We start from the raw sequence: 144,179 nt of genomic DNA, 5'->3' as shown, positions 1-144,179 counted from the left end.
AAGCTGATGAGATTTGTAACTGGAGTGTTCAGCTTGGAGAAGGAGGTAATGGAGGTAATGGTGGCACAGCTTGTTATGCCAAAGTAGTTGAAAAGGTTGAAGAACCCGTGTCTGCTGGTGAATCTTCAGAAGATGAAGATAGCTCGGGTTACAGTGGAAGTGTTGATGGTGAATCACTTGATACTGGTGATATATCAAGTGAAGCTTTAGATCTGGAGGTTGATGAATTATTGGCTGATGCTGAAGCATTATGCAAGAGAAAGTCTATTCTTTGCCAGAAAGCTGCTGGAACTTCTGAGAAGCTTTCTCAATTTTTCTCTGAAGACGGATCTTTCTCTTTTCTTACAGCCTTCATGGCTCATGTTGAAGGACAAACCTCACAGGTATGTGATTCTAAACCTGACTCTGTTTCTGCTGTTGTTGAATGTGCTAAATGTCTAGAATATGCAGAAAAGGAAAGTTTGTTTGAAATCACACAAAAACACAATCAAGAACTGATTGTTGATCTTGCCAAAGCATCTGAAGCTAACTTCTTTTTAACCAAAAATGAAAAAGAATTTAAAGAAACAATTAAGTCATTAAAACATGATGTTTCTGAATTACAAAAGGCTGTTTTGAGAAAACAACATGCTAATAATAACTTAATTGACACAATTGAGAAACAAATGGTGGAGTTAGCTACAGCTCGATGCGAGTGTGATGCAATCAAGCAGAAATTGGACAGTTATTCCAATTCCCGCTTTGTTTTGGATCACATTATCAGTGTTCAGAAGGAAAAGGGGGATAAAAAATGTATTGGATACAAAAAATGTCCCCCCCCCCCAATGAGCCACAATTATTCAAAACAGCCTGATGACGAGGATATGCCCCGTTTTGAACCTACTGTGCCACTTGCGCGAGATGACTTTGCTGCAGGCCTCGGGTTCAAAACTGGTACATCTTCCTCGGAACAATCAGCTTCTGAGAATGTGGAAAATTCATCATGTGAAAAGGGACAGAGTCCTCCCATCATTGAGGATGCTGACTCTTCAGACGATGAATCTGAAGAAATTGTGAAACCACAGCCTAACTCGGTTACACCAGACATTCCAATTGAGAATCACATCTTGTGTGATCCCCCAGTGAAACCGAGTAAGGCTGAAACACCAAAGGCAGTGAAGCCCAGTGTACCTAGCAGTGAAACGAATAACTTGTTGTATACGCTCAAGGGAGACAGCAAAATTTATTCCGACAGAGATTTTCCAATCAAAAATGTAAATCAAGATTTAATTGAGAAAGTTTTTGAAGGACGAACTGACAAGTTTTTGGGAAACAAAGGTAACAAAGTCACTGTCACTCAATGTGAACCAGTTCCACGTGAACAAATTAGAAAACAACATGGGAACCAAACACTGCCAGTTGAGCGAAAACAACAAGTGAATTCTGGAAAAGGCAAGAGCCAGGTGCAAGAAAAGAGGGCTCAGAACAAGAATGTTCAAGCACCAAAAGCTCAGTCGCCTAAGACTGAACAACCAAGGGTTCAACAACCTAAAGTTGAACAGTCTAAGGCTCCACAACCTAAGGTTGCACAACCTAAAGTTCCACAATCTAAGGTTGAGCAACCTAAGGTTCAAAAGGTGCAAAACAGGAAAGCCCCTGTTAAGAAACAAAAACCGATAGTGAAGTTTGTTGAATCAAAGGGTACGGACAAACTTGAAACATTTCAAAACAAATCTAACAATGAATTTGTAAAACAAGTTAGAATTTTGAAACGAAATGAGCAAAACAATTATACCCAACACACAAACGGATGTGATTTAGGTCCAAGCACATCCAGATCACAAACTTCAGTGTCTGGTTCTTCGTCGGGTAATCAACACGTTTCTCCGAGGTTCGTAGAGCGGAGAATGTGTTTTGAATGTGGAACAATTGGGCACATCGTAAGATACTGCCCATACTTGAAAAAGTTGAAAGGACAAACAAGTGTTCCACAAGAAACCAGTTACCAAAAACAATCGGTTTCCCCAAAACAAGACCCACGTGTCTTGAAAGAAAGGGAAAAGAAAGAAAAACAAAAGAACAAAAAGGTAATTGAGAAGGCCTTAAAATCGGAGGTCAAGAATGAGAAACCTGTTCAAGCTAAACCTACAAATGCAAAACCAGTAAATACAAAATCAATTAATTCAAATACTGGTAAACAAAAACAAGCTTGGAAACAAAAACAGGTAATTAAGTCAGGGGGGGCACCAGAAATTTTATTTCCTAATCATCAAGTGATTGAGATCACTTTCCTTGATGATAAAGGACGACCCAAGTCAACAAAGGCTTGGGTCCCCCTCTCAAACTGATGTGTTAATTGCATGTGCAGGCGGCTCCAGGAGGAACTATTAATAGTCTTTGGATTGTTGATAGTGGGGCTTCCAGGCACATGACTGGCGACTATCGTCTTCTTTTCGATGTGAGAAGTATAAGAGGAGGATATGTTGCGTTTGCGGGAGATAAGGGAGGTTATATCACTGGCGAGGGAATGATCTCTAATGGGATTGTGAGTTTCGACAAGATCAATTATGTGAAGCAATTGGATCACAATCTCTTGAGTGTTTCTCAAATCTGCGACAAGAAGTTCACCGTGCATTTTGATGATGCCGGTTGTTATGTGCTGAAGCCAGGTTTCAAGATCCCCCCAGAATGGATTCTCTTATCAGCTCCAAGGGTGAATGATTTGTATGTCCTTGATATGAGCCAAGCAGTAACGAATTCCAAACAAGTTACTTGCTTTGTTTCAAAGGCCACTGAAAAGGAGACAATCTCTTGGCACAGGCGAATGGGTCATATTCACCTCAGAAAAATGAATCACCTTGTCAAAAACAACTTGGTGAGAGGTGTCAATGTGAAACACTTTCAACTTCAAGATGTCTGTGTGCCGTGTCAAAAGGGAAAGCAGACCAAGAAATCTCATCCATTGAAGAAGGTTAACACTGTCAACATGCCACTCGAGCGTTTGCATATGGATCTTTTCGGCCCTGTCAAACACAAGAGTGTGCACGGAGAAGTTTTCTGCTTGGTAGTTACTGATGACTACTCAAGATTTTCATGGGTTGACTTCATGGTCCACAAGAGCGAGACTCCAGAAATTCTGAAGAATTTGATCACCCTGTTGGAAAATCTGTATATTCTAAAGGTGAGGCGAATTCGAAGCGACAACGGTACCGAGTTCAAAAACAGGGTTATGGATGAGTTTTGCACTGCAAAAGGAATCCTTCATGAATACAGCTCTCGGTACACGCCACAACAAAATGGAGTCGCTGAAAGAAAGAACAGAACCTTAATAGAGACTGCAAGAACCATGTTGGTTGAGTCTCAGCTTCCAGTTCGATTCTGGACTGAAGCTGTTGCCTCGGCTTGCTACACGTTAAACAGGGTTCTCACAGTGAAAAGACATGGAAAAACGTGCTTCGAACTCCTACACAAGAAGACTCCTGACTTGGAATATCTAGAACCTTTTGGTGCACCATGTACCATGTTTGAGCCTGACGGGAAGTTTGGTGCCAAAGCTATCGAAGGTTATTTCCTTGGGTATGCTACTCCTAATCTGCGAGTATGGAACCTGACTACCAAAAGGATTGAAGAATGGGGTGAAGTAAGAGTCCAAAGATATTCTAATCCTCCGAAGCCTTCTGGTGAACCATGGATGTTCGATTATGATGGTCTTTTCGACTCATTCAATCTGCCTACATTTGATGATGATAATGCAATTGCTCAAATGTTGTCTGAAAGCGAGAATGCGACTGGCTCTCAGTTAGCTCGTCCAATCATTGTTGACTCACAAGCGTCTTCTTCTGTCAACAATCTCGTTTCAAATGAGGTGTTTAATGATGCTGTCGATTACAATTTGTCATCGGAAGATGAGGAGTATGTTGATGCAAATGATGGTGAAGCACTGCGTCCCGTTCAAGGTACTTCAGAAGCAACGGATCCAGTGTCTGCGCCAATTATCCAAGAAGAAAATGCATCTTCTTCTACAACTCACCAGCTTCAGAATGATATCGGGAATTTAAATATCACTAACTTGAGGTCAAATGTTGAAGTTCCTCAAGTTACTGAAACCCGAATTCATAACATTCATCCTCAGCAGAATATAATAGGTGATGTTCTCAGTGGTGTAAGGACAAGAAATCAAATCAGAAACAACGAAAATGCTGGCTTGTATGCTGAGATACGAGAATCGGGACAACAGAATCAATGGTCCTTTGCCTGCTACGTTAGCCAAGAAGAACCTAAATCTTGGAAAGAGGCATTGAAGGATGATTCCTGGGTGGAAGCAATGCAAGAAGAACTTCAGCAGTTTGAGAAATTGGGCGTATGGAAATTGGTTGATAGGCCCGATAACTACAAAAAGATCGGAACTCGCTGGGTGTTCAAGTGCAAAAAGGACGACCGTGGGATTGTTGTCCGAAACAAAGCAAGGTTGGTTGTCCAAGGCTTTAGTCAGATTGAAGGCATTGACTACAATGAAGTGTATGCTCCTGTTGCTCGTCTGGAGGCTATTAGAATCTTTCTAGCCTATGCATCTTTCAAGAAATTTAAGGTGTACCAGATGGATGTCAAAAGTGCTTTTCTACACGGAGTAGTCGAGGAGGAAGTATATGTCGAGCAACCACCGGGGTTTGAAGATCCATTACATCCTGACAGGGTTTTACTTCTAAACAAGGCGTTATATGGTCTTCATCAAGCACCTCGGGCTTGGTATGAAACGTTGTCTACCTATCTGCTCAGCAATGGTTTTAGACGGGGTTTGATCGACTGTACCCTCTTCATCAAAGAAAATGGTGAAGATCTTCTGTTGGTACAAGTATATGTCGACGATATTATCTTTGGTTCTACCGATGATAAGTTGTGTAAAGAATTTGAAAAGGTGATGCAGGATCGATTTGAAATGAGTGCGATGGGGGAAATGACGTTCTTCTTGGGTTTGCAAGTTAATCAATCCGAATCTGGAATTTTTATTCATCAAACCAAGTACATCGGGGACATCTTGAGCCGGTTCCAGATGTCCGATGCGAAGCCTATTTCTACTCCTCTTCCTCAGAATCATGGAATTACTCCGGATGATGAAGGAGATGCTGTGGATTCTTCGCTCTATCGTGCTATGATTGGATCTTTAATGTATCTCACCGCATCAAGACCCGACATTATGTATCCAACTTGTCTTCTCGCTAGGTATCAAGCGAATCCGAAGGTCTCTCACTATGCTGCTGTCAAAAGGATCTTTCGTTATCTGAAGACTTACCCTGACACCGGGTTATGGTATCCTAAGGATGATAACTTCGATCTTAAAGCTTTCAGTGATTCTGATTTCGGCGGCTGCAAGAAAGATGGAAAATCAACTACAGCAGGATGTCAGTTCTTAGGCAATCGCCTAGTCACTTGGCAATGCAAGAAGCAGACATGTGTGGCTACGTCTACATGTGAAGCAGAATACATTGCTGCGTCTAGTTGCTGCTCCCAGGTTCTATGGATCCAACAACAGATGCGGGACTACGGTTTTGAATTCCTAACTACTCCTATTTATGTTGATAATGAGGCTGCCTTACAGATCACTAGAAATCCTGTACAGCACTCGAAAACGAAGCACATCGATATTAAATATCACTTTATACGTGATTGCTTTGAAAAGAGACTTATCGATGTGGTTCATATTCATACCGACCACCAACGTGCCGACCTTTTTACCAAAGCATTTGATAAATCAAGATTTGATTATTTACTTTTGGTAAACGGCATTAAGGTGAAGCAAGAGTAACCGACATCAGGAAATCGTTTTTGTAAATATTTTTCTAAAAACCAAAAATCCAAAAATATTTTTCATTTTCTTTATTTTTGAATTTTAGGGGGAGAAAGTTTCAAGAAAAATACAAAAACATTGAAAAACCACAAAAATACAAAAATATGTCTTTAATTTATTTACTTTCTGCATTTAAGGGGGAGAAAATTCAGAAAAACACAAAAACAATAAAAAAAACAAAAATGAGTTTCTTGGCAATATAAGAGAAAGTGATATTACATCAGAGGTCGGTTGAAACATGTTTCCAGAAATCAAAAGAAAAAGAAAATGATAAGTAGCTCTACTAATGATGTACCGGTAGACTCACGATCATTTTAAAGTATGCAGGAGATATAAACATAACAGACTGAAAACCGCGTGGGAACCGTTCATTGGCATATGGTCTTGGTACCGAAATTTCGTTTGATAGATTGCCGAGGTTCTGAGATATTCGGGGTTTATGCTGTTTATCATCTGGGTATCATGGTTGTTTCTATAAAAGACAAAGTCTAAGTTCTTCCATGATACCATACATACGTGTACATATCTCATACTGCATTCGACCTCAATAAGTGATAAACAATCACATGTCCAAATCAAATAAGTGATAAAATATCACATTTATCCGGGAGTCAAGTTCGTCTCTCTGCTGTACGGAAGTACTGACCTGTTCACGGACTTGCTCCTGTGCCCTCATGCATCGAAAATCAAGTTCCTCATCAATAAGTGATTCTATCACATAGGGCTTGTTTTCAAATTCAAAATAAGTGACTTGTTCACATTGTAAATATATATACGTTAAGAAAACGGATGATAAACGGTATACTCCCCAGTATGATGAATCGCGTGCATACCTTGATACGGGAATGTGTCGTGAAGTGGATGAACACCGGTCGGTAAGTGTAAATCATACCTTAAACGTATCTCATTGTATTATGATTACACTTGATTGTTGAGTTTAAGTGGATAACAATATCGGTAATTGTGGTAAAATATTTATCAATTTCTGTAAAATGTTAAAAGGAAATGTGTTTTGACAAAAGACCGCCAGCTGATATGATTCTCTTCACCAGAAACTCGCAAAAATATTGTTGTGTTTGTATATATTTATTTACTGCTTTAATTTTAAACAGTTTTTGTTCGTTTGGTGCATATCAGCACGACATTAGCGGTGATGTCGTTTGATAACATTCAAAGGATTCTAAAATTGTTGCCTTTTATCTTTATCAAACTTCAAAAACCAAAAAGATTTTTAATTTAACCTTATTTTTGATTGAATGATGTTGGTGCTCGATCCGATACCTGACAAGCCGAAATACTTCATAAAATTAACCTTGCAGAACTTCATAATGGACAACTTTTCAACATGGTCATTTTTGGAAAACCTCAAAATTTGAAGGGTTAAATTGGAAATTCCCCAAAAATCCAAGTGTTGGTGGAAATCTGATCCTTCGAGGAAGCAATGGCCCTCGAAAGATCAGATGGTCAAGAAAGTCAATGAAAGTCAAACAGTCTCTGTCGAAAGATGCTTGGTCAACGAAAGATTTGACCAAGTGATCCTTCGAGTTGACCAGAACTTTTGAAGGATGATTCTAGATCGAAGGATATCTTTCGAAGGATCCATAAATATCTGGCATCCTTCGATCCAGATCCTTCAAATATCTGGATCCTTCGAACAAAAAGGGATCCTTCGTGACAGCTGTCCATCTTTCGAGTAGAGTTGTGTCTTTCGAGACGTTTCGACTTTCGAGGTCTGTTATAAAAAGGTGTCTTCTTCATCATTGTCATTATCAGTTTTCAAAAACCTCAAAATCCTCTCGAACCTCTGCCCATTTTTCTTTAGAACTCAAGTATCCGTCTTTGTATTTGCATTTGGTAGGATTTTTATGTCTTAATCTGTTAACAAAAATCAAAACAAGAACATCTTAAACATGTCATTGATCGTGTTCTTGTTAGATTATATGTTCTTATTTTGTTTATGTAAAATCCGAATGCTCTATATGAATCAGTGATACTTGTTGATGTCATGTGATGATTTTGAAAGTGTTCATGCATGTTCTAACTGTTTGGTTTGAATAATCATAACAGGGGTTTTGAACTTGGGTAAAACAGGGGAGGTTAGGGTTTGGGTAAAGTTTATGTGTTTGGCTTGTGTTCATGTTCCGGGTTGATTTAAAGTGTTGTGTTTTGCTAATGGTAATAATTTGATGATGTTAGTGTGTTATTGTTTGGCATAAAACATAACTGAAATCATTTAAATTTTTGACCGGAAAAACCATTAAAATCACCGGAAAACCAACCGGAAAGATAATCCGATGAACAGTAACCGTTTGGGAAGATGATGAGTCATCACCTCGAGAGATGTGCTAAACAGCATCCTTCGAGGTGAATTTCGAAAGATAATGGATATCCCGAAAGATCATCCTTCGTTGGATCAGCCTTCGAAAGATCAAGGTATCTTTCAAAATATCTTGATCATTCGAAAGATGATCCTTCGAGAAGGTAAACATCTTTCAAGATAAACAGTATCTTTCGAGTTGGATCAACATCTTTCGAATGTGATCATCATCCTTCGAACTGATCATCATCCTTCAAACCATTTGTCATCCTTCGAACTGATTTTCATCTTTCGGGATAACATTTCATCCTTCGATGGACTTAGTGTATCCTTCGATAGTTTCAACACTTAGGAAATTTTCAAGAAATTGAAAATTTTTCTAAGTGTGAAACTCAATGTTGACTGTTTGACCCGTGCTTATTACGTGCAATTGTGATGTGCAGAAATGGCACCAAAAGTTAAGTTTGAACGGGCCAAACCCACCAAGAAAGTGAAATCTGAACTGGAAGCTATGTCTGAATCTAGACATAATATGGTGGCGTACTTACAACCAGAAGGAGGCATCAGTCCTGAGTTTGCTGGGATTATGGAATATCTTCATCGGGCGCGAATCAACTATGCTATCACCACACAGCATGTCGCCTATCAATCACATATCAAGGCATTCTGGAATACAGCTAGGGTGGAAACAGTGGATAATCAGGAAGTAATCAGGGCAATCGTCGCTGAAAAGCCAGTAGTTATTACTGAGAATTCTATCAGAGAACGTCTTCGTTTTGGTGATAAATCTGAAGACCCAACCTCTATAGACTTGCAGTGTCAACGTGGGTTATTGTTAAGGATCAAGTACAGCCAGAACGTCCTTACCAATCAAATCAACAAGAAATACCTACCGCTTAAATACAAGTTTCTTCTGCACATCCTCATTCATTGCCTAAGCAACAAGCGCTCTGGGTATGATTTGTCTCCTATTGATCTGACAGGATTGTTTACGGCGCTGATTCTGAACAAGCCGTTCAACATTTCTCGGTATGTTTTCAACAATCTGAAGGAAAACTCTCAGAGGCCACTTCCGTCCGATAAGCAGCGAACTAACACCAAGTTTTGGTTATACCCTCGGTTTCTACAAATGATGATAGATGATCAGATTCCTGATCTTGCTAAAGCTACGGCAGATGTGTTTCCTGTGAATCCGATGAACGAACGCACACTGCTAATCGTCAAGTCTATGGGGGTTTACACGGGAACGCATCCAGATAGGAAAATGATTGGTCATCTTGATGCTCCTGAATATGAGCCTCCACAGAACAACAGATGGCGACGTGAAGGAAGTGTGTCTGACGATGAAGAACCAAGATTGATTGCTATGGCTGATGAGCAACTCACATCTAAGCATGGAATCAAAGCCACTAGAAGATCTGCTGGCAGTTCTGGTGCAGCAGCTAGTGCTAAGGTTGATGTGAATGTGACTGCTGAAGTGGCTCAGGACATGCCTGTTGATCCTGATGTTCCAGTTGTTTCTGGTGGTGATGTTGGTGCTGGTCAGTCGAGTGTTGCTGCGACTGACAAGGGAAAGGGCAAAGTGGATCAGCCGAGAACACTTGTTGATGATAGCAGTTCATCTTCTGAAGATGAAGCAGGTGGTTCTGGTGATGATGATGGTGATTCTTCGCCTGATGATGATAATCCTACTCCTCCGGGGTTGAGGAAATACAAGGATAGTCGTGGGAATACCAGGTTTGAGAAAATCAAGAAGACGGGTGGTACTGGAGACTCAGATAAGGATGATGAAGATTATACGCTCACATCTCCAGGCTTTATTAGGAAAAGGAAGGCTCAACGACAGGGTGGTCGTGGATCAAAGAAATCTACTGCTGACACTTCTGTTCCAGTGTCAGTTCAGCCTTCATCTGATCCTGAGCAGCAGCTTCCTCCAATTGGCGATCAGTTAACTGCTTCTGAGACAATTGATCTTATGTCTTCTCCACAAAGGTCTTCGGGAGCTCATCAGGTGTCTGTTGATCAACAGCCACCTGAAACTCCCACCACAGGTACACAACCTCGACCTACCCTTGTTATAACTGGTCCTTCAGGTGGTTCGGGTCAGGCAGGTCAATCTGGTTCATCGAGACCTGAGCCCTCTAGGCCATCTCTGGCAGAAACCTTGTCGGGTTTCTCTGAAGCTGATAAGGTACAGTTCTTGATTGAACAAATCAGTGAACTGGGTGATATAGTTGGCCGTCATACACGAACGATTGAAGAACATCGTGTACAACGAGTGAAGGATGCAGAGGCTCACAATCAGCTGTGTTCTATTGTAAATGCTCAAAGTATGAAGATCAAAGAACAAGCTGAAGAAATTGATAGATTAAAGAAGGCTAACTTGGCAAGAGATAGAGAGGTGGAGATCATGAAAAGACACAGCACTAATCTGGAAAATTCAGCAAAAGCGTTAAGGGAAACAGTTAGCAGTCGTGATGAAAGACTGAAGAAAGCATTCCAACCTATGCATGAAAACTTTGGTAGGGTTCATAAACAGGTTGGGATATTATGGAGAGAGAGGTGCAACGCTCAAGGGATAGTACTCCCAAGACGTCAAGATGATCAGGATGATGATTCTGCTAATCCAGATCAAACAGCAGCCTCAGGCTCCGGTGCAGCTGCATCCGGTGCTGCAGGCGGATCTGGCACTTCTCAAGAGACTCCGTCTGCTCCTCCTACAGCCTCTACTGGTCCAACTGAACAGACTGAAACATTGGAAACGTCTGTAGATCCTTCACAGATCAGCCTAGAACCAGAAACCTTTACTGAAGATCCTCCTGAATCCTCAAGTGCTCAAAAGTTTCATCCTATCACGGGTGAACTACTGGAAGAGGGAGAGTTTGTATCTGAGATGACAGATGAACAGCTATCAAGGTTGTTTGAGTTGGATGACGTTGCTGAATGTTTGATTGATGCTACTCCTCTAGTACAGGATCAGACTGATTTCTCCTCAATTGATGAAATCTTCATCAGTTCTGATCCTGAACGTCCTGTCTATGTTCGAGAGGACGATGCTGAAATGAATACTCTGGATGATAACTTTGTTGCTGAGAAGACAGCAGAGTTTGAAAATCTGTCTTCTGATTCGCCAACTGCTCAAGAAAGCCGTGAGAGAACTATTAATGAATGGCGAGCGGATTTCCTGGCTAGGAATCCTCCTCCGCTTGCCCCATTGGAACAGGCTAACTACATGTTGTTGGAGAAAAATCAGGCAAGGGGTCGCATCATCAGCTGGATGTTTGTGAAAGACTTACACTGCATGGTTGTGAAGAGAGAATCTGGTCTTCAATACTTCAGAACTCTCCTTAGTATTCTCACACTTCCATATTATGATGTGGCAGTGTTGGCGCAGCTTGATGTAATCAATCGAGCTAAAGAATCGATGGTAGATCTCTTTGCGAAGAAACTCAGGTTAGAGAGAAGATTGGGTTGGAAGGATCCTCTGTACAAGCCTCAATTTCCAAGATACGAGCAGATCAAGTTCACTCTTGATCCAGAGACTAACACCGCTCGTTATCGTTTGGTATACGATCCTCCTAGGGTGATGAAGAAGATTCCGTTGCTGAAAATGAAGACCGACTTTCTTGGTAATTTCCGCTGCTGGGTTTATGATGCAGACACTGGTGAAGCTGTGATCTTGTTCAGAGACAATGCAGAGAACTTCAGGATAATCGATCCGATGTGGATTACAAACATGTCCAGATCGGATATCATTGTGTTGAAGGATCATGAAATCAATTACCTAGTTCAAGATCGTGATCAAGCCATGAAGTTTCAAAGGATGGCTCGATACTGCTTCAACTTGTTAATCAATGCAGGAAGTGCATGGTCGTCGCATCATTTAGCCGTGGAAAGGGCGTTAGAGACTTAAGACATGAAGACGAAGACAAAGCTACAGCCAAGGGGGAGTTTGTTGGTGCACTTTGTGTCTGTACTTTGTCTATATTTTGTAATGTATAAAACGATGTCTTTTGTCGGTTGTGTTTACGTCTTGTATGTGTTGTTTATGTGTTGTAATGTGTTGTAATATGTGTTTGACTTGGCCAAACTTCAACACTTAGTAGTTGAAAGATGATATGTCTCGAAGGATGTCATCGAAGGATGTTTAGTATCCTTCGATGACTTCGAAAGATGATGTTTCGGAGGATCCTTATGGACCTCGAAGGATATACAATCCTTCGAGGTATGTCTAGATCCTTCGAGATCTTTCGATAGGTTTTCTGGTCGACAGATGATCCTTCGACCAGGATATCTATCCTTCGTGCATGGGAATCTGGTATGGGTATATATATCCATGAGGGTTTCACTTCACAAATAGTTCTGTCCAAAGTTTGTATTCACAGTAGAGAGCTTTTGTGTGTGAAACCCAGGTCTGTAATAGAGAGCATTTCAGTTTGGTCAAGGTCTGTAACCGTGTCCACTGAAATACAAGAGAAAACTTTGATATCTTGCGTGTCTATCTTTCTCTTTGTAATCTTTGCTTTCATCTAAACTCCGGTTGCACTCTAGCTTGGATTCCGCACTTGCTAGAGTGTTGAACATAACAAGGAATAGGTTAAACCTCAACCTCCGAGGGACCTACAACTTACTCTTTCGAATCTGCGACTCAGTCAACGTCGCAGCTAACTCGATCGCCTGATGGACAGTGGTAGGATTATTACCAGTAACGATGTCTTGCACGGGGTCAGGTAGACCATCGATGTATCTCTCGATAGCCTTGTCGAGTGGGGTGACCATTGTTGGGCATAATAAGCTCAGCTCTTCATATCTATCAGTATACGCCCGGTGCTCACCACTAACCTGTTTCAGATCATCAAATTCCCTCTCCAATTTTCGTAGCTCATGACGAGGACAAAACTCCCTCATCATAAGAGTTCTCAGTTCAGCCCATGTTTGTGCTAAAGCAACTTCAGCACCACGATCTCTCATAACCCCGTTCCACCATGTAAGCGCCCTCTTCTGAAATACACTAGAGGCGAACTCGACCTTCCTATTCTCTGGACACAGAACGTGACGGAATGTACTCTCAATGCTCTCAAACCATTGAAGGAGCCCAGTTGCCCCCTCAGTACCACTGAACTTCAGTGGTTTAGCCGAATTGAAGCTCTTGAAGTTACAAGGAGCGTTCTGATTGTTGTTGGCTTGGTTTATCTGAGCGATAATGTTTGGGAGTGCGGCAGCCATGTGCTGTGCCAGAATGTCTGCCATTTCAGCATTAGACAACGGGTTTTCACGTCGAGGAGGCATGCTAAAAAGAGGAAAACACGAGAGGAAACGAGTGAGATGATTAGATGAAAAGAATGAGATGAAACAAAATCAACAAAGCAAGGATGGTGGTCATTTGTCCGTATCACAAAGCAAACAAACAACACACAGTGACTAATCAAAGTAAATGGGTTCATAAATAATGCTTAGCGAAGACATGCTCGCCTATAAGTGAACACTCACCCCAAGAGTTCCCAGGTAAGAGTGAATGGTCCGATTATGTGGATTTGTACGAACACTCTAGCCTTAGACAGAAAACCCAGGGTACAGGCATTCACCCTTCCAGTTTGCACGTGTTCACACTATTTAGAACCCAAAACTTTGACGATATTTTGAAAACTTGGAAGTCACAAGGCCAAAAGAATCATTCAAAAACAAACGATAAAGTTTCAAAATCAAATTCAAAAAATCAAAAAGGGTTCAAAACCATATAAGAAATCATTTAAAAACAGAGAATTGTTTTTTTCAAAAATCGTTTCAGAAAATTGGGTTCATGTTTTGGTGATCACCTAAGGATAGGTGAAGTGCACGTTTTAAGATCTAAACACAAGATAACTTGTGTTGGGGTCCTAGAAAGGTTATAGTCTAGGTCAAAGCATTACTAATAACCTAATTCCCTATAACCATTGGCTCTGATACCAACTCTTCTGTCACACCCCGACCACGTAAAACATCAAACCGTGGCGGAAACGTCGGGGAGTGTTGTAACAGAATTATTATTTCACAACCATGGCACACAAAGTTATATTTTATTGAATCAAACAAACGAGTTACATTGTCTTAAAATAACTGAAACAAAGAGTACATAACAAGTTTTAACTGGTCTAGTTCCATTTTATCGTCACTAAGGCCCAAGTCCACCCTAGCGTGTCACGAATGTCCTATGCATTAGCTCCTGAAACACATGTGAAAATAGGTACGTCAGCATAAAAATGCCTGTGAGATACATAGGTTTTGTGAAAGTAGGATTCATGACTTAAGTTTAAGAAAATGTTTAAGAAAAGTTAGTCATGAACCTTGTAAATTGTTTTGTTTTGTAAATCGTTTAAAAAGTGATAAAATCAGATGATATGTATAAGTAAAGAAATAATGTATGGCTAAACAAATAACCAAGTAAAATAAGTTGTAACAAATAAACTGTTTTGTAAAATAATGTATAAAACCAAAATGAATGATTTAAATAATGCTACGACATGTAATACAATACAAGCACTTATATATAGGAAGTACCAGCGGCGTATCCACCATGCTTGTATTACATTACATACGTCTCGTTACTTAAACCACTTACCCAAACAAACCACCAATGTAAATTTACCCAAGTCTAAACCAAATTGTCAAATGTCATTGTGAAAACCATGTCAAAATGTCTATGTCAAATGTCAATCATGTAGTGTGTAATCAAAATGTCATGTATGGTAAGTGAAATATGTATCAGCTAATCCATAGGTGAAAATGCACAAAACAAGGTATTGAAGTAAAACTCAGTTTAAATCAAAGTTATGTTTTGTGGAAAAAGTGTGCTACACTGAATACAAACATTTATGCGGTATTGTGAAAATGCATACATCCAAGCCTTGCGACTGTGGTGATAAACCTTTAAACAAATTAAAGGTCTATTGGTTTTTATGTTTAAATCGAATTCGGTCATTCCTTTCATCCAAACATACCCAGGATGTCAGGAACGGGAGTTGTCAATTCCTATGGTACCACTACCTACTAACGAGCGGCGTGATCAAAGTTAATGAATGTATATGGTCCCACTTAAACAAACCAAATGTCATACCCAATATGTAAGCAAGTGATGAAAAACAAATGCACTAAGTATGATGAACATACATAGCGTGAAAAGGTAATGTAAACAATGTACTAAGTATGCGCTAAACGAACATACGTAGCATAAAATGTCATGTAAAACGATGTACTAAATATGCACACAATGGACATACATAGAAAAAACACGATGAAAGCATGTACTATATGTGTACTATTGAACATAACAAGCATATGATATGAAAACATGGAAAGCATGAAAGTATAGGTAGGCACATGTGTTTCACCCCAAAATGTTTGGAAAACAGTAAAAGAGGGGACTATGTACTCACTTGAGATTGCTTAGAAGTCGTAGGATAACCACCAAGCAATGCTAGAAGATCACGGAAATCAAACGGCACCTATATAGGTATCTACGTTAATAAACGGACCTATCGGAGGATCGGGTAGTACGAGGGTTTGTAAACCAAATAAGTATGTGAACTTATGTAATATGGTTTAACAAAGCCTACATACTAAAACGAAACCTATCCTAAGTGCTTTACGACCCGCTTAAGTAGCTTATGCTACTTTAACGCGTCGTTCGCGTAAAACGCGTTTGGAATGCCTAACTAGCCCTATGACAAGCAAGATATGCCTTAACATGTTTAATATTGTTGTTAAATCAGTTTAGATACCAAAAATTATATTACATAGGCTTAAAATGAATTTTAGCGCAAAAAGGGTATTTTAGTAATTTACCTAAGGCACATACGTTACCTATCATACAACTAGTTAAATGATGTGACCATAAGGTATAACCTCGGAAGGTTATTCCCTATACAACTATGGTTACCTAATGTATTTGGTCGGATCCTAAGGACCAACCAAATGGGTCGGGTTCGAAAGTATAAGCGATTGTTTAGATCGCTTACCTTACGACCCTAGACAAGCACAAAACTAGAAGCGACGAGCTAAACATGCTAGAACATGTTTAGTAAAGTTATAAAACAGGTTTGGTATTAAAACAAACGGTTTTAATACCCTAGAGTAGTTTGGTTACAAAATACGCGAGAAAACGCCTTTTGGCCGAAACTACGACTCGTCACTGAGCCTAGATAACGTGGTAATCAGTAGGTATAGTCACTAGGGACTATAACCATCGTGATTACGCTCTCGTTATGAACTTCAAACGAACTTCGTGTTGACCATAAACCGGTCAATGCAGAAAGTCAAACACAGTTTGACTTTAGCGCTAAAATGAACGAAAAACGCGAAAGAAAACTTACAGAAGGTCCCCGCAAGGTTTGATTCCAAGTAATCTTAGGTAGGAAGTGTACAAACACAACCACTTAGAGAAAAACTCAGATCAAATGTGAGGGAAATGGGCAAGGAATGGGGGGTATTTATAGATTTGGTAGAGCCGTTAAGATCGTTCTTCGTTATCCGAGATTCAATCCTAGCCGTACACATCAAGCCCATGGTTTTAGAAAACCATGGGGGCCCTAAACCAGCCCATAGACTCAACAAAACCATGTGCAAGGGTGGGTAACAGCTGGAAATGGCTGGAATGTAATTTTGCTGATCTGGACATGGCTTACGGACCGTAAGCATACCCATACGGTCCGTAAGGACCCTGCAGACCAGCAGATTTTGCATTTTGGCAGTTTTGGTCCCTGTGAGCGTATAGTCGTGTTTTGGCACTTCTAACACCCGTCAAACCCATTTTTGAGCTCTACAAGGATGTTAATGTATAGGGAACAAAATGTATGCTAAAAAATATGCCGGATGTCGATTCGTTTGGCCGTACGATTGCATTGTTCGGCTAATTACGACGGAAGTCGTAACGGATGCAAAAACGATCCAAATTACGCAACGAATGGATTTTTGACAAGCCAATCACCAAAACACAATATTTTAATGATTACATAAATTTTTGGATGTCCGGTGGTATTCAGAACGTAAGTTATGCGCGAAAATGCAAACGAATGCACTTTCTGACGCTTTTAGTCCCTGAATGAGCATAAAGTTTATTTTAGCACACCGAACCCCTCAAAGCCTATTTCTAAGCTATGTAAAGGATACTTAGGGTGTGTTTAACTTATGATCATGTTCCGAAATGTTCGTTACAGTTCAAATCGGCATACTTTCACAGTTTGTCAACTTTAGTCCCTGTAAGCGAATAAACTAGATTTTGCCATACCAAAGCCTTCAAAACTTATTTCTAAGTTACGTAAAGATTATTTAAGGTATGTTAAGCATAAATTGATGTTCCGGAGTATTTGTCGTGTTAAACTGATTGTGTTTACGCACCAGTTTGCGTATAACTCTCCAGAAAGCGATATAGAGTTTGAAATCGAATAAAAGTCAAAACATAAAAAACATCAAACATCAACAAACAAACATTGGGATCAAATAACTTTATTTCATTGATAACTGAATTGTTTACAATGATTATAAGCACAGATGTCACACCAAGTGATGTAAGAGACTTAGGCAAACATGGCCTTGATTGTCACACCGAGACGACTCACACACTCTATGATGGATAATGGATGATGGTGGTGGATGATGGTGTTGTGATGGTGGTGGGTGGTGGATGAAGTGTGAGAGAGGTGGTGCCAAGGAATGAGTTGCAATGAACCAAAGCACTCCTATTTATAGGCTGAACAGAGGCCTGGGAACGGCCCCGTGTCCACTGGGCACGGCCCCGTGCCCGTCTGACACTATCTCTCCTCATTAATTGTAATTCGCAATTACAATTAATGCGCCTGCAGTACTTTGGGCACGCCCCCGTGTTCACTGGGCACGGCCCCGTGGTGAGCAATAGAAGCTTCTACAGGTTTGTCTTTTCTGCTGCATCTTGGGCACGGCCCCGTGCTCGCTGAGCACGGGGCGTGTTCAGTCTTCTGCCTTCTCGGTTTTGCTTGGGAGGATGCTGTCGAGGGGTTGGGCAATCCACTTTTGTTCCTTTTCTTGTATTTATGTTAGATTTAGCTGTCGTTTTGCTTCTTTTGTTAATTTGAGCTCATTTAATCCTGAAAATACAAAAGGAAGACAAAAACACACTTTTTCCAACATTAGTACTTAAAAAGGGTTAGTTTTATGCCTCATTTGATGTAATTTATATGTTGCATTTTACACACATCATCTTGATACCAAACCTATTTTCTAACTTAACTAAACATGTTCTAGCATGTTTAGCTCGTCACTTTTTAGATAGTGCTTGTCTAGGTCGTAAAGGTAAGCGATCTAAACAATCGCTACCCATTTGGTCGATCATTAGGATCCGACCAAACACTTTAGGTGACCATAGTTGTATAGGGAATAACCTTCCGAGGTTATACCTTATGGCCACGTCGTTTTAGTAGTTGTATGATAAGTAGTTCTTATGCCATAGGAAAATTACCAAAATGCCTTTTTTGCGCCAAAATTCATTTTAAGCCCATGTAACGTAATTTTTGACATCTAAACTGATTTGGAAACAATATTAAACATGTTAAGGCATATCTTGCTTATCATAGGGCTAGTTAGGCGTTCCGAACGCATTTTACGCGAACGACGCGTCAAAGTAGCATAAGCTACCTAAACGGGTCGTAACGGGTCAAAAGCACTTAGGATAGGTTTCATTTTAGTATGTAGGCTTTGTTAAACCATATTACACAAGTTCCCACACTTATTTGGTTTACAAACCCTTGTACTACCCGATCCTCCGAATAGGTCCGTTTATTAATATAGATACCTATATTAGGTGCCGTTTGAATCCGTGATCTTCTAGCTTTGCTTGGTGGATATCTAAAGTCTATTGAGCAATCTCAAGTGAGTACATAGTCCCCTCTTTTTCTGTTTTTCAAACTTTTGGGGTGAAACACATGTGCCTACTTGTTACTTTCGTGCTTTCCTGTTTTCACATCATATACTTGCTATGTTCATTAGTACGCATATAGTACATGATTTCATTATGTTTTGCTATGTATGTTAACTTAGCATGCTAGCACATTGATTTACATTACATTATTTTTGCTATATATGTTTACTTGGCATATTAGCACATTGTTTTACATTACATTTTCTGTTATGTATGTTGACTGAGCATGCTAGCACATTGATTTACATGACTTTTCTGATTTGTATGTCAACTTAGCATACTTAGTGCAATGTTTTCATATAACATGTTTACATTTGGTATAACATTTGGTTTGTATAAACGGGACTTATATACATTCATTAACATTAGCTACGCCGCTCGGTAGTAAGTAATGGTACCATAGGACTTGACAAATCCCGTTCCTGACATCCCAGGTTTGTTTGGGTGTAAGGAATGACTGAATCCGAAAATATTTCTTTTGATAACCTTGACTTAGGGCTATCCGTCTGTCTCAAGGCTTGAATGTATGCGTTAACTTACCACATAAATGTCTGTATCATTAAAACATGCATTTACTTTGCAAAACACAACTTTTTGATATATTCAAAATACCTTGTTTTGTACATTTTTACATTTGGTTTAAGTTATTACACTTTACTCACCATACATAATATTTGTTACAAATTACTTGATTACATTTGGACTTTTAACATTTGACGCTGGTTTATACAAGAACATTTGATGGTTGGTTTAAACATAAACTTTATACATTGGTGGTTTGTTTAAGTGATTGAAGTAATGATACATGTGTAATATTATACAAGCATGGTGGATACGCCGCTGGTACTTCCTATATATAAGTGCCTGTGTGAACTTATACAATTTACCCAAAAACATATTTTTCACAAGACTTTGTTTTACAAAACAATTTGTTTTATACAACTTATTTTACTTGGTTATTCATTTAACCATGCATTATTCTTTTAAATATATATAACATCTGATTTATTATCGCTTTTCAAATGATTTATATAAACAAACACTTAAACAAGATTCATGACAAATTTTCATTAAACATTTCTTTAAAGCTAAGTCATGAATCCCATTTTCATAAAACCTATGTTACTCACAGGCATTTTTATGCTGACGTACCTATTGTCACATGTGTTTCAGGAGCTAATGCATAGGATGTTCGTGACACGCTAGGGTGGACTTGGGCCTTAGTGACATAAAATGAAGCTAGACTAGTTAAAACATGTTATGTACTCTTTGTTTCAGTTGTTTTAAGACAATGTATCTCGTTTGTTTGATAAATAAAATATAACTTTGTATGCCATGGTTGTGAAACAATAATTCTGTTACAACACTCCCTGACGTTTCCGCCACGATTTGATGTTTTACGTGGTCGGGGTGTGACAAGGAACACGAGTATTAATACCCAAATTGTTAAAATTAAGATCAACAACTAAATCCACGCCTGGCATAGACGTAGATGTGGAAGCGTTTCCTTCAGCAGTGTCTACATTCTGCACATGAGTAGTTGCTTCAGAAGTACCTTGAACAGGAACAGCTGGAGCCGAAGAGCCTTCAATCGTATCATTTAATACAACATCGACAACACATTGTAATCAGCGGCACCTTTAACTTCCTCATTTTGAGCAATATTGTTAACCGAAGTAGAAGCTTGAGGGTTAACAACAATTGGTCGTACCAAAGACGAGTCAACTGCATTATCACTTTACAATAGCATTTGAGCAGCTGCAGATGCTTCATCAAAGGTTGGCAGATTAAAGGAGTCGAATAGCCCATCATAATCGAACATCCAAGGATCACCCGGTGCTCTTACAGAATTAGTATACCTTTGAACCTTTACTTCACCCCATAAATCAATCTTTTTGGTTGTCAAATTCCACACATGAAAATTCGGAGTAGCATATCCAAGGAAGAATCCTTCGATAGCCTTGGTGCCAAACTTTCCGTGTGGTTCAATCATAGTGCATGGACCGCCAAAAGGTTCTAAGTAAGAAACATCCGGTTTCCTTTTGTGTGACATTTCGAAACAAGTCTTGTCATGCCTTTTAACTGTGAGAACTCTGTTTAAAGTATAGCAAGCAGTAGCCACACCCTCCCCCCAGAACTGAACAGGAAGCTCCGACTCTACTAACATCGTTCTTGCAGTTTCTATTATCGTTCGATTTTTCCTCTCAGCGACACCGTTTTGTTGTGGAGTGCAGCGAGAACTGTACTCATGAAGAATGCCCTTTGTAGCACAGAACTCATCCATTATGCAGTTTTTGAACTCAGTGCCATTGTCGCTTTGGATCCTCTTTACTTTCAACGTGTACAAATTTTCTAGTAAAGTTAGAAGATTCTTGAGGATTTCAGGAGTTTCACTCTTGTGTGCCATAAACGATACCCAAGAAAATCTAGAGTAGTTATCAGTAACCACCAGACAATAAGCATCCCCAAAGGTTATCTTGTGTTTCATAGGTCCAAAGAGGTCCATATGAAGACGTTCACGAGGTATGCTGACAGTGTTGACTTTCTTAATCGGGTGAGACTTCTTCGCTTGCTTTCCCTTCTGGCACGAAACACAGACATCTTGTAGATGAAAATTCTTCATAGGCACACCATTCACAAGATTGTTTTTCACCAAATGGTTCATTTTTCTCAAGTGAATGTGCCCCATTCGTCTGTGCCAAGATATAGACTCCTTTTCTGTGGCTTTCGAGACAAAACAAGTTACTTGTGCAGATATTGTAATCGCTTGGCTCATGTCAAGAATATAAAGATCATTAATCCTTGGAGCCGATAAGAGAATCCATTCCTTTGGAATTTTAAACCCAGGCTTCAGCACGTAGAAACCGGCATCATCAAAATGCACGGTGAACTTCTTAACGTAGATTTGCGAAACACTTAGAAGATTGTGATCAATTTGTCGCACATAATTGATCTTATCGAAACTCACAACACCATTGGAGATCATTCCTTCTCCAGTGATGTACCCGCCTTTGTCTCCAACAAATGCGACATAACCTCCTCGAATGTTTTTTACATCATAAAGAAGCCTTAAGTCGCCAGTCATGTGCCTAGATGCTCCACTGTCAAGAATCCAATGACTATTTACAGTTCCTCCTGGAACACCCTGCACATTTCATTCAACAATTAGTTGGAGTTGGGGACCCAAGCCTTAGTGGTCTTGGGTCGTCCCTGATTATCAAGAAATGTGATTTCGATTTCTTGATGATTTGGAAATTTCATGTCCCCCCCTAAGAATTCACCGGATTTAGGTTTCCAAGATTCCTTTCGTTTACCAGACCGTGTATTTTTAACAGATTTTGAAATTTCTGATTTTAACGGTTGTAATGAACTTGGTTCCTTTTTAACAGATTTTACTTCTGGTTTTAAAGCCCTTTCAATCGCCTTGACGTTTTGACGTCGTTGTTTTGTTTCTAGTTCTTTAACAGTGTGTTTATCTTGTTGTGGTGAAACAGAACGGCGTTGTTGGTGACCTTTTTCAGGAGGGGCTCTCTCAACAAACTTTTCTTTGGGAGAGTTTGTACAGTTTTTGATGATGTGTCCAAACTCTCCACATTTAAAACACGATCTCCTTTCAACAAACTTAGGAGATTCTGATTGACAACCTGATGTTGAACTTGTAGACCAAAGGTACTTGTTCCTTCATCACACCCATTTGTGTGTTGAGTGTAATTGTTTTGACTATTACGTTTTAAAATTTTGACTTGTTGAATAAATTCGGTATTTGATTTATTTTCAAAAGTCTCCACTTTATCAATACCCTTTGATGCTACAAATTTAACATCATTGCTTTTCTTCTTGTAACGAGTTCCCTTTGTTTCAAACTTTGGTTTCGAAACCATAGGCTTTTGAGCTCGTTGATCTTGCTGTTTACCCTTAGAAGTGATAGATTGATGCTTTGTCGGTAATCTTTGATTCCCATACTGTATTCTGACTTCAGATTTTGGAATAGGATCACACTGAGTTACAATAACTCTCGGGATCTCCTTACCCAAAAACTTACTAGTAGTATCTTCAAATACTTTATCAATCAAAGATTGATTGACGTTTTTAATTGAAAAATCTTTGTTTGAATATATTTTACCATCACCGACTAAAGTATACAACACATTCTCACTTTTAACGGTAGACACGGATTCCTTGATAGGATCTATCTCTTGTTTAGCAACAGAGTGCACAGTAGGAGTAGGAGGATCACACAGAATATGATTCTCAATGGGAATTTCTACTCCTTTCATCTTATCAAGAGATTTATCCTGATCATTCACATCTGATTCATCATCTGACGAATCACAGACCTCAACAGTTGGAACACTTTGTTCCGTAGATGTTGAATTTTCTGTTCCTTCAGATGAGCTAGCTAAGGAACTGTCCGATTTGAACCCTAATCCTGTAGTGACCTCCTCATAATCAAGGGGTATGTCACACCCCGACCACATAAAACGACAAAACGTGGCGGAAACATCGGAGAGTGTTGTAACAGAATCATTGTTTCACAACCATGGATTATATAATTTCGTTTTATTGAATTATTGAACTCATTGTTTTATTACAAATTAAATGAATACAAATATTGTCTTTCAAATTTTAAAGTCGCTAAGGCACGAGTCCATCCTATGTATAGCATGTATCAACAATCATCACATAGCAGCACCTGAAACATGTGTAAAAATAGGTACGTCAGCATAAAAATGCCTGTGAGTTACATAGGTTTTATTGAAAATAGGATTCTTGACTTGTAGGTTTAAAAGAATGTTTTAACAAAAAATAGTCATGAACTTTAAAAAAAATGTTTTCTTTTATAAATCATATAATAACTGATAAGAAAACAGATGATATAAAAGAAAGATGCATAAATAAATAATTAAGTAAAATGAGTTTGTATAAAATATGTTGTTTGAAAAACAATATTTTGATAAAAAGGTTTGTAGTGTTATGAATATATTATTTATTAGTGACCATCCACATTACCAACTCCCATATTATTTATGTATGTATTAATGTCATAGTGCCTATATATATTGGCATTTGTAAATGATGGACCTCTCAATGAATAATAGTTCTTTATTCAATCTTTCTCTATGTGTTCCTTTGATTATGTACATATACTAGTCGTTAGTAGGCCGTTGTTTTACAACACGTTATCAGCACGAGTTCGCTCGTTGCTTTCTTATTCGTTTCACTTTGAATCCATCATCATGAGGTGTTTTTCCATGGGGTTTTGGAGTCTCGAGAAGTTGCCTATGTGGGAATCTTAATCGTTAAACAGACTTTACCAGGTAATTTGAAAATCCTTTTGATAGTTTTACTATATCTTTGACTATTGTGATTTGCATGATGATTGAATCTATGGGTTTGTTTTTGTGGCCGTTTATGGATTTTCTTATGCCACTATTTTATTATTTAGTGTTAAACAAATAGTTGTATTATTATGTCGGCTATTGTAGTTTTATTTGAAGAAGTTAAATTCAATGTTATAAACGTATAATATAATGTTTTAAATGCTGAAAGCTATTCCATACTATTCTTCTGGCAAATTGATTTGTTCCTATCCTGTTTATATTCGATTTCGTTTAATGGGTTGGTGTTAGCCTATTACGAAACTTGAGATGTTTCTAAAATATCTTTATAAAAAGGATTTGGCTCATCTTATAAATAACATTTAAATTGGGGGTTACACTATTTCGAAATATAGGTAATTAAACTTTTAGGTACCAAACCATTATACTTTAAATTTGCAAATAAACTGTTTTTATATTGTTATGGCATTAAAATGAGAACATCCTTGATTGGAAATTGTAGCAACATTTCATGTGGTTAACATATTTGCTGATGTTTCAGTTAAAGTGACACATATATATTTATATAAGATAAGATATACTTGTGATCGCTTATATCGTGATAAGCTAATATGCAAAGTATATATCCATGTTGGTATATAAAATAACTTGTGATTCGTTATCTTGTGATAAAGTGATACATAAATTATATGCATATTCTTGTAGGTGATGTGAAAATATTATTTCATTGCTTGGCCTATGGGTATAATGTCTGCATTCATAACAGTTTAAAATTTTTTTTTACTTACTAAAGGAGCTTAATAAAACATTGTAGTATTAGTAGTGCTCATCGTCATCAGATTAATAAAAGATATTCAATAATAAGATCATGTTTGAATAATATATATGATATTAGTAGGTTTATGAAGACAAAATTTCATGATCATCTCCATTTAGATTAAGAAAAGAGATAAGTTCAACGTGATTATTAACATATATTTTTAGTTGATCACATATTAAAATCAATTTCAATAACATATATTGAATTGTCCATTTGAAACGACTCTATTAATAAACATATTAATGTAATGATTAATTCTCATAAATGAATTAACAACTCATTTTATAAATGATTCTAATAGAAAAGACGTTTAGGTTTTTTTAATACAAACTTATGCATTAAATACAACACTCATATCCACATTCTTATTCTAATTTTAGTCGAATTCATTATTTGGTGACATTTTATAACATAATGAATTGTATAATCTAGTTTTATTTATACATTGTGCTTCATATGTTAGTGGTTTTGAAGATAACTACAAAATGATCATACTTGTGGTATATGATCATAAGTTATAAACATGGTGGTTGTTTCAAACTTTATATGTTCTTTAACAATCTTGCTACTTCAATAGCATATTTGAAATTTGGCAATACAAATTGTTTTATTCTACCCATATAAATAATCTTCTTATCATATAGCAATTTATGATTCATAATGCCTTTCATTTTATATCCATTATCTCCTTTATGGTAAAAATATTATATTGAAAAACATATATAACGCTGCCTAATGATGTCTAATGATTTTCATTTGGAGATTATCATTTATATAGATATTATTGAATAAGGCTTATAAATACCAAAGTTGTGTATTATTGTCATTCCCATGAAAGTTTATAAGCATGCTTAAAAGACCCGTTTATTTGAAATAAATTGAAGTAAACACATGACATATGAAGTGTGGGTCTCACGTAAGCTCATTATAAATTTATGGAAGCTCGTAAGATTTTCGATCGACAAATTTTATTGTCTCAGTCATATAACTACTTCTTGATTTACATATAAGAAGGTTGAAAAAAAAATTCCACTTGTCAAACCTCAAATGCAGTCTAGATATATAAGGTTTGAAACAGTCACCATAAATGTTTTGTGACTCTAATCCATTCCTTGAAGTGAATGTGATGATATACTGATTAGTATAATGGTCGTGATTATGTACATGGTGAAGAAATTGTAATGATGCGACCATGAAAGTTACAATCCATTCCCTGAAGAGAATGTGATGTAGAAAATATCAATTTAAGGGTCATGATCATGTACATAAAAAAAAAGTTTAATGATGCCCATGTTGATAATGAGATTAAGCATGCTAATAATGAAACTGATAGCAAGAAGTAGCGCACTATCAGATTGAATATACGAGAATAAATGAAATGGGAAAAGATATAAAACATAATAATGCATTATCCTCTCGTATTTAGTATCGTGTATTAAACAAACATGAGTGCAAGTAAAGTATATATTATCATTTAATGATTGGCATGACCGGTCAGACCATACCGAGTCATTAATGATGATGTGAAAAGTATTGAAGAACCAGAAGATTCGTCTTGATAATTATACATGCCATATTTGCTCTCAAGTGAAGTTAAGTATTGATCAACAAAAGTAGGGTGTGAATCCCCAAATATTCTGGAAATAATATGAAAATAATTATACAAACATGATACCATTTAGTGTTTTAAAATCGATGCATCGTCTAAATGGTTATTAAATCCACAACCTGAAGCTTGTGAGATTGTGGCTTAGCTAATGTGATAGCAAGCATATTAATCCAGATTACTATTGGTTACAAAGCCAATGATCATGAGAGGAGCAAAAGTTCATTTTGGTACATGTAATTTTATATATAGTACCATCAATTCACATCAAGCCAATATCTTATAGTTCTCCCCATACAGTTGGTTTTTTTGGTCAGAAACAAAAGATGTTTAATCAAATACTTTGGTTGTGCGACATATATTGAAACTCATCCACCACACCGCACAAAGATGGGACTTCTAAAAAGTTTGAGAATATGTTGGGTATAAATAATCGTCTATGATTAAATACTTAAAGCCATTAGTAAGAAATTTGTTTATGGCTCATTGGTTTTCACTTTAGTGAATGAATGTTCCCAACATTAGGGGAGATAACAAGCGGTTGGAAAGTGAAAGGTGAAATGAATTATTATGTCATCTTGATCCTCAGACTATAAACTATGAACTAGAAGTTTAAAGTATAATTCATTTACCAATATTAAAGAACAAATTACCAGACAAGTTCACTAACCTAAATAGAGTGAGTGACTAAGTAAGTCACGTAATCAACTGCTTATGCTCCAGTTATCTTTGTGTCCCAAGAGGACAACCTCATATTTTTGTAATGAGTCTATTGCACGCCTATAACGTGGTAGACTAGTTGATTCCAACAATAAAATTCCTCGAAAATTGGAGCAAGTAATTAAGATGGTCAAGTCGAGGTTATAGCAATAAGATCCCCTGAAGGGACAATAGACATGATGGTTCAAGAAGAACCTCAGGTACCTGAAAATAAAGAGATCTCGCCAAGTTGTATCATGTCTAAGATATGTATGGAATCGGAATAAAAATCGACGTCGTTATACTTTTGTATATATTGTAGCGCTTAAAATGATTAAATGATGAGGATCAAGATTTAAGATCTGCCTATGAATGAATATTAAGAAATGATTGGCCAAAATAGAAAGACGCAAATAAGGCAGAGTTTAGTTCTCTAATGAAGTCTGGACCAACAGTCCATACAACTGAAGTTGTAAAATATGTTGGATACAAAAGTGTCTTTTACGCGAATCATGTGAAAATCAAATTAAGTGATATAAGTCGAAATTGGTGGCACAAGAATTTTCACAAATACCTATGATTTATTATGAGAAAACGTATTCTCCAGTGGTGGATGCATTGACTTCCCAATATCTTATTAGTCTGGTAATATATAATAGAGAATTGACATGCGTCTTACGAAAGTTATGTATCACTTGATACTAAGTCATATAAAATAAGTTCTCGAGAATATTATGATTATTATATAAATTCAGATCTGAATACATATACATGTTGTATATGTTATTGAATTGAATATAATTGGAACTCCCCACAAGTATCCTAAAGCATTTAAGTGCCTATAAGGTTAGTTGAAACATCTTAATAATGTAATTCTTGTACACCAATAACTATACATAGGAAACTTGTGCCTGGTTATTATGGCATCTTAATGTAGAATGTATAAGCATGGTACAATCTGGATTAAATATTCAAAAGATCCCTACATATGATATAGAAATCAATGAGGAGGAATATGTAATAGAACTCCTAAAGAGTGAATGCACATACATTGTTTTTCCAAGTTGAAAGAAGTATGTATATGATTGCCAATGCCTGAAACATTGATTTCAAGTCCCCAAGAATGTATCTTTATAAAGTTAAAGATAGTATGAACTAAAATAGTCAAGTTGAGTGTTGTACCACTCCTGATATATTCTGATAAAGAGCAATATATTTGTAATCATCAAGAGAAACTGGCGAGCTTTATCAAATGTTTTTTCTTAAAAGTTCACTATAATCGCAATTTACAGTGATGATGCCTGAGCATCATCAAGAGAAACTGGCGAGCTTTTAGAATGGGAATTTTTTAATGACCCTGGCACAGTCTAATTATTACTCGACTTGCAGTTCGAATATATTTGTAATCATACTTTATTCATCTATCAAACTACATCTAGAAGATGTTGGTGGGACATTTTAGTATGTAGAGAGCTCAACCTTATAGTATGTTAAAGGTTGTTCAGACACTTTTTATAAGAAATGATTATTATCATCTCATACCAAAGTAGAGATTCTCATTTCAAAAGTACCATGGCTAAAAGTGCAATTGTACATTAACTTAACTTTCGTGCTATGCATGATAATATATATTTTTTATTTGAATTTATCAACATGATATAGCACATGTCCAATGAGAAGACATTTGAATGGTAAAGCAGATATGTCGATACCCTAAAGGTAAGAATGATATGTGTCTATATTTTACTAACCTATGAAAGCTAGTTTTGTTAGTCTTGTAGATATAAATAATGTAACAAAAATAGTCTTGGATCTTATGATATTTGTTCGCAAGAGGAAGAACTAGAAGTCTCACAAGAAGATTTTACAACATTACTCAACATAAAAGATTGCACTTCAAGGCATCAAACGACAAATCATTCTACAAAAGTTTTGAGCAACTTTCGAGGATGATGGACACACTTTACTTAAAGGATACATATTATAATGAGGAGGAGATTTATTCAAGTTGCACTCTTTTTCCCTTAACTAAGTTTTATCCCAATGGGTTTTCTTAGTAAGGTTTTTAATGAGGCAACATACCTGATCCAGAAGTATCAGGGGGAGACAATACGCGCTGCACTCTTTTTCCCTTAGCTGAGGTTTTGTCCCACTGGGTTTTCCTGGCAAGGTTTTTAACGAGGCAGCATATCCAAGCATATTAAAAGGATAATGTACCCCTTTCTTTTATCATATGCGGATAGTCAAGGGGGAGTGTTATGAATATATTATTTATTAGTGACCATCCACATTACCAACTCCCATATTATTTATGTATGTATTAATGTCATAGTGCCTATATATATTGGCATTTATAAATGATGGACCTCTCAATGAATAATAGTTCTTTATTCAATCTTTCTCTATGTGTTCCTTTGATTATGTACATATACTAGTCGCTAGTAGGCCGTTGTTTTACAACATGTAGTATATATAAAAATATACTTTGGTTTTAAGAAAGTCGAATAAGTAATATATTAAAATATATTTCAGTTCCAAAATAGTCAAACAGATAGTATATTAAATATACTTTAGTCGTCAAAATAACAGTTTTCTGTAGTATATCAAAAGTATGCTTTGGTTTTATAAATAACATATTAAACTACGCTTTGGTTTTGTAAATAAGATATTAAACTATATTTTAGTAATTAACAAAATATATGTTGTTTTGTATAATATCACACATGAGAGCATATCAAATTATACTTTTGGGAGTATAACAAAATATACAATAAAAATGTGATTTTAGAATTCAACCAAACCTTAGAGCATCAAACTACACCAATTGATACTATAGAAATACCACGAAGGCAATCCCTATTTGGATAAAATATCGGTTTCTGACATTCCATGACAACAGGAATGGGGTGTCAAATCCTATAACGCTATATCATACTACCAATCGGTCTGGTGAACATAAAATATGTGACACCTGTGCCTCCACGGCCATCAAATAAATACCAAACCAATGATATATTGTGTTTCATACTTGGGATTTGTATAAATGTGTGTATCGTTTGCACATATAAATTCTTGTTCGATTTCGGGCTTTAAATCGCTTTCTAGAAGGTTATACGCGATCTGATGCGTAAATATAACCAGTTTAATGCAACAAACACTCTGGAATAGTGACATAGGCTTAACATACCTTAAATAACCTTTACATAACTTAGAAATAAGTTTTGGATGGTTTGGTATGCCGAAATCAAGTTTATTCGCTTACAGGGACTAAATTCGACAAACTGCGAAAGTATGTCAATTTGTACTGTAACAGACCCTCCGGAACTTGATCATAAGTTAAACATACCCTAAATATCCTTTATATAGCTTAGAAATAGGCTTTGATGGGTTCGGTATGCTAAAATAAACTTATTTGATTCAATGGAGACTAAAAGCGTCAAAAGTGCATAAGTTTGCATTTTCACGCATATCTTACGTCGTGAATATATCCGGACATCCAAAAATTTATGTAATCATTAAAATCTTTTATTTTAGTGATTGGCATGATAAAATTCCATTCGTCGCGTAATTTGGATCGTTTTTGCGTTCAATACGATTTCCGTCGTAATTAACCGAACAACGCAATTGTACGACCAAACGAACCGACATCCGAGATGTTTTTGAGCATATTTTAAGTTCCCTATACTTTAAATTTATTTTAGAGCCTTGAAATGGGGTTAACAGGGCTTAAAAGTGCCAAAAATCAAGGTTTACAAGTGCAGGGACCATTTTTGAAATTTCTAACCAGATTCAATGAACCTAGTCCAATTTTGAAGTTTTGATGGTTTTAGCCCATGGTTTTGCAAACTATGGGCTAATATTTAATGGTTTTTATAATACCATGGACTCATATTAGGGGCTCCCATGGTATTAGAAAAGAAGGGGCACACTTGGACGGCCTAGATCGAAGCACGTTTTTCAAGAAACGATCCTAACGGTCTTGGTTTTCCTATAAATACCCCACCCCCCCCCCATTCTTCATTATCATTCAAATCTGATCTAAGATGCTCTAAGTTGAGGCCTTTGCTTCATACCTGAGCTACTTGGATCAAGATTTGCTTGCGGGGACCCTTTGTAAGTATTCATTCGTTCTTTTTATGCGTTTTTAGCTTAAAAGTCAAACTGCGTTTGACTTTCTACATTGACCAGTTTATGGTCAACGCGAAGTTCATTTGAACTTGATAACGTGAGCATAATCACGATGGTTATAGTCCTTAGTGACTATACCTACTGATTACCACGTTATCTAGGCTCAGTGACGAGTCGTAGTTTCTGCCAAAATGCGTTTTCTTGCGTATTTTGTAACCAAACTACTTTTGGGTATCAAGACCCTTTTTCTTGATACCAAACTTGTTTTCAAACCTCGTTAAACATGTTTTAACATGTTTAGCTCGTCACTTTTAGATTTCTGCTTATATAGGGTCATAAGGTAAGCGATCTAAACAATCGCTTATACTTGCGAACCCGACCCGTTTAGTCGATCATTAGGATCCGACCAAACATATTAGGTGACCATAGTTGTTTAGGGAATAACCTTCCGAGGTTATACCTTATGGTCACTTCGTTTAAGTAGTTGTATGATAGGTAGTTTATATGCCTTAGGTAAATTACCAAAATACCCATTTTACGCATAAATTCATTTTAAGCATATGTAACCAAAGTTTTGACATCAAAACTGATTAGGTAACTATATTAGACATGTTAAGGCATATAATACTTGTCATAGGGCTAGTTAGGCGGTCCGAACGCGTTTTACGCGAACGACGCGTTAAAGTAGCGTAAGCTACCTAAACGGGTCGTAATGCGTCATAAGCACTTAGGTTAGGTATCATTTTAGTATGTAGGCTTTGTTAAACCTTATCATATGAGTTCCAATACTCATTTGGTTTATGAAACCTCATACTATCCGATCTCCCAATTTGGGTCCGGTAATTTATGTAGTTACCTATATTAGGTACTGTTTGATTCTGTGATCCCTCTAGCTTTGCTTGGTTGTTGTTCAAGACTTCTAAGCACCCTCAAGTGAGTACATAGTCCCCTCTTTTACTATTTTTCAAACGTTTTGGGGTGAAACACATGTGCCTACTTGTTACTTTCGTGTTTTCCATGTTTTAATATCATATACTTGCTATGTTCATTAGTACACTATTAGTACATGATTTCATTATGTTTTATGCTATGTATGTCCATTCAATGCATACTTAGTACATTGATTTACATTACATTTCTGCTATGTATGTTGACTGAGCATGCTAGCACATTGTTTTATACATTTTGAACCATTTGAAGCTGATTGATTTATGTGAACCATTTGTAACCTTTGATCTATGTGAACCATTTGTACCCGTTTGATTTATGTGAACCATTTGTAACTGTTTGAACCATTGGGATTAAGGGAAGTGATTAGGTTACGAGGCGGGTGTAACGTATATAATGTGCTTTTAACACATTATATAACGTTGCGTTATCTAGATCACTCGGGCAATTGTTATCAAAACAAAGTTATATTACAAGGTTTTTCTAACAATATATATATACTATTCAAGCTTTTATTTCAAAAACGATTTCCAATCTGGGTTTAATTAAACAAATGTTTTGGAGTTAAGAATCATGGCTATGAGATTTTATAAATTATAATCAACTTGATTTGAGTTGGTTAATTGTGTCGCAATGCTATACTTTTCAAAATAAGGTTTTTAAATAAGCATTACAACATGTAAAATGAGCCATGAATCTGACACTCACATAAAACCTATGTACTCGCCGACATTTATATGCTGACGTATTTTCACATGTGTTTCAGGTACAATAGTTGGTGAAATATGATGATGATATTGGTGTATGCTCACATAGGAATGGACGAGGCCTTAGTGACATTAAAAGATGCAAGACTAGTTAATTATGTTATGTTTCTTTGTTGTTAAGACATTGTAACTCATTTAATTCAATAAAACGAAACTGTTTAAATCCATGGTTGTGAAACAATGATTCTGTTACAACACTCCCCTCCGCCACGTTTTGTTGTTTTACGTGGTCGGAGTGTGACAGAAAAGTTGGTATCAGAGCCAATGTGTGACAACTGGCACCAAACCGGTAATTTCCGTACACTTTAATTATTATTTAATGACTGCAATTATGTGCTTAAATGCCAACATTGTCGGATTACATACTAAATAAGTGAATTCGTGCATGTTTTATACTACAAGATATTGCTTTAAGCATTGATGAACTGCGTTGCGTCAGAAATACTAGTAAACTCACCGGTAAGACACATTGTGTCAACAACTCTGCCGATCGCCCTTATGTTGTGCAGACGTTGGAGACAAACGCATGGTTGGTCCTGAACTTGTGCAGGAGACAATCGACAAGATTACGCAGATTTGAGAGCGCATTAAGGCAGCTCGAGATCGACAAAAGAGCTACGCTGATCGAAGACGAAAACCATTAGAAGTCGAGGTGGGCGACAAAGTTTTGTTAAAGGTCTCACCTTGGAAGGGCGTTGTAAGATTCGGAAAACGTGGGAAGTTGAATCCCCGATACATCGGACCATTCAAGATCTTAGAAAGGATTGGTACCGTAGCATACAAGTTGGAATTACCGGAAGAACTTAATGGTGTACATGATACGTTCCATGTATCCAACCTTTAGAAGAGTCCAACACAAGAAAACGTGATCATCCCTGCGGATGAGGTGCATATTGATGACATCCTCCGATTTATAGAACAACCCGTTGGGGTTACAGACTGGAAAGTCAACAAGACCAGGAGGAGCACTGTCAAACTTGTCAAAGTACCTTGGAACTCTAAGTACGGACCCGAGTACACGTGGGATCGTGAAGACCAGTTCAAAGAAAAGTATCCCCACCTGTTCAAGAAAACTCCTGCGGGAGATAGATCAGCCTGAATTTCAGGACGAAATTCTTTTAACGGGGGGAGACTGTGTAACATTCATATTTTTATATAAAGAATTATAAGTTTGGTTAAATTTATTAACCACTAGTAACTAGTAACTAGTAACTAGTTTATTTTTAATATAAATATTCAACCCAAATAGTTTTAAACACTATTTTATATAGTTGGTTGAAATATTATATTAATAAATTGGCCTGTATATAGGTGACCTTTCTAAATAAAATAAAAGTATATAAAAACTTATATTATTAGACAGGTAGATTACGGGTAAGCTGACCCTTAAAAATATGAAATATCGGGACGGGCCTAGGAACCGTATAATAATTAAATTATAAAAATACATTACATTTGAACCTACTCCGTTTTTAATGAAACTTGGTTCAAAATGTAGACAAAAATATTCTCGTTCTAAAGACATATTTATTATTTCCTAGAACGCTATATTTTAGAAGTTATACACGCCAAATAAGTAAAGCAGGTAAATTAATTATACGAATAAGATAATAATAATAAACTTAACATTTGAAGATTTGAGAATTTTATGTAAATGTCATCGAGAAAAAAAATAGAAAAGAAATAAAATAATAATAATAAAACTTCATTGTTGAAATTGTCTATGTATGCTAATATCAAAAGGAATTGAAAATTAAAAATATATATAAAATAAAAAAAATTCAACATTTGCATTCAATTGAAATGGTGTACGTGTGAAGTTTAAAAAGAAAACACAATTGACATGTTGTGATATGTGGCCTACATCAAATAGAACCATGGGAATGAGGTGGAATAAATGGATACGTGTCTGTATACTAAAATTATGAATGAAATAATGAAAATTGAAACACATCATACAGGGATCGATTTTCCTTCTATAAATAGAATGCTATTCTACACTTTTCATTTTACTTTGTTTCTTTCTTTCTGCCTAGCTTTCGTTTCTCTCTAAGGGGCTGTTTGTTTACCTCTTAATGACACTCTTAATGGTTCAGACCTCTTACTGGTTCAGCACTTAATGGTTCAAACTGTTTGTTTCACGAGCAAATGTCTGAATGGTTCAGACATTTGCCTCTGAATGTTAAGATTTATACAGAGTCTGAATGGTTAAGACCTCTAATCTAAATTGTTCAGACATTTGCCTCTGAATGGTTAAGCATTATACAAACTCTTAATGGTTCAGACATCTTACTGGTTTAGCACTTAATGGTTCAGACCTCTTACTGGTTCAGCACTTAACCATTCAGATGTTGTCAAACGGCCCCTAAAACTTTATAAAACTGTTTATTTTTATTAATGATAATAAAGCTCTGTCTCGTTTTAAGTATTTTAACTCCCGATCACCGCTACCCTTTCCGATTGATCTGGAACCCATAACTCATGTCAGGGCTCTGCCCGACTAAGTTTGTTGGGATTCTGTCTCGGGACATCGGGACAAGGTTGAATTAGGGGTACTATACTTAACACGAGTGCATTATATTTTTTTTTAATAACTTAGAAGTTATACCCAAAATTTATACCTGGAGATTTTCTAGTTGAACCCTAAAGTTATAAAGTGGGTCTATTCTCTTTTCTCACCATTTTATTCCTTTTTACCCCAAACCATAACAACTCTCACCCAAACTACTATTTATTATTTTATTTGCCCAATAGGAAATCCTAATTGAGACACCCAAGTAATCCTGCACAACTCCTAAAATTTTCAGAACAATCAGAATCAGGATCAGGGCCCCTAAAACTCAGGGGGGGGAGGTATTCCCCATTGACGATTATCATCACAGTTTGTTCTCAAAATAGAATTTTCAATTTCCGCCGACTCAGCTAGGCTACTAGACACGAAGCAACCCTATGCTGAAATTGGACCCGTCACGCCACGCGAAGGAGACAGGCCTCCCTGTCGCGACACGCGGGGGAGACCATTTTCCAACTATAAATAGAAGGGTGTGGGACTTAGATTTTTGCATTTGAACGACGAACAAATTCGTTTTTCACTTCGAGATATCACCTGATTACTACCAAACACACACTAGCTCGAATTCTGCTATGATACAGGGTATTAACTTGATCGCTGCTACGATTCAGTATCCGATCGATTGAAACTATCCGACAGGATGTTTAAATGTTATACTTTGTCATTAATCGTGATTCCGACAGGATGGTTGAGTGCCGCCCGAACTCGGGCTATACTCTGTCATTCGTTGCGAATCCGCTGGATGTTTAAGTATAGCACTTTGTCATTCGTTGTGAGGGTTTAATCTCGTGAGTTATCGTAAAGGTTGTATTCAGTTACTTACCTAGTTTCGTGTGCATTATTACTTAAATTAGGTTATCAGGCTTATCCGTAGGCTAAGCTCTACCCCATACACTTACAACCAAAGTAGATACTAATTATCAGAAGAATTTGAATCAGGAAGCTTGTTAAATCAATACTGCATGCTTATAATGTGAGTCATTCTCTTTTTATCAACTATTTTACAATACTCCAAATTATTTTCCAAAGTTATAATTACAGGGATTAAGTCTTTGTAGTCTTCAATTACAGTCGGTATGTGGCGTATTGTGCATATTACTATTGTTTTTATCAGTTTAGGTGGGCGTACCTAAATCATGATACATATCACTTTTAGGTGAACGAACCTAAATAGTGATACACGTCACTTGTGGGTGAACGGACCCAACAGTGATATGACCATAGTCACAAAAACGAGTCGAGTGACAAATACTGTGGGTAGTTGGTTGACATATAAACATTGTAATCGCTCTTAATACTGTGGATTATAACATTGTGTCATTTTATAATACCTGAATGAACTCACTCAGTATTTCCCGCTGACAAAACCTTTTTAAAACATGTTTCAGGTAATTACAGTAGATTGGAGTAAGATTTGGATGCGGCACTAAAAGGCCTAAAGAAGTGGCTTATTTTATTAATTAAATCAAATTAAGAAATATTGTTTTGTGTAATTGGGTTTATCCCTTATTAAAGCTACCTTTGTAAAACATGGATTTACTCCATTTATTTAACAAATAAAATCCGGTGTTTTCTAAACTCTGATATTCTTCCTAACTCACGGTCCTGATGAAATTTCCGCTGCAATGTTTTTAAAATAAACCACCGGTACCACTTGGCTGCTTGCGGCTCCCGATTCCGTCCAGGGTGGGTCGGGGGTCGTGACAGAAGGTGGTATCAGAGCCACTGCTTTAAGCCTATATGTGTTGTGATAATAATACTTAAGCTTAAATAAAAGAGTTAGGAGATTGTTATTAACTGGTAGCACATCTGATAGCATTTAGACTTGAACATAAGAAAAGATGCCTTAGTATAAGCTAAGCCACTTGTTTAAGCAATTAGGTGTTGTAATAATACCTAAGCTTAAACGGAGAGTTAGGAACTTAATATTATCTGATAGCACTCAGGATGATACTCTGTCACACCCCCAAAGTCCACATGCGGAGTACCACCGCTTGGAGGCGTGACTGACCAGGATCCAGCCACCAATTATACTGAGCAGTTTAATTAATAACATAAGTTATACTCACCAACCGTAAGGTTAGCAAATATCATAGTCAAAGTTCAAAAGTTTTGAGTTTAAGTAATAGTTCAGATAAGTAGCGGAAGCATAGACAAAATAGTTTAAAACAAGATTCTTAGTTCAAGTTTGTTTAGAACCCAACACACGGGTTAGACGACCACTACACATCCGCAAGCTGCAAGCTCCTGAATCACTGGGTACCTGCAAAGCATGCAGTAGGGTATCAACATAATGTTGGCGAGTCCACGAGGTGTCAATTTTTAGTTTTCGAAAACGTAAGTTGTTTCGATAAAGCATTTATAATCACGTTATGGGGAGCTACCCCATCTGTAAGCTCACTAAACTGTAGATACCGAAACTGTTGACGGAAAGTTGTTGTGCCCCGAGTCAATGTCTATCGTCATTGACCAAGATGCAAGGTCTACTAGTTCACGCCCGATCTCCCCCGGTCACGGTGTGAGGTTTTCAAACCTAATAGCGCTATCAACTAATAACCCGTTCGCCCCCGGCGATTAATCGGTACTGTAAGCAGGGACTTAAGGTGATAGAGTTTTGTTTAGCTTGGCTAGTTGTGAGTTATAAATAATATCCAAACGTATCTCCCCCGGAGAAAGTAAATACCCATTTGGATTTCCCCCGAAAATTATCGTTCAAAAGTATTTTTCCCAAAGTTGGCAGTTTGTCCGTGTCCCTCCCTGGGACGCATGCTTTTAGTGTGTGAACTCACCTTGGGTTGCTCGGCAGATTAGGTTACTTGTCAAGCACGCTGGTCACCACGTCCTAACATGGTTACCAGTATAGGTCAGGTTTGGGTACAGAGAATGTCACGTATATTTTACACATAATCTAACACAAAGCATGCATACAGTTACATATAGAGTTATTGGGCCTGCTATACTATTGGATCAGTCAACAATAACAACTAACACATTGTTCAGTTAAACAGGCAGCCCAAACAAATCACGTTGTGGCCCAATAACTCAGCAAGCAGCCCAGTCGAGACAAGGTGATCTCGACTCGAGAACATGCGGTCTCGAGTCGCAACCAGGAGGTCTCGAGTTGTAATGGCTGGTCTCGAGTGGTGCAGGCATGACTCGCAACCTCAGAGGTCTCGAGTCCCATCTCGAGTTGTCACGATATGGTCTCGAGTCGAGACCTTGATGGTCTCGAGTCCCTGAAGTCCGTTTTGAAGTTGCTTGGTCTGGGTCTCGAGTCGCAACCGTTGCGGTCTCGAGTTGTAGCTCCATGGTCTCGAGTCGAAACCAGAGGTCTCGATTCATTTGCCTGCTGATTCTGATGCATCTGCCCGCATTGTACTATCCAACAGAATTTGTTTCCATGATTTTCGTGTACTAACCAATGAAATCACACCAACATGTTTTCTTGTCTAAAACCTTAATCAAATGGATCAAACACAACAATTCAAATCTTCATATCATATTCATATTACATTCATACGGTTCATCTTTTACGGTTTCTATATTATCAAACATGTTCATCCTACATAACCATGCATTCTATGAACAAAAATAATCGAGATATCAAGATCATCTTGCAGGAAACAAAAGAAACATTTATTTTATAACATTTAACATAATCCGGATGGTCATAAACACTCTTAAACTATCATTCTTTTGCCATTTGAACACCTTAGCAAAACATTATCATATAATAGTTCACACACATTATCAAACTCACTAATCATACAAAAATCATGCAAAAAACCTCTAAACTAGTCATGTTTCTTATTCATTAAGCACACATAACTCTTAACACACATTTAACACTAACCGGTTGATGAAAAGGTACCGAGTCAAGGAACAAGGTGAGAAAACGAAGTGTCCGAGTGATGATGATGAGCTTGACCGAGGTTCGTTGTTGTTGCCGATTGAATCCGAGAGAGGGAGAAGGAGGTGAGCTTGATTGCTAGGGTTTTAGTGAGAGAGAGTGAAGGAGTGTGTGTGTGGGAGTAAGTGTGGAAGAATGGTGAAAAATGAGGGATGGTTGGCTTGGGAATGGGTTTTATACTCGGTTTGGGTGGTGCACCCTACTAAGGTTCCGAGTGGGCTCAAAGGGGGTTTGCAGCCCAACCGGCCCAACTGTTTACTGTTTACTCGAGACCGGGTGGTCTCGAGTCGGGTTCGTTGGTCTCGGTTCACTATTATAATCGTATATATGTATATAAATGTATTACACGCACATAGTTTAATACAAGGATCACATAGCACACCAATATAATTCACAATTTCCATTTAATAATATATGCACACATCGTGCTAATACAAGAAGGTTGCTCAGGAAAACCCGAAGTGTCACATTATCCCCAAGTTTTAAGAACTTTCGTCCCGAAAGTTAAGGCAGCCACTGACAAGCTAGTGAGTGAGAGCGTTTCAACGGGGTGTCACATCATCCCCCCGTTAGTTTGGAATTTCGTCCCGAAATTCGGTCATAGCTTCAGTGCTGGGTGTTTCATTTGGGAACAACTGGGGATACTTGTGCTTCATCTGGTCTTCCTGCTCCCAGGTAAACTCTGGGCCACGTCGCGAGTTCCAGTGGACTCGCACGAGAGGTATCTGGCTACGTTTGAGGGTTTTGATTTCTCGATCCATGATCTCAATCGGTTCCTCAGTAAAGAATAAATGTTCGTCAATAGTGAGTTCCTTGAATGGGATTATGAGTGTTTCATCTGACAGACACTTCTTCAGATTAGACACGTGAAAAACATTGTGCACCGCACTCAGCTCTCAGGCAGATTCAATCTATAAGCAACCTTACCGATTCTTTCGGTAATTTCGAATGGTCCAACATATCGCGGATTCAGCTTGCCCCGTTTACCAAAACGAACCACACCCTTCCAGGGTGAGACTTTAAGTAGAACCCGCTCCCCGACATGGAATTCTAGCGGTTTCCTACGCTTATCAGCGTAGCTTTTCTGACGGTCACGAGCTGCCGCCATGCGTTGTCTGATCTGGGCAATCTTCTCCGTTGTGTCTACCACCAGTTCTGGGCCTGTGACCTAGCTGTCACCAACTTCCGCCCAACAAAGAGGTGATCGACATTTAGGACCGTACAATGCCTCAAAGGGTGCTGCCTAAATGCTGGTGTGGTAGCTGTTATTGTAGGAGAATTCCACTAGCAGTAGATGCTTCTCCCAATTCTTGCCAAAATCGATCACACACGCTCTAAGCGTGTCTTCCAGGGTTTGGATGGTGCGTTCAGACTGCCCATCCGTTTGTGGGTGATAAGCGGTGCTCATGTCCAAACATGAGCCAAAGGATTTGTGCATAGCTTGCCACAACTCGGAAGTAAATTGTGCGTCTCGATCGGAAATAATGGAAGTTGGCACCCCGTGCCTCGAAACTACTTCCTTTAAGTAAACCTCTGCCAAGGTAGAAAACTTGTCTGTCTCCTTGATAGCCAAAAAGTGTGCAGACTTGGTCAATCGATCTACTATCACCCAAATATTATCATTCCCGCGTTGGGATCTAGGTAGGCCAGTGACGAAATCCATGGAAATTTGCTTCCATTTCCATTTCGGGATTTCTGGTTGTTGGAGTAGGCCTGCTGGTTTCTGGTACTCAGTCTTGACTCTTGCGCAGGTCAAACATTTGCTGACATATGTTGCTATGTGGGCTTTCATGCCAGGCCACCAATATGTAGTCCTTAAGTCGTGGTACATCTTATCCGAACCAGGATGTACTGAGTAATGGGACTTATGGGCTTCGTCCATCACGAGTTCACGTAGATCTCCAAAGAGTGGAACCCAAATGCGCCCTGTTACATAGTAAGCGCCATCTTCTTTTTGTTCTAATCGCTGCCGCGATCCTCGCAGGGACTCAGCCCTGATGTTCTCCGGTTTCAGAGCTTCAACCTGAGCACTTCGAATCTGAGTAGGGAGGTTAGACTGGATGGTAAGTTGTAGCGCTTGCACGCGCTTGGGCGTAGTGTCTTTTCGGCTGAGGGCGTCTGCCATGACATTGGCCTTGCCCGGATGGTATTTGATTGCGCATTCATAATCATTCAAGAGTTCGACCCATCGACGTTGTCGCATGTTTAATTCCTTTTGCTTGAAGATATGCTCGAGACTCCTGTGATCGGTGTAAATAGTGCACTTGGTACCGTACAGGTAATGTCTCCATATCTTAAGAGCAAAAACCACTACTCCCAGTTCCAAGTCGTGCGTAATGTAGTTCCTTTCATGAGTCTTAAGTTGTCGAGAGGCGTAGGCAATGACTTTCTCGCGTTGCATTAACACGCAACCGAGCCCATGAATAGACGCATCGCAGTAAACCACAAAGTCGTCGGTACCTTCAGGTAACGAGAGAATAGGAGCACTACAGAGGTTATCCTTTAGCTTCTGAAATGCGGATTCCTGAGCTTCATTCCATTTGTAAGCAATACCCTTCTGAGTGAGAGCCGTGAGAGGCTGAGCAATCTTCGAGAACCCCTTGATAAATCTACGATAGTATCCTGCCAATCCCAAGAATTGGCGAACTTCGGTCGGAGTCTTGGGCGTAGGCCAATTCTTTATAGAGTCGATCTTAGCTGGGTCGACGTGAATTCCGTCCTTATTGACCACGTGCCCAAGGAAGTGGACTTCTCGAAGCCAGAAGTCGCATTTCTAGAACTTGGCGTACAGTTGCTCATTGCGAAGGAGTTCGAGGATAAGGCGTAAGTGATGTTCATGCTCCTCTTGACTTTTCGAGTAGATCAGGATGTCGTCGATAAACACAATTACGAATTTGTCGAGGTAAGGCTTGCACACTCGATTCATGAGATCCATGAAAACTGCAGGCGCGTTAGTCATTCCAAAGGGCATAACAAGGAACTCGTAATGTCCATAACGAGTTCTGAACGCAGTTTTGGAGATGTCTTCATTATGGACTCTCAGCTGATGATAGCCCGATCGTAGGTCAATCTTAGAGTAGTAGCTCGATCCTTGCAATTAGATCGTCGATACGCGGGAAAGGGTAGCGATTCTTGATGGTAACCTTGTTCAGCTCACGATAGTCGATGCACATTCGGAAGGTGTCATCCTTTTTCTTAACAAAGAGAAACTGTTGCTCCCCAGGGCGACGAACTAGGGCGGATAAATCCTTTATCCAATAGTTCCTGTAGTTGCGTAGAGAGTTCCTTCAGTTCTGCGGGGGCTAGTCGATAAGGCGCACGAGCTATAGGCGCTGCTCCAGGAGCTAGCTTGATTTGGAATTCGACCTGACGGTGGGGAGGGAGTTCAGGTAGTTCTTTAGGAAACACCTCGGGGTAGTCGCGTACCACTGGAAAATCTTCAATCCTCTTTTCCTTTTCTTGTGTGTTGGTGACAAGTGCTAAAATAGCGGTGTGCCCCTTTTGTAAACACTTCTGGGCCTTTAAGAATGAGATGACGCCTGTGATTTCTCCGCCTTTGTCACCTTGAACGATGAGGGGTTTGCCAGAGCGGCGGGGAATACGAACCATTTTCTCTTGACAGAGGATTTCCGCGCGATGTTTGGATAACCAATCCATACCGATGACGACGTCGAAGCTTCCAAGAACGATAGGGAAAAGATCGATGCTGTAGGTCTGACCAGACAGCACTAGTTTGCAGTCGCTGACAACATGCGAGGCCTCGACGTTTCTACCATTAGCTAACTCGACGATATGCTTAGAACTTAGCAACGTAGGCGGGTGCTTAAGCTTCTTACTAATACGTAGGGATACATAACTAGCATCGGCTCCAGAATCAAATAATACAGAAACATAACGATCATCGAGTAGGAACTTACCCGCCACGGCCTGATCAGTGAGTTTGTGAGCAAGACGAACGACCGGCTGAATGGTATTGAGGTTGGCTGCAGTCACATGGCTTCGGATTTCTGGAGCCAAACCCTTGATGTACAATTCGATTCTTCGGTACATGGGTCGAGACATGTTTGGGCAAAGAGCAGCATAGTCGTTGGACTGTTTGGTGTATGCCTCGATCTCTGATCCAACCATCTTGAGCTCAAAGTACTCGTTTTCGAGCTTGTGGATGTCATCCCTGTGACAATACTCTTCCTTAATCATGTCCTTGAAACCTTCCCACGCAATAACATTAGCAGTTTCCAAACCAAACATCTGAATTTGCGCCTTCCACCAGGAAAGCGCGTTTCCTTCGAGCGTACCAGTAGCAAACTTCACCCAATTCGCAGGGGGACACTCACAGACAGCAAAGACGGCTTCGACTTTCTCAATCCAGTGCAGAAGACCTATGGCACCCTCAGTGCCATTGAATGGGAGAGGTTTGCAATCCATGAAAGTTTTGAAAGTACACACGTGTGGTTGCGCAGGTGCATGCTAACCTGTTGTGAGAAGCGAAGCGAATAGGTTTAGGGGTGAAAGACGATGCGGCGGTAGGATCTAAACATCCTAAGATAACGAATTTACCTCCAGGTGAGCTGCGAAAGCTGCAGCCACCGTGTTAAGCAGGTTAGTAAATTGAGCCTGAGTCATGTTAATGTTTCCTCTTCCGCGTCCACTCATTGTCTTCATAATCAGAAAACATAGTATGAGTGTGATGTCGTAATGTAGCGAGAATGAGATAGAAGAGGGAGGTGTATCTATCTAACTAGGCACACTAATACGTATAGAGCTTTTGTTGTTCTAACCGGGTGGACCGGGGGAATTCCGCTAGGGTTGAGTGCTTCCTATGTCGCCACACATATTAATGTCCTTGCAAAACATTAATGATCTTTTCATAGACGCTTACATACCAGTTTTTGATACTCGTATTTTCAAATGTTTTTAAGATTCAATTGATGATAACTCACAAACTCATGGAGTTGCGAACTTTGGTAACGTTTTTCAAATTATACCTAAGTAAGAGGACGCGCTGCTCCTTCATACAAAGATTCTTTTGGGCTCGGCCCATTCTCTCTCGTGCAATGCACAAAGACACTCGTGGGCTAGACCCACAGTTTTCATATAACATGTCGAGAAAATGATTTTACTAAATTTTCTCCACAACTTTTAAACCGGTAAACAAAAGGATTTGTTTAAAATCTTTTTCAAAACAAACTATGAACTCGCTCAACTTTATGTTGACTTTTTCGCATGTTCTTTCTCAGGTTAAAATTTTCAAACTACGGAACGGTTGGAATAGGAGAACCCATGGGATTTCGAGCAATTAGCGGGCGTTCATTTTCTAGAAGTCTTAGCTTATTTGCTTCCGTTGTGCAATGAAGATACCGGTCCAGTCACGCCGGACCCCGAAATGTAATTATTTTTAATGTAGTTATATGAATGGGAATAAAGAAACTGACGTTAAGACTGGAAGGTATGGGGGCCGGCTTAGGCCCGGCGTGGCCCAACGCCGCACCCCCACACCTCCCCCCATAGGAGCGTCCCGTCTTGACCGGCTCCCCAATGACGTGCTCGGCGGGTCTTTTTTCAAATTATAGCCGTTAGTAATGGCTAGTTACTTTAATAAAAAAATACCCCCTTTTCTATAAAACACTCTCATTTTATACCATTATTTCACCATTTTCTTCCCACTTTCAACCCAAAACACTCTCATTTTTATACCATTCTTTTATAAAAAAATATCTTTTCACCCACAATGCAATTTAATTCTTGGTGGTCCTCGTCTTCAGAGGAGGAAGAGGAGATGTTTTACGCAAACGTTGTGCTAAGGGTTGCGCAGATTATTATGGAGGAGGAAGAGGAAGACGTGTCGTCTGAAAGCGTTACCTGGCGACAACGGATTAACAGAGACCGCCAAGGTTTATCATTAATAAATTTTATTATCCTTATTCCTTATTTCCTCATATTTATATTTTTTACGACAGGAGCGCACGAGAAATTGGTGAACGATTATTTTTCGGATGCACCCCTTTACAATGCCGAGATTTTCAGACGCAAGTTCCGAATGAGTCGCCGGTTATTCACACGCATTGCTGATGATTTGGCGGGGCAAGACCCATTTTTCATGCAACGACCCGATGCTGGTGGTTATGAAGGGTTCAGCACGTTACAAAAGTGTACTGTGGCCATTCGCCAACTGGCGTACGGGACAGTGGCCGACGCTTTGGACGAGTACTTACAGATGTCGGCAAGAACTACGCGGGAATGTTTGTATCGGTTTTGCCATAATGTGGTGAAACTGTATAGCAAAAAATACTTGCGGAAACCAAACGCGTATGATGTTCAACAGTTGTACCAAGCTCATGAAACACGCAACGGGTTTCCGGGAATGCTCGGTAGCATTGATTGTATGCATGGGGCGTGGCAGAACTGCCCGAATGCGTGGTGAGGCCAATATACGCGAGTTGATCACGACCATCCAACCTTAATACTTGAGGCCGTGGCCTCACAAGATTTGTGGATCTGGCATTCTTTCTTTGGTCTCCCTGGTTCACTTAACGGCCTCAACGTGTTATACCAATCGGCGATCTTTAGCGATGACGTTAATGGAACTGGTCTGGACACCAGTTTTTCAGTTTCTAGGGTTGAGTATAGACGCGGGTATTATCTTGCTGACGAATATATCCGTCTTACTCCACAATTGTCAAGACTATTCCATATCCCGAGGACGAAAAAAGGAAAAAATTCAACAAGCGTCAAGAAGCTGCAAGAAAAGACATTGAACGTTTTTTTGGTGTTCTACAAAAAAATGGGCCATCATTGATCAACCGGCACGTGCGTTCACACCGAAGAGGTTGCGCCTTTGTATGTACGCTTGCATTTTACTCCATAACATGATTATTGAAGACGAAGGTCGGGCGATTTATGAGTATGATGAGAATGCATCTATCGGGAATACTGTCCCGGTAGATCCGGCGCAACAGGTTTTAAACTCGTTCTCGCTAACCAACGATTTCACACATGCGAACCTTCAATCCGATTTGGTAGAACATATATGGAACAACGCAAACGGCGGGGACGGTGACGAAGACGATAGCGAGTAGTGTAATTTTATAAAATTTTAAATCTAGTCTTTTTTATAAATTTTTGGTAGTGTAATTTTTTTTAGGTTATGTAATTTTTATTTATGTTATGTAATGGATTTTATTATCTTCTTTTATGTCTTATTTTTATTTAAATTTTGAATTGTTTTTATAAAGTCAAAAAAATAAAAAAAGTTAAACAATAAAAATTAAACCATAAAAGTTAAACAAATAAAATAAATTAAACACTAAAAATAAATTCATGTGGGGTAAGCCCATTCTCCACCCCCCTCAAAATGCAAGGAGGGCTATCCTTCATGGGATGTTGATGTGACGTTAGTGGCGGATCCAGGATTTTTTTTTACTGGGTTCACTTTTTTAGATACTCAAATTTCATATGACTGAACCTAAAAAATTTCAGATCGGTTCGACAGTTCGAATCGGGTAAGGTTCATCACATAATTGGTTGAACAAGTCAAACTGGTTAAAGTCAACTGGACATCAAAAACTCATACCATTTATTGTAAGATTGTAGTTTCCATTTTCAAAAATGATAGATCTTGGTAAATAAAACATGATTAGGCCGAAGTGGTTGCCCATCTTATGAGTAATATTACCTTGTAGACAGGCCCAAAACCCCACCTTCACCAAGCTTACAATCATCTGAAAAAATGTTTTGTTGCATTTGCTATTGTGTTGAAGTCAAACAATGGCAATTCCCAATCTTCCTTCTTTTTGTCACTGCCAAAGTTGTTTTCTCGAACCATAACCTATAGATAAAAAGATCTAACGTTGTAGGTAATCCACATTTTGGAAAGATTAAGATTTTCGAATATAGCATAAACATTACCATTCTTCTTCTGCTTTCTTTTCCTATAAACAAACAAGCATATGCCCTAACAGGTGACGGAACAAAAAATATTAATTGTGCCTCATACGGGATTCGAACCCGGGTGTCTTGGGGAGGATACCCCGAACATAACCAGTGCAGAACCAAGGCTTTTTTGTTTATGGGTTCTCATTATATTTTACTTATGGGTTCTTTTTCAGTTTTTTATGTATATTTACACTAAAAATTAAAAACCGAATGGGTTCCGGGTTCCTGGGAACCCGTACTTTCTTAATAGGTCCGCCCCTGTGTGACGTCTACGTGACGGCCCATCCCCTTGGGAATGAGACTCTCCATATCCTCCGGTCTAATAATCTAGATACCTAATTTGTGTTACGTGTAGACCTTGTTTAATGCAATAGACTCTAGTATTCTATAAACGTGGTGGACCATTGACCATATATGTTTTTGGTTTCCTTTTGGTTTCCTTGTAGCTTCTACGTAGGGGTGGCAAAATGGGTGGGTTGGGTAGGTTTGGGTAATGGGTTAGAATGGGTATGGGTTAGAATGGGTTTGGGTTAAGATGGGTTTATTAAGAGATGGGTTAGAATGGGTTTAGGTCAAGATAGGTTTTTGTCAAAAAATTCAAAAAAATAAAAAAAATTCAAAAAAATAAAAAAAATCAAAAAAAATTCAAAAAAAATCAAAAAAAATTCAAAAAATCAAAAAAAAATAAAAATAAATAAAAAAATTCAAAAAATTCAAAAAATAAAAAAATAAAAAAAATAAAAAAAAAATCAAAAAATTCAAAAAATTCAAAAAAATCAAAAAATTCAAAAAAAACATCCATAACCGACCCAAAATCCGCCTTCACATTCACCGGCGGATTAGCCAACTTACAAGCCATTTCCGGGATTGCTTTAGAGTGATAATCAATCTTCGACTGCGTAAACTTCAACCCATGTGCAGTACTCACCACAACCGCCCTATCAGTAGGCTTTATCACACCACTATTCCTAAGCTTAACCAAAGCCGTCAACGCAACACCAGTATGCGGACAAATAAACATCCCCGTTGCATCCGCTTGCGCCATCGCATCCATCAGTTCCTCTTCAGTAGCCTCCTTAACAATCCCATTCGAATTCTTGAGCGCGTACACAGCCCGATCTATAGAAACCGGATCACCAATCTGGATAGCGGATGCAAAAGTCGTTTTCGCCTACACAGGACTAAAATCCTCCCACCCGGATTGAAAATGTAAATAAAGCGGGTTCGCGTTTGCAGCTTGAGCACACACAAGTCTCGGAATCCTATCAACTAATCCCAACTCTTTGCACATGTGAAACCCTTTGTAAAACGCGTATATGTTCCCCAAATTCCCACCCGGAACAATCACCCAATCGGGTACTTCCCAATCAAACTGCTGCAAGATCTCAATCGCAGCCGTTTTCTACCCTTCTAACCTCAGACTATTCAAACTATTCGCCAAATAAATCGGCAATTCAGACGTCACTTCCCTAACCAACCGCATACACCCGTCAAAATCGGTATCCAAGCTCAACACAAACGCCCCGTTGGCAATCGGCTGCACCAATTGCGCCATGGAAATCTTATCAGCAGGCAAGAAAAAATGTTGGGGATACCAGCAGAGGCAACGAAAACAAAAACATGTCAATCCAAACGTCACAACCGAGTAAGCAAATCATCAAACAAACACTTGGTGGGCATGAAACCATATTTTCTAAACCATAGCAATTTCAACATTTTCACCATCAGAAAACTTCAATTAAAAGGCAACGAAAGTGCAATTTCTTCATTTAATTACAAGAACTACAATCACACAATCAAGAAACGCAAATGGTTGTTGCAGAATTACCTGTAAACAGCTAAAAATGCGTCTTCAAAGGTTGATTGTGCATAGTAGAGAGGGTGTTAACGTTTAATATGGTGATGAAAGAAGGAAGGAAGACCGAGTCACGTGATTACGAGTTTGAAATCGACGAAGAAGGTGATTTAGAGTTTAATCCACGAAGGGGATTCAAAAGCGTCACACAACTCCCGTATGAAGTCTGATGTGTTTTAGGTTGGATAGTGAAAAACCCATCCTGGCCCATGTTAGAATTTAAATGAGTATTTTAAAACCCATTCTAACCCATCTTGACTAAATTCTCAGCCCATTATAACTTATTTCATTTTTTAAAAAGGCCCAAAATAACCCAAAATATCATGGTTGGGTTTTTGTTGCCACCCCTACTTCTACGCATATCATCCATCTGACCCGGTTAATACCTATGAAGGCTTTGTATCTATTACCCATATATTCTAACTCTAGAGCACTCGTGAATCTATTACCCAACTACTTAACTATTCTACATCTCCTCTCTCTCTATACCATGTTCATCCTTGCAGGGAAACTGCTGTTGTGGATGTTATGTTTTATTTTCATACATTCAAATTATCCCACCACCAGCTTAGCTCAACCTGATTTCGTTTACTATTTCTGTGAAAACGCGGCTAACTATACTGTAAACAGTAAGTACCAAAGTAATCTCAACAACGCCCTCCCCGCCCTCCCCACCACCAACAGGGGCCTTGGTTTCTACAAGCTCTCCCTCGGGAACGGAAATGATACAGTGAACACTGTCGCGCTTTGTCGAGGAGACGTCAACTCAGATGTGTGTGACAGTTGTGTTAATGACTCCATTGTTAAATTACCACAACTCTGCCCAAACCAAAAGGCAGCAATAGGATACTACGACTACTGTTTCCTGACATACTCCAACGAGATTATATTGAATAACCCACGAATATCGTTTGTGTATCTAAGCAATCACCAAAATGCAACTGATAGCGAAAGATTCAATAGTGCTTTGGCACCACTATTAAGGCAGCTGAGAGGTTATGCCGCCGCTGCGGCTCCCCTTGCGAAGTTTGCCTCTGGGAACGTTACTGGTCCAGGTTTCACGACGATCTATGTGATTATGCAGTGTATTCCAGACCTATCGGAGCAACAGTGCATGGATTGCTTGGAGGATATAATCAATCGAATGGCACAATATTATAATGGGAAAGTTGGAGGAAGAGTTCTTCTACCTATGTGTAACTTTAGGTATGAGACATATAAGTTTTTCAACGGGAGTACTGCCCAGGTCGTCTCACCGCCATCATCACCACCAATTTTACAGTCGTCTCCGTCAGTCCCACAACAAACGCCCCCACCAGGTATGTATTATATTTTCTTCATCTGTAATATCCTAAAAAAACAAATCGGATTAATTTGACTACGTCTTAATACGTTCTTGGCCTACCCATCTTCTAGTTGCAACCATGTTCAAAAGATAGAATTGTATGTGTTGAATTGTGAACTCTTCTACTGGTTGACCCATTTTGAGTCTATGATTATTTTACATATATTTAGGTGCGCTTTTGAAATTGCGAGGCATTTTTTATTAAGAATTAGTTTCATATTTCTGTTGAACCTCTAAAATCTCCTATTTTCATAAATCCATCCATAAGTTCCTGTGCATCTTCCTTCGGGCTTGTTTGGCTAAACTTATTTAACTCAAAAATGATTTTTTGTGAAAATAACTTATTGACTTATGACTTTTTGAAAATGAGTTTTTAAAAAAATGTTTGGATTAGATTATTGGATGAGAAAAGCCAATAAGTTAGTATGTTGTTTTTTTAAAAAGTGTTTACGTTAGCTTATTCATGTAAAATGACTAAAAGTCTTAAGCAACTTCAAAAAGTCACTCTTTTTAACTTTTCAAAACTAACTTTTCCTCCCTATGTAAAAAGTCATTTTGAAAAGTGCTTATGAGTTTGCCAAACACTTTTTCTCCTTATTAGTTTTTTGTAAAAGTCAATACGTTATAAGAAGATGTTGAAAAGCTTAGTCGAACACCCCCTTAAAGTGGCTGTCATCTCTCTTGTTCTGTCACTATACCTCCTCTTCATTTCCCTTGACTCAATCATCCTCTTCCATTTCCTACTCGCCCCACCGACGACGACGTCTTCTCTCTCGCTCTACCACACCACACACCTCCTCCTCTCCTCTATGACATACAGACCCACATCCACCAGCAGCAGGAAGAATCCCAAGCCCCCATCGCCGCATATGACGATTGTTCAATTTGCGTGAATAAATGTTTAGCGAAGATGCCCAATTTGTAAGACCCAGGTCTGTTTATAAGCTGGTGGCCCAGTTATTAGTGACAATAACATTCTTTTTAGAGTAAATTGTCAAAATCGACCTTGAGGTTCGGGCATTTTTGCCATTTTCATCCAAAACAACATTTTTGTACCATATAGTCCTTCACTTTTGGGATTTTTTTTTCCATTTTCATCCAAACGTCTGACTTTTTTTGCCAAAATCGTCCCTGAAATTTGTGATTTTTTCCATTTTCATTCAAATGTTTGATGGAAAAAATAAAGCAAATTAGACGTTTGGATGAAAATTGCAAAAAATCTCAAAAGTGAAGGACTATATTGTACAAAAAAAAAATTGTTTTGTATGAAAATGGCAAACATGCCCAAAGCTCAGGGACGATTTTGGCAATTCACTCTTCTTTTTATTTGTTTTTGAGTAAATTGCCAAAATCGTCCATGAGGTTTAGACATGTTTGCCAGTTTCATCCAAAACAATTTTTTTGAATCATATTACCCTTCGCTTTTAGGCTAATTTGTCATTTTCATCCGAATATCTAACTTTTTTGTCAAAACCGTCCCTGAGGTTTAGGATTTCTTGTCATTTTCATCCATAAATATGCCAAAAAAATAACCCAAATTAGATATTTGGATGAAAATGACAAAAAATCTCAAATGTGAAGAATAATATGGTACAAAAAAAGTTGTTTTGGATGAAACTGGCAAACATGCCAAAACCTCAGGGATAATTTTAGCAATTTACTCTTTGTTTTTTTCTTTTTATCATATGTTTCCTTGACCTTTGCAATTTTTGTCATTTTAGTGCATTTCACTAATCCCGTATATTTTTAATGTTAAAGTACAGACATTTTGATCATTTTTCTATTTGTTTTGTTTTTCCTTTACCCTTTTACTATTTTATTTTCTTATTTAAATAAGTAAATTATTTTGTATTTATATCAAATAAACCCACCCAACCCCGACCCCATATCTCTTTGCTCTCTTCTTCTTCTCTCTACAACCACACCATAACCATTGCCGATTACCCACCACCATCACTGACGTAACCCCCGACCCTAACCCCGGGAGCGGTGTCGCGAGATCCAGATCAGTGGTATCGGTGTTTATTAATTTGGCAGCGGAATACATCAGGACCGTAGTTAAGAAGTATTTTTATCATAGTAAAACACCAAACTTTTTATAATAATAAATCATTGGGATAAAACCCAAGTTTGTTTTGACAATACATTTGTAGGGATAACCCTAATTGTTAAAAATAAAAACTCATTTTTATTTGGGTAACTTTTATATATACTTTTCCAAGCCTTCAGTGCTCTCCAGCTGGCTTCTATTGGCTTTCACATTTTGTTACATGAAACGCGTTTTAAAAAGATTTTATCAGCAAGAAATACTGTCGAGTGCATGCAAGTTTAATCAAAACAGTTTTATAACTTCACAGTATTGAGGGCATCCGCAATTACGTTTTCTTATATCTATTCAATTACTCATTCAGTACTGTCAACACCTGACCTTTGGGTCATATTACTCATTGGCTATCTCATTGTCCCATGGTAACGTCTTTTACATTTTGTATACAAAACCCCAACATACCGACAGTAATTGTAGAATCACAAATACTCAATTAGTGTTAAGTATTTATTTCAAAATTTTGAGGTTTTGATAAAACATTTTGACTCATGAAGTAATTTACAAAAAAGTGGCAAAAAGCAGATGTACACACATTGTAGATTTAGGTGATACTACCATAGCTTTCTGGTGATTCTCCTGGTTATTATCTGTTAAAATTAAACATTGCACACTTCTTAGTAAAATAACCCAAATCACATTAACCTTATAACTCGAGACAGAATTCCAATGACTGAGTCAGACAGAGCCTTGACATGCATTACGGAATCCTAGATCAATCGAGTGTAACACGAGATAGAGACTGAGTCAGGCAGAGCCTTGACATGCGTTACGGAGCCCTAAATCGATCGTGTAGGGTAATAACAGGGTTATAGTACTTACAACGAGCCAGAGCTTTGCTTTGTAGTGGGTATTATGCCCAGGTATAATTTCTACTATTTAGAAATTGAGAGAGAAATCAGAGAAATGAATGAATTCAAGTGAAGCCGATCGATCCTATTTATTGGCCAGATTTAAGGCGGCTCGCGCCCACGTAAGCCTAAGCTTCAGTCTTCGCGGCCCGCGAGGACTCTACACTAGGCCATAGCTTGGTCGGGTCAGCGAGTCTAGCTTTGACACGTGTCGGCATTGTGTGTCCGGCAAGTCATGCTGTCGCGCCCCGCAACAGATTTTGAGCAGTGGGCCGCGGCCCGCGGGCGACACCCAGACTTTGTTTTCTTTGATTTTTCTAAGTATAAGGGTATTTCGTGCTCGTTTCTCGCGTACGGGGTGTATTTAAGAACGTTTTAGGGTCACGTTAAGAGTTCTAGGAGGGTTGTTATAATCACCCACTGTCACCCTCGTTTTTTCAGGCTGATAATAATTGTGGCTTGGACGCTTTTAATATTAAATTTGTGAACAAGTGACGATGGTGGTAAAGAGTTAGGGTTTTGACGAATCTAGTCACAATGGCGGTGGTCTTAAGTGGCGACTAGGGCTTGTGATTTGGATGTTAACAAATACCGGCGAACATGACGAAATCAAGATCTAAGATTCAACATCCCCGTAGCTAGTGTGGTGGTTGTGGGTGATGAAGGGTGATGGTGGTTGTGGGTAGTGGTGGTAGTGGGTGATGGTGGTTGTGGTTTATGGTAGGTGTTGTTGGTAATGATGGTGGTGTGGTTCTTTTGGTGTGGATTCTCTCTCTCCCTATATATATATATGTGTGTGTGGGGGGGGTGTTTTTTAAATTACATTTTGTTGGTGCATATTATGTGTGTCCGCCACTATGCGAATATACTAGATAGAGCGTGTGCTAAATATTGTTTAGGTTTGAGTGTTAGTATGATAAAGAGAACACTCATACGCACGATTGAGTTATACATGCGTATGAGGGCTCATACTCGCACATGAGCCTCATGCTCATGAGGTGGTCTATAAATACTAGGCTCATGCGCATTGTAGAGGTAAGTTTGTGGGCCCATTTGAGAGGAATTCAACTTGGAGAGATGTGTTGATGCTCTCTCCAGCTTGCCAATGATATATACTCTTTCGGTATGGAATGAAAGCTTTTACTTATGGTTATTATCCCGAAATTTCTACCGCATTAGTTTTATCTTATCCAAACTTTCGTCTAAACGCGTAGGACACAACGGTCCATGTTTTAACAAGGGTATCAGAGCTACGATACCGATTCAATCAAACTAGTCATCGTTTAAATCACCTACACTCATGATTTTGTGGTTTAGACATAAAAATGAAGGTGTAGACACGTTTTTATCAAAATTAAAGGTCAATTCAAAGATGAAAAGTCAAATTTAAGCCATAGGATTGACAAAAATTGATTCCTGCACCACTCTGTGGAAGAATCATCATCAAATTCGAAGAAATAAAGATTTTGGATCAAAAAATTGGATTCAGCGCGTCCAAGCGCATGAGTCCATCCACGCGCATGAGACCAAGCGCATGAGCTCATACTCGCGCATGTTACCAAGAGCATGAGGGTCATCCGCGCGCATGAGCTAAAATTCCTAAAAAATGGGTAGTTCGGGGATGAGACAAGTGTCCAGAAAAAAATGGTGATAGAATTTTTTTTTCGAGATTTTAACGATAGTTGTTTGGGGACACAGTCGGAGGATTCAGAGAATGCTTAACCTGATTGAATCACAGAGAATTGAAGTTAGTGGGGTAGTCATGGATACCTATGCAGAATGTTTATCATTTGGTGAAGTGACTATTAGTGGGCCGAAAAACAAATCCGCATTGATGAAAAACGAACTTTTCTGGAGCAAAATGGCACATATTCCACATAGTTAAGTTTTTCGGAGATAAGAGAGACTCGAATTTGCCAAGTTGAGGGAGAAATTCTTGGAAATTCAGGAGATGATGACAAAGAGGTCAGAATTTGCAAAAATAAGGGGGAATAAAATTTCATTGGAATATATTGAAATTCCGGCGTTTTTGAAATTTCAGACAATATGTAACTGTATTCTGGTGGTTCCGATCAAATTGACTGGGGATGCATAGGATCTTGGATGCTTTAGTCCGTGATCATAGGAAGTTCAGATTCTTAAGTTCGTGATCAAATTGATGTCTTTGTCTTCGTACAAGCCGGTTAAAAGGATTAGCGTCAAAGGAGGATGCATCAGCATTGTCGATACTTAAAAGATATCAGAGGGCTTTCAAAGATACCTGACAGTTCTGTGATTGTCTAAAGTGTGAGAATGGTTAATCTTCAAGCAAATGAGTTTTTTTTCTGAACTAACCGCCGTAGAATGATGATGTTTGTTTATTAAGTTGTTGCAGACTAACGAAGAAGGCTATACATCTGCTATCGTGACTAAAGAGGAAGAATATGAATTCGATCATTAAAATAATGTTTCTTGAAGATCAAAGTGTATTACCAGATGATTTGTTATCCGATAAAGATTTGCTGATTGTGGAGATTACCGTTTTCACTGATCAGTCATTCAAGTTGGGCATAAAGTTGATTACGGAAAACAGGATTTCAGATTTTCGTGGGTATTCACAAATTTGAAGTTTGCCAGTGTGGTGTTCGAAGTTTATATCAATTACCAGTTGGGTTTTTGAAGATTAAGAGATTGAGCTAGCAAGGGAGTGAATCAAAAACCAAACACATATGTGGTGAAAGTTGAAATGGAGAAACTACATTGATTGCAGTTTAGCAAATCAGAGGATTGGGCCAGGAACGTTGAAAATAGATAACTGAAGTGTGGAATCATTTCAGGGGGAATACATTGGATCATATGCAAACCCGAATCATCAATCAATGGGGAATTAATTGAAGATGTTTACAGCACTTGATTGAAGTTACAGAATATTCAAACACGGTTCTCATATTTGAAAGAGCAAGATTTGATAGTGACGTACAAGGGGGAATCTGTTGGTGCATATTATGTGTGTCTGCCACTGTGCAAATGGGCAAGATAGAGCATGCATTGAATATTGTACAGGTTTGAATGTTAGTATGATAAAGAGAACACTCATATGCACGATTGAGTCATATGTGCGTATGAGGATGTGCCCATTCGTATGCATGAGCTCATACGTGCGTATGAGGGCTCATACTCACACATGAGTGCCTCATGCTCATGAGGTGGCCTATAAAGGCTAGGCTCATGCACATGGTAGAAGTAAGTCTGTGAAATCCCATTTGAGAGGGATTCAAGCTGAAGAGATGTGTTGATGCTCTCTCCAACTTGCCAATGATGTATACTCTTTCGGTGAATGGAAGCTTTTACTTATGGTTATTATCCCGAAATTTATACGGAAATAATTTATCTTATTCAAACGTCCATCTAAACGCGTAGGACCTAACGAACCATGTTTTAATACATTTTACTAAATAACATTATTGTGTGTGGATTAAAATAGCAAAAAAGAAAAAGAAGTATGTAAAGTGATAAAAATAGCATTGAGTTAACTGATATTTTTAGACGAAGTTAGAGGGATGAATGAAAATGATAAAAAATGGGAAGCATCACGGACACTGATGATTAAAAAGGAATAAATGTCAGTTTACAACCCTGTGGTTTGACCCTCATAGCTAGGCTGCAAACGAACCAAACGAACACGAACACAAACAAGACCTTTGTTAAGAAATATATGTGTTCGCAAACCGTTCACGAACACTTATCGAACGAGATTTTATGTTGGTGTTCGTTTGTTAAGGAAATGAACTTGTTCGTGTTCGTTTGTGTTTGTTTTTTAATTTTAGGCAACAAACATTGACGAACACAAATGAGAACAAACTAATCTTCATGAACACAAATGGAAACAAACAAAAACAAACAATCGTTCATCATGAATAGAATATATAATACACCGACACTTATTAGATATTTAATTTGTTTGAATTTTGAAGTATTTAATTAAATATAAAAACTAAAAACACTAATGAAGTATCAAACACAAACGAACACGTTACCGAACGTTCACGAACATACACAAACGAACACGACCTCTGTTCATTCTTGTTCATTTAACTAAACGAACGAAATTTCTTGTTCGTGTTCGTGTTCGTTTGTTTAGTAAACGAACGAACACAAATGAACTTCACGTCGAACGGTTCACGAACGGTTCGCCGAACGTTTGGTTCGTTCGCAGCCCTACTCATAGCACTTTAGATGCCCCTAAGAAACCTTTGTACATTTACGCTATGTTCCCGAGTTTCATTAAATGAGAGAAAAGAAAAGATTTAGAAGGAAATAATTTTTAGTTGTATTCCAGAGTTTCATTAAAGGAGAGAAAAGAAGAGAAAATGAGAAATTTTTTGTCTAAAATTAATCTTTCCAATTTAGAAAGAAAAAAATTAAGAAAATGAAAGAATCCTTTTTTTTCTTTTAACTCGGGAACACAGTGTTACGCCTGTAACATCTGCAATTCGCAACATTTTACAATCTTCTATTTGTTGAACGTCTGGTTGACCATTTGAATCATATGCATTTTGGTAATCTTCTCCCTACCAACAACATCCACCTCCTTGTTCATCAAACCCTAACATCAGGTCATGGGCGTACCCACCCTAAGCCTAGGGTGGGCGGGCGCACCCCATGAAAAAATATTTTTTAGTGTTATTTTTCGCCGGAAATCCTGACCGCACCCCTTGGAATTTTTCACCCGCACCCCTTGAAAATTTTCAACCGCCCCACTTAGGAAAAAAAATTATTAACCACTTATTCACTTAATTATTTAATCCAATTAAAGCCAATCTGCAATCAATTTTTATTAACACAAGCCCAAACTCAATCTAAAGAAATTTGAACTAAATAAAATAACATAAACCCATCCATCCATTCCATTTCCAAATCCCACCAACCCTTCTTTTCTTTCAATCTCTCCCTATCTCTCTGTACAATTATGGACTTTCCACTTTTCCCACACCCTTTCTCTTCAACAATTCACATCTTCGACAAAAAAAACCCAATTTGTTGAGGATTTCTACTTTTAGCTAAAAAAATAACTTCATGATCCATCATTCCCTCTTAATTCATCAGATTTCCATGCCCGTGCAAAATTTCACATATTTATGCTTCTAAGCCGCCGATCTTCAAAGCGCCGCAAGACACAATTGGTAGGGAATCTCCTTGTTGTAGGCAAACATGCGGACATAAAGTGATGGTTAACTTCAGATTGGAGGATTTCACCCAAGAATCGGACCTTAATTCCATCGACGCTCAACATCTGGCACATCAACAAGCCAGTTTAAATTTTGTCCTAACGCTAGGGGCTTGGGTGAATTGTGTAGCAACAGAAAATAAGGCAGCTGAGGATTTATTTGTCATAACTGCGGGGAATGGAGTAATGATTGCAACCCAACCAATCTGGTATGAACTCACTCGTTTTCCATAACCCAACCCTTAATTTTTTTGAGGAAAGTACAGTTTCAGTTACACCCACAGGTTCGGCCCTCCTTTGAAAAAATTCAACAGTCCAGTCGTTGTCCCTTTGGCAAACGGACGTTAGTTGAATGTTGGGATTTCTGGTAAAAGACCAAAAAGCCCTTAGGGAACGAAATTGCAACACCTAAAGTTTCTTGTCTTCTTTATAAACCCTGCAACTCCTAATATTCTTCATCCTTCTAATTAATGCTCTAAATTTAAAATGAAAAGCTTGTCCATAAGTCTTATGATTAATTGATTATATACATTATTACTATTAATCAGCTGAATTTTGATCGCTTAAATTCAGTCATTAGCTGTAAGTGTGGTCTGTAAAGTCATTTTAGGCTTTAGTTCTCTTTAAGCTTCCGTATTTCATAAGATTTTTCATGGTAAGTTAGGATTTAGGGTGTTATTGTATTCTAAAAGCAACCGACTATATTAGTTTGTGGCAAGTTTCAAAATAACACTTGTTTTTAGATCTAGGTGTGCCTGTGACAAACAATGAAATCACTGAATCAAACTAAGACCGAATCATTGAACAACAGCGTGATTACTGAGTCTAACGAACATATTGGTTTATTAGCAAATGATTTAGATTTAGAGAAGCATGTATCGTCGAGTTACCATTGTTGAAATCAGTTTTGAATTTCATGCTCATATTGGGATGGCAAAACCCCAATTTTGAACTTTGTGGTTGAAGTCAAATTTACGACCATCCTGTCTCCGCCACAACCACCGTCAAATTGAACAAGTTCCGTCTCGTAGTCATCTGGGTGACTTTGCTTCGCTTTCATTATCTGAATCATACCATTATCGGAAATAGAGAACTAGTGCAGGGATGGTGATATGATTTTGAAGGACATCCTATTTATTCTTATTAGTGGATCGGGTGGTGGTTTACAGCCGCCGTAAAATAACATCACAAGGTTCATGTTATGAGTTCAGGGGATGATATTTGTTACAAGATGTGTTCAGATACTAAATTACCATATAGCCCTTTGTTTTCAAAGTAAAATGACATAAATGTCCAAGTCAACTAACAATTGACTAACAGAAGTTTGCCCCAGGGACTTGATTGCTAGAAATCGGTAACCACAGGGACCGGATTGTTGAATTTTTTCAAATGATGGCTGAACCTATGATTCGGTGTAAACCCCATGGGCTGAAATTGTACTTTACTATTTATTTTGGACTGAATATACATATAAGATCAAAACACGGGCTGAATTGACAATTACTCATTTATGGTGCTTCTCAACCAAATCAACTATAGTTTCTTGTTACCGAATCTTATTTATATCAGTCACATAGGCCGGCCTTGAGAATTCGTGTACTTTGTTCGAGCTCGAAAAAACGTGCCCTTAGGCCTTAACGAAATTGAGTATTGGGCTCACTAAAGGTCTAAACCTAATGCCAATGGGCTATTAACTAATATAAACCATAAAAATAGTTTTGTAAGTGGGCTTATGTTGGTGTTTGTATGGGTATATCGTATTAATTTTTTTTTTACATATACATATCGGATTTTTTTTAGAATACCGCGCCCTTCAAAATATCGGGCCCTGGTCGGTGGTCCTCCTCGCCCATCCTCAGGGCCGGCCATGCATATTCAATTGGTAAATAATGTAGTTTGTTTTTGATAGTTTGATTAATTTGAAGTTTTAAACTTCAAGTAAAAAGGGTAAAATAGTAAATATATAATTTATTTTTTAATAAAACAAATCAAAACAAGTATATTTAATATTTTGAAATTTAGGAAAGAATATATATTTAATTTAGATTTTAGATTGGGTATATGAAGTTTGTAAGGCCATATATGTGATGGTCCCTGTATTACGAATTGAAAGTTTGTGTTTTAAAGATATGAGATTTTGTCAATTTGATATTTATTATGCATTGAAAGTTTTATTTTGGTTAAAAGAAATATAGTATTTTGTAAATTTAAAGAAGGATAAGTAAAATTACCCCTTGAATTAAACATGTGAGTATACGTCAAACCTGCCCTAGCACCATCTTCGGCTTACCACGAAACACCATAGTCAGCCAACCAACCATTTGCTCAGTCAAGAATTGCACAAACATAAACCAAATTTGTTTAACATTCGACCCTTATCCTAAGACGTCACCTATCCTTGAGTTCAAAAACGAACTTAGGGATTTTAGTAAAACAATGATAAAACTTTGAATATTTTCCTTGGTATTATTACTCATTTGCACTTTATTACTTTGCACTTTGCAGGCAAAAAGAATAGCACGACACGAATTGTGATAATAGTTATTGTAATTGTAACTGTCATTGTCACTTTAGTTTTTATCGTTATGAGATTGAGGAAGAAGAAGAAGCAAACGATGCATCCACCTGCAATAATTATTCGGAGTAATAGCACTACTAGTGGTAAGGGTTAATGGTTTATATTGTGAGCAATATCAGTTAATGGAATTATTTTAGGCTTTAGCTAAACAACGTTACATCTATATGTTTCACACATTGTCCCGAAAGCAACTTCTAACTTCTCTTTCTTTCTAATAGTCGGAACTATGGATGTTAGGACTGTAGAATCATTGCAGTATGACTTCAATAGCGTCAAAATAGCAACCAATTACTTTTCCGAAGAAAATAAGCTTGGACGAGGTGGTTTTGGAACCGTTTACAAGGTACGAACCAATCGTTATTTGGTAATCGTCACTAAACAAAACCATTACTTGCACTTATCTTTAAACGTGTATTATATAAATAAATAAGACATTAAATTACTTCTTCATCACTTGTAAAAATATACAAAAAGCTTATTTTCATCAGCAAGAATAATACAGAAACAAAAAAAAAAAAAAAAAAAAAACTTTTTGGTATGTTTTTTAGTCTTTTTTAGTTAGTTTTCAAGTTTTCGCGTTAACTAGTGGTTTTCATTTGAACCTTCCTCTAAGCTGTATGTTTGTACAGACCTAAAAGCTCATACTAATTTTCATAAACAACTAGTTATATGTTTTTACAGGATTATAAATTTGTAAGCCTCAAAAAGTTGAGTTTCTTAAACGCACTCACTATGAGTGCAACACCTAACAAGAGTGCCGAAACAAGATATTTGTTGTAATAAATAAGAAGCGGGATATTATTTCTGCATTGGTTCATATACTATCATATAATATTTAGGGTACTCTTGAAGACGGGAACGAAATAGCAGTAAAGAGACTAGCATTGGATTCTGGACAAGGTGACCTAGAATTTAAGAATGAGGTTTTGCTGGTTGCAAAACTTCAACATCGAAATTTGGTTCGTCTGCTAGGCTTTAGTGTAGAAGGAAGCGAACGACTTCTCATTTACGAGTTCTTGCCAAATGCAAGTCTTGATCAATTTATATTTGGTAAGTTACTTAGAGTACACATTGTTTTGAATATCACAAATTGCATAGAAGAAACATAAACAAAATACAACTAAATGCAATAATTGATTGGTTTACAGGTGGGATGTTCTAAATTGAAACACTCTTCTATAAAGTCACAAATAGTGCCGTAAAGAAAAGGAAATTATTAAGTAGTTAATAGAAAAGGAAATTATTAAGTAGTTAATACGTTCTTACAACAAATAAATGATGTTGTTTGTAGATCCAACTAAACGTACACTTCTTGATTGGGAAAAGCGATATAGCATTATTAAAGGCATTGCAAAAGGACTATTATACCTTCACGAAGATTCACGTCTAAGGATCATTCATCGTGATATGAAGGCTAGTAATGTCTTGTTAGATGGACAAATGAATCCCAAAATTGCTGATTTTGGAATGGCAAGATTGTTTAAAACCGAGGAAACTGAAGGAGATACAACCCGGATTGTTGGAACCTAGTAAGTACACTTTCTTTACATGATAATCATCAATGAAATTTTACTAGAGTAGTTTTATTTATAACCCATGGATATCTAAACCTTGTTTTTTGTTTGTTTTCAAATCTCTCACTATCTAGTTCAGTTATTGCTAGAAATATAGTCATTCTCCTCTCATGAACAGTTGTACACGATTAAGATTCTATTGTTGTTTCTTTAAACCGTATTTTACAACTAACTAGTGATTCTCCATTACATCACCAAACATATTATAGAAGCCTATAAGGGAGGTCGGGGCACTATGCGGGTAGCCTACCACGGGTTGCAACCCGGGCCAGCACAACGCCGCCACACCCACGAGCAGGCTTGGCGGGTTGGCATGGTCAGCTCCCGAACCTGCTAAACATTTTGGTGAATTCAACGTTTTGACTGTTGAGTAACGGTCATGTTTAAAAAAAATCAATTAATTAATTAATTAGTTATATATATAGGGGGCGGTTCCCCTAAGAAGCCTATTTTGCCTAAGTTGCCTAAGAAGCAATCTACACCATTTGTTTAAACAACCAATGGACCAGATTAGATCCCTAATATTAAACTAGATAAATAAACAAAATACAACGCGCGGGGGTATTTTTGCCATAAACAAACAAATAGTACTGGCAGTTATCAACGATTCAAAAAAACTTCTTCTTCACTCTCTCTCAAAACTTCCCAATCGCTAACAAACATCACCTAAAATCGACAATCAGAGAGACGAAAATCGAACAAACAACAACAAAAACAGCATCAACGATGGATTCAGAGAGTACGTTCCATTTTTTTTTTTGCATTTTGGTGTATTCGTTTCAATTTTGTACGGTTTTTCTAAGTTTCTTCGAAATCAAATCGATTACACAGGTTCTAAGAGATCTACAAGAAGCCAGAAGCATAAAGAAACAAAACATGATGACGATTTCGAAGGTTTGTTAAGGATCTGTAAACGAACAGATTTCTAGGGTTTTAATATGTCTAAACTGATTCATGTTCTGCATTTTATTAAACAGATCGATCGTTGTGTTTTTTATGAAATAATGCTGGTTTATTTTTTGTGCTGGTTTATTTTCTGTGCTGGTTTAACCTATGTGCTAGTTTAGTGATTTAGAAATATCTAGCACAAAGTTGTGGTTGGTTTTCTGGTTTTGAAATCGGTGCTGGTTTAACTTCCGTGCTAGTTTAGTGTTTTTTAAGAAACTAGCACAAAGTTCTAGTTGGTTTACCGTCTGTGCTAGTTTATTGATTTAGAAGAAACCAGCACAAAGGGTTTAGTGTTTTCTAGTAAACTAGCACAAATTCTAGTTGGTTTACCGTCTGTGCTACTTTAGTGTTTTATAAGAAACTAGCACAAGTGCTACTTTAGTGTTCCAAATCTGTGCTGGTTTACCGACTGTGCTACTTTTAAATTCAGGAGATAAGTAATATAAGTTTCAGTTGTTTTTTGTGTGTGAAAACAGAGCTGTACAATCCCAAACCACTACAAATTGTACAACCAGGAGAACCAATCCCTACTTTTGATAATGAAACTTTGCATCCCATTCCACTAAAAGTTGTAAGACCAACAAAAAAGGAATATTATATGAGTCCGAAATTTTGGAATGAAGTAGCAATCTGGTGGCCAAGCTATACCAATCATCCTACTTCTGGTGGTGAACCTTCAGATCCCATAAAAGAAGAGATTGATGAGAAACCTGAAATCTCAGTTGTACAACCCAAAAAAGAAGAAGATGATGAAAAACAAAAGATCCCAATCCTACAACCTAAACATGAAGAAGATGAGGAAAAACCTATAATCTCAGTCAAGAATTTTGGAAGGAAGTAGCAATCTAGCCAGCTCCTGCTATGATCATCATGTTTATGTTGTTTGTTTTAGTTTTCTAATGTTATCAATGCTGTTATGTATTATGATCATGTTTTTCTGAACCTTATGTAACAATGATGTTTTGAATTATAAAAATCATGGTTTATTATGTATTAAATGATCAAAATGGTACTGGTTATTGTTTTTTTAATATATAGTACACTTTATAACTTGTGCTGGTTACTATGTTTCTTCTGAAATTACTTGCAGGCTCATCAGACAGTGACTTCGAACACCCGGAAAAGAAACAAAAAACAGCACTAAAAGCTGTTGCCACAAACCCTGAACCTATACGATCAACACTTTTCAAGGAATTTGATAAGAAAAAAAGAATTAGAATCAGGAACAGCCCAAAAAACCTTGCTGAATTCATGCAAGTGTTATCTGACGAACAGAAAGCAGAAGTAGATAACATGGGATTTGAAAGCATGAAGAACTTTGATATAACAAATATACCAACTGATCTGGGATACTGGCTCACTAACAATTATGAACCTACAATCAACACACTGAATCTAGGTACACATAATGTAGTGATAACACCTAACCTTGTACAAGAAGTTCTTGGCATACCAATGGGTAAAGTGAAGGTTACGGAGTTGAGTAAACCAAAAATGAGTGATCCAGTTGTTGCAGAGTTTAGAAATCAATTTGAAATTGATGATGAACTGCCAAAAATGCATCATATTATTCATGTTGTGGAAGAACAGAAGGAGAGTGGAAGGCTATTTCAACTGAACTTTCTTGTAATGTTCAACTCAATAATGGCAGAGCTCACACACGGTGGCAACGTCAACATGAAATTCCTTACAACATTGCAACCTGATGTAGATATTAAGGATGTTGACTGGTGCAGCTACGTGATCGACTGCTTGAACAGAAAGACAACAAGCTGGTTCCAATCTAAAGCAGCACATTACATCGGGCCGATAACATTTCTAGTGGTATGTTGTAGTTATCTAAAAATGATCTATATTTATTGTTTTTTATCAAACATAATAACAAAAACTAACTTGTAAATCAATCAGTTGGTTTATGCTCATGATACATACCAAAGAACAAATCCAAAACAGAAGATGATACCAGCTGTAATGTATCATAAAAATGATACAATTAAAAAGCTTGGTCCGGTGGTGGAAAGCAATAAAAGAAAGAGAAGTGAAAATGTGGTGAAGAGTAAGAAGAAAACAAGTTTGAAACCAGCACAGAAACTCGCCTTGACAACACAAACACCTACTCAAATGGTGGTGAAGAGTAAGAAGAAAACAAGTTTGAAAGCAGCAACAACTGGTGAAACAGAAGAAAATGAAAAACGAAAGAATTTGAAGGTAAAACTGAAGATGAAGAAAAAAGCACCAGCTGAACAACCTCTATCCACATATCAAGAAATCTCGAAGGAAACTGATGAAGCTAGAAATCGTTACTTTAGTGACTTCCCAGAATCTCTAAACATTACACAAAGTTTGGACATTCCACAATCCCAGGAAAAACTCTCACAAATTCCACCTACAAATCCAACAAGTGGAGTGGTAAATTCTATTTTATTGTGTTTATCTGTAGTATTACTGAAAAAATGTGCTACTTTTATGACATTTGTTGAAAAATTATGCTGATTTATATGCTAAAGTGTGCTGGTTTAAATGGATTGTAAAACTGTGCTAGTTTGAAATGTGCTACTTTATAAAAAGAATGTGCTGGTTATCTTTTCAGGAATGGAATGTTAAATTGTGCTAGTTTAATGGAATGTTAAATTGTGCTAGTTTATATGCTAAAGTGTGCTGGTTTAAATGGATTGTAAAACTGTGCTAGTTTGAAATGTGCTACTTTATAAAAAGAATGTGCTGGTTATCTTTTCAGGAATGGAATGTTAAATTGTGCTAGTTTAATGGAATGTTAAATTGTGCTAGTTTATATGCTAAAGTGTGCTGGTTTAAATGGATTGTAAAACTGTGCTAGTTTGAAATGTGCTACTTTTACAATTTGTGCTGGTTATCTTTTCAGGAATGGATTTGTCTGATAAAAACCAAAACAAAAGAGCTGGACATGCATGTCAAAGAAACACACGAAATGATTACAAAATGTTTAACAAAGTACAGAGGTGATGAGGTTGTGGATGCTGTGGATGAGTGGAGAAAAAGATTGGTAGTATATGGTGAAAAGTACAATTTCGAGAAGCAAGAATCAGAAGCAGGGAATGAAGAAAAGAAAAAAGGAGGAAGTGGAGAGAAGACAGAAGGAGGGAATGAAAAGGAAGAAGGAAATGAAGTTAAACTTACCCAATCACAAAAAAAAATGGTGGTCTCACAATTTGATTCAACTCCTTTCAGAATCACCAGTTCAATGTGGCCAGAGGTTATAAAAGAAATAGAAAAGGCAGAACAAGTAGCAAGCAGCAAAAAAGATGGTGCTGATCATGGAGTTGGTGGTGAAGAAGAAAAGGATGCAGGTGGAGAAAAGGCTAAAGATGGTAAACCTGATGGGGAAACAACAAAGAAAGGAGGTGAAGATGCTAATGAACCACCAAAGGGAGAAAGTGACACTGCTGGTCAACCAGCAAAGAAAGAAGGAAATGAGGCTGCTGGTCAACCAGCACGGCAAGGAGAGGTTTTTAAAACACCAGAAAAGGAACCCAAAAAAGACAGTGAAAAACAAGAATTCATAGGTGAAGACCTAAATGCCGGAGTCCAGAAGAAAAGCAAACGTACAACTCACCCTGCCGAACCTTTATGTTCACCATATATGCAGCGAGTTGTACAAATAAAAACAAAAACTGAAAAAATTGAAGTAAGGATAGCCGAATGGATGTTCTCGACAGTTGACGACCCCTGGTAAGTATAAAAACCAACAAAATCTTAATTGGATAAAAATAAGTATTTAAACTAATGTGTATTACAACAATGCAGGGTGTTTATATTTGAGACAGCATTTAACACAAACCTTTCAAGGGTATGTCTGGAGTCGCTTCACCCGAACTTATACATACATGTCCAAGTCCTAACAGCTTGGTCATTGGTACTAAACAGTGAAGAGGTCTACAGAAGCAAAGGTTCGCCGGCAAGAGTTTTCTGCCCATGCAACATGCTGGTATGTTTTCTAATATGTGCTGGTTTTAATAACAGATTAGAAAAAGCGCATTTAACAAAATGTGCTGGATTATTACACATTGTGCTGGTTTTGAAAAATTAATGTTTTATTAATATATGAAATGCTATTATTGTGCTGGTTCATAACACAATGTGCTGGTGCTGGTTTATAACACATTGTGCTGGTTTCTGTGCAGGGAGAAAACAACTTCAAACCAAAACTGAAGAAAGAGACCTGCGCACAAAATTTCAGCGAAAACATTGCCGCGACATTGATGACTACCGAGTTTGGAACTATTAGGAAAGTGGACATGTTGTTCATTCCAATACTACAACACAAGCACTACTACATTGTATGTTTTGATTTCAAGGGAGAAGCCATCAAGATTATAGACAACATGAAAGGGAAAGCAAAAGCACAAAAAATGGCACGTGCTAAAAGAGTGGTAATATATTGATGCCCATTAATTCTGTGCTGTTTATTTTAATTATATTTGTGATACTTAGGGATTTTGATTTTGAAAAATTTTCAAATTACAGAAAGAAATTGTATGTGATTACCTTGAAGTTGAATACCCAACAATGCACAAAAAGATGTCGCCCTTGGAACCAGAAATAATGAACATGTCGTGGCAAACGGAAAAGAACTTTGTAGATTGTGGTGTCTTTGCAATGAGACACATGGAGACATACACAGGGAATCATGTGAGCAAGAAGGAATGGGATAGTGGGCTGTCGAAAGAGTCACCGGAACAAGACAAAGAGTTGGTTGAACTGAGATACAAGTATTTAAGCAAAATACTTTTATCCGACATCAACTTAGCGAAAGGTGAAATGATGGAACTGTTAGAGAAGTATGAGAAGATGGAGCCTGAAAAGAAAGAGGAATGCAAGAAAAATGCGGAAACGAAAATCAATGACAGACTGAACCAGAAATATTGATTGTGTTGGTTGAACAATATAACATTAGTTTGGTAGTTGTCTGTAGTATTTTGTGCTGGTTTAACAATTAATATGGTGCTGGTTTAACAATTACATTGTACTGCTTTAACAGTTATATTAGGAAAGTTAATTTTATGCTGGTTTTACAATTAATATTGTGCTGGTTTCACTATGACAATTTTGTGCTGGTTTAACAATTACATTGTACTGCTTTAACAGTTATATTAGGAAAGTTAATTTTATGCTGGTTTTACAATTAATATTTGTGCTGGTTTCACTATGACAATATGTGATGGTTATATTAGGAAAGTTTAAAATTGTGCTGGTTTTATAATTGTGCTGGTTTTAAAGAACAGAGTTTAATTATAAAACCAGCACAATTTTATACTTCTTCTATGAAATTGTGCTGGTTTTATAATTCTTGACAAATGTATTTACAAAATCAACAAAAACTAATAATGTGCTGGTTGAATGTTGTAAACATAATAAGAATACAAGAAATCCAAACTGAAATGAAAAAAATAACAAATCCAAATATCATAGAAGAAGTTTAAAATTGTGCTGGTTTCATACAATTAATATTGTGCTGGTTTCCAACACACACAACTAACTGCTCTTCTGGGAATCAGCAACAGTAGTCTTCATCTTACAAGTCCGACTATTATGTCCATGACCTCCACATTTCAAACAACCTCTAGTTTTAGTTTTCTTTGATATTCTTGAAGATGATACCTCACGAAAAGACTTTAAGCGTTTGTTTGAACCACACCCCTTGTTTCTAATACCACTAGGTGGAAGAATGGTAGCAGAAGACGATGAACATGGCTGATCAGCATGAAGAATATTAGCTAATCTTGCATTCTTGTCAAATGATTCTGCAGGAAGGTCAGCAGAATCAACCTTCAACTTCGACTCGATCACTTGGTCTCTATACGACGATAACAGGTCAATATTTGTAACAAGACGGTTAACAATATGTTCAGTTGCAGTCATTATCTCACGCACAATGCTGGAAGCACGTTCAACTTGATTACCAGCAGCATTTTGATCAAAACTCGAAACTTTTGTCTTTTTTGGAACATCTCTTGTCCAACGCCCCATAACATATTTTTTAGGGAACTCCTTTATACCACAAAGACGAAGAACACAAAAGGCATGCCTACATAGCAAACCATACTGCTCATATCGGTTGCAGCTGCATTTAATTACCATATCCTTAGGAGTAAAAAGAACCTACACAAATAACAAATGCTTATATTGTGCTAGTTTATAACAAAAGTGTGCTGGTTTATATATGTAAAATTCTAATTGTAAATATAAATCACTGTGCTACTTAAAAGGTATTGTAAAAAGCAGAACATGTTTGTGCTACTAAAGGTATAAATAAATACCTCATGAAGGCCAGGAAGATTGACCTGTAGAATATAAAACTTAATTGAATCACCAACTTCTTCTTCACGCCTGCACATACAATTCTTGCAAGCAAGTCGAATTTCTTCTTGAACATCAAAAAATATCCCCCGAGTATAAATCTTTGCAGCTTCCAGTTCCAATTCATAATTGGTTTTCATGCGAGGTTGTGTGTATCTGGTATCATGATCACGTTTGCTGCGCTTAAACCTCTGAGATTCCATTGCAGTATCAAAATGGCTCAAAAACTCAACTAATGACAATTTTGTGTTGGTTAATTGACCAAAAAAATGATTTTCACTCTCAGACCTAGATGTTGTACGCATAAGACCGGACATATGTTCATGACGATAGTATGCTGGAATCCAATCTGATCTCAAGTTGTACATATCAGACAGCCAGCTGTTACTAGTAAGGTTGTACTTAATCATTAAATCACACCATTGTGTCTCAAACTGTGCTGGTTCAAGAGCATCAGTCCATACAACATCACATATATCATCTTTAAAAACCTCATCTTGTGATAGCTCAGTACCAACCTATAACAAAAAAAAAAAAATTAGTATATTAAAACAGCAAACAAATCCTAAAATGTGCTGGTTTATATGTTAAAGTGTGCTAGTTGATGTATAAACTTAAACTATGATGCTTAAACTATGATGCTTAAACTATGGTTTAAAGAAAGTGTGCTGGTTTAATAGTGTGCTGAGTTATATGCCAAAGTGTGCTGGTTTAAAAGTGTGCTGGTTTATATGCTAAAGTGTGATGGTTTAAATGGATGTTTAAAGTGTGCTGGTTTATATGCTAAAAGTGTGCTGGTTTAAGAAAGTTACCTTTTCAGAAACTTTGATCATTATATGCCACATACACAAACGATGTCTGGTATCTGGGAAAACATCTCGGATGGCAATTTTCATTGCAGCGTCCTGATCAGTCACAACCACCTTAGGTGCAACACCAAAAGCCTTCAAAAAACTTTGAAGAAGCCATTTATATGATTCAGCAGTTTCAGATGCTAACAAAGAACCAGCAAACGTGACATTGTGATGATGATTATCGATTCCAGTGAACGGAACAAATACCAAGTCATACCTAAAAATTGAATTGATTATATTACAACTGCTTGCTGAATTGTGCTAGTTTAATAAAAATATGAATAAATGATCTACAAAAAGTGAATAAAATACCTGTTCGTACGGAACGTAGCATCAAAAGACATAACATCCCCAAAGACCTCATAATTCAGTTTCATTTCTTCATCAGCCCAAAATAATCCAGCAAGAGCACCTTTTTCATCACAATAAAATTCACAAGAAAAATTCGGCAAAAACTGCTTCTTATTCATAAGACGTTGGACAGCCATATCCACATCAAACTCTCCAATGAACAAATTAATATCTCTTTTAAAATTTTTACAATCAGTAGACGTCACTCCAACCTTATCAAATCCACCACGAATCTTTCTCATAAGGTTGAATGCCCTAACTGGACCAATATTCATCTCAGAAAAATCAGAAAGCAGTTGCTCTTCAGTGAATGTCAACTTTCTAGACGAAGCTAAAAGATGATAATCCTCTTCATCAACAAAAGAATGATTATGCTCCTCAAATACATGAGAAATTCTATAAGTATTTTTTGGAGTTAAAGCCAAACGGATGTGTGCCTTACATCCGGTACGTTTAGAAGGTCTCCTCCTTCGGTCATTTAACTTTTTATCAGCACCAACACTGTCATTTACCGTGTCAACAGCACAGGATGTCGCTGAACCCTCTTTCGCACAAACAAAGTACTTTCTAATCACAACACCATTTTTTGAAGATTGAGTATGCTTTCGACCCTCAAACCCAGATAACTTAGCATACTTCTTATAGAAATTAAAGGCAGAATCAATTGACTGGAAATGCATACCAACGACAGGTTTGGAAGAATCTGGAACAATAGGAGTATAATACTGATTACCAGTAGTTGGACAGATACGAACTCCTGAACAAATAAAAAAACCAGAACAAAAAAAAAGATATCAGCACAAACTTTACAATAAACCAGCACAAAAAACAAGCACAACTTTACCAGATAAACTAGCACAAAATAAAGATATCAGCACAACCTTACAAACCTACACTTTAAAATATGATGTAATATAAAAAAACCAGCACAACTTCAAAAACCAGCACAACTTCAAAAAACAAGCACAACTTCAGAACTACACTTTTAAATAAAAACCAGCACAACTTAGATCAAAACTAAAAACCTAAAAAGTAGATGAAATTAAAACTAGAAGGTATTTTACCATCGACAGTAGTAGACATCATTAAAATAGAGGAGGATAAATCAGCAATTCAATGAATGAACAGAGGAGCTAGGGTTCCACCAAATAGATGAAAACGATGAACGATTCAGCAGGATTGATCTCAATCTCGCAGGTACCGGCAAATCGATGAAAACGATCAACGATTCAGCAGGATTGAGATTGAGATTTGCGATTGATTTAGATGAAAACGATCTCGATGAAGCTCAATGAATGGATGAAGGAATGAAAATCGTGTGATTAAACTAAGTACAGATCTGTTTGAAATTTGCATTTTCCAATATTACCCTTTCATCTAAATTAATGAGATTGCCACATGTAAGCTCAAGATTGCTTCTTAGGAAACTTAGGGAAGATTAAATTCTTAGTTGAACCTCTACCTATATATATATATATATATATATATAGGGTAGGGTTCCAGCGTGAACAACCCCCCAAGAGTGAACTGCGTGAACAGATATGGACCCTTGATTTCCTTTTTAGTTGTTAAGGGTAGGATTGTAATTATATAAAAAATTAGATTTAAATCATAATTTCAATAATTGAATTAAGTTACATCTTTCCTAATTTAAATTCATTATCCACATTATGTTTATTTATTAATAAGATAATTATCAAAATAAACAACAAATCACCAGATTTCAATTTTAATTTTTATTTCAGATTTCATCACCAGAATTCAAATTTTGATTTTTAAGATCCACATAACCTTCATATTTCAACGGTATACACATGTGTACTTGGATATAAATAGAACAGTACATGTGTAGTCAGCATCGTACATATGTGTACAGTAATTCATAGGTGTACATCAATATTCAATACAAAAAAAATTCTGAGATATCACAAAAACAGACGATATACACATGTGTACATCGCATTAAAAAGAGGGCAAAATCAGAATACACATGTGTACATCGCATTTAAACAAATAATTATTTTAATAATTGAATTAAGTTACATCTTTCCTAATCCTTGATTTGATTTGTAAGAGATTTATGCAATCAATCTAAGAGGATAATTGATTACTTGATTTATGAGAGATTTATGCAATCAATTTAAGATTAAAATTACACATATACCCTTTTTGTATTTAATTAAATGGAAAAAATTAACCAAATAATTACCATCATGCCACTCACTTTAATCTTAAGATCATAAAAATCAAGGGCCCAGATCAGTTCACGCAGTTCACTCTTGGGATTTTGTTCACGTTTGAACCTAATCCTATATATATATATATTTAACCCACATAATTTTAACACACACACACACTCTCAAATCCCTTCATTACCAAAACCCTCAAGTCCCTTCAAATATTTTATTCCCTTTCTCTATTTAACCAACCGACAATATGGCAATCCCATGGACCGAAGAGGAAGACATCGTGTTGGCGTTGTCTTATGTCACAATCCATCATGAACCCACATCTCCTAGTCGGAGGACTACTTCTTGGGACCGGGTTTCTGCCAATTTTGTATCCACGTTGGTGAGACCAACCGAACCGTGGATCAAATTCACTATAAGAAATTCGACTTTTAGCGACAACATATCGTCGTCGCTATTGATGCCCAAAATCGTCGCTAACCAATAGCGGCGACATGTCGTGAAGGGGTTACAGGCGTCGTGAATGCTGCTTCAGGTGGCGTGAAGGGCGCCGGATAAAGAGTTGGGGAAGGCGGTTGCAAGTCATTGTCTGCCTCCACCGACGACAAAGAAACCATACCATGAATGAAAAATATAAGATGTGGCAACATAATATGAAACAATAATTTGCCACTTTCAACACATCCGAGAAACAATTACACAACTAGGGCAGAACCCAACCCGGTTTGACTTTTTGAAGCTTTCCAAACCGTTTGAACCTAGTTCGGGTTTGAACCCTAATCCGATTTGTGCACCTCTAACTTCAACTACACTGTAAACCTATTTATCATAAAAATGCAGTAACTAACCTCTAATTTAAGTCCACAACCACATAATAACCTGCTATACTACATTTAACTCAAGAAATTTAACATTTTAACTCAATAAATTTGTAAAGATAATGCAAATTAGAGACAATCAAACACAACAAGAATACCTGGTGGTTCGGCGGCACTAATGAGGTGGTTCAGCGAGGTGAAGCGGCGGCGTAGAGGAGGTGGTCCGGCGTGGGGTGCGGTGTGAGTCTAGGGTTTATGGGAGGAAGGGGTGTGATTTTGGGGGGGGGGATTATTGAAGGTCTGAGCCAAAGGTTTTAATAAACCTTTTAGCGGCGACAAGTGTTAATAAAACAAGAGTAGTCAGATGATGTTGTGATCGAACGGTTATGGATGGATTTTAAAACATAGGCGTAGATAATAACCATTAGCGGCGACTTTTCTGAAGTCGTCGCTAAAAAGGTCGCCCGTATTGCTTATATTTCTTGTAATGATAGACCCATGTTTCGCGTTTATCCGTTACAAGGTTTCAAGATTCCATGGTAGGCTCTTGATTGTGCAAAATCCCAACAACGAGCTCTCGGAGGAGGAAGTTATTCAAGTGGCACTTGTCAACTACAAACACAACTACGACGAGTACTTTAACCAGCGCATTATTTCGACCTATGTTTAAGTTTTAAGTTTTTAGGTTTTATATTATGTAATGTTTTAAGTATTATGTTTTATTTTGTTGTATGGTTTTAAGTTTTAATGATATGTAATGTTTTAAGTTCGTAGGTTTATTTTTCTTTAATGTTAAATTTTAAGTTTTAATGATATTAAATTTTGAGAATTTATTTAAATAAAAGAAAGTTTGCGGCTAGGGTAGGCGCTGCCACCACTTACTAGTTAATGGCTATTTTGAACACTTTTTGATGTGGCGAGTGATGGTTGGTCAGGGCTAGGGTACTTACCCTAGAGTGCCCCTTCACCCCTAACCATTAAAAACATGAATTTTAGTGATTTGACCTTCATGCATACCCACACCAAGGGTTGCCAAATAACACGGTCATTTATATCACTTATATTATTCAAGCCATGTAAGGATGTGCACAAGTGTTAACTTTATTCTCGATGTAATCTTACAGTGGTTATATGGCGCCTGAATACGCGATGCATGGGCAATTCTCAATAAAGTCAGATGTCTTTAGCTATGGAATGTTATTATTGGAAATGATAACAGGTCAAAAGAACCAAATTTTTAAGATCGGAGACAAAAGGGAAGATTTTCTTAGCTTTGCAAGTATCCACACTTTATACAAAATCTGGCTAATATATATATATACCAAAGGGACGATATTGTTTTGAGGAAATATTTCAACTAAAAATCTTAGTGTTCCTTGTAGTATATGAATCTTGAATACAATATATTAATATCTTTTAGGCATGGAAAAGCTGGAATAATGGGACAACAACAGACATAATAGATCCCACATTGAAGACAGGATCGGGTCCACTGCACGACATCTTTAGAAGTGTCCATATTGGGTTATTATGTGTTCAAGAAAAAGTTATTGATAGGCCAACCATGGCTTCAGTTGTTCTTATGCTTAATAGCTTCTCTATGGCACTTCCCTTACCAGCAGAACCTGCTTTTTTCATGCGAAGTAATTATGATCCTGAAGTGCCACTCTTACAGGAGTACAACTCTTTGACAGGGAGTGGTGGTTTAGGATCATCCCAATATTCTGTAAATGAGGTTTCAATATCTGATTTCGTTCCAAGATAGGTATTTATAACAAACTTGATATGCTATACAGACATTTATGGTTTCCATTAAGAAAAGCTATTTTTGAACTTACAAAGTTACCATTTAGGAATACATGTTGAACATAAATTTGTAAGTTTGGATTTTCCTATTTAGTAGAAAGGCATGTTTTCGTTCTTCGTTTGAGACATCATAACATGGTTTATATGTTCTAAGTAATAGTAAGTAAACAAATAGTTTTGTGGATACAAAAAGAAACACTGATCACCTAATCTAAACCGTTCAAATTAATCAACATTTATATTATTACTTGATAAAGTTGGCATGGATTTAAATTTCATGGCGGCAAGGAGTGCTTTCGGCATGAAGCATACGGCATGTCGGTAACCATTAGGCATGAGAAGCATGCTACACCATGGCCCTAGGCAACAATCAGGCATGCGACAAGGTGGGTTGTGGTTTTGCCACTCTTGCCAAGAAGCACAAGGTATTGGGGTGTGCCACCTTCTCCCACTAACCAATCATTTTTAGTTAGTTTTTGTTTTCAGTTTGTAATTTAGAAATTTGTTGTGCCATGAGAGGCGTATGCATTTCTTGTGATTTGACAAGTTGTGGCAAGTAGCAGGCACGTAGTGGTGAAAGGCGATGTGGTGTTGACGTGGAGGAGAATGATGTTGTGTCAAGTGTAGCAACTTGGGCAAGAATCCCCTCCACCCTAGAAGTCATTGTAGTAGAATGGACCTCCGATGCTTCTCCAACACTTCTTGCATGAGTTCTCTAAGCCTAGAAATCTCCAATGTTTAATTTAGTAGAATTTCTTAGTCAATGGACATTTTGATGGTTTTCCCTTTCTAATCCATATTCATATGGTCATTTTGACCTAGTCAATAGAGATGACTTTGCATTTACTTTCACCTCCTTAGAAAATACGCTAAGTTTATGGGTCTTTTTATTTGTATCCATATAATCATACTCGTCAATATCAACCATCTCATTTCTCCTCCATCACAAGAAAATATGTTCATTATTGATGGAAAACTGCTCTTATTGCTATTATCTTTTGTTTTCATACATTTAATCCATACCACTACCTTAGCCCAACCTGATTTCATTTCCTACTACTGCGAAAACGCGGATAACTATACTGTAAACAGCGCGTACCAAAGAAATCTAAACACCACCCTCTCCACGCTCCCTACCACCAACAACGGCTTCGGTTTTTACGATCTCACCATCGGTCAAGGGAATAATAATACAGTCCACACGATTGCCCTTTGTCAAGGGGACGTCAACCTTGATGTGTGTCGTAGTTGTCTAAATGACTCCGTTGTTAAATTGCCACAACTCTGTCCTAACCAAAAGGAAGCAATAGGGTATTACGACTACTGTTTGTTGAAATACTCCAACGAAATTATATTGAGAAGCGTACATATAAAATTTTATGCGGCTTTGTATAACACCTAAGATGCGAAGGATATTAATCGGTTCAACGGTGCTCTGTGGCCATTATTGAATCAGCTGAGAGGTGATGCGGCTGCTGGTGGTCCGCTACAGAAATTTGCTAGCGGAACACCAGTGGTCCAGAATTCTTAAGGATCTTTGGGCTTGTACAGTGTACTCCAGACTTATCGGACCTGCAGTGTAGTAGTTGCTTGCAGGATGCAATCAATCAGATTTCAAATATGTTTAATGGGAAAGTAGGAGGAAGAATTTTTCTCCCTATGTGTAATTTTAGATATGAGACATATCAGTTTTTTAACGAGACTGATAAGATCGTCCCACCATCACCGCCAGGTATGAATCTGTGTTTAAACTAATATATTAAATATGAATTTGGTGCTGAAAACAGGTAACATTCATCATATATTTGTTTTTGATAGAATTTGGTTTATCATATATTTCTTTTTGATAGAATTTGGTTTAAGAGAAAAATTAATGTAAAAATGTTATCTTTTTTACTTTTAAAGAGGTGGGGGTGGGTGTGGGGAGCCTTGGAAATTGTAATTACCCATTTCCATGTTTCAATGATTAATGTCTCGTACATGAGTCAAACTAAGAGCATTCACATCCAATCCATCAAATTATACATACATTCCACTAAAAAACAACTCCTATATCAATATATTTTCACTAAAAACAAATACTTTTTCTCTCTCCTTTTCAATTAAATAATATTATCATTACATTTTTCTCTCTCCTTCACTCACAACTACTTTCAATATATATTAAAAAAATTATAGTGGGTGAACAGTGTCCCCTCAAATATACAGATGAACAGCAACATTTTCTCTCTCCTCCACTCACAACCACTTTTTATACCCTTTATAATATAAAAATTCCCCCTCACATATTTTGATGGATAGAATGTGAATGCTCTAAGTCTAACTACTTTTATACCCGTCTCAATCCTAATGGTGCAACGTGATTATAAAAAAATAAAAATTGAACCACAAAACTTCTATATATATATATATATATATATATATATATATATATATATATAGATAAAAGCCAGCAAGCCGTTGAAAGCGATATAACCAGAAAAAAACAACTCGACTAACAAAATTACAACAAAATGGAGACTTCAAACTCAACCCAATTCTCCCAGGAAATGGAGGGGAGCTTAGTTCGGTTTGACACCCACAAAAACGAGTCCTCTTTAATCTGGTCCATCGTATGTCGGATCGGAATGAACTTGCCGTTGAAAGTTTTTTTGTTCCTCGCTAGCCAAATCTTCCGCGTAGTTGCCAAAGCTGCCATATGCACAAGCTTCCTCCACTTTTTCCATCCTGGCGCCTCTCGAATTACTTCAAAGATATCAGCCAAAGAATTTAAATTTTGGGGCATGGGTAATCTTACCCAAACAAAGAAACTCCACCAGATAGCTTTGGCAAAAAGGCACCTAACAAAAACATGCTAACACGATTCCTCCTCATATCCACGTCTGCTGCAAAGGAGGTCCGTGAGGTGAATCTCGCGAGTCACTAACCCGTGTTTTGACGCTACTTTGCCCAAAATCGCTCTCCAAGATAAAATATTAGCTTTTGCGTAGCCCAAGAATTCCAGAAAAATGGATGACCCGTATCCGTCCCCTCTGTCACAGCCAAGAATTCTTTCCGAAACTCCTTAACCGAGAACCCTTTATCTTTACTATTAGACCACGCCCACACATCTTTCCCATTTCTCAGTCTAGCTTAGTAAAGGGTTTGCATTAGAACTCTAAGGCATCTCCACTCCTCATCTGAGCTGGGGTCTTTTAACCAACCCCACCCCATAGGAAGGATTTCCTCTGCTCACAATGTGGTCAACGACTGGCCCATTTTTATTTTCAGCAAGGCGATACAAGGCAGGGAACAACTCCATTAATGTGTTCTTACCGACCCATATGTCCTTCCAAAATCTTGTGCTCAACCCGTCCCCCACCTCAACCCGAAGCTTATCTTCGATCCGAATGCCCTCTCAAGCAAGAACTGAACCTGGTCTGTAGAAGCGATGTCTTTCCAAACTCCCATTATCGAATTTTTTACCGGAACCAACTTGCGATCCACTGCCGACTTATGGATGGACATAATCACTTTTACCCACAGATGGTTTGGGTTACTCTTAAACCTCCACCACCATTTTGAGAAGGGGAATTGGCCTAATCCAACCTCAAAATATTCCCCCCACCAGTCCTACATTTCACCTACTTTTACTACAATGGTCCCCCGTTAAAAAAACTTAACGGAGTTAAGCTTTTTTCCAAATTACAAACAGTTTTTTTAGGACTTTTGATCAGAACGATGAAACAAGTCAATTGATGTAAAATTTGCCTCGAAATAGTGCTCCAAGTGACTTGATTTTGGTTAATTGGAAATCTAAACACCCGAATTGAAGCGCCATTTTCATCGTTTGGACCACCGTTTCGAGACAAGTTTTACATCTCGTTCTAATCAAAAGCCCTAAAAAATCTGTTTGTAATTTGGAAAAAAGCTTAACTACCTTAAGTTTTTTTAACGGGGGACCATTGTAGGAAAAATAAGTGAAAGGTGGGACTGGTGAGGGGAATATTCTGAGTTGGGATTATTAATGGCCAATAAGGTCTAGGTGAGATTATTATAGGCCAATTTCCCTTTTGAGAACATGGCGAGACTCAAGTTGTATATGCCCCCAACTCCCAACCCATCCCGGTCCTTTGGCCTCACTAGCTTGTTCCATTTAACCCATCTCACTTTATGCCTCGATATCGTTTAAACCCAGATAAAATCCCTTCTAATGCCTTCAAGCTTGTTAATGATGGCCTTGGGAGCTTTAAAGAGAGAAAGGAAATAAGAAGCTAAACTCACTAACACCGCTTTCGCAAGAGTTACCCTACCAGCAAATGATAAAGATTTGGACTTTCAACTTGACAACCGCTTGTTAAACTTTTCGATAACCGTTTGCCATAATCAGATTCTCTTGATATTTCCACTTATCGAGATCCCAAGGTATACAAACGGAAAGGACCCCTCCCTATAATTTAGCACCCTTACCATCTGGGACACTTCATCTTCAGTGACTCCTACCCCGAACAATTGACATTTCTGAGGATTTACTTTCAGCCTCGTAAGTAAGTGAATACATCTCATAAAGCGGCTCAGACTAGCCACACTATGTTTCGATCATTCCCCTATAAATAAAACATCGTCAGCATAGCAAAGATGGGAGATGCAGGGTCCCTCGTTTGGGTTTTAACTCCTTGAAATAGCCCCGTACTCACCGCACGGTTCATTAGCATCCCTATCACCTCATAGCCAATATAAATAAAAATGGGGAGATCAGGCCCCCTTGCCTTAACCCACGTTTGAAAGTGAACTCCTTTGTAGGGGATCCATTCACCAACACCGACCTTCTACCCGACCCTAGGCACCCTTTAACCCATTTGATCTAGTCCGGATGAAAACCCATAAGCTCCAATGTTTTAAGCAAGAACTTCCAATTAAGAGAGTCATAAGCCTTTTGAAAATCAACTTTGAAGATTAACATTTTAGCTTTAGATTTCCTTTTCCACGGAACCAATTCGCTCATAATTAGAGGGTTGTCTAATATGTACCTTCCGCTCACAAACGCCACTTGAGTAAGGGATATGAGATCATTCATGAGGGGTTTGAGCCGAATTGCGAGTACTTTAGAAACTATTTTATACAGAGACCCCACTAAGGAAATAGGGCAGAAATCAGAGAGAACCTGCGGATCAGAAGATTTTGGGATCATAGATATGAACGACGCGTTACAACCAGCTGAGATGTTACCCGAGGCATGAAAGTCGACCATCATTTTAGTAACCGCAGGCTTTAGCGTCTCCCAGTATGGAATGAAGAAATTCATTGAGAACCCATCTGGCCCAAGAGCTTTATCTCCCTCACACCCCTTAATCGCCTCCTTAATTTCATTTGACCCGAAAGGAGCCACCAAAGTCGTGGCTTGTTGTTGAGTAATCTTCATAAGGCCGAAATTAGTGAAGGAGTGTCTGTTACACCTCGGTTCAACGAACTGATGCTTAAGCCAATTTATAATAAATTCTTTAACAATGTAGGCCTTCGTTTCCCACAGCCCATTTATCGTCAGCCCATTTAATCTATTTCAGGCCATATGTAGATCCATTGGGGAGCATTTGTTTAAGGGAATTGGAATTTGCATTCCATCTTTTAAGATGTTTGGTTCACAGAATTTGATGGAATTGGAATCCCAACAATCTTTGGTTGTCCTTTTGGTCAAAATTGGAATAAAATTGGTTGACAATAAAATTGGAATTAAGCATAATTCCTTCAAATTCATTTAACTAAAGGAGTTCAAGAGTAAATTACAAGTTTTGTCATTTATGTTTACCTCAAATTGCAAGCGTTGTCCTTTTGGTCAAAAGTTTATAGGCGGCGTCCTTAACCTTTCAAAATCTTGCACGTTTTGTCCTTTAGGCAAACCTGGTTAGAAGTCTCAGTTAATTTTTGTCATGTGCAATGCACATGAGTGTACAATAGTCTTTTCCCCTCTCAACCCTTTCTAATTCCTCATTTATAACCCCAGTCCCTTTTCTTCAAACTAGCTATGTGTTGCAGACTAGGGTTGGAGAAAAAGGACTAAGGGTTATAAATAGGGAATTAGAAAGAGTTGAGAGGGAAAAAGACCATTGTACCCTCATGGGCATTGCACATTACAAGAATTAACTGGGATTTCTAACTAGGTTTGGCCTAAAGGACAAAACGTGCAAGATTTTGAAAGATTAAGGACATCGCCTGTAACTTTTGGCCAAAAGGACATCATCTGCAATTTTATGTAAACATAAAAGACAAAACTTGTAATTTAATCGGAATTCAAAATCCTTCCTATATGTGAAGGAATTAAAGTAAATTCATTGGAATCTTCAACTGTTACGACCCGCACCGTTTCAACCCGTACCGTTTCGGCCCATACTGGTTTCGATCTGAACTGTTTCGAACCATACCGTCTCGACGCGAACAGTTTCAACGCGTACCGTTTCGACGAGAATGGTTTCGATACATAACGTTTCGACACAAACGGTTTTGACCCGTACCGTTCGACGCGAACCATTTCGACCCGTACCGTTTCGACGCGAACCTTTTCGACGCGAACCGTTTCAACGTGTACCGTTTCGTCGCGAACCGTTTCGACCTTTACCAGCTAACCTTTACCGTCGACCCTTTAGCGGCGATATGTCACCGCTATTAACATTAGCGGCGCAGATCATGACTTTTAGCAGCGACTGTTGTCGCCGCTATTGGTCGATTTTCTTGTAGTGGTCTATGATAAGTAGATGCAAATTCCGCTTCAGCATCTAGTACGTTTTCATCAATATCATTAGAATATGAATTGCCTCTATAATAGATTAACATGTCATAAATCCAAATTGGTCCCTTGTAACTTGTGTTTCGGGTCTCTATAACTCAATATTCCATCAATTTCGTGATGTGTGCCTTCTTCGGTCAACCCATGAAGTACCCACGAAGTCCATGCATCTGCATTGCAAGTAGTTTGTTTCCTTTATGTTGCATGTTTTTAGTTATTGTAGTGGTGTTAGTGGTAGTATTGGTTATTTATTTTTAAGGCTATATAAAGCCATTTATGTTTCTAAGTTATGATTATGAAGGAAGAAGAAATTATCTAAAACTTTCATCTATTTTCTAATATGGATTCCTCCTATTTTCTTTAGGCCAATCGATTATCGGTTGGAACCACATCAGTGGTATCAGAGCTGTCGTGATCCCCCTGGACCAGTGGCTGCTCAAACTCTATCCGAAATCAAGTTCTATCAATGGATGAATAAATCCCTTATGAGACTTGAATCTCAGTTGCAAATTGTCTTCAACGAATTTCGATCCCTACGAACCACATGGGAAACCCCCCAAACCCAAAACTCATCACCACCGACAGTTGCCATCAAACCACCATCCCTAACCATTGCATGGCCACCACCAATCGCCACCCCAATATCCGCACAACCACCACCAACACCCTCTGCTCCAAACACAAAACCTGTTTCAGTTCCTACAAAAGTTCAACCTCTCATACCACCCTTATCAATTCAAACCAATAGTGACATCAGTTCTCACCCCTGCAAACCCATTATTTCATTACCACCGTTGCTACAAAAATCACCCAGGTAAAGGCCAACCTCCCTCACTCCCAGCCACAAATTCTTCAATATGGATTCAATTGCAAAATGCCACTTGAATTCAATTTCATGGTGGTCTCCAAGTCCAGGCACCAGTCCCTCACCCTCATCCTCACATGGGAAATGCATACACAACAATCTTGTCACCACATCCAATTTCTTTAATCTTGTAAGCAGGGAAGAAGTTGACAAAGGTGAAGCCGAGAAACGCGAGTGGCGCCCAGCATGGTGCTTGATATTGGAAACGGCTCCGAATGCTATAGTACGAGTCAAGTGGCGTCCGCTATGGTTTACACCAAGTCATATCCGGATTTTTGACTTGCGGACAAGTCGAGTTCAAGAGGGGTGGGTTGATGTGTGCCTTATTCGGTCAACCCATGAAGTACCCACGAAGTCCATGCATCTACATTGCAAGTAGTTTGTTTCCTTTATATTGCATGTTTTTAGTTATGGCAGTGGTGTTAGTGGTAGTATTGGTTATTTATTTTTAAGGCTATATAAAGCTATTTATGTTTCTAAGTTATGATTATAAATGAAGAAGAAATTATCTAAAACTTTCATCTATTTTCTAATCTGGATTCCTCCTATTTTCTTTAGGCCAATCGATTATCGGTTGGAACCACATCATTTCGTTTTATATCTTATGTCTTAATCCCTATGTAGTTACCAAAACATTAGGTGTCTCCTTTCCTCTTATAAAGAAAACAAAGACACTACTCCTCCGTTAATTTGACATCTTACCAGTTTTGAAAATAATATTCAACAACCAATCTACTCCTTCTTCCACTAAACAATTCCATAGAATGAAAAAACAAAAGGAAAATGGAATAATTAACTTTTTTAAGAGTTCAGTTGTATTTTAAACATCTTTAACAAACTTTGTTGAAAGATTGTTGAATTTCATCAATAAAAGGAACTTGAACGAATGTTTTTCAATTCCTTCGTGAATCAACCATACACAATTTTTTTAGAAAGTTTTTCAATGCCAGTTTTATTAAATTATACAAACTAAACCGGACCAACATGTCTAGAGTACAAGTTTTCGTGCCCTATACTCCCAGAAATCAAATCACTGATATGAAAGGTTTACCATACGTGGAATGTACTTTTTTTATGGCGATGGACATGGTGATAAGCGATAACCACCGATGGGTAAGACGGTGAGGGTGAGAGAAGTATTAGAGTAGTTATAGTGTTGTATGTATTCTTTGTTATATAGAGTTTGTTGAGAGTTAGTTAGGTGGTTGAGATTGGTTAGTAAGTTAGATCATAAACTCTCTTCTCTATATATAGTCGATTGTATTGAACATTATGATTAATGAGAATTGGATAGTAGTCTGATATCTTCTTCATGGTATCAGCGCTATGCTCTAAGCATGGTTGTTACCTTTCTTATCTGATTTTCGGCAACCGCTGTATCACCAGTCATCTTCTCCGGTGAATCTGTTCCAAATTTCTCTCAGATTCTTCTCTTTTCTTTCGTTTTTTGTCATCTCCATATCATTCTTTTCAAATTTCATCTTAGATTTTTGTTCCATATCCTTCTCAGATTTCGTTCTTCTCAGATTTTTTCTCAAATCTCAAATTTCAAATCTCAATTTCAATTTCCATTTCCATTTTAATGGCTACTCGGTCATCTCCAACATCTACAGTGAGTGAAACCTTTTCAAATTCGAGCAATAATTTTCCGAACGTTACAAATCTAATGCCAATCAAACTCGATGACACGAATTTATTGAATTGGCAACATCAGACACTTACAATTTTGAAAACGCTTAGATTGCTTCAGTTCTTGAACCAGAATCATACACCACCAGTTGATCTTGATACGAGAGTTGCTTGGGAAAAAGCTGATGCATATGTGAGTGCTTTCATTACAGCAAATCTATCACAATCACTCATACACATTGCAAGAGGTACAATTTCTTCTTCAGATCTGTGGCAAAGAATTGAAGATCTGTTTCATCAGCAAGCATTTGCAAATCAAAATTTGTATCATACAAAATTTCATTCCTTAAAACAAGATGATAAATCAGTTTTAGAATTTTGTAGTGCAGCAAAAAATTTGTTCGATTCGTTGCAAGCTATAGGTGATCCAATCACAGAAGAGAATCTGGTGTTACAGATTTTAAACGGTTTGCATCCTGATTATCGGATGTTTGTGACAATAATATTGAAAATCAAGATATTAAACCTACCTATTGTCAGTTGCGAGCAAAGCTATTAACACACGAAGTTCATCATAAACAATTGCAAACTGCTTATTCCACGTCCATTCTGATTGTTGTCATGGCAGCCATGAATGTTAATCAAGCTCCACATGTGTCGAATTTCTCAAATTCAGCTGTTATATGTCAAATTTGTGATAAAATCGAACATAAAGCAAGCAATTGTTATCAACGTTTCTCGCCGGTGAGTCAATTTGGCAATGGCGGACGTTTCAATGGCGGTAGATGGAGGTCGTGTGGTGGTCGTTCAGGCTCGCGTGGTGGTTACAATGGTCAACGTGGTGGTTACAATGGTCAACGTGGTGGTTACAATGGTCAATGAGGTAATCATTCAGGAATGGTGGCTGAGTATTGTGGAACTAGGGTTTCGGAATTTGGGGGAAATTCTACTGACTGTCCTGATAGGCGAATTTTTGGTGATAAAGACTTCAGTAATCAACAAGGGATTTTAGGGCCTGGCCCAACTCTTGTGTTTGATCAAACATTTTCTCCTGGGCTTCAGTCTTCATCTCAGAACTTAGCTGGATCTGTTTTGTTTGATAATCAGTTTGGACCATCAAACGTTGCTCAATGGGCTGGTTATTCGAGTGGGCCACATTTTGGGTCATCTAAGCCAAGCCAACAGAATATTGGATCTAATGGGCAGTCTAGTACCTCCTTTAGGCCTAATGGGCCACAGTTCGGGCTTATGGCGGATTTGTCTAGGATTTGTGATCATGTGGACTCTTGGGTTCCTGATTCAGGAGCAACCGCGCATATGACTGTTGATTCTTCGAGAGTTGCTGGTGTTGTTCCGTATACTGGTATTGAACGTGTTATTGTTGGAAATGGTACATCTCTCACCATTTCTCATATTGGTTATGCCTACTTCATTTATCTAGTCAAACTCTTTTACTTAAACATGTTCTTGTAGTTCCTGGCATTGCCAAGAACTTACTTTCCATTACTCAGCTTGTTATTGAGCATCCTATTTTCTATCACATTTTCACATTTTGGATTGACTATTCCGACACTCACTGGACAGCACCTCCACCACACGCGTGGTAGCCCACATCAGTTGTATTCATTGAGTGCTATTGCTGCTATTCCTCAAAAGACGTGGCACTCTTGACCTGGACATCCATCTGATGCTGTGATGGCTAGATTTCCATTTTTACATTTTGAGAGTAAATCCATGTATACACATTGCACTGCTTGTAGTATCTCGAAATCAACACGATTATGATTTGATTATGTTGTTTCTCATTCCATAGTGCCTTTACATGTGATTCATTATGATATTTGGGTCCATCCCCTATCGTGTCTCGTGATGGTTTTAAATACTTTATTACGTTTATTGATGATTTTAGCAGATTTACGTGGATTTATCCGTTGACACATCGCTCTCAGGCGGTTGATTCATTTCACCATTTTAAACCGCTTGTTAAGAATCTCTTCTCATGCACTATCAAACATCTTTAGTGTGATGATGGTGCTCCGGAGCTTATTCATAGACCGATGGCCCGATGTCTTTCTGAGTCAGGAATTGCTTATCGTATTTCGTGTCCGTATACACCCCAACAAAATGGGGTTGCTGAGCGGAAAAACCATCATCTTTCTGAGATTGCTCGTGCTCTTTTGTTTCATGCACATTTACCGAAGAAATTTTGGTATGATGCATATGCCACTGCAGCTTACTCATTACCCGGTTACCTTCACCGGTTCTTCATTACTCCTCTCCTTTTGAGACATTGTTTGGTTCTCGACTGGATTATTCTATTCTTCGTACTTTTGGGTGTTTGTGTTATCCGTTTCTTGGTGATACACGAGCGGATAAACTTTCACCCAAGTCCACTCCGTGCATTTTTGTTGGCTATGCACCCTCTTGTGACAACCCTCACTAAACCAGGTATCCGTACGATTTAATTAATAATTAATTGCTGCTTAATTACTGTGCTTACTTGAAATTACTGATGAACTGCTACTTGACTGTTGATACTTGTACATATCTGCATCATACTTTGATTTCCGTCACTACATAATTTACATGCTGTACTCTAGTGACAAACATGATGCACAAAAGCACAGTAGCACCGTGACCGGATAACCTATTGAACATGCTGATAAAGCCAGCATCAGGCAGACACTGCCTCTAAGGCCTGTATGAGCCAGAAATATTTTACTACACCCATAGTGAGTGTAAGGATACAAGGGTTGTAAAACTGCGTCTCTAGGAATAAGATATAATGACTGGATGTGCCTAAAACGTACTCTAAGCACAAGCCACAGCACTTTTATTAACATACTAGCTTCTGGCTAACTAATAAAGTGCCAAAACATGAGGAAAATATTCCTGACACTTTGCAGAATGAGTTGTGTCACTAAAAATATTATTTACGACACTTAAAAGCTTACTTAAGCACTTTAACGGATTACTATCCAACCGAACAACCGGACTATACCCGGAACATAAAAATATTGACAATAATATTATTGGTCTTTTTCTGAGCCAGTTAGGGTCCCTGAATACCCTAACACCCGCGTTAAAGCACAACATGTGACTAACTGAGTTAACCCCTAATCTAACCTAGTTAACTAAACTAAACACCAACCAACTTGTTGGAATCGAACTAGACCCCCCCCCCATGACCGATTTCGGTCCCAATGTAACTAAGCTTGTACCATTTTTGATTATTTTATAATCACTTGTCCCATATCTAGTAGACAAGGGATCCATTGGATCATAACCATAACTAATGCCTATAAGTAACTTGGGTTTACATGGAAGATCATTATCACCAAACCACTCAACCAACTCTCCCCCTCTTGCTCTCTAACTCTCGGCCGAAACACCCCTCCCCTCTACATCCATTTTCGAGCTTTGATCTTCTCATTCCAACATCATACAAGTCTTTCGGGTCACGCATAAGGAGTCTTGGAGCTAACGGAAGGCGAAGGACCTCGTTATCTTGCTTTTATCCACCACATTTTCGCATAGATTCTTCCCTAGCCCCGAGCTAGAGGTATAACACTTGAAACTCATACTCGAATCATTCTAAGGTGGTTAATAAGATTCATAACGGTTAAAATGCGGAAACTTATCTTTTGAAGCTTTAAAGGCTACTAAAACATGAATATTGTTGGATAAAAACTTAATACTTGTGTAAAAGTTGTAGTATTTGAAAGTTGTGAATATTGAGACCCGATCTACGTTGTGGTAGCTCGGATCATCGTTTAACCCGACTTTGTTAAGATCATAGATCTTGACATAAGCTTGTTTCTATCGGTACAAGGGTTAAAAGGTGAAACTCTACCACACGAGAAACATGAACTTGTGTAAAAGTATTTTTACTTGCAAAATAGTGTTTAAAACTAGCGGATCTACGTATCTGCAAGTGGTATTTTCAAAGGACCAAGTGTCGAGAAAATCATGTTTTCTAAAAGACGGATAACACACTAACAAGTGTGCTTTTTACAAACCACAAGCGTATAAACACTTGTGAAATGAAAGATCCGACAAAATAACAATCTTTGTGAAAGATGACGGGAAGTTGTAAGGATGGATTTATTCTAAAAACGAGGTTTTTACAAGATTGAGTTACTTTATACAAAGATCCACAACATATAACGGGATCTACACTATAGTTTTCGGAAAAACCACAAGTTCATGTGATTATGCGATTTACATGCTTGTCGACTAGTTTGATGTGTCAGAAATTGTTTGGTTGAATCAAGAAGTTGTTGAAATGATTTTGTAAAAGAAAATGATACGCTTGAAAGCGTGGCCACCTCCAGTTACAGGGGAAACTCTGGCGAAATTTTTCTAAAAACATAATACTTAGAATTATTTACAAGTGCTAGAATTATTTTTGATATATTTCAAAATATATTTCGCCACGACTTTATTTACAAATATTCGGAGGTGGGATTTTCACAAAACTAAACGTGATAAATATATATATTCGGTAAATATATTTTCATCACACTGTTTATGATTATTTTGTGAAAATACACAAAGATTATTTTTAGAGTAAAAATAATATTTACCAACATTGACGAATCCAAAATAATACAAACGCTTTCACGATAAACATATAAGTTACAACGGTAATTAATATTACCACACGATTACTAAAACGTAACTTACGCATTATACGGAAATGATTATGAACGTATATTTTATCAATGTATTATTTTTGGGGAAAATTATGTGAAATGGAAATATAATATTTTTGAGAAAAATATTTATATTTGGAATGAAGATATATTAAGTGAGACTTAATATTATAAATTGAACGCACATGTATTAAATCCCCCATCATTGGGAAGGAGATTAACTACCAAGTACATGCAAAATATAAACACGAAATAGTTGTCTAACTATTTCCCAAAAACCCAAACTATAAAGCTAAGGCACGGCCATCCGTCTAATAGAATTAGTACATGTAGGTCGTCGCACAGCTGACATTCGGGGTACTTGGTAGAGACGCACTGACTGTGAGTTCATGTCCCCCTTTTCTCTTAACTGTTTTCAGTTTTCTAAACTGCGGGGGTGAAATACATGTTACAATGTTTATGATTACTTTATACATGGTATGGTTAGCGTAAGGAGGGTTACTTCTTAGATCATGTGAATGGGTAGGCGGAAATTTGAGGTCATTAATCCTCAGGGTAGGACCGAGGGGCAGGAGCGATAGATCTATTTGGGTGTAGCGAGCCCAGTCCCAGGCCCAGCATAACGGACCTCGGGATGACTTTGTACCCGACACATAAATCTGCTAGGTTTGAGCCTTCCTACTTGCATTTCACACATATCAATGGCCTTGCAACCATTGGTGATCTCTTTTTCCTTATTTGCTACATACCAGGATTTTTGATAAATACAAAGGTTTACTTACTCACTTACACATGAACTCGCTCAACATTATTGTTGATTTTTCAACTTACATGTATTTCAGGGAATTAAAAGATCTGGCACGGTATGGCACGTTTTCCCGCTGCACTAGTTTCCAAGATCATCCCGGGTTTAGGGAATGTGACTCTTTCCTGGACAAGTCACAGTCCTTAAACTGTGTTTATGTTGTGTTTAAGTTGTACTGTTTGTTGAACAAGGTTATGGTTGTTAGGGTATTTCCCGTTAAAACAATGTTATAGTATATTTGGTTTTAAAACTTAATGAATGACTCTTGCATGTTTTTAATTCATATAGCTTTGTTATGATTAAGCTATGGTATTAAGAAGTCACAAAAATTAACCACGCTTCCGCAAAGCCAGGGTGTGACAGCTTGGTATCAGAGCTCTGATCATAGCGAACTAGGATTCTTTCTCGAGTCTAGACTATGATTACTAGGGCTCTCACGAAAACATTTTTACTGCATACCACTTAAGTCCAGATCCAAAACGTTTTTACAAACAAATGTTGAGCACCTTTTATTTATTTATGATTAGGCTCAGTCTTGGAGACTGAGGCTCGGTCTTAGAGGCCGAGGCTCGATCTTAGAGATCGAGGTAGATGTTTATTATTTATAGGCTCAGTCTTGGAGGCTGAGGCTCGGTCTTGGAGGCCGAGGCTCGATCTTAGAGATCGAGGTAGATGGCTAGCTAGGCTAGGAAGAATAGGCTCAGTCTTGGAGGCTGAGGCTCGGTCTTGGAGGCCGAGGCTCGATCTTAGAGATCGAGGTAGATGGCTAGTGAGACTAGGAAGAGTAGGCTCAGTCTTGGAGGCTGAGGCTCAGTCTTGGAGGCCGAGGCTCGAATCTAAGAGGTCGAGGTAGATGATAGAGCAGTCTTGGAGACTGGGAGGAGTTTGGCTAGTGGGACTAGGAGTGTCAGTCTAGGAGACTGGGAGGCTAGTGGGACTAGGAGAATTATTTGATTGTTTATTGTTGACTTACATGTTCATATGAATATATGATTGATTATTATACGTATATATGTTTGTGTTACAAACGTCATGCTTTCATCATGTACTAGAAAGATGGACACTACGAATCCCATGGCCATAGTATCAGACGACATAGTTTCATCGGAGCACGAGGTGTACATTTCCGATACTACTGGCACAGACGATGACGACTTTCAGCCCTTTTGCGCTGCCTGATGTCGTAGCAGAGCCTACTGATGGCCATCTTGTTGGGAATTTTGCCATTCGCGGTGATCCCTGCTCCTGTGCCCCTTGCCGCTTATCCTGTTGTTGATATGCCCCCCCCCCGACGTGGCCTCAGACGACGATGACGATCTACTAGAGGAGGACCCATTCGAGGGCGAGGCCCTATTGCTGCTGGTATTAACCTACTGCTTGCGGACGCTCCTGCAGGGGAAACTCATGTCCATTCCCCTGCCTCAGACTCATTTGAGTTTCTGACATCCGCATTTTCGCATATACAGGGAATGCAGCACCATTCACTCAACGCCGACCCTGATACGGCATCATCAGCTGCACCGGTTCCCGCACACAGCTTTGAGTTTGATCACAGTATTGAGGGTGATCCTGTTCTTCCACCTGGTTTTGATCCAGACCATGACCTTGAGTTCATACACTTAGACCAGCCCTTGTAGGATCCTGTAACCCCCTGTGATGGTTGATCCAGCTGATTTTGAGATGGAGTTTGTTGATCCAGAGCCAGCCGTGGCCCTGAGCCAGGCGTTGCTCTTGACCCCGCATTAGAGCATGACCTTGTTCATGCCAATGCACCTGCTGTTGCTCCTTGATTGATCATCTGCTTGGACGAGAGAAAATTTGGGGTAACTGTGCAAGACAATTTATTATTACGGGGGCCCACGTAATAACGACTTGTAGTGCACAGAAATCCTGGTGGACTCTGCGGGTCAAGCTAATGGAAACCAATGTAGCAGGAAATAACTCGAACACGAATGACCAAGGCGATGAAGCCTCGAGTTCATTCTATTTCAAGCAACAAGCCATTGGCAAGCCTGTGTGAAGGCTCAGAATTTATTTCCTCACCTATACATTGAATATATCTTCGTGTGAAATTGGGTGACTACATGATGGCTTATGGTGCTATGTATCTCATAGACAATTGGAAAGTTGTCTAACCCACTTCATGCCATTTCGGCAGAAGAGAATGCCACCCAGGAGTGACACAAACACCAGTATGTTGCCAAGGATAGAAGCCGAGCTGCAAAAACGCAACTCACAGGCAATTGCACGACATGAAGCTCTCCGCTTCTAGCACAGCAATGGCACTACTGGAAATAATCCCCAGCTGACCGCACCTATAAGCAGTTCCTAAACTGCAAGCCTTTGAACTTCGACGAAACAGAAAGCGCCATTGCATTTGTTCGTTGGTCCGAAAAGATTGACTCCATTCTAAGAAAGACTAACTGTTCGCCCCAAACAGAGTGATACCTTTACCTCGAGGTCATTTCTAGACGGCACACTCTCATGGTGGGACCATCAGGTTCAGGCCCTTAGCACGGATGCTACTTATGCACTGAGCTGGGACGAGCTCAAGGAAATGATTGAGAAGAAATGTTGCTCTAGGACTGGAATTCAGAAGCTTAAGGTGGAGTTCTGGAATTTGAAAATGGACAGACCAGAGATTCCTTAACATGTCCAGCAATCGCACGACTTGCCTAGGGTCGTCCCCTACTAAGTCATTATTGTTGTATGATACAGTTATGTACGTGTAAGCTTTACATTGTGGTCTCGATTTGTGGTAATGCAATCGCAGTATTCTCATCACTTGTGATGTTTGATCTATGGTTTATGTTCTATGACATGAGATGTTATGTGACTGATTTATTGATAGCATGAGATGTTATGTGCTGATATTGTTGAATACATACGTACATTTTACCTGCTACGACCTAACCTACGTGAAACATCTTTTAGAAGATGCCACCGAGACGCAAAATGCGCATGCCCACCTCAGAGGCGGAACTTCAAGAGATAATTGCTGCAGCTATATCACAGCACGAGGCCCTACGCTCCGAACCTCACAGAGGCACCTCAGAAAATAACGGTTGTCCCTACTGGCACTTCCTCAACTACAAGCCTTCGAAGTTCGACGGCACTGGAGGTGCCATAGCTTTTGTGAAATGGATTGAAAGTATGGATTCCATCTTTCGAATGAGTGGTTGTACGCCAGAACAACAAGTCCTATACGTTTCTGAGTTGTTTCAAGATGGAGCTCGACTATGGTGGAACCTTCAGGTTCAAATAAAGGGCGAAACCGCAGCATATGCATTATCATGGGATAAACTGAAGGGAATGATGCATAAGAAGTATTGCTCCCAAGCGGAAACCCAGAAGTTGGAAGGGGAATTCCAGAGCCTGATGATGGAAGGTCCAAAAATGTTGGAATACATGCAAAGACTTCATGATTTGGCACGAGTAGTTCCGTACTTGGTGGAACCAGAATTGAGGAGACTAGGACATTTCATTTGGGAATTGGCACCTCAAGTCCTGAGCTTAATGACAGCATCTACGCCACCAACAACTATGGCTGCAAGTAAGATGGGCTTGGCACTCGTTACGGAAGCCATTAGACTAGAAAAACTTGCAAACCCTGATAGGGAGACTCAGGTAGAGTCGTCTGGAAAGAACAAAAGGAAGCTTACCGAAGATACCCGAACGAATAATGATGAGCAAAGATCTATTCGAGGTTGTTTTGACTGCGGAGACAAAGGGCCTTTCAAGAAAGATTGCCCTAACAACAGACAGGCCAATGATAAGATTTACTTAGAAACTAAATCAAGACGTGCTGGGTGCAAGTATCACCATGAATGTGGATGTTGGAAGCCTAGGTGCGGAAGAAAAGGGCACAACAAGGATGGTTGTGGGATGAAGAGTCCCAGACAAGGAGAAAATCGTAACAACGCTCAAGGTGGAAGCAGGAAAGGAAATGGCCGAGTGCTAGGATGCTTCCATTGTGGGGACATTGGACATCTTAAGAGAGAATGCCCGAAGTTGAAACAAGACCGTGAAAGAACACCCAGCATCGGAGTTTGTGAAGCATGCCAGGATCCAGGCGTGATTACTGGTACGTTCTTTAACAACCAAAACTTTTGCATCTATTTTGTTTGATACTGGTGCCGATCATAGCTTCGTGTCGTTAGAATTTAAGAATATGCTTGGTTTAGCCGCTAGTAAGTTAGATGTTCCGTACTCGATCGAATTGGCGAATGGGAAGTTAGTAGAAGCTAATGAGGTGATTCGCGGCTGCGTAATTGAATTGGGAGAGCGTGAGTTCGCTCTAGATCTACTACCAGTCCAGTTGGGAAGCTTCGACGTGGTAGTAGGGATGGATTGGTTATCGAGTAACAAGGCCGAGATAGTTTGTCATGAGAAGGTCGTTCGTATCCCGACCGATGATGGTGAGACCATTGTTGTTCACGGAGAGAAGCGTGAGACGCCGTTGAGGATTATCAGCTGCTTGAAAGCACGAAAATATTTGCAGAAAGGATGTGTTGCTTTCCTGGCACACATTGTGGATAAGAAAGCTGAAGAACCAAAGATCGAAGACATCCCAGTCGTGAGGGAGTACCCAGAAGTCTTCCCAGAAGATTTGCCTGGCTTGCCGCCACAAAGGCAAGTGGAGTTTCGCATTGACTTAGTTCCAGGCGCCGCGCCTGTGGCTAAGGCACCCTACAGACTTGCTCCGTCTGAGATGCAAGAATTGTCGACGCAACTTCAAGAGTTGTTAGACAAGGGATTTATCCGACCGAGCTTCTCGCCTTGGGGAGCTCCAGTTTTGTTTGTCAAGAAGAAGGACGGTAGTTTCCGTATGTGTATTGACTACAGAGAGTTGAACAAGCTAACGATCAAGAATAGGTATCCTCTGCCAAGAATCGATGATCTGTTTGACCAACTACAAGGTTCAAGCTTTTATTCAAAGATCGATCTTCGAGCTGGATACCATCAGCTACGGATACAGGAGGAGAGTATCCCAAAGACAGCCTTCAGAACTCGATATGGACACTACGAGTTTCTCGTTATGCCGTTTGGTTTGACAAACGCACCTGCAGTGTTCATGGATTTGATGAATCGAGTTTGTAAGCCGTACTTGGATAAGTTCGTGATTGTGTTCATCGATGATATTTTGATTTATTCAAAGACTAAGGCTGAGCACGAGCAGCATTTAAGAGCTATTCTGGAGCTACTAAAGAAGGAACAGCTATACGCCAAATTCTCTAAGTGCGAGTTTTGGCTAAGAGAAGTGCAATTCCTTGGGCACGTGGTGAATGGAGATGGAATCCACGTGGATCCCACCAAGATCGAGGCGATCAAGGATTGGGAAACGCCAAAGACGCCAACCGAGATTCGGCAATTCTTGGGTTTGGCTGGCTATTACCGCAGATTCATTGAGGATTTTTCAAAGATCGCTCAACCATTGACGCTCCTCACGCAGAAGGACAAGAAGTTTGATTGGGGAATCAAACAGGAGGAAGCATTTTAGATATTGAAAGATAAGCTTTGCAACGCGCCAATCTTAGCCCTACCAGAGGGTACAGATGATTTTGTGGTATACTGCGACGCATCGCATCAAGGATTGGGTTGTGTGTTGATGCAACGCCAAAAGGTTATTGCCTACGCATCGCGTCAGCTGAAGGTACATGAAAAGAACTATACCACACATGATTTGGAGCTAGGCGCAGTAGTTTTTGCTTTAAAGATATGGAGACACTACCTTTATGGTACGAAGTGCACAATCTTCACAGATCATAAGAGCCTCCAACATATATTCAACCAGAAGGAGTTGAACATGAGGCAAAGACGATGGTTAGAACTGTTGAGTGACTACGACTGCGAGATTAAGTATCATCCAGGGAAGGCGAATGTGGTCGCCGATGCCCTAAGTCGAAAAGAGAGGATCAAGCCCATAAGGGTTAGGGCTTTGGAAATGGTTATTCGAACCAACTTTCCTCTGCGCATTCGTGCCGCGCAGAAGGAAGCCCTCAAGGAGAAAAACCTTGAGGAAGAGTATCTCCGTGGGATGGAGAAGTTATTGGTACCAAACAGGGAAGGAACGTCGTGTTTTGAGAAAAGGATTTGGGTTCCTCTGTTTGGTGGTTTAAGGAAGGTTATTTTCGATTAAGCTCACAAGTCGCGGTACTCTATCCACCCTGGAGCGGATAAGATGTACCAGGATCTTAAAGATTATTACTGGTGGCCTAGGATGAAAGGCGATGTGGCTGTTTATGTGAGCAAATGTTTAACTTGCGCTAAGGTTAAGGCGGAATACCAGAAGCCTTCGGGACTTCTGCAGCAACCAGAGATTCCCAAGTGGAAATGGGAACAAATCTCTATGGATTTTATTACGAAGTTGCCAAGAACGCCAAGAGGCCATGACACTATTTGGGTAATAGTGGACCGCTTAACGAAGTCAGCACACTTCCTACCTATCCGAGAGAAGGATAATACGAGCAAACTGGCCGAAATTTACATGAGAGAGATTGTTACACGCCATGGAGTACCTCTCTCGATTATCTCTGATAGAGACGGAAGGTTCGTGTCAAGGATATGGCAATCCTTCCAGGAAGCTTTTGGCTCAAAGTTGAATCTGAGCACTGCTTTTCACCTGCAGACCGACGGTCAAAGCGAGCGGACGATTCAGACATTGGAGGACATGCTGAGAGCATGTGTTATGGATTTGGGCGGTAGCTGGGATAAACATTTGCCTCTGGTTGAGTTTTCATACAACAACAGCTACCACACCAGTATTGGTGCCGCGCCATTCGAAGCTTTATATGGGCGCAAGTGCAGATCACCGCTCTGTTGGTCTGACGCAGGTGATAGACAGTTGGTTGGTCCTGAAGTGGTACAGGAAACCACAGATAAGATCGCACAGATACGAGACCGCATCAGTGCGGCACGTGACAGGTAGAAAGCCTACGCTGATCGAAGCAGGAAACCTCTAGAGTTTGAGGTTGGTGAGATGGTTTTGTTAAAGGTATCACCCTGGAAGGGTGTGGCACGCTTTGGAAGACGTGGAAAGTTGAACCCGAGGTATATTGGACCATTCAAGATCTTGGAGAGAATCGGGTTAGTAGCTTACAAGTTGGATTTACATGCTGAACTGAATGGTGTTCACGATACATTCCATGTATCCAATCTGAAGAAGAGTCCAACTCAAGTTACCGTTGCCATTCCCACCGAAGAAATTCATGTTGACGACACGCTCCATTTCGTTGAAGAACCTGTTGAGGTCACGGATTGGAAAGTAAACAAGACCCGCCGGAGCAGTGTCAAGCTCGTCAAAGTTCGTTGGAATGCCCGCCATGGTCCTGAGTTCACCTGGGAGCGTGAGGACCGAATGAAAGAGAAATACCCCCACTTATTTCCTAAGAACCCTGCTTCTACAAGCAGAATTTAAAATTTCGGGACGAAATTTTTCTAACGGGGGGAGAATGTGACAACCCTCACTAAACCAGGTATCCGTACGATTTAATTAATAATTAATTGCTGCTTAATTACTGTGCTTACTTGAAATTACTGATGAACTGCTACTTGACTGTTGATACTTGTACATATCTGCATCATACTTTGATTTCCGTCACTACATAATTTACATGCTGTACTCTAGTGACAAACATGATGCACAAAAGCACAGTAGCACCGTGACCGGATAACCTATTGAACATGCTGATAAAGCCAGCATCAGGCAGACACTGCCTCTAAGGCCTGTATGAGCCAGAAATATTTTACTACACCCATAGTGAGTGTAAGGATACAAGGGTTGTAAAACTGCGTCTCTAGGAATAAGATATAATGACTGGATGTGCCTAAAACGTACTCTAAGCACAAGCCACAACACTTTTATTAACATACTAGCTTCTGGCTAACTAATAAAGTGCCAAAACATGAGGAAAATATTCCTGCCACTTTGCAGAATGAGTTGTGTCACTAAAAATATTATTTACGACACTTAAAAGCTTACTTAAGCACTTTAACGGATTACTATCCAACCGAACAACCGGACTATACCCGGAACATAAAAATATTAACAATAATATTATTGGTCTTTTTCTGAGCCAGTTAGGGTCCCTGAATACCCTAACACCCGCGTTAAAGCACAACATGTGACTAACTGAGTTAACCCCTAATCTAACCTAGTTAACTAAACTAAACACCAACCAACTTGTTGGAATCAAACTAGACCCCCCCCCCTATGACCGATTTCGGTCCCAATGTAACTAAGCTTGTACCATTTTTGATTATTTTATAATCACTTGTCCCATATCTAGTAGAAGGGATCCATTGGATCATAACCATAACTAATGCCTATAAGTAACTTGGGTTTACATGGAAGATCATTATCACCAAACCACTCAACCAACTCTCTCCCTCTTGCTCTCTAACTCTCGGCCGAAACACCCCTCCCCTCTACATCCATTTTCGAGCTTTGATCTTCTCATTCCAACATCATACAAGTCTTTCGGGTCACGCATAAGGAGTCTTGGAGCTAACGGAAGGCGAAGGACCTCGTTATCTTGCTTTTATCCACCACATTTTCGCATAGATTCTTCCCTAGCCCCGAGCTAGAGGTATAACACTTGAAACTCATACTCGAATCATTCTAAGGTGGTTAATAAGATTCATAACGGTTAAAATGCGGAAACTTATCTTTTGAAGCTTTAAAGGCTACTAAAACATGAATATTGTTGGATAAAAACTTAATACTTGTGTAAAAGTTGTAGTATTTGAAAGTTGTGAATATTGAGACCCGATCTACGTTGTGGTAGCTCGGATCATCGTTTAACCCGACTTTGTTAAGATCATAGATCTTGACATAAGCTTGTTTCTATCGGTATAAGGGTTAAAAGGTGAAACTCTACCACACAAGAAACATGAACTTGTGTAAAAGTATTTTTACTTGCAAAATAGTGTTTAAAACTAGCGGATCTACGTATCTGCAAGTGGTATTTTCAAAGGACCAAGTGTCGAGAAAATCATGTTTTCTAAAAGACGGATAACACACTAACAAGTGTGATTTTTACAAACCACAAGCGTATAAACACTTGTGAAATGAAAGATCCGACAAAATAACAATCTTTGTGAAAGATGACGGGAAGTTGTAAGGATGGATTTATTCTAAAAACGAGGTTTTTACAAGATTGAGTTACTTTATACAAAGATCCACAACATATAACGGGATCTACACTATAGTTTTCGGAAAAACCACAAGTTCATGTGATTATGCGATTTACATGCTTGTCGACTAGTTTGATGTGTCAGAAATTGTTTGGTTGAATCAAGAAGTTGTTGAAATGATTTTGTAAAAGAAAATGATACGCTTGAAAGCGTGGCCACCTCCAGTTACAGGGGAAACTCTGGCGAAATTTTTCTAAAAACATAATACTTAGAATTATTTACAAGTGCTAGAATTATTTTTGATATATTTCAAAATATATTTCGCCACGACTTTATTTACAAATATTCGGAGGTGGGATTTTCACAAAACTAAACGTGATAAATATATATATTCGGTAAATATATTTTCATCACACTGTTTATGATTATTTTGTGAAAATACACAAATATTATTTTTAGAGTAAAAATAATATTTACCAACATTGACGAATCCAAAATAATACAAACGCTTTCACGATAAACATATAAGTTACAACGGTAATTAATATTACCACACGATTACTAAAACGTAACTTACGCATTATACGGAAATGATTATGAACGTATATTTTATCAATGTATTATTTTTGGGGAAAAATTATGTGAAATGGAAATATAATATTTTTGAGAAAAATATTTATATTTGGAATGAAGATATATTAAGTGAGACTTAATATTATAAATTGAACGCACATGTATTAAATCCCCCATCCTTGGGAAAGAGATTAACTACCAAGTACATGCAAAATATAAACACGAAATAGTTGTCTAACTATTTCCCAAAAACCCAAACTATAAAGCTAAGGCACGGCCATCCGTCTAATAGAATTAGTACATGTAGGTCGTCGCACAGCTGACATTCGGAGTACTTGGTAGAGACGCACTGACTGTGAGTTCATGTCCCCCTTTTCTCTTAACTGTTTTCAGTTTTCTAAACTGCGGGGGTGAAATACATGTTACAATGTTTATGATTACTTTATACATGGTATGGTTAGCGTAAGGAGGGTTACTTCTTAGATCATGTGAATGGGAAGGCGGAAACTTGAGGTCATTAATCCTCAGGGTAGGACCGAGGGGCAGGAGCGATAGATCTATTTGGGTGTAGCGAGCCCAGTCCCAGGCCCAACATAACGGACCTCGGGATGACTTTGTACCCGACACATAAATCTGCTAGGTTTGAGCCCTCCTACTTGCATTTCACACATATCAATGGCCTTGCAAACCATTGGTGATCTCTTTTTCTTTATTTGCTACATACCAGGATTTTTGATAAATACAAAGGTTTACTTACTCACTTACACATGAACTCGCTCAACATTATTGTTGATTTTTCAACTTACATGTATTTCAGGGAATTAAAAGATCTGGCACGGTATGGCACGTTTTCCCGCTGCACTAGTTTCCAAGATCATCCGGGGTTTAGGGAATGTGACTCTTTCCTGGACAAGTCACAGTCCTTAAACTGTGTTTATGTTGTGTTTAAGTTGTACTGTTTGTTGAACAAGGTTATGGTTGTTAGGGTGTTTCCCGTTAAAACAATGTTATGGTATATTTGGTTTTAAAACTTAATGGATGACTCTTGCATGTTTTTAATTCATATAGCTTTGTTATGATTAAGCTATGGTATTAAGAAGTCACACCAAATTAACCACGCTTCCGCAAAGCCAGGATGTGACACCTCTCATCTTGGATATCTTTGTTACGATCCTCATACATCTCATACGTATACATTTCGACATGTGCGATTTCATGAGATGATTTTTGATATTCCGGGCAGTTTGCCTACTTCCACATGTTCCTCTGTCTCTATGCCTTTTGATATTCCTCCTCCTTCGTTTCCGTCTTCTATTTCTTCATCATCTCATCCTGGTGTTTCTTCACCTACTGTTTCTTCTTCTCCTCCTCCTTCCTCTTCTCCTCCTCCTCCTCCTCCTGTTTCGACTCATCCGAAGGTTACACGCTCTCGTGATCATACACGACAGCCGCGACAATTTTCGGATCATGTTCTTCTTCATGTCTCTACTACTCCCACTACTGAGCCTTCCACATCTCGACAGACTCAGTAGTACTCTGTTTGGTGGGATGCAATGCGCGCTGAGACTGATGCTCTACATACCAACTAGACTTGGCGTCTGGTTCATGTTTTGGTCAAAAATCAGACAAGGATAATGCAACCAAATCTCTGTTACGGGGTATGATGCTTGAATTGGTAAACAACAATGAGGATCACTCAGAAAAGTATTGCACAAGTGACATAAAGATTTATACGAGGAAAAAGCCCTTGATCAATGAATGATGTCACACCCCGACCGCGTGTAACATGCAACCGCGGCGGAAAACGTCGGGGAATGTTGAGAACAGAATTAATTGTTTCATAACCATGGCATACAAGTTGTATTTTATTTATAAACAAGAGTGCTACATCGTTCCAAAACAAGAAATACAAAGTTCATAACATATTTAAACTAGCCTATCTTCATTTTTAGGCTCTAAGGCACAGGTCCGCCCTAGTATCGTGATCATCATCTTATGGAACAGCTCCTGAAAACACATGTGAAAGTAGGTACGTCAGCATAAAAATGCCTGTGAGATACATAGGTTTTGTGAAAATAGGATTCATGACTTGTGTTTAAAGAAATGTTTTAATAATAGTCAGTCATGAACCTTGTAAATTGTCTTGTTTTGTAAACCATTTGAAAAACGATAATATCAGATGATAGGTATAGATAAACGTAAGGTTAAATGGATAACCTAGTAAAAGGAGTTGAATAAGATAAGTTGTTTGTGAAAATAATGTCTTGTGAAGAATATGATATTTGTGTAAAATGTAATGTGTCTAAACTGAAATGACTTAGATAACGCCCCGATATGTAATATTATACAAACATTTATATATAGGAAGTACCAGCGGCGTATCCACCATGTTTGTTTCATATTACATACGCCACGTTACTCAAATCATTTACCCAAACCAATCCACCATGTAAATTGTTCATGTATAAACCAAATGTCAAGTGTTATTGTGTAAACCATGTCAAATGTTTATGTTCAATGTAAATCATGTAATGTGTATCCCAAAATGTATCATGTATGGTAAGCGAAATGTATCAACTTAAACCATATGTATAATGCACAAAACAAGTCGTTGAAGTAAAACGTGGTTTAAATCAACGTTATGTTTTGTGAAAAAATGCATGCTATATTGATATTAACATTTATGCGGTATTGTAAACTATGCATACATCCAAGCCTTGAGACTGTGGCGATAAACCCTCAAACAAATTAAAGGTTTATCTAAGTTATGTATATCAAATTGGGTCATTCCTTCCAATCCTATCAAACCCAGGATTTCAGAAACGGGAGTTGTCAATTCCTATGGTACCACTACCTACTAACGAACGGCGTGATCAATGTTAATGAATGTATTGTCCCATGTTAAACAAACCAAATGTCATAACAAAATGAAGGCATGTGATGTAAACAATTGTACTAAGTATGCTAAGTAAACATACGAAGCAGAAATGTTCATGTAAATCAATGTGTCCATATGCTGAGTAAACATATGCAACAGAAATGTTCATGTAAATCAATGTGTCCATATGCTGAGTAAACATATGCAACAGAAATGTTCATGTAAATCAATGTGTCCATATGCTGAGTAAACATATGCAACAGAAATGTTCATGTTAATCAATGTGTCCATATGCTGAGTAAACATATGCAACAGAAATGTAATGTAAATCAATGTACTAAGTACGCACACAATAGGCATACATAGCATGAAATGTAATGAAATCGTGTACTATAATGTACTAACAACATAGCAGGCATATGATGTTAAAACATGGAAAGCATGAATGTAACAGATAGGCACATGTGTTTCACCCCAAAACAGTTTAGAAAACAGTAAAAGAGGGGTTCAATGTACTCACCTGAGATTGCTTTGGAGTTCTTGTGTAATAACCAAACAATGCTAGGTCACGGAATATCAAACGGCACCTAATAGGTAGCTATGTTAATATACCGGACCTAAAATCGGAGGAACGGATAGTATGCGGGTTCGTAAACCAAACGAGTATGGGGACTCGTGTAATATGGTTTAACAAAGCCTACATACTAAAATGAAACTTAACCTAGGTGCTTGCGACCCATCACGACCCGCTTAGGTAGCTTATGCTACCTTACGCGTCGTTCGCGTAGAACGCGTCTGGAACGCCTAACATCGTGACCATAAGGTATAACCTCGGAAGGTTATAGCTATGGTCACCTAATGCGTTTGGTCGGATCCTAATGATCGACCAAATGGGTCGGGTTCGAAAGTATAAGCGATGGTTTAGATCGCTTACCCTACGACCCTATATAAGCACTAAACTAAAAGTGACGAGCTAAGCATGTTAGAACATGCTTAACTAAGTTTAGAAAACAGGTTTGGCATCAAAGCAAACGGATTTGATACTCACGAGTAGTTTGGTTACAAAATATGCAAGAATGCACATTTTGGCCGAAACTACGACTCGTCACTGAGCCTAGATAACGTGGTAATCAGTAGGTATAGTCATTACGGACTATAACCATCGTGATCACACTCACGTTATGAAGTTCCATGAACTTCGGGTTGACCATAGGCTGGTCAATGCAGAAAGTCAACAAAACGTTGACTTTCGGACTCGAAAAACGAATAAAAGAACGAAAGAATACTTACGGAGGGTCCCCGAATGCTAATCTAGATCAAAAAAGCTCAGGTATGAAACAAAGGTTCCAACTTAGAGCTTAGATCAGATTCTTGTGGGTTTTAACCAAAAAAGGGGGGGGGGGGTATTTATAGGATTTCCCGAACCGTTAGGATCGTTTCTTGAAAAACGTGATCGAATCTCGTGCGTACACTTGTCGAAAACTTGTGGTTACTGAAAATGCCCCTTAGTGAGCTGAAAGGGCAAGTGAAAACATGTGGACGAGGTTTAATCTGCTGAGATTCGCTGACTAATCGATCTTATCTGATCTGTTAGTCTGATGCGGCGCGCGTGAAGGTGCAGGTCAGACTTACGCGGGCCGCCTGGCCCCGTCTGATCTGCACCACTTGCAGAATTTACATATTTGGTCCCTGTTGCGTGTTTAAGCTATTTCTGACACTTCTAAGGCCCGTAAAGCCAACTTTAAGGCCCTAAAATGATGCCTAAACATTGTGGACATGAAATATGCTCAAAAATGTTCTGGATGTCGGTTCGTTTGGCTGTACGATCGCGATGTTCGCTTAATTACGACGGAATGCGCATAAGCGCGAAAGACGATCCAAATGACGCGACGAATGGATTTTTCTCATGCCAAACACTAAAGCATAATATTAGGACGCTTACATAAATTTTTGGATGTCCGGATGTATTCAGAACGTAAGTTATGCGCAAAAGTGCAAACTTGTGCACTTTTTGACACTTTTAGCCCCTGAATGATCCAAAAGTTTGTTTTAGCATACCAAACCCCTCAAAGCCTATTTCTAAGCTATGTAAAGGATATTTATGGTATGTTTAACTTATGGACATGTTCCGGAATGTTTGTTACAGTTCAAATTGGCATACTTTCGCAGTTTGTCAATTTTAGTCCCTGTAAGCGAATTAACTTGTTTTTGCTATACCAAAGCCTTCAAAACTTATTTCTAAGTTATGTAAAGGTTATTTAAGGTATGTTGAGTATATGTTGATGTTCCAGAGTATTTGTCGCATTAAACCGAGTACGTTTAAGTACCAGTTAGCGTATAACTCTCCAGAAAGCGATGTAGAGTTCGAAATTGAACAAAAGTCAAAACATGAAAAATGTAAAACACAACCAAACAAACATTGGGATCAAATAAGATTGTTTTATTGATAACTGAACTGTTCACAATGAATACAAGCACAAATGTTACAGTCTCCCCTACTTGTGGAAATTTCGTCCCGAAATTTCTTTAGAGGAAACTCGTGGAAACAGATGCGGATATTTCACCTTCATTTGATCCTCACGTTCCCAAGTAAACTCGGGTCCACGTTTAGATTCCCAGCGAACCTTGACCAAAGGAATGCGCTTGCGTTTAAGCCACTTGACTTCACGTTCCATTATTTCTACCGGTTTCTCAACAAATTTCAGTGTTTTATCAACACGAATCTCGTCAAGCGGTATGTGGAGGTTCTCATCAGCTAAACACCTCTTGAGATTGGACACGTGAAAAGTTGGATGAACATTTCCAAGTTCAGGAGGTAACTTAAGTCTGTAGGCTACCTTACCGATTCTTTCGACGATCTTGAATGGTCCAACGTATCTAGGTGCAAGTTTTCCTTTCTTTCCAAATCTGATCACACCTTTCCAAGGTGAGACCTTAAGTAATACACGATCACCGACTTGAAAATCCAAGGGCTTGCGTTTTAGGTCCGCGTAACTCTTTTGACGGCTTCTAGCTGTCTGAAGGTTCTCACGAACTTTCTTAACCTTATCTGTTGTCTCTAAAATGAGGGCAGGTCCAGTAAGTTGAGCCTCGCCAATCTCATTCCAGTAGACTGGTGAACGACATTTTCGACCATAGAGAGCCTCGAAAGGAGCCATGTTGATGCTGGAGTGATAACTGTTGTTGTAGGAGAATTCAATCAATGGAAGATGTGAATCCCAACTACCACCAACATCGATCACACAAGCTCTAAGCATATCCTCCAGTGTCTGGATTGTTCTTTCAGATTGACCATCTGTTTGCGGATCATAGGCTGTGCTCAGATTAAGTTGGGACCCCATAGCAGATTGCATGGTTCTCCAAAAATGAGAAGTGAAACGAGCATCTCTGTCAGAAATGATGTTCAAAGGAACACCATGTCGAGCTACAATTTCATCTACATATATTTGAGCAAGTTTGTCAGCCGAAAAATCCTCACGGATTGGCAAGAAATGCGCTGACTTGGTAAGACGATCCACGACTACCCAGATGGCATCGTGACCCTTCTTTGTGCGCGGGAGTTTAGTAATGAGATCCATAGTAATGTTTTCCCATTTCCAAACTGGGATCTCTGGTTGCTCTAATAATCCGGAAGGACGCTGATGTTCAGCCTTAACCTTAAGACAAGTAAGGCATTTGGATACGTATAAGGCAATGTCTTTCTTCATACCAGGCCACCAATACTGTATACGAAGATCCTTATACATCTTATCTGAGCCAGGATGAATAGAATAACGAGACTTATGGGCTTCATCCATAAGCAACGTACGAAGATTATCTTGGGTTGGGACCCACAAACGGTCCATGAAGTAATATGATCCATTGTCCTTCAGTTCAAGAGCAGGCGTTATGTGATAAGGAAATTCCTTATCCATCAAACCTTGTGAAACACAAGCTTGTTGAGCCTGAGAAATATGGGCTTGGATATCGGTTCTAATAACAGATTGGACACGTACACAATGAAGCTTAGTACGTTCCTTGCGACTCAAAGCATCGGCTACGACATTCGCCTTACCAGGATGGTAGCGAATCTCGCAGTCGTAGTCGTTTAGAAGTTCAACCCAACGTCGTTGTCTCATGTTGAGTTCTTTCTGATTGAAGATGTGTTGAAGACTCTTGTGGTCAGTGAAAACCACACATTTTGTACCGTACAAGTAGTGTCTCCAAATCTTAAGAGCGAAGACAACTGCACCCAACTCAAGATCATGAGTGGTGTAGTTCTTCTCATGTATCTTCAACTGTCTTGATGCGTACGCTATGACTTTGTTTCTTTGCATCAGGACGCAGCCAAGACCCAATTTAGATGCATCGCAATAAACGACGAAATCATCATTGCCCTCAGGCAATGTTAGGACAGGCGCGTCGCAAAGCTTTTGTTTCAAAGTCAGAAAAGCTTCCTCTTGTTTGACTCCCTAGTCAAATGGCTTGTTCTTCTGAGTTAGAGCAGTTAGAGGAACTGCAATCTTTGAGAAGTTCTCAATGAAGCGGCGGTAATAACCCGCTAGACCAAGAAAAGAACGAACTTCAGTAGGAGTAGTAGGTGTATCCCAATCCTTAATCGCACTGATCTTGGAGGGATCTACATGAATACCTTGTTCGTTGACAATGTGTCCTAAGAATTGAACTTCTTTAAGCCAGAATTCACACTTGGAGAATTTGGCGAAAAGCTGCTCTTTCTTTAGGAGTTCCAAAGTAAGACGTAGATGTTGCTCATGATCAGCTCGCGTCTTAGAATATATCAAAATGTCATCAATGAAAACGATGATGAACTTATCCAAATAAGGTTTGCAGACCCTATTCATTAAGTCCATGAAAACAGCAGGAGCATTAGTCAAACCGAATGGCATGACTGTGAACTCATAATGTCCATAACGAGTACGGAACACTGTCTTGGGAATATCTTCCTCATGTACTCGAAGTTGATGATATCCAGATCGTAGATCAATCTTCGAAAAGTATGAAGCACCTTGCAATTGATCAAAGAGATCATCAATGCGAGATAGGGGATATCGATTCTTGATGGTAAGCTTGTTAAGCTCACGATAATCGATACATATCCTAAAAGATCCATCCTTCTTCTTTACAAAGAGAACGGGAGCACCCCAAGGTGAAAAGCTAGGACGGATAAAACCTTTGTCGGAGAGCTCCTGAAGCTATTTAGATAATTCTTGCATCTCAGACGGTGCAAGACGGTCTGGAGCTCTGGCTATGGGATTTGCACCAGGTACGAGATCAATACGGAACTCGACTTGGCGTGCTGGAGGTAGACCAGGTAACTCTTCAGGGAAAACTTCAGAATAATCCCGAACGACAGGAATATCTGAAATAGTCTTACCCTTGCCTTTATCTACTGTAACATGTGCTAAGAAAGCCACATAGTTCTTGCGTAGATACTTCCGTGCTTTAAAACAAGACATGAGTTTGAGACCACCGGCAGGCTTCTCACCACGAACCTGTAGGATCTCGCCTGTCGACAGTGGTACACGAACAATCTTCTCAGAACAAACTATCTCTGCGCGATGCTTGGATAACTAATCCATTCCCACTATAACATCGAAGCTTCCAAGTTGCATTGGCGTGAGGTCAATAGGAAAAATATGGTTGTTAAGGTTTAACTGGCAGTTGCGTAGAACAGAATTTAGAACAATGGGTTCTCCATTGGCAACCTCTACTGTCAAAGGTTTACCTAGTTTCGTTCTAGACACGCGAAGCATTGTCTCAAAAGACAATGACACAAAACTCTTGTCGGCACCCGAATAAAAAAGAACAGATGCTGGCTGATTATTAACAAAGAACGTACCGTTCACCACCTTGTTGTTTGCTTGTGCTTCTTGTGCATTCATGTTAAAGACTCGACCTCGAGCCTGTGCCTGATTCTGGTTTGCATTCTGGTTCTGGTTGGCTAGCCTTGGACACTGATTTCTGTAGTGGGTCAGATCCCCACAGTTATAACAAGCACCTGGTGGGTAGTTTGGTCGTGCAGCCTGACCCTGTTGCTGAGTAACTTGTTGAGCAGGGTTCTGAATTGCGCGATTCTGAGCAAACCGACAAACATCGGCAAGATGACCCGACTTCCCACAGTTAGTACAGAAACGGCACTGATATTGCGGCTGATGGTGACTGTTGCATTGATTGCACAAAGGTGCACTTCCTGAATAGGGCTTCTTTGCTGGAGGCTGGTTGGGAGCTGCCTGGTTAGCTTGGGCAGTGACAGCATAGTTTTGGGAAGCCTTTCGCTTCCTTGACCCCCTTGAGGAACCAGAATCCTTTCCCTTCTTGTTTTGACCTTTCTTGCTATCTTCTTTGTCAGCCGACTGTTTCTTGCCCTTGTCGCCCTTCCTGTGTAGCTTATTCTTCCGAATCTGCGACTCAGTCAGTGTCGCTGATAACTCGATTGCCTGACGGAGTGTGGTAGGGTTGCTACCAGTGAGGATGTCTTGTACTGAGTCAGGTAGGCCGTCGATATACCTTTCGATGGCCTTATCGAGTGGGGTAACCATAGTTGGGCAAAGCAGACTCAACTCCTCAAACCTATCAGTATAAGCCCTGTGCTCGCCACTATCTTGCCTCAAAACATCAAATTCTTTCTCCAACGCTCGTTGTTCATGACGAGGACAAAACTCCCTCATCATAAGAGCTCTCAGTTCAGCCCATGTCTGAGCTAGAGCAACTTCTGCACCTTGATCTCTCATAACCCCATTCCACCATGTAAGAGCCCTCTTCTGAAACACGCTTGAAGAAAACTCGACCTTGCGATTATCCGGACACTGCACGTGGTGAAAAGTGTTCTCGATGCTCTCGAACCACTGAAGAAGCCCAGTTGCTCCCTTAGAACCACTAAACTTGAGTGGCTTAGCCGAGTTAAATCCTTGTATTTGCATGTACCATTGTTATTGTTGTTGGCCTGGTTCCATTGAGCAAAGAGATTTGGGAATTGAGCAGCCATCTGCTGTGCAATAATTTCTGCCAGCTCGGCAGTAGCTATCTGGTTGTCGCGTCGAGGAGGCATTCTAGAAGAGAAAAACATGAAATGAAACGAGTGAGATGATTGGATGAAGAGAATGAGATGAAGCAAAATCAACAAAAGCAAAGATGGCGGTTATGCATCGCAAAGCAAACAAGCGACATGAAATGTCTAGTCAAAGTAAATGGGTCAGAATTAGTGTATCGCGAAGACATGCTTGCCTATAAGTGAACACTCACCCCAAGAGTTCCCAGGTAAGAGTGACAGAAAACCCAGGGTACAGGCATTCACTCTTCCAGTTCACACGTGTTCACACTATTAACCCAAAACTTTGACGAGATTTTTGAGAATCCAAAGGGTTCAAAACCATATAACAGAGGGTTCAAAACCTTATAACAGACGGTTCAAAACCTAGTAATCAATCATCCTAGAACAGATGATTAATTTTCAAAGCGGATTCGGAACCGAAGTTCCCGTTGTGGTTATCACCTAAGGATAGGTGATGTGCATGTTTTAAACTCTAAACACAAGATAACTTGTGTTAGGGTCCTAGAAAGTTATAGTCTAGGTCAAAGCATTACTAATAACCTAATTCCCTATAACCAATGGCTCTGATACCAACTCTTCTGTCACACCCCGACCGCGTGTAACATGCAACTGCGGCGGAAAACGTCGGGGAGTGTTGAGGACAGAATTAATTGTTTCATAACCATGGCATACAAGTTGTATTTTATTTATAAACAAGAGTGCTACATTGTTCCAAAACAAGAAATACAAAGTTCATAACATATTTAAACTAGCCTATCTTCATTTTTAGGCTCTAAGGCACAGGTCCGCCCTAGTATCGTGATCATCATCTTATGGAACAGCTCCTGAAAACACATGTGAAAGTAGGTACGTCAGCATAAAAATGCCTGTGAGATACATAGGTTTTGTGAAAATAGGATTCATGACTTGTGTTTAAAGAAATGTTTTAATAATAGTCAGTCATGAACCTTGTAAATTGTCTTGTTTTGTAAACCATTTGAAAAACGATAATATCAGATGATAGGTATAGATAAACGTAAGGTTAAATGGATAACCTAGTAAAATGAGTTGAATAAGATAAGTTGTTTGTGAAAATAATGTCTTGTGAAGAATATGATATTTGTGTAAAATGTAATGTGTCTAAACTGAAATGACTTAGATAACGCCCCGATATGTAATATTATACAAACATTTATATATAGGATGTACCAGCGGCGTATCCACCATGTTTGTATCATATTACATACGCCACGTTACTCAAATCATTTACCCAAACCAATCCACCATGTAAATTGTTCATGTATAAACCAAATGTCAAGTGTTATTGTGTAAACCATGTCAAATGTTTATGTTCAATGTAAATCATGTAATGTGTATCCCAAAATGTATCATGTATGGTAAGCGAAATGTATCAACTTAAACCATATGTATAATGCACAAAACAAGTCGTTGAAGTAAAACGTGGTTTAAATTAACGTTATGTTTTGTGGAAAAATGCATGCTCTATTGATATTAACATTTATGCGGTATTATAAACTATGCATACATCCAAGCCTTGAGACTGTGGCGATAAACCCTCAAACAAATTAAAGGGTTATCTAAGTTATGTATATCGAATTCGGTCATTCCTTCCAATCCTATCAAACCCAGGATTTCAGAAACGGGAGTTGTCAATTCCTATGGTACCACTACCTACTAACGAACGGCGTGATCAATGTTAATGAATGTATTGTCCCATGTTAAACAAACCAAATGTCATAACAAAATGAAGGCATGTGATGTAAACAATTGTACTAAGTATGCTAAGTAAACATACGAAGCAGAAATGTTCATGTAAATCAATGTGTCCATATGCTGAGTAAACATATGCAACAGAAATGTTCATGTAAATCAATGTGTCCATATGCTGAGTAAACATATGCAACAGAAATGTTCATGTAAATCAATGTGTCCATATGCTGAGTAAACATATGCAACAGAAATGTTCATGTAAATCAATGTGTCCATATGCTGAGTAAACATATGCAACAGAAATGTAATGTAAATCAATGTACTAAGTACGCACACAATGGGCATACATAGCATGAAATGTAATGAAATCGTGTACTATAATGTACTAACAACATAGCAGGCATATGATGTGAAAACATGGAAAGCATGAATGTAACAGATAGGCACATGTGTTTCACCCCAAAACAGTTTAGAAAACAGTAAAAGAGGGGTTCAATGTACTCACCTGAGATTTCTTTGGAGTTCTTGTGTAATAACCAAACAATGCTAGGTCACGGAATATCAAACGGCACCTAATAGGTAGCTATGTTAATATACCGGACCTAAAATCGGAGGAACGGATAGTATGCGGGTTCGTAAACCAAACGAGTATGGGGACTCGTGTAATATGGTTGAACAAAGCCTACATACCTAAAATGAAACTTAACCAAAACGTTGACTTTCGGACTCGAAAAGCGAATAAAAGAACGAAAGAATACTTACGGAGGGTCCCCGAATGCTAATCTAGATCAAAATAGCTCAGGTATGAAACAAAGGTTCCAACTTAGAGCTTAGATCAGATTCTTGTGGGTTTTAACCAAAAGGGGGGGGGTATTTATAGGATTTCCCGAACCGTTAGGATCGTTTCTTGAAAAACGTGATCGAATCTCGTGCGTACACTTGTCGAAAACTTGTGGTTACTGAAAATGCCCCTTAGTGAGCTGAAAGGGCAAGTGAAAACATGTGGACGAGGTTTAATCTGCTGAGATTCGCTGACTAATCGATCTTATCTGATCTGTTAGTCTGATGCGGCCCGCGTGAAGGTGCAGGTCAGACTTACGCGGGCCGCCTGGCCCCGTCTGATCTGCACCACTTGCAGAATTTACATATTTGGTCCCTGTTGCGTGTTTAAGCTATTTCTGACACTTCTAAGGCCCGTAAATCCAACTTTAAGGCCCTAAAATGATGCCTAAACATTGTGGACATGAAACATGCTCAAAAATGTTCTGGATGTCGGTTCGTTTGGCTGTACGATCGCGATGTTCGCTTAATTACGACGGAATGCGCATAAGCGCGAAAGACGAACCAAATGACGCGACGAATGGATTTTTCTCATGCCAAACACTAAGGCATAATATTAGGATGCTTACATAAATTTTTGGATGTCCGGATGTATTCAGAACGTAAGTTATGCGCAAAAGTGCAAACTTGTGCACTTTTTGACACTTTTAGCCCCTGAATGATCCAAAAGTTTGTTTTTGCATACCAAACCCCTCAAAGCCTATTTCTAAGCTATGTAAAGGATATTTATGGTATGTTTAACTTATGGACATGTTCCGGAATGTTTGTTACAGTTCAAATTGGCATACTTTCGCAGTTTGTCAATTTTAGTCCCTGTAAACGAATTAACTTGTTTTTGCTATACCAAAGCCTTCAAAACTTATTTCTAAGTTATGTAAAGGTTATTTAAGGTATGTTGAGTATATGTTGATGTTCCAGAGTATTTGTCGCATTAAACCGAGTACGTTTAAGTACTAGTTAGCGTATAACTCTCCAGAAAGCGATGTAGAGTTCGAAATTAAACAAAAGTCAAAACATGAAAAATGTAAAACACAACCAAACAAACATTGGCATCAAATAACATTGTTTTATTGATAATTGAACTGTTCACAATGATTACAAGCACAAATGTTACAAATGATCTCCGGCATAAAAAACCTCGGGTGATGGAAACTACCGATCACCAACTCAAATTAAACAATAATTCTTTACAACTTTGGATGATAGCGAGCTAGGTACAAGGATCACTATAGTGTATCGTGTAGAAATGTGTGAAAATTTCTAAGTGTTTTGCCGTAAGCTGTTGAGTGCAGTTGTTCGAGTGTGTGTAGCCAAAATTAGCCAAGTGTTCTAAAACTAGCTCGCTACCCCTTTAAAAATAGAAGTTAACTATGCTAACTAACATCCCGCAATTCATGCAAGCCTTCCCACGACTCCATAACGTCCATTTTCAGTCAAGCACGTGCGGAATAACCGTGGAATATTCTTCAGGGACGTTGCCAAGACTAAGTCCAAGTTGTTACTCCTGCAAAACAATACCGAATTCAAAGTGAACAATCGTTAGTATAAGGATCCTTACGATGATCCATGATCCTGTTCCTGAAGCACTTCCGAGGATCACTATCTGTCACAGAAGTAAGGATCACTAAACAGGATAACACATGAGGATCACAGGTCATTAGGAAATCCTCCCCTAACAATTGCCCCCAAAATATAAAGAGTAATTATGTAAAATAAATGAGTTATATTTTGTTGATCTTATCCGCAACTAACTAACGGATATATAGCCGTTTAAATCGAACTATCCGTTGCAATCCTGACGTCACAGAAGTGACTACCCTGCAAGATCATGATTATAAATATGAGTTAGAGATAGGATCAATTTGCATTTAAATCTTAGAGAAACTCCCTTTATATTCTCATCCGAAGATCAATCAGGTATTCTCTTTTCCTCTTCTTCCTTCTCTTACTCTGTTTTACTTCTTTCATCATCATCTTGCCGAAAATGTTGCTCCGGAACTCTCCCGTTAAGGATCACCAGAAAAACAGCCCTCTGAAAAGTCAAGGAATCATCAAAGATTCCGCAAAAGAACGCTGTTGTTTCACTAATCCACAGATCGATAGAATCCGCTATTGCTTCCCAGCGAACACCGTATTTAAATCCTTTGATCCCACTGCTCTGAGTGATCATGTTTCTGAAAATTGGGTTGCCTTTCCTGTTACACCATTCACCATAGGCTATACCTATCCTTTTCCGGCCTTCACCCAATCCTTCTTCTCTCTTACTGGCATTTCTTATATCCAAGCCATGCCAATGATCTGGAGGGTTTTACATACCCTTGAGAGGATCATTGAGCAGGAGGGGATTGACCTAGGAATGTCAGAGTTGGCCGAGATGTATGATCTCACTACCTTTGGATCCCACCGGTACTTGTTCAAACGTAAGCCTGGTGAAGAACATCCAATTTTTAAAGCCACCAAGAACGACACCAACTGGAAACGGCGTTGCTTCTTCGTCCAAAGAGATTCTATCCCAATGGAAAGGATCTACCAAGAAAATGGGCCACCCATGGTAGGATAGAGGATCCTGAGAAGGATCACCAGACAGTCTTCTATTTGTATAAGGATCACTGACACCCTTTTGTTTTTTGTTGTGCAGCTGTTACTGTCTCACACCTCATAGCATCTCCTGTCACTGAGGAAAGACTCGCTGCTTTTAGAAGACTCGGTCCTGAAACAAGATCATTCAAGACAATCACCCAGGATTCACAAGAGGTATCCTCAGGCTCAGTCACCATGTCAAGTAAGTATCCTGTTTAAAAATTTAAATAAATAGTTAAATAGAAGTAGGATAAGGATACCTATCTTGCTTTGATTGTGCAGGTGCAGGAAAAGCTTCCAAATCTGCTTCCAAGTTCAGTGTGACCGATCTGGATAACGTGCGATCCTCCAAGAAAAAGCTTCCTGCTAGCCCAACTGCTTCAATCCCCAAGGCACCCTCCAAAGGAAGGGGAGGCAAGAAAAGAAAAGCCTCTGAAGCTGAGGATCTACAAGGTCTGTACCTGATCCGCCACCAATTCCTCGAGTACTTCAACAATGTAAGGATCACTGTCCCTGTTTATATATCCTGCTTGTTTGAGGATCACCTGGTCTTGAACTGTTCTTTATCCTCTTTGCAGAAATTTGCTGAGATTGAAGATTATGTGGGGAACGTTGAGGAGCAGGATAGGAAGATTGCTGACCTCCAACAAGTTGCACTGCTCAAGGATCTCAAGATTGCCGACCTCCAAAAAGACCTCCAGAATGCCAAAAATGAGACGGCCAAGGTGCTAATTAATGCTGACTACGAGAAGCATGAGATCACCCAGGATGCCAAAGTCTCTACTGCCATAGCGATGTATAAGACCAAACTGCAGATGGCCTTGGAAGCTCAGGATCCCGACTTCGATAGGAGCACCTGGGATGTGGAAGGCTGGAAGGCAAGGCAGGCTGAGCTGGATGATGAGGAGGAGGCTTAGGAGATCCTGACGATCGAGGATGGAAGCAGTGGCAAGGATCATGGTGGTGAAGCTAGTGGAGTTGGAGGTGGTGATGCAGCGAAGGTGTAGGCTGTATGATTGGGCAATGATGGACACTTCTAGACATAGCCGGAGCCCAATTTTTTAGTTTTGATGGTAGTTTTGTTGAACAATTGTTGGTTTGTACTTGAACAATAGCTTTAGGGTTAAGGATCTAGGATCCTTTGGACAATAGGTAGGATTACAAATGGTGGAGGGATCCTCTGTTTGGGGGATGAAGCCATTGTGATCCTGCCGCCTCTTATTTCCTGCATGCTAAGACCTCACAAACAATGGACACCCATTGCCAACCTATGTGGACGGGCCACGTTTTGCTGGTAGAAACGTGGGTTGGCAATTTTGACAACTTTTGATGGTTAATCTTTTGTTAATAAAATAACTTTAATCTTTTTTGGCTTATCATGTGTTGTTATCCTTGTATATCCTTTTAATTTTCAATTGTTTTGATATATACTTGTCTAAATAAGAAAAGCTGAACGAATTAGATAGAAAATATTTAGGATATGATCCAGGATCAAATATCCTATAGTTGAAAAATTCCAAAAAGTAATATGTTTTAAGGATCATAAGTTCAGTTGTCAAAGTACAAGGGTTATTCTAATAAACAACGAACAAAATTAAAATAGTTAAGGATCATACCTGAGGATCCAAGTTAGGATCCTAGTCCTTAATACCATAGCCAGGATAAGTATAAGGCAAACTTTAGTAAGAAGTAAGGATCAAGGATCCTTGGTTGTTTAACTTCAAAGACCTGAAATAGAATATAATTTGGGACTAAGCCAATATAAGATAAAAGTTAGCAACTAGGGACAAGCCCAAGGATAACTGGGGACAAGCCCAAGGATCGTGTGTAAACTGGAGTGTGGCCCTAACTGGCGACTATCCAAACTTAGTGGCATGAAAATGCCAAAACCTTAGCTAACGTGAAAACGTTAGAAACCTTAGGAACGGATGTATGGTACGTCTACCATTATACGTAGGATCCTAGGTATAGCCAGTACAATGGATTTATCAGCCCCTAAAGCGAGTACTGGTCCCACTGCCATGAACTATACCAGGATCATCATGCGCTACAGGCGGAACTGGGGTCAAGCCCAAATAACTGGGGTCAAACCCAAGTAACTGGTTGCTTTTGTGGATAACCATTCTTTTGCTAAGTAAGGATACCTGAACTTTCAAAACTCAGAATCACGTGAGAGGTGGATAAAGGATGCAGGATCCTTATCCTTATGTGAGAAAGTAAGGAAATGAAATAGTTTGAGATTAGAATGTTACCGAAGTAAGGATCATCTGTGTTCTAAGGATCCTTCAAGGATACTTATGATGTGAGGATCACGGGTTCTGCTCACATGAAGTATTTCTTCAAATGGACAGCATTCCAGGCTCTAGGTAGCAAATCACCTTCCATTGTTAGCAATCGATATACCCCCTTTCCTGCCTCAGCTTCAATCAAGTAAAGTCCTTCCCACTTTGGTGCCAGCTTTCCATCAGCAGGATTGGTGGTATTCTGAAATGCTTTCCTTAGTACCATATCACCAACTTGGAACTTCCTTATCCTGACATTTTTGTTGTAAGCACCAGCCATTCTTTGTTGATAACTGGCCATCCTTATCCTAGCCAGATCCCTTATTTCTTCTATAGTATCCTGTTCTTGAACCAAGTTCTCATCATTTTCCTTAGGATCACGAATACTTGTTCTAGCAGTTGGGACCACCATTTCTATAGGGATCACTGATTCTGCCCCAAATACCAAAGAGAATGGAGTCTGGCCTGTAGCATTCTTGGGGGTTGTCCTATCAGCCCAAAGCACATAAGGTAACTCTTCTGCCCATTTCCCTTTCTTGGATCCAAGCTTCTTCTTCAAATTATTGATGATGATCTTATTGGATGATTCTCCCTGACCATTAGCTTGTGGGTGGACTGGTGTTGATGTTATCATCTTAATCTCCCAAGTGTCACAAAAGTTAGTAGTTCTGCCTCCAATAAATTGGGAACCATTATCAGATATAATTTCAGAAGGAATACCAAATCTAGTTATAATATTTCTTTTAATGAAGGATATAACTTCCTTTTCTCTGACTTGGGCAAAAGCTTCAGCCTCTATCCACTTGGAGAAGTAATCAGTCATAGCAAACATGAACACTTTTCCACCAGGTGCCTTAGGGAGCTTACCAACTATATCCATACCCCATCTCATAAATGGCCAAGAGGAGGATATAGGATGCAAAAATTCAGCTGGTTGATGAAGGATATTGCTGTGTCTCTGACAAGGATCACACTTCTTAGCATACTCCACAGCATCTCTCTTCATAGTTGGCCAATAGTATCCTGTCCTCAGGATCCTTGAGAATAATGCCCTGCCCCCAGTGTGGTTTCCACAATCTCATTCATAGAAGTCTTTTAAAACTTCTTGGATTTCAGGATCCTCAATGCATCTTAAATATGGTCCTGCAAGAGATCGTTTATACAACATATTATTTAAGATTATGAATTGAGATACCTTAATTTTGAAAGCCCTAGGGTTTTCTCCTGTAGGAATCTCTCCATGTTGTAAGTATCTCATGATTGGGAGGATCCATGATCCTGAATGAGATCGAGTATCCTCACTAGGGATAATTGCAGTATCCTCTCCTATTTCCATAGCCACATGATCCTCGATGGCAGGAGCCAGGATATGGATAATGGGGATACTTATATCCTCCGAGATCTTCAAAGATGATCCTAGATTAGCCAATGCATCAGCTTCTGTATTTTCTTCCCTTGGTACCTGTGTCAAACTAAAAGAAACAAAAGAGAGTGCCAACTCTTTGACTACCTCCAAATATTTGGTTAGCTTTTCACCTTTAACAGCATAGGATCCATTAAAGTGATTAGTGATTAACAATGAATCTACATGTACCTCAAGATACCTGATCCTCATATGCTTAGCAATTTGCAAACCAGCTATCAAGGCTTTATATTCAGCCTCATTGTTAGTAGTTTGGGACTCACAAGCTATAGAGTGGGGTATTATGTCCCCCTGTGGCGATTTTAGTAGTATTCCAAGTCCTGTGCTTTTGACATTTGAGGATCCATCAGTATAGAGTATCCAAGGATCCTTGGTCTCTTGTAGCTGCTGGACTTCTAATTCAGCTTCCTTTTGCAAATCACTACTGAAATCTACCACAAAGTCAGCTAATGCTTGGGATTTAATGGCTGTCCTGGGCTCATATCTTATATCATATGCACTGAGCTTCACTGCCCACTTAGCCATCCTTCCTGACATTTCAGGTTTCCTGAGTACATTCTTAATTGGAAAATTAGTTTTAACAATAATGGCATGAGTTTCAAAATAATGTCTTAATTTAGTAGATGCCATAATTAATGCAAGGATAAGTTTTTCTAGGTGTGAATACCTGGATTCAGCATCAAGTAAACTCTTACTTACATAATAGACATGATGTTGTGTACCTTCGTGATCCTTAACAAGGACGGCACTTACTGCTTTTGAGGATACCGCTAGATACAAGGATAACACATCCCCTTTTTCTGGTTTCATCAAGGCCGGGGCCGAGGATAGGTAATCCTTAAGAGCTCTTAAGGCACTTTCATGCTTCTCAGTCCACTCGAATTTCTTGTTCTTCCTCAAGATATCATAGAACTCTTTACATTTCTCCGAGGATTTAGATATGAATCTGTTCAAAGCTGTAATCCTGCCTGTTAGCCTCTGGACATCCTTAGCATTGGTAGGAGATTTGATGTTCACTATAGCTTTGATTTGTTCTGTACTGGCTTCAATGCCTCTCTTTGTCACCATATATCCTAAGAATTTACCTGCTTTAACACCAAAGTGACATTTTGAAGGATTAAGTTTCATGTTATATTTGTCAAGGATATCGAATGCTTCCTCCAAGTCCCTTAGGTGATCCTCAGCCTTTTTGGATTTTACCACCATATCGTCTATGTAAACCTCCATAGTTTGTCCAATCTGATCCTTGAACATCATATTCACCAGCCTTTGATAAGTTGCACCTGCATTCCTTAGTCCAAATGGCATAGCAATATAACAGTATATACCAGTGGGAGTCATAAAGGCTGTATCCTCTTGATCAGATGGTTCCATCTGAATTTGCTGAAATCCAGATGAAGCATCCATAAAAGTTAACAGTTCATGACCCGCCGTTACATCCACCATGGAGTCAATGTGGGGTAATGGGAAAGGATCCTTGGGACATGCCTTATTTAAATCAGTAAAATCGACACATACCCTCCACTTTCCGTTTTTCTTTTGAACAACAACCACATTGGCCAACCATCTTGGATACTTGACCTCTCTAATCATACCTGCTTGGAGCAATTTCTCTACCTCTTCCTAGATAATGGCATTTCTTTCTGGTGCAAACTTCCTCCTCTTTTGATGGATTGGTTTGAATGACCTGTCAATGCCAAGTTTGTGAGTGATTATATCTTTAGATATACCTGTCATGTCTTCGTGTTTCCATGCAAAGGTAGTTTTCCTCCTTTTGAGGAAGGATATTAGGTCTTCTCTCATTTCGCCAAGGATCCCTGATCCTATATAAACTTTGGATTCGGGATCATCAGGATCCATAAGGATTTCCACTACATCCTGTTCTCTTGCCTCCAAGACATCCCTTGGAGGATGCTTTAATTGCTATTGCTCCCTTGATTTTGAGGCTGGTTTCATTGATGAGGTGTAGCAGTTCTTAGCTTCTTGCTGATCACTATCAATCTTCACTATGCCCCAAGGACTAGGAAGCTTCACACATTGATGATAGGTGGATGGGACTGCCTTCATATCATGTATCCAAGGCCTGCCAAGGATAACATTACAACAAGATAAATAGTCAATAACACAAAATTTTTGGTAAGAACGCAACCCTTCTATATAAATTGGGAGATTTATGTCCCCCAGAGTATTCTTAGTTTCTCCACTAAATCCCACGAGCACAGAGGATCTTGGTATGATATCAGATTCAGGAATATTCATCTTCTTATGAACATCAAGCTGGATAATGTTCACAGAGCTTCCTCCATCTATAAGGATCCTGCGGACAAAATGGTTTGAAATAAAAAGAGTGATAACCAAACCATCGTGATGAGGATCCTGAATGTCAACACGATCATCCTCATCAAAAGTTATGACTTTTCCTTCGGAGACACTGGATGTTCGGATGGGTCTATCTCCATTATCCATCTTGGTTTCCTTTGCATGCCTTTTAGCTGCTGAGAAGGATGTTCCACAAATGTCTGATCCTCCAGAAATAAAGTTTATAACTTGTGCATCCGCTGGAGGGGCAGGAGCTTTCTCTGGGATCCTTTTAGGATCCTGAGTCCTTGACTTCTTTCTCCCCAATAATTCTTTCAAGTGCCCTTGCTCAACAAGTATCCAATTTCTTTTCTCAGTTCAATGCATTCTTCTGTGAGATGCCCAAAGTCTTCATGGTATGCACACCACTTTGACTTATCTTTAGTTGCAGTTGGTCTGTCATTTTTCCTGGGCCATCTAGCTTTATCACCTAAACTCTGCATCGCAAGGATTAGTTCATTGTTATCAACAGAAAAACAATATTCAGAAATTGGAGGATAATCCTCATGATCCTCTTCTTGATCAACAGCATGCACATTCTGGTTATCAGATTTGTTATAGGATCTGAACTTGTTGTTCTTGAACGAGGATCCTTGTTTCTCTTGCTTTGAGGATCCCGCTAATCTCTCCTGGATCCTCTTGTCATCCTCTAGCCGGATGAACCTGAGTGCCCGGGTTCTTACCTCATCTAGGTTCCTGCATGGTGTCATAACAAGATCATCATAGAATAATGAATCCCTAAGCAATCCCATTTTAAAGGCTTCAACAGCCGTAGCTATATCCAGGTTAGGAATATCTAAGGATTCTTTACTAAATTTAGTGATATAATCCCTTGATGATTCATTATGACCCTGGGTTATCCTATACAGATCACTAGTTAAACGCTCAAATTTTCTACTACAAGAAAACTGATTATTAAATAGGTTAACTAGATTGGCAAATGAGGTAATAGAGTAAGGGGGAAGACTTAGCAGCCATTTAAGAGCTGATCCAGTAAGAGTGGATCCAAATCCCTTGCACAGACATGCTTCCTTTAACCTTTCTGGGATGGGATTGATCTCCATCCTTTCCCTGTATTGTGCTATGTGTTCTTCAGGATCTGTTGAACCATCATACAACTTCATGGTTGGCACGTGGAACCTCTTGGGTATCTCAGCATCACAGATTGGTGGTGCAAAACGCGATATCTTATGGCTCCCATCCACAATCTCCGGGATAGGCTTGACCACTCCTGGGACACTTGATATCATATCCTTTAACTTTTGCAATTCTCTAGCCATGGCATGATTGATACCTGTATCCTGCATGAGGCCATGGTTAGTGGTATAAGAATTATTGAAAGTGTTACCTCCCACTGGGTTCAAATTAGGAAGAGTGGATGTGAATCCATATTGTTGAGACTCTGGAATGATCGAAGGACCAGTAGAAGCAATGGTCTGCATTGGAATAAAATCTCCCAGATGGATATCTGAACTCCCTGATTGCAAACTCCTTAAGGATCCATGAAACTGAGAGGATCCTTGGACCTGCGAGGATCCTGGGACATAGAAGGATCTTTGAACCTGAGAGGATCCTGGAACATGAGAGGATCCTTGAACCTGAGAGGATCCTGGAACATAAGAGGATCCTTGAACCTGCGAGGATCCTGGGACATAGGAGGATCCTTGAACCTGCGAGGATCCTTGGAATGGCCAGAACCCTTGAATCTGCTGCGCTCCTGGGTATCCTCCTGAGCTTGCGAAGGATCCTATACGCCGAGGATGGGATCCTGCTGGCTGGAAGTATGAACCTGATGCCTGAGTCATTGCTGATGATCCATAGTGTACTCCTTTTGGTCCTCCCACATATTGAACATCTGGAACCACTGAAGGCTGAGAAGATACAACCGGAGTATCGAAATTCAAAGATCTGGGCATCAGTAGGGAATGATCTTCTGCCGATCTCTTTTGTTTCTTGAGGTCTCCAATTTCTTTAAGAATCCTTTCGTTGGTCTTATCCTGCTGCTGTATATGCTCCTTCATCTGCAAAATTAGAGTAAACATGTCACTAGTAGTAGGAGTATAAGAGGCAGAGGAAGTTGGAGGTTTTGAGAAAATGGGAGTTGGTTTCTTCTCGGCATTTTTCTAAGGTCCAGAAGGTGGTGGAGGCAAAGGTGGAATGCCCTGAGATGAATTGACTGTAGACATCGCAGTAGAAGTATTGTTTGATGATGAAGCCATCTGCTTGGATGCAATGAACCGAAATGATCACGAGAATGAGAATCTTTATGAATGAAGCACCAATTGCCCCACGGTGGGCGCCAAACTGTCTTGGTCAAAAATCAGACAAGGATAATGCAACCAAACTCTCTGTTATGGGGTATGATGCTTGAATTGGTAAACAACAATGAGGATCACTTAGAAAAGTATTGCACAAGTGACACACAGATTTATACGAGGAAAAAGCCCTTGATCAATGAATGATCTCCGGTATAAAAAACCTCGGGTGATGGAAACTACCGATCACCAACTCAAATTAAACAATAATTCTTTACAACTTTGGATGATAGCGAGCTAGGTACAAGGATCACTATAGTGTATCGTGTAGAAATGTGTGAAAATTGCTAAGTGTTTTGCCGTAAGCTGTTGAGTGCAGTTGTACGAGTGTGTGTAGCCAAAATTAGCCAAGTGTTCTAAAACTAGCTCGCTACCCCTTTAAAAATAGAAGTTAACTATGCTAACTAACATCCCGCAATTTTTGCAATCCTTCCCACGACTCCATAACGTCCATTTTCAGTCAAGCACGTGCGGAATAACCGTGGAATATTCTTCAGGGACGTTGCCAAGACTAAGTCCAAGTTGTTACTCCTGCAAAACAATTCCGAATTCAAAGTGAACAATCGTTAGTATAAGGATCCTTAGGATGATCCATGATCCTGATCCTGAAGCACTTCTGAGGATCACTATCTGTCACATAAGTAAGGATCACTAAACAGGATAACACATGAGGATCACAGGTCATTAGGAAATCCTCCCCTAACAGTTCAAGCTCCCACTGATGCCAACATTGTTGGTTGTAAGTGGGTCTACATGATTAAGCATAATCCTGATGGATCGGTGAGTCGCTATAAAGCCCGACTTGTTACCAAGGGCTTTCATTAGACTGAGGGCATTGACAACACTGAGACTTTTAGTCTTGTGGCCTAGCCTACTACTATTCGTCTTGTTCTTTCAATCGCCTTCTCTAGGGGATGGTCTATTCGTCAGGTTGATGTCAACAATGCCTTTTTACATGGGGATCTTTCTGAGACTGTTTATGTTAGGGCTGGATTTTTATGACCTATGATCCTTACATGTGATCCTAACAAGTGATCCTTGCTTCTTTGGCAGATAGTGATCCTCCGAGGAGCTCCAGGATCAGGATCACGGATCATCCTAAGGATCCTCATACTAACGACTGTTCTCTTTGGACTTAATGTTATCTTGCAGGAATTACGAGCTGGATCTGGTCTTAGCAACGTAAACAAGGAATCTGTCATGCTAATCTCGCACATGCATAATCAAAGATGGACGTTATAAAGAATATGGAAACTCAGCACAATTCAAGGGTGATTATTTAGGCTAAATTTACTTCTATTTCTAAAGGGGTAACGAGCTAGTAGTTAGGTGATTTGCCTAAAATAGAACCACACATACTTGTATAAATGGCACTCTTGAACATTCGGAAGACACAACACATTTCTCACACGTTCTAGCATACGATACTATAGTGATCCTTGTACCTAGCTCGTTACCATCCGAAGTTGTAACCATTATTTGTTATATTGAAGTTTGGTGATCGGTAGTTTCCATCACCCGAGGTTTTTTATGCCGGAGATCATTCATTGATCAAGGGCTTTTTCCTCGTATAAATCCTTGTGTCACTTGTGCAATTTTCATTATAGTGATCCTTATCTTTGTTCATCATACCAAGCATCATTCCCCGTTTACAAAGAGTTTGGTTGCATTATCCTTGTGTGATTTTTGACCAAAACAGTTTGGCGCCCACCGTGGGGCAATTGGTGCTTCATTCATAAAAAAAAAATTTTCTGTTGCTAATCATTCCGGAAGTGTTGCATGGCTTCATCATTGAAAAATACTTCCACAACGATGTCTGCAGTCAATTCATCTAATGGCATTCCACCTTTGCCTCCACCACCAGCTGGATCTCAGAAAAATGCTGAGAAGAGACCAACTCCTATCTCCTCTAAACCATCATCTTCTGCTCTAACTTCTTATGTTCCCAGAACTAGTGATATATTTACTTTAATTTTGCAGATGAGGGATCGTATGCAGCAGCAGGATGAAACTAATGACAGGATCCTCAAGGAAATCGGAGATCTCAAAAGGCAAAAGAAAACGGCAGAGGATCATTCCCCACTAATGCCCAAATCTTTGAATTTTGATACTCCGATGATTACTTCTCAGCCATCAGAGGCCTCAGACATTCAACATATGGGTGGATTAAGAGGAGCGCATTTCGGCCCAACAGCAGTGACTCAGGCATCAGGATCATATTTCCAACCGGCAGGATCCTATACTCAGCATATGGGATCCTTCATGAACTCAGGATCCTCCTTCGTTCCAGGATCATCCCAGGTTCAAGGATTCTCCTTCGTTCCAGGATCATCCCAGGTTCAAGGATCCTCCTTCGTTCCAGGATCATCCCATGTTCAGGGATCCCTTCAGATACCAGGATCCTTGAAGAATTTGCAAACAGGAAGTCCAGATGTCCATCAAGGAGATTTTATTCCGATGCAAACCATTGCTTCCAATGGCCCCTCCCTCATCCCAGAATCCCAGCAATATGGATTCACATCCAATGTTCCAAAGTTGAACCCGATGGGAGGTAACACTTTTAATAATTCTCTTACCACTAACCATGGATTCATGCAGGATACAGGTATCAATCATGCTATGGCCAGAGAACTACAAAAACTGAAGGATATGATATCAAGTGTTCCAGGGGTAGTCAAACCTATCCTGGAGATTGCAGATGGAAGCCATAAGGTATCTCGTTTTGCACCACCAATTTGTGATGCTGAGATACCCAAAAGATTCCATATCCCTACTATGAAGCTGTATGATGGTACAACGGATCCTGAGGAACACATAGCACAATACAGGGAGAGGATGGAGATCAATCCTATTCCAGAAAGGTTAAAGGAAGCATGCCTGTGCAAGGGATTTGGATCCACTCTTACTGGATCAGCTCTTAAATGGCTGCTAAGTCTTCCCCCATACTCTATTACTTCGTTTGCTAATTTAGTTAACTTATTCAATAATCAATTTTCTTGTAGCAGAAAATTTGAACGATTGACTAGTGATTTATATAGGATAACTCAGGGTCATAATGAATCATTAAGGGATTATATAACCAAATTTAGTAAAGAATCCTTGGACATTCCTAACTTGGATGTGGCCACAGCTGTTGAGGCCTTCAAGATGGGATTGCTTAAGGATTCATTGTTCTATGATGATCTTGTTATGACACCATGCAGGAACCTAGACGAAGTAAGAACTCGGGCACTCAGGTTCATCCGGCTAGAGGATGACAAGAGGATCCAGGAGAGACAAGTAGGATCCTCAAAACAAGAAAAACAAGGATCCTCTTTCAAGAGCAACAAATTCAAATCCTACAATAGAACCGACAACCAGAACGTGCATGCTGTTGACCAAGAAGAGGATGATGAGGATTATCCTCCGATTTCTGAATATTGCTTTTCCATTGATAATCATGAACTGATCCTTGCAATGCAAAATCTAGGGGAAAAAGCTAGATGGCCCAGAAAAAATGACAAACCAACCGGAACTAAAGACAAATCAAAGTGGTGTGCATACCACGAGGATTTTGGGCATTTAACCGAAGAATGCATCGCATTAAGAAAGGAAATTGGATATCTGCTAAGCAAGGGGCATCTAAAAGAGTTGTTGGGAAGAAAAAAGCAAAGGACTCAGGATCCTGAAAGGATCCCTGAGAAAGCTCCAGCTCCTCCGGCAGATGCACAAGTGATCAACTTTATTTCTAGAGGATCAGACATCTGTGGTACATCCTTCTCAGCAGCTAAAAGGCATGCAAAGGAAGCTAAAATGGATAACGGAGAAAGACCTATACGAACATCAAGTGTCTCGGAAGGAAAAATTATAACCTTTGATGAGGATGATCGAGTTGACATCCAGGATCCTCATCATGATAGTTTGGTCATTACTCTTTTTATTTCTAACCACTTTGTCCGCAGGATCCTTATTGACGGAGGAAGCTCAGTAAACATTATCCAGCTTGATGTTCTGAAGAAAATGGGTATCCCTGAATCAGATATCACACCAAGATCCTCCGTGCTTGTAGGATTTAGTGGCGAAACTAAGAAAACCCTGGGGGACATCAACTTCCAATTTATGTGGAAGGATTACATAATTATCAAAAATTTTGTGTTATTGACTGTTTGTCTTGTTGTAATGTTATCCTTGGCAGGCCCTGGATACACGATATGAAGGCAGTCCCATCCACCTACCATCAGTGTGTGAAGCTCCCTAGCCCATGGGGAATAATCAAGATCGATAGTGATCAACAGGAGGCTAAGGATTGTTACACCTCATCAATGAAACCGGCCTCAAAATCAAGGGAGCAATAGCAATTAAAGTATCCTCCAAGGGGTGTCTTGGAGGCAAGAGAGCAGGATGTGGACGAAATCCTCTTGGATCCTGATGATCCTGAATCCAAGATCTACATCGGATCAGGGATCCTTGATAAAATGAAAGAAGACATAGTATCCTTCCTCAAAAGAAGAAAATCTACCTTTGCATGGAAACATGAGGATATGACAGGTATATCTAAGGATATTATCACTCATAAACTTGGCATTGACAGGTCAGTAAAATCGATCCATCAAAAAAGGAGGAAGTTTGCACCAGAAAGAAATGCCATTATCCAGGAAGAGGTAGAAAGATTATTACGAGCAGGTATTGTTAGGGCTGGATTTTTATGACCTATGATCCTTACATGTGATCCTTACACGTGATCCTAATCAGTGATCCTTGTTTCTTTGGCTGATAGTGATCCTTAGAAGAGTTCCAGGATCAGGATCACGGAGCAACCTAGGGATCCTCATACTAACGATTGTTCTCTTTGAATTTAATGTTGTCTTGCAGGAATTTCGAGTAGGATCCGCTCTTAACAACGTAAACAAGGAACCTGTCACGCTACTTTGGCATATGCATAATCAAAGATTGACGTTGTGGGCAATATGGAAACTCAGCACAATTTAAGGGCGATAATTTAGGCTAAATTTACTTCTATTCTTGAAGGGGTAACGAGCTAATAGTTAGGTTATTTACCTAAAATATGACCACACACACTTGTATAAGTAGCACTCTTCACCATTCGGAAGACACAACACATTTCTCACACGCTTTAGCACACGATACTATAGTAATCCTTGTACCTAGCTCGTTACCATCCAAAGTTGTAACCATCATTTGTTATATTGAAGTTTGGTGATCGGTAGTTTCCATCACCTGAGGTTTTTTATGCCGGAGATCATTGATCAAGGGCTTTTTCCTCGTATAAATCCTTGTGTCACTTGTGCATTTTACATTTAAGTGATTCTTCACTTTGTTCATCATACCAAGCATCATTCCCCGTTTACATAAAGTTTGGTTGCATTATCCTTAAGTGATTTTTGACCAAAACAGTTTGGCGCCCACCGTGGGGCAATTGGCGCTTCATTCAAAAGAAAGTTTTTCTGTTGGTGATCATTCCGGAAGTGTTGCATGGCTTCATCATTGAAGAATACTTCCACAGCGATGTCTGTAGTCAATTCATCTAATGGCATTCCATCTTTGCCTCCACCACCAGCTGGATCTCAGAAAAATGCTGAGAAGAGACCAACTCCTATCTCCTCTAAACCATCATCTTCTGCTCTAACTTCTTCTATTCCCAGTACTAGTGATATATTTACTTTGATTTTGCAGATGAGGGATCGTATGCAGCAACAGGATGAAACTAATGACAGGATCCTCAGGGAAATCGGAGATCTCAAAAGGCAAAAGAAAACGGCAGAGGATCATTCCCCACTAATGCCCAAATCTTTGAATTTTGATACCCCGATGATTACTTCTCAGCCATCAGAAGTCTCAGACGTTCAACACACGTGTGGATCAAGAGGAGTGCATTTCGGCCCAGCAGTAGTGACTCAGGCGTCAGGATCATATTTCCGACCGGCAGGATCCTACACTCAGCATATGGGATCCTTCATGAGCTTAGGATCCTCCTTTGTTCCAGGATCATCCCAGGTTTAAGGATCCTCCTTTGTTCCAGGATCATCCCAGGTTCAAGGATCCTCCTTTGTTCCAGGATCATCCCAGGTTCAAGGATCCTCCTTTGTTCCAGGATCATCTCAGGTTCAAGGATCCTCCTTTGTTCCAGGATCTTCCCAGGTTCAAGGATCCCCTCAGATACCAGGATCCTTGAAGAATTTGCAAACAGGAAGTCCAGATGTTCATCAAGGAGATTTTATTCCAATGCAAACCATTGCTTCCACTGGTCCCTCCATCATCCCAGAATCCCTGCAACAAGGATTCACATCCAACGTTCCTAATTTGAACCCAATGGGAGGTAACACTTTTAATAATTCTTATACCACTAACCATGGATTCATGCAGGATACAGGTATCAATCATGCTATGGCCAGAGAGCTACAAAAACTGAAGGATATGATATCAAGTGTTCCAGGGGTAGTCAAACCTATCCCGGAGATTGCAGATGGAAGCCATAAGGTATCTCGTTTTGCACCACCAATCTGTGATGCTGAGATACCCAAAAGATTCCATATCCCTACTATGAAGCTGTATGATGGTACATGGATCCTGAGGAACACATAGCACAATACAGGGAAAGGATGGAGATCAATCCAATTCCAGAAAAGCTAATGGAAGCATGCCTATGCAAAGGATTTGGATCCACTCTTACTGGATCAACTCTTAAATGGCTGCTAAGTCTTCCCCCTTACTCTATTACTTCATTTGCTAATTTAGTTAACTTATTCAATAACCAATTTTCTTGTAGTAGAAAATTTGAACGATTAACTAGTGATTTATATAGGGTAACTCAGGGTCATAATGAATCATTAAGGGATTATATAACCAAATTCAGTAAAGAATCCTTGGACATTCCCAACTTGGATATGGCCACAGCTGTTGAGGCCTTCAAAATGGGATTGCTTAGGGATTCATTGTTCTATGATGATCTTGTTATGACACCATGCAGGAACCTAGATGAAGTAAGAACTCGTGCACTCAGGTTCATCCGGCTAGAGGATGACAAGAGGATCCAGGAGAGACAAGTAGGATCCTCAAAACAAGAAAAGCAAGGATCCTCTTTCAAAAGCAACAGATTCAAATCCTACAATAGAAATGACAACCAGAACCTGCATGCTGTTAACCAAGAAGAGGATGATGAGGATTATCCTCCGATTTCTGAATATTGTTTTTCGTTGATAATCATGAACCAATCCTTGCAATGCAGAATTTAGGAGAAAAAGCCAGATGGCCCAGAAAAAATGACAAACCAGCCGGAATTAAAGACAAATCAAAGTGGTGTGCATACCACGAGGATTTCGGGCATTTAACTGAAGAGTGCATCGCATTAAGAAAGGAAATTGGATATCTGCTAAGCAAGGGAAATTTAAAAGAGTTATTGGGAAGAAAAAAGCAAAAGACTCAGGATCCTGAAAGGATCCCTGAAAAAGCTCCAGCCCCTCCGGCAAATGCACAAGTGATCAACTTTATTTCTGGAGGATCAGACATCTGTGGTACATCCTTCTCAGCAGTTAAAAGGCATGCAAAGGAAGCTAAAATGGATAACGGAGAAAGACCTATTCGAACATCAAGTGTCTCGGAAGGAAAAATCATAACCTTTGATGAGGATGATAGAATCAACATCCAGGATCCTCATCATGATAGTCTAGTCATCACTCTCTTTATCTCTAACCATTTTGTCCGCAGGATCCTTATTGACGGAGGAAGCTCAGTGAATATTATCCAACTTGATGTTCTGAAGAAGATGGGTATCCCTGAATCAGATATCACTCCAAGATCCTCCGTGCTTGTGGGATTTAGTGGCGAAACTAAGAAAACCCTGGGGGACATCAAACTCCCAATCTATGTGGAAGGATTACATAATTATCAAAAATTTTGTGTTATTGACTGTTTGTCTTGTTGTAATGTCATCCTTGGCAGGCCCTGGATACACGATATGAAGGCAGTCCCATCCACCTACCATCAATGTGTGAAGCTCCCTAGCCCATGGGGAATAATCAAGATCGACAGTGATCAGCAGGAGGCTAAGGATTGTTACACCTCATCAATAAAACCAGCCTCGAAGCCAAGGGAGCAATAGCAATTACAGTATCCTCCAAGGAATGTCCTGAAGGCGAGAGAACATGATGTGGACGAAATCCTTTTGGATCCTAATGATCCTGAATCAAAAATCTATATCGGATCAGGGATCCTTGGCAAGATGAAAGAAGACGTAGTATCCTTCCTCAAAAGAAGAAAATCTACCTTTGCATGGAAACATGAGGATATGACAGGTATATCTAAGGATATTATCACTCATAAACTTGGCATTGACAGGTCAATCAAACCAATCCATCAAAAACGGAGGAAGTTTGCACCGGAAAGAAATGCCATTATCCAGGAAGAAGTAGAAAGATTACTTCGAGCAGGTATGATTAGGGAGGTAAAGTATCCAAAATGGCTAGCCAATGTGGTTGTTTAAAAGAAAAACGGAAAGTGGAGGGTATGTGTCGATTTCACTGATTTGAATAAGGCATGTCCCAAGGATCCTTTCCCATTACCCCACATTGACTCCATGGTGGATGCAACGGCGGGTCATGAACTGTTAACCTTTATGGATGCATCATCTGGATTCCAACAAATTCAGATGGAACCATCTGACCAAGAGGATACAGCTTTTATGACCCCAACCGGTTTATATTGTTATATTGCTATGCCGTTTGGATTAAGGAATGCAGGTGCAACATATCAAAGACTGGTAAACATGATGTTCAAAGATCAAATTGGATAAACTATGGAAGTATACATAGACGATATGGTGGTAAAGTCAAAGAAGGCTGAGGATCACCTAAGGGACTTGGAGGAAGCATTTGATATCCTTGATAATTATAACATGAAGCTTAATCCTTCAAAATGTCACTTCGGTGTTAAAGCAGGCAAATTCTTAGGATATATGGTAACTCAGAGGGGCATTGAAGCAAGCCCGGAACAAATCAAAGCATTGGTGAATATCAAATCCCCTGCCAACGCTAAGGATGTGCAACGGCTAACAGGCAGGATAGCAGCCCTAAACAGATTCATATCCAAATCCTCAGAAAGGTGCAAAGAATTCTATGATATCCTAAGAAAGAACAAGAAATTCGAATGGACTGAAAAGCATGAGAATGCTTTACAAGCCCTAAAAGAATACATGTCTTCAGCACCAGCATTGATGAAACCAGAAAAAGGAGATGTGTTATCCTTATACCTTGCGGTATCCTCAAAAGCAGTAAGTGCAGTCCTTGTTAAGGATCATGAAGGTACACAATATCCTGTCTATTATGTAAGTAAGAGTTTACTTGATGCTGAATCCAGGTATTCACACCTTGAAAAACTTATCCTTGCATTAATTATGGCATCTACTAAACTAAGACATTATTTTGAAACACATGTTATTGTTGTTAGAACTAATTTTCCAACTAAGAATGTCCTCAGGAAAGCAGAGATGTCCGGAAGAATGGCTAAGTGGGCAGTAAAGCTTAGTGCCCATGATATAAGATATGAACCCAGAACAGCCATCAAATCCCAGGCATTAGCAGACTTTGTGGCTGATTTCAGTAGTGATTTACAAAAGGAAGCCGAATTGGAAGTCCAGCAGCTGGATGAAACTAAGGATCCTTGGATACGACATACTGATGGATCCTCAAATGTCAAAGGCACAGGGCTCGGCATACTACTAAAATCGCCACAGGGGGACATAATACCCCATTCCATAGCTTGTGAGTTCCAAGCCACTAATAATGAGGCTGAATATGAAGCCTTAATCGCTGGTTTGCAAATCGCTAAGCACATGAGGATTAGGTATCTTGAGGTATACGTGGATTCATTATTAATCACCAATCACTTTAATGGATCCTATGCTGTTAAAGGTGAAAAACTAACCAAATATTTAGAGATAGTCAAAGAATTGGCACTCTCCTTTGTTTCTTTCAGTTTAACACAGGTACCAAGGGAGGAAAATACAGAAGCTGATGCATTGGCCAATCTAGGATCATCTTTGAAGATCCCTGAGGATATAAGTATCCCCATCATCCATATCCTGGCTCCTGCTATCGAAAATCAGGTGGCCATGGAAATAGAAGAGGATACTGCAATGATCCCTAGTGAGGATACTCAATCTTATTCAGGATCATGGATCTCACTAATCATGAGATACTTACAACACGGGGAGATTCCTATGGGAGAAAATCCTAGGGCTTTCAGGATTAAGGTATCTCAATTCACAATCTTAAATAATGTGCTATATAAGCGATCTCTTGCAGGACCATATTTAAGATGTATCGAGGATCCTAAAGTTCAAGAAGTTTTAAAAGACTTCCATGAAGGAGACTGTGGCAACCACACTGGGGGCAGGGCATTGTTCTCAAGGATCTTAAGGACAGGATACTACTGGCCAACTATGAAAAGGGATGCTGTGGAGTATACTAAGAAGTGTGATCCTTGTCAAAGACAAAACAATATCCTTCATCAGCCGGCTGAATTTCTACATCCTATACCATCCTCTTGGCCATTCATGAGATGGGGGATGGATATAGTTGGCAAGCTCCCTAAGGCACCTGGTGGAAAAGTATTCATGCTTGCTATGACTGACTACTTCTCCAAGTGGATAGAGGCTGAAGCTTTTGCCCAAGTCAGAGAGAAGGAAGTTATATCCTTTATTAAGAGAAACATTATAACTAGATTTGGCATTCCTTCTGAAATTGTATGTGATAATGGTTCCCAATTTATTGGGAGCAGGACTACTAACTTTTGTGATAGTTGGGGGATTAAGATGATAACATCAACACCAATCCACCCACAAGCCAATGGTCAGGCAGAATCATCCAACAAGATCATCATCAACAATCTGAAGAAGAAACTTGGATCCAAGAAGGGAAAATGGGCAGAGGAATTGCCTTATGTGCTTTGGGCTGATAGGACAACTCCCAAGAATGCTACTGGTCAAACACCCTTCTCTTTGGTGTTTGGGGCAGAATCAGTGATCCCAACAGAGATGGTAGTTCCAACTGCTAGAACAAGTACCCGTGATCCTGAGGAAAATGATGCAAACCTGGCTCAAGACTTAGATACTATTGAAGAAATCAGGGATCTAGCTAGGATAAGGATGGCGAGCTACCAACAAAGAATGGCTGGTGCTTACAACAAAAATGTCAGAATAAGGAAATTCCAAGTAGGGGATATGGTATTGAGAAAAGCATTCCAAAATACCATCAATCCTGCTGACGGGAAATTAGCACCAAAGTGGGAAGGCCCTTACTTGATTGAAGCTGAAGCAGGAAAGGGGGCATATAGATTGCTAACCATGGAAGGAAATTTGTTACCAAGAGCCTGGAATGCTGTTCACTTAAAGAAATATTTCATGTGAACAGGATCCTCCTGGCACATATGATCCTTACATTGAAAGCATCCTCGAAGGATCCCAGTGATACCAATGATCCTTACTCTGGTAAAGTCCTAATCCTAAACTATTCCATTTTCTTTTTTTTACCTAAGGATAAGGATCATGTATCCTTCATCCTTCTCTCATGAGATTTTGAGTTCTGATAAGTACAGGTATCCTTAGCACAATGTTGATAGTCTTCAAAAAAGCATCACAGATCCTTGGGTTCAACCCCAGTTATCCTTGGGCTTGTCCCCAGTTTTCGCCTGTAGCGCACGATGATCCTGGTATAGTTCATGTCTTTGGGACCAGTACCCACTCCAGGGGCTGATAACCTCATCGTACTGGCTATACCTAGGATCCTACGTATAATGGTAGATGTACCATACATCCGTTCCTAAGGTTTCTAACGTTTTCACGTTAGCTAAGGTTTTGGCATTTTCATGTCACTAAGTTTGGATAGTCGCCAGTGAGGGCCATACTCCAGTTTACATACGATCCTTGGGCTTGTCCCCAGTTATCCTTCGGGCTTGTCCCCAGTGATCCTTTGGGCTTGTCCCCAGTTATCCTTCGGGCTTGTCCCAGTGATCCTTTGGGCTTGTCCCTAGTTATCCTTTGGGCTTGTCCCCAGTTACTAACTTATCTTTTATATTGGCTTAGTCCCAAGTTATATTCCATTTTTCAGGTTTTCGAAGTTAAACAATTAAGGATCCTTAATCCTTATTATCCATTAAAGTTTTACCTATGGTTATCCTGATTAAAGGTTAGGATCCTAACTTGGATCCTCAGGTATGATCCTTAACTATTTTTAATTTCATTCATTTGAATAACCCTTGGACCTTGACAACTGGACCCATGATCCTTAAAACGAATTACTTTTTGGAAATTTTCAACTATAGGATACTTGATCCTGGATCGTATCCTAAACTTCTTAAACATAATTTGATTAAGCTTTTCTCACAAGTATATATCAAAACAATTGGAAATTAAAAGGATAACAACACAAGATAAGCCAAAAAGATTAGAGTTATTTTATTAACAAAGGTTTAAAACCCTTCATAAGTTGTCAAAATTGCCAACCCTCGTTTCGACCAGCAAAACGTGGCCCGTCCACATGGGTTGGCAAAGGGTGTCCATTGTTTGTGCGGTCATAGCATGCAGGTAAATAAAAGGCGGCAGGATCACAATGGCTTCATCCCCCAAACAGAGGATCCCTCCACCATGTGTAATCCTGCCTATTGTCTGAAGGATCCTGGATCCTCAACCCTAAACCTATTGTTCGAAGTTACAGACCATAATTGTTTAAAAACATCAACAAACAAAAAAAAATTGGGCTCCGGCTATGTCTAGAAGTTTCCTTCATCGCCCAATCCTGCAGCTCAAGCCTTCGCTGCACCATCACCACCAGCTCCACTTGCCTCTCCACCCTAATCCTTGCCAATATCACCATCCTCAAGCATCGGGACCTCTTCAGCCTCTTCATCATCCTCCAACTCTGCCAGCCTCGCCTTCCAGCCCTCAACGTCCCATGTGCTCTTGTCGAAGGCAGGATCCTGGGCCTCCGCAACCATCTGCAGCTGGATCTTATACATGGTTATCGCAGCAGAGACCTTAGCATCCTGGGTGATATCATGCTTCTCATAGTCAAAGTTGATCAGCATTTTGGCAGCTTCATCCTTGGTAGCCTGGAGCTCCTTCTCAAGATCAGCAATCTTGAGATCCTTCAGCACACCCATTTGTTGGAGGTCAGCAATTTGGCGGTCCTGATCCTCGACGTGACCAACATAAGTCTCTATCTCAGCAAATTTCTGTAAGGAAAACAGGGCATAACGTCAGAAACAAGTGATCCTCAAAACTGTCAGGATAACAAACAGGGGCAGTGATCCTTACCTCGTTGAAGTAGTCCAAAAACTGTTAGCGGAGCAGGGGCAGGCCTTGTAAATCCTCAGAAGCCTTTCTCTTCTTTCCTTTACCCCTAATAGGTGCTTTAGGGGCTGAAGCAGTTGGGCTGGCAGCAGGAGTCTTCTTCCTTGCAGATTTGACATTAGCAAGATCATCAATACCGAACTTTGAAGCAGACTTAGAGGATTTTCCAGCACCTACACAACCAAAATAAGATAAGTATTCTAATTAAACTTGAAAATCCTACCTAGAATTACTTTTTAAATAAGGATACTTAGTTGACATTGTGACAGAGGTAGAGGATACTTCTTGGGAATCCTGGGTAGCAACTTGGAAAGTTCTTGTCTCCGGATCAAGCTTCTTAAAAGCCAAATATCTCTCTTTTGCAGCAGGAGTCAACCTAAGACGAGAAATGGATATAGCTGCACAATAAACAAGAAAATATCAGTGATCCTCATCCTAAGGAACAGGTTTTATGGTGATCCTTCCAGGATCCTCTATCCTACCATGAGTAGCCCACTCTTTGGGCAGATCCTTCCCATCAGGGATGGTGTCTCTACTAACAAAAAAGAACCGTCGCTTCCAGTTCGTGTCATTCTTGGTGACTTTGAAGACAGGGTGATCCTCCCCAGCTTTTCGCTTAAACAAATAACGATGGGATCCGAAAGTGGTAAGATCATACATCTCAGCCAGCTCCGCCATACCAAGGTCAATACCCTCTTGTTCAATGATCCTTTCAAGGGTGTATAACACCCTCCAGATCATGGGCATAGCCTGGATATAGCAGATGCCGGTAAGAGAGAAAAAGGATTGAGTGAACTGTGGGAAAGGATACGAATATTCAATCAAGAACGGAGTAACCGGGAAAGCTACCCAAGTATCAGAAATAAAATCACTCAAAGCAGTGGGGGTAAAATACTTGAAGATAGTGTTTGCCGGAAAGCAATGACGGATTCTGTCGATCTGAGGATCGGTGAAACAACACCTCTCAGTAGGAGAATCCTTGATGATCCCTTGACCCTTCAAGGGACTGTTCTTCTTAGCATCCTAATGCGGGGAGTTCCGGAGCAACATCTTAACAAAAGGATGGAAGGAAGAAGAAAAACAGAGCAAAAGAGACGAAGATGAGAAGGAGAATACCTGGTTGATCTTCCGAATACGGTTATAAAGGGAGTCGCTTTGAATTTAAATGCATTCGATCCTATCCCTATCTTCTATTTATAATGATGATTTGCAGGAGAGTCACTTCAGTGACGTCAGGTTTGCAACGGCTAGTCCGTCTCCAATGGCTAGCTATCCGTTAGCTTGTTGGGGATAAGATCAACAAAATACAACTCGTTTATTTAAAATATTACTCCTTATATTTTGGGGGCAATTGTTAGGGCTGGATTTTTATGACCTATGATCCTTACATGTGATCCTTACACGTGATCCTAATCAGTGATCCTTGTTTCTTTGGCAGATAGTGATCCTCAGAAGAGTTCCAGGATCAGGATCACGGAGCAACCTAGGGATCCTCATACTAACGATTGTTTTCTTTGAATTTAATGTTGTCTTGCAGGAATTTTGAGTAGGATCCGCTCTTAACAACGTAAACAAGGAACCTGTCACGCTACTTTGGCATATGCATAATCAAAGATGGACATTGTGGACAATATGGAAACACAGCACAATTTAAGGGCGATAATTTAGGCTAAATTTATTTCTATTCTTGAAGGGGTAACGAGCTAATAGTTAGGTTATTTACCTAAAATATGACCACACACACTTGTATAAGTAGCACTCTTCACCATTCGGAAGGCACAACACATTTCTCACACGCTTTAGCACACGATACTATAGTAATCCTTGTACCTAGCTCGTTACCATCCAAAGTTGTAACCATCATTTGTTATATTGAAGTTTGGTGATCGGTAGTTTCCGTCACCCGAGGTTTTTTATGCCGGAGATCATTGATCAAGGGCTTTTTCCTCGTATAAATCCTTGTGTCACTTGTGCATTTTACATTTAAGTGATTCTTCACTTTGTTCATCATACCAAGCATCATTCCCCGTTTACATAAAGTTTGGTTGCATTATCCTTAAGTGATTTTTGACCAAAACAGGTATGATCAGAGAAGTAAAGTATCCAAAATGGCTGGCCAATGTGGTTGTTGTTCAAAAGAAAAATGGAAAGTGGAGGGTATGTATCGATTTCACCGATTTGAATAAGGCATGTCCCAAGGATCCTTTCCCATTACCCCACATTGACTCCATGGTGGATGCAACGGCGGGTCATGAACTGTTAACCTTTATGGATGCATCATCTGGATTCCAACAAATTCAGATGGAACCATCTGATCAAGAGGATACGGCCTTTATGACCCCAACCGGTTTATATTGTTATATTGCTATGCCTTTTGGATTAAGAAATGCTGGTGCAACATATCAAAGGCTGGTGAATATGATGTTCAAAGATCAAATTGGACAAACCATGGAAGTGTACATAGACGATATGGTGGTGAAATCCAAAAAAGCTGAGGATCACCTAAGGGACTTAGAGGAAGCATTTGATATCCTTGATAATTATAACATGAAGCTTAATCCTTCAAAATGTCACTTTGGTGTTAAAGCAGGTAAATTCTTAGGATATATGGTAACCCAGAGGGGCATTGAAGCAAGCCCGGAACAAATCAAAGCATTGGTGAATATCAAATCCCCTGCCAACGCTAAGGATGTGCAAAGGCTAACAGGCAGGATAGCAGCTCTAAACAGATTCATATCCAAATCCTCAGAAAAGTGTAAAGAATTCTATGATATCCTAAGAAAGAACAAGAAATTTGAATGGACTGAAAAGCAGGAGAATGCTTTACAAGCCCTAAAAGAATACATGTCCTCAGCCCCAGCATTGATGAAACCAGAAAAAGGAGATGTGTTATCCTTATACCTTGCGGTATCCTCAAAAGCAGTAATTGCAGTCCTTGTTAAGGATCATGAAGGTACACAATATCCTGTCTATTATGTAAGTAAGAGTTTACTTGATGCTGAATCCAGGTATTCACACCTTGAAAAACTTATTCTTGCACTGATTATGGCATCTACTAAACTAAGACATTATTTTGAAACCCATGTTATTGTTGTTAGAACTAATTTTCCAATTAAGAATGTCCTCAGGAAACCAGAGATGTCCGGAAAAATGGCTATGTGGGCAGTAAAGCTTAGTGCCCATGATATAAGATATGAGCCTAGAACAGCCATCAAATCCCAAGCATTGGCAGACTTTGTGGCTGATTTCAGTAGTGATTTACAAAAGGAAGCCGAATTGGAAGTCCAGCAGCTGGATGAAACCAAGGATCCTTGGATACTACATACTGACGGATCCTCAAATGTTAAAGGCACGGGGCTTGGTATACTACTAAAATCGCCACAGGGGGACATAATACCCCATTCCATAGCTTGTGAGTTCCAAGCCACTAATAATGAGGCTGAATATGAAGCCTTAATCGCTGGTTTGCAAATTGCTAAGCATATGAGGATCAGGTATCTTGAGGTATATGTGGATTCATTGTTAATCACTAATCACTTTAATGGATCCTATGCTGTTAAAGGTGAAAAACTAACCAAATATTTAGAGATAGTCAAAGAATTGACACTCTCCTTTGTTTCCTTCAGTTTGACACAGGTACCAAGGGAGGAAAATACAGAAGCTGATGCATTGGCCAATCTAGGATCATCTTTGAAGATCCCAGAGGATATAAGTATCCCCATCATCCATATCCTGGCTCCTGCTATTGAAAATCAGGTGGCCATGGAAATGGAAGAGAATTCTGCAATGATCCCTAGTGAGGATACTCAATCTAGTTCAGGATCATGGATCTCACCAATCATGAGATACTTACAACACGGGGAGATTCCTATGGGAGAAAATCCTAGGGCTTTCAGAATTAAGGTATCTCAATTCACAATCTTAAATAATATGCTATATAAGCGATCTCTTGCAGGACCATATTTAAGATGTATTGAGGATCCTGAAGTTCAAGAAGTGTTAAAAGACTTCCATGAAGGAGATTGTGGAAACCACACTGGGGGCAGGGCATTGTTCTCAAGGATCTTAAGGACAGGATACTACTGGCCAACTATGAAAAGGGATGCCGTGGAGTATGCTAAGAAGTGTGATCCTTGTCAAAGACACAACAATATCATTCATCAGCCGGCTGAATTTCTACATCCTATACCATCCTCTTGGCCATTTATGAGATGGGGGATGGATATAGTTGGCAAGCTCCCTAAGGCACCTGGTGGAAAAGTATTCATGCTTGCTATGACTAACTACTTCTCCAAGTGGATAGAGGCTGAAGCTTTTGCCCAAGTCAGAGAGAAAGAAGTTATATCCTTTATTAAGAGAAACATTATAACTAGGTTTGGCATTCCTTCTGAAATTGTATGTGATAATGGTTCCCAATTTATTGGGAGCAGGACTACTAACTTTTGTGACAGTTGGGGGATTAAGATGATAACATCAACACCAGTCCACCCACAAGCCAATGGTCAAGCAGAATCATCCAACAAGATCATCATCAACAATCTGAAGAAGAAACTTGGATCCAAGAAGGGGAAATGGGCAGAGGAATTGCCTTATGTGCTTTGGGCTGATAGGACAACCCCCAAGAATGCTACTGGTCAAACACCCTTCTCTTTGGTGTTTGGGGCAGAATCAGTGATCCCAACAGAAATGGTGGTTCCAACTGCTAGAACAAGTACCCGTGATCCTGAGGAGAATAATGCAAACCTGGCTCAAGACTTGGATACTATTTAAGAAATCAGGGATCTGGCTAGGATAAGGATGGCTAGCTACCAACAAAGAATGGCTGGTGATTACAACAGAAATGTCAGGATAAGGAAATTCCAAGTTGGGGATATGGTATTAAGAAAAGCATTCCAAAATACCACCAATCCTGCTGATGGGAAATTGGCACCAAAATGGGAAGGCCCTTATTTGATCGAAGCCGAAGCAGGAAAGGGGCATATAGATTGCTTACCATGGAAGGTAGTCTGTTACCAAGAGCCTGGAATGCTGTCCACTTGAAAAAATATTTCATGTAAGCAGGATCCTTCTGGCATGAGTGATCCTTACACTGGAAGTATCCTTCAAGGATCCCTGAAGCATCAATGATCCTTACTCTGGTAATGTCCTAAGCTTGAACTCTTATTTACATATTTTCTTATTTAAGGATAAGGATCATGTATCCTTCATCCTTCTCTCATGAGGTTTTGAGTTCTGATAGTCCAGGTATCCTTAGCATATTGTCGACAATCTCCAGAAGCAACTCAGATCCTTGGGTTCAACCCCAGTTTACACACGATCCTTGGGCTTGTCCCCAGTTTTCGCCTGTAGCGCACGATGATCCTTGTATAGTTCACGTCTTTGGGACCAGTACTCGCTTTAGGGGCTGATAACCTCATCGTACTGGCTATACCTAGGATCCTACGTATAATGGTAGATGTACCATACATCCGTTCCTAAGGTTTCTAACGTTTTCATGTTAGCTAAGGTTTTGGCATTTTCATGTCACTAAGTTTGGATAGTCGCCAGTGAGGGCCATACTCCAGTTTACAAACGATCCTTGGGCTTGTCCCCAGTTATCCTTGGGCTTATCCCCAGTTATCCTTTGGGCTTGTCCCCAGTGATCCTTTGGGCTTGTCCCCAGTTATCCTTTGGGCATGTCCCCAGTTACTAACTTATCTTTTATATTGGCTTAGTCCCAAGTTATATTCCATTTTTCAGGTTTTCGAAGTTAAATAATTAAGGATCCTTAATCCTTACTATCCATTAAAGTTTTACTTATGGTTATCCTGGATAAAGGTTAGGATCCTAACTTGGATCCTCAGGTATGATCCTTGACTATTTTTAATTTCATTCATTATTCATTTGAATAACCCTTAGACCTTGACAACTTAACCTATGATCCTTAAAATGAATTACTTTTTGGAAGTTTTCAACTATAGGATACTTGATCCTGGATCGTATCCTAAACTTCTTAAACATAACTTGGTTAAGCTTTTCTCACTCAGACAAATATATATCAAATGAATTGGAAATTAAAAGGATAACAACACAAGATAAGCCAAAAAGATTAGAGTTATTTTATTAACAAAGGTTTAAAACCCTTCATAAGTTGTCAAAATTGCCAACCCACGTTTCTACCAGCAAAACGTGGCCCGTCCACATGGGTTGGCAAAGGGTGTCCATTGTTTGTGCGGTCATAGCATGCGGGAAATTAAAAGGCGGCAGGATCACAATGGCTTCATCCCCCAAACAGAGGATCCCTCCACCATTTGTAATCCTACCTATTGTCTGAAGGATCCTGGATCCTTAACCCTAAACCTATTGTTCGAATTACAGACCATAATTGTTTAAAA

The 144,179-nt window shown here is 39.1% G+C and overlaps 4 protein-coding genes and 1 pseudogene across 4 annotated transcripts; 3 read left to right on the top strand and 2 right to left on the bottom strand.

Annotated features, from left to right (window-relative positions):
- Window positions 1-48,573: 48,573 nt before the first annotated feature.
- Window positions 48,574-49,368, bottom strand: LOC110924771 (annotated as a pseudogene).
- A 317-nt stretch (window positions 49,369-49,685) lies between these two features.
- Window positions 49,686-56,550, top strand: LOC110924772 (cysteine-rich repeat secretory protein 38). The gene is made up of 3 exons (XM_022168764.1): window positions 49,686-49,801; window positions 50,212-50,963; window positions 56,402-56,550. The coding sequence occupies exons 1-3, from the start codon at window positions 49,686-49,688 to the stop codon at window positions 56,548-56,550; spliced, it is 1,017 nt and encodes a 338-aa protein (XP_022024456.1).
- A 2,292-nt stretch (window positions 56,551-58,842) lies between these two features.
- Window positions 58,843-64,322, top strand: LOC110920983 (cysteine-rich receptor-like protein kinase 10). Its single transcript, XM_022165238.2, has 6 exons — window positions 58,843-59,359; window positions 61,656-61,811; window positions 61,947-62,071; window positions 62,568-62,778; window positions 63,020-63,257; window positions 64,134-64,322. Coding segments are annotated over exons 2-6 (651 nt in total). The 5' UTR covers window positions 58,843-59,359; window positions 61,656-61,735; the 3' UTR covers window positions 64,135-64,322.
- Window positions 64,323-69,605: 5,283 nt separating this feature from the next.
- Window positions 69,606-73,067, bottom strand: LOC110920982 (protein FAR1-RELATED SEQUENCE 5-like). Its single transcript, XM_022165237.2, has 5 exons — window positions 72,856-73,067; window positions 71,753-72,548; window positions 71,399-71,657; window positions 70,547-71,104; window positions 69,606-70,388 (listed from the first exon to the last, which is right to left on the bottom strand). The coding sequence occupies exons 1-5, from the start codon at window positions 72,875-72,877 to the stop codon at window positions 69,762-69,764; spliced, it is 2,262 nt and encodes a 753-aa protein (XP_022020929.2). The 5' UTR covers window positions 72,878-73,067; the 3' UTR covers window positions 69,606-69,761.
- Window positions 73,068-87,915: 14,848 nt separating this feature from the next.
- LOC118488893 lies at window positions 87,916-117,457 on the top strand. The gene is made up of 3 exons (XM_035986309.1): window positions 87,916-88,207; window positions 116,368-116,582; window positions 116,664-117,457. The coding sequence occupies exons 1-3, from the start codon at window positions 87,916-87,918 to the stop codon at window positions 117,000-117,002; spliced, it is 846 nt and encodes a 281-aa protein (XP_035842202.1). The 3' UTR covers window positions 117,003-117,457.
- Window positions 117,458-144,179: the final 26,722 nt, after the last annotated feature.

The sequence above is a fragment of the Helianthus annuus genome, chromosome 17 (genome assembly GCF_002127325.2).
Source record: "Helianthus annuus cultivar XRQ/B chromosome 17, HanXRQr2.0-SUNRISE, whole genome shotgun sequence".
NCBI lineage: Eukaryota > Viridiplantae > Streptophyta > Magnoliopsida > Asterales > Asteraceae > Helianthus > Helianthus annuus.
The sequence above is the reverse complement of the archived record's forward strand: the minus strand, read 5'-3'. Positions and strand labels throughout refer to the sequence as shown.

Coding starts and splice junctions, on each gene's coding strand:
- LOC110924772 (XM_022168764.1), top strand. CDS start 49,686: ATGGTGATGAAAGAAGGAAGGAAGACCGAGTCACGTGATTACGAGTTT. Junction 49,802..50,211: donor AAAAGCGTCACACAACTCCC/GTATGAAGTCTG, acceptor TCCCACCACCAG/CTTAGCTCAACCTGATTTCG. Junction 50,964..56,401: donor ACAACAAACGCCCCCACCAG/GTATGTATTATA, acceptor TGTTTCTTGAAG/ATCAAAGTGTATTACCAGAT.
- LOC110920983 (XM_022165238.2), top strand. CDS start 61,736: ATGAGATTGAGGAAGAAGAAGAAGCAAACGATGCATCCACCTGCAATA. Junction 61,812..61,946: donor GAGTAATAGCACTACTAGTG/GTAAGGGTTAAT, acceptor TCTTTCTAATAG/TCGGAACTATGGATGTTAGG. Junction 62,779..63,019: donor TCTTGATCAATTTATATTTG/GTAAGTTACTTA, acceptor TGTTGTTTGTAG/ATCCAACTAAACGTACACTT.
- LOC110920982 (XM_022165237.2), bottom strand. CDS start 72,877: ATGATGTCTACTACTGTCGATG. Junction 72,549..72,855: donor GATGTCTACTACTGTCGATG/GTAAAATACCTT, acceptor TTATTTGTTCAG/GAGTTCGTATCTGTCCAACT. Junction 70,389..70,546: donor ATCTTCCTGGCCTTCATGAG/GTATTTATTTAT, acceptor TTATTTGTGTAG/GTTCTTTTTACTCCTAAGGA.
- LOC118488893 (XM_035986309.1), top strand. CDS start 87,916: ATGGCCCGATGTCTTTCTGAGTCAGGAATTGCTTATCGTATTTCGTGT. Junction 88,208..116,367: donor TTTGGGTGTTTGTGTTATCC/GTTTCTTGGTGA, acceptor TTGATTGTGCAG/GTGCAGGAAAAGCTTCCAAA. Junction 116,583..116,663: donor TCCTCGAGTACTTCAACAAT/GTAAGGATCACT, acceptor TCCTCTTTGCAG/AAATTTGCTGAGATTGAAGA.